We start from the raw sequence: 144,179 nt of genomic DNA, 5'->3' as shown, positions 1-144,179 counted from the left end.
AGCTTTCCAAGGAAGGTGCCCTTCAGTTCAGTGCTCCTGCATTTCTGGAGAATGCCAAGTTGGACTCAGCTGAATCCCAAGGCAGCCCATGACTGGCCCATTAACAACAAAGAACCAAACTCTGCCCACAATAGGCAAGGAGAACCAGTGTAGGTGACTGAACTGAAGGCAACTGTATCTCAGCCACAGTGGAAGGGCATATACAACATACACAGGAGATGTCCCTGAAGCAACAGGTTCTGGTGAATAGGGTATATTGCACTGCAGGACACTACAGTACCTCTTGTTCATAAGGCCACTAATTTTAAGGAGCAGGAGACATAGCTGATATTCCTAACACATAGAAATAGACACAGAGTTAGACAAAATGAGGAGACAGAGAAATATGTCTCAAAGAAAAGACCAGGACAAAATTACAGCAAGAAAGCTAAGTGAAACCAATAAGTAATATGTCTGATAGAGAATTTAAAGTAATGGTTATAAATATCCTCACTGGACTTAAGAGAGGAGGAGTTCAGTGAGATCTTCAACAAAAAGATAGAAAACATAAAAAAAGAACCAATCACAGATGAAGAACTCATTAACTGAAATTTAAAATAAACTAGCAGGAATAAATAGATTAGAGGAACAAGAAGCACAGATCAGTGACCTGGAGGACAGAGTAATGGAAAACAATCAAGCTGAAGAGCAAAGAGAAAAAAAGTAAATTTAAAATAAAAATAGATTAAGGGAACTCAGCAACAACGTGAAGCATAGTAACATTTGCATTACAGGAATTCCAGAAGGAAAAGAGAAAAAAAAATGGAGCAGAAAATTCACTTGAAGAAATAATAGGTGAAAACTTCTGAAGCTGGGAAAGGAAACAAAAATCCAGATCCAGGAAGTAGAGAACCCCCAACAAAATCAACCGAAGGAGGTCTATATCAGGACACATAGTAATCAAAATAGCAAAAAGTAGTGATAAAAGAGAATTTTAAGAGCAGGAAGAGGGAAGAATACAGTTATATACAAGGGAAACCCCATAAGGCTATCAGATGAATTTTCAGTAGACACTTTGCTGATGAGAAGAGAGTGGCATGATATATTCAAAATGCTGAAAGAAAAAAACTTGCAGCCAAGAATATTCTATTCAGCAAGACTATATTCTATCCAGCAAGACTATCATTCATACTAGAACAAGAGATAAAGTGTTTCCCAGAAAACAAAAGCTAAAGGAATTCATGACCACTAAGCCAGCCCTACAAGAAATCAAGAAATATTAAAGGGGATTCTTTGAGTGGAAAGGGAAGATGGTAAGTAGGAGTAAGAAAAATAGGAAGCATAAAGGAGTCAAAATAGGTATATCTATAAAAATCAGTCAAGGGTTTCACAAAATAAAATGATATAAAGTATGACACCATACACCTAAAATGTGGGGAGAGAGGAGTAAAGAATGCATTCAAACTTAAGTGACCATCAACTTGATATAGACTGCTATATGCATGAGATGTTATATATAAAACCTAATGATAACCACAAATCAAAAATCAGTAATAGATATACAAAAAAATAAGAAAAGGGAATCCAGTTATATCACTAAAGAAAGCCAGCGAACTGTGAGAGAAGAGAGCAGGAAAAGAAAGGTATAAAGAGCTACAAACATAAGCATAAAACAAGTAACAAATGGCAGTAAGTACATACCTATCAATAATTACTTTGACTGTAAATGGACTAAATACTCCAGTCAAAAGACATCAGGTGACAGAAGGGTTAGAGAAACAAGACTCATCTATATGCTATCTACAAGAGATTCATTTCAGATATAGAGACACATGCAGATTGAAAGTGAAGGGATGGAAAAACATTTATCATACAAATAGAAGTGAAAAGAAAGTGGAAAAAAAAAGCCATAAGCAATACTTGTGTTACACAAAGTATAAAACATGGAGCACAATAAGGGAGTGCAAGAAGGACACTATATAATCATAAAGGGACAGCCCAACTAGAAGATATAACAATTATAAATATTTATGCACCCACACCCAAATACATAAAGCAGCTAATAAAAAACATAAAGGAAGTAATCAATAGTAATACAATAATAGTAGGGAACTTGAATACCACACTGTTTCAACAGGTCATCCAAACAGAAAATCAATAAGGAATCAGTGGCTTTGATTGACACAATGGACCAGATCGAGCTTACAGATATATTCAGAACATTTGATCCTAAAATAACAGAATACACATACTTTTCAAGTGTACATGGAATATTCTCCAGAAGAGATGGCATATTAGGCCACAGAATAAATCTCAACAAATTAAAAAAGATTGAAGTCATACCACACATTTTTTTCTGGCCACATTATGAAACCAGAAACAAATCACAAGAAAAAAATCTGGAAAGACCACAGATACATGGAAGTTAAAAAATGCTACCAAACAATGAGTGGGTCAAGCAAGAAATTAAAGAGGAAATAAAAAAAATACATGGAGACAAATGAACATGAAAACACAATGGTCCAAAATCTTTCAGATGCAGCAAAAACTGTTCTAAGAGGAAAGTTTATAGCAATACAGGCCTACCTCAAGCAGCAAGGAAAATCTTAAAATAACCTAATCTTACACCTAAAGGAGTAGAAAAAGAACAACAAATAAAACCCCAAACCAGCAGAAGAAAGGAAATAATAAAGATTAAAGCACAAATAAGTGAACTAAAAACTAAACAAAAACAAAAGCAAACAATAAAACAGATTAATGAAAGTAGGAGCTGGTTCTTTGAAAAGGTCAACAAAATTGATAAACCTTTAGCCAAACCCATTGAGAGAGAGAGAGAGAGAGGACTCAAATAAAGAAAATCAGAAATAGGAGAGGTGAAACAACAGAAATACAGATGATTGTAAAAACATATTATGAAAAATTATATGTCAACAAACTGAACAACCCAGAATAAATGGATAAATTTATAGAAACATATAACCTCCCAAAATTGAGTCAGCAAGAAACACAAAATTTGAACAAACTGATAACCAGCAGTGAAATTGAATCAGTAATCAAAAAACTCCCCAAAAATCAAAGTCTAGGACTGGATGGCTTCACAGGTGAATTCTACCAATCATTTAAGGACGAGTTAATACTTATTCTTTTCAAACTCTTAAAAAAGATAGAAGAGGAAGGAAAGCTTCCCTAGTCATCCTATTCTACCAGCACTATCTTGATACCAAAACCAGACAAATACACTACAAACAAAAACAAAAACAAAAAACTATTGGCCAATAGATTTGATGAACATAAATGCAAAAATCCTCGACAAACTACAAGCAAGCCAAATCCAACAATACACTAAAAAAAAAAATCATTCACCATGGTCAAGTGAGATTTATTCCCAGGATGCAGTGATGATTCAAAATCCACAAAACAATCAGCGTATGTCCCATCAGTAAGAGAAAGGATAAAAACCATATGTCCTTTCAATAGATGCAGAAAAAACATTTGACAAAGTACAACATCCATTCATGATAAAAACTCCTAACAAAGTTAAGTGTAGAGGGAACATACTTCAATATAATAAAGGTCATATATGAAACATTCACAGCTAACATCATATTCAGTGGTGAAAACCTGAGAGCTTTCCTCTAAGATTAGAAATGAGATAAGGTTGTCCACTCTCACCACTTTTATTCAGCTTAGTACTGGAAGTTCTATCCATAGCCAACATAAGAAAAAGAAATAAAAGGCATTCAAATTGGTAAAAAACAAAACAAAAAACAGTTTCACTGTTTGCACACAACATGATAATATATATGTGGAAAACTCTAAGGACTCCACCAAAAAACTATTAGACTTAATAAATGAATTCAGTAAAGTCACAGGATACAAAAGCAATATACAGAAATCCATGGCATTTACATATGCTAATAGTTAAGTAGCAGAAAGAGAAATTAGGAAAACAATCCCATTTACAATTGCATGAGAAATGGTAAAATATCTAGGAATAAACTTAACCAAAGAGGTGAAAGACCTATACTTTGAAAACTATAAAATATTGATGAAAGAAATTGAAGACAACACAAACAAATAGGAAGATATTCCATGCTTATGGATTGGAATAACCAGTATTGTTAAAATGTCCATACTACCCAAAGCAATCTATAGATTTAATGAAATCCCTATCAAAATACCAGCAGCATTTTACATAGAACTAGAAAAAATAATCCTAAAATTAGTATGGAACCACAAAAGACCCCAAATAGCCAAAGCAATTTTGACAAAAAAGAACAAAACTGAAGGTATCATAATCCCAGATATCAAGATACGCTACAAAGCTGTGGTAATTAAAATAATATGGTACTGGTGCAAAAATAAACGCATAGATGAATGGAAAAGAATAGAGAGACCGAAATAAACCTGTGATTATATAGTCAATCTTCAATGAAGAATATGCAATGAGAAAAAGACAGTCTCTTCAACAAATGATGTTGAGAAAAATAGACAACTATATGCAAAAGGATGAAACTGAACCACTTTCTTAGACCACACACAAAAATCAACTCAAAATTTAAGTCTTTAAAAACCTAAGTCAGTGTGAGACCTGAAACCATAAAAATACTAGAAGAGAGCACAGGCAGTAATTTCTCTGACATCACTGTAGATATGTCTCCTAAGGCAAGGGAAACAAAAGCAAAAATAAACTATTGGGACTACATGAAAATAAAAAGCTTCTTCACAGCAAAGAAACAATCAACAAAACAAAAAGAAAACCTGCTGAATGGGAAAAGATATTTGTAAATGGTATATCTGAAAAAGGGTTTGTATCCAAAATATGTAAAAATTTATACAACTCAATGCTTGAAAACCAAAAATCCACTTAAAAAATGGACAGAAGACACAGAAGACATGAACAGGGGTGCCTGGGTGATTCAGCCATTAAGCATCTGCCTTTGTCTCAGATCATGATCCCAGGGTCCTGGGATCGAGCCAACATCGGGCTCCCTGCTCGGTGGGAACCTGCTTCTCCCTCTCACAATCCCCTTGCTTGTGTTCCCTCTCTTGCTGTCTCTCTCTGCCAAATAAATAAATAAAAATCTTCAAAATAAAAAAAAAATTAAAAAAAGAAGACATGAACAGTCATTTTTCCAAAGAACACATACAGATAGCCAAGAGACACATGAAAAGATGCTCAATATCACTTATCATCAGAGAATTGCAAATCAAAATCTCAATGAAGTACTACCTCACACCTATCAGAATGGCTATAATCAAAAACACAAGAAACAAGTATTGGCAAGGACATGGAGAAAAAGGAGCCCTCTTGCACTGTTGGTGGGAATGCAAGCTAGTGTAACCAATGTGGAAAACAGTATGGACGTTCCTCAAAAAATTTAAAATAGAATCACTATATGATCCAGTAATTCCACTACTGGGTAGTTTATCCAAGGAATATGAAAACACTAATTCAAAAAGAACACGCACCCTTATGTTTATTGCAGCATTATTTACAATAGCCAAATTATGGAAATAGCCCAAGTGTCCATTGATAGATGAATGGATAAAGAAAAGGTGGTACATGTGTAATGGAATATTAGCCATAAAAGAGAATGAAATCCTGCCATTTGCAACAGCATAAATGGATCTAGAGATTATAATCCTGAGTGAAATAAATCAGTCAGAGAAAGACAAATACCATCTGATTTTACTCCTATGTGGAATTTAAGAAACAAAACAAATGACAAAGAAAGAATCCGAGAAACAGACTCTTAACTATAGAGAACAGACTGATGGTTATCAGAGGGGAGGGGGGCTAGGGGGTAGGTTGGGGGAATGGGTGAAATTGGTGAAAGGGATTAAGAATACACTTATGCTGAACACTGGGCAATATATAGAATTGTTGAATCCCTATATTGTATACCTGAAACTAATATAACACTGTATGTTAACTGTCCTGAAAAAAAAAAAAAAAAAAGGTTTGTCAGTGTCCAGCTATCCATGATACGTTTCTATCTGATTTCTGGTGTCTGCATTGCCTGATATCAGATATCAACAGTGTAGTATTATCAGCCATAATTTCAGTTAATTTTTTTAAATGTCAACTGATTGCTACTTTATTTCTTTAATGTAAATTTTACATTTTCTAGGCCAGTGGTTCACAGTTGGAGATTCATGTCAGTTATGTATTGAGCTTTATTAATACATATGTTTATGCCCTACTCCAGACCTACTGAATTTTGTTTACTGATATTTCTCATGTATACTTGGTATATTGTAACTATATTCTTGTTCTATTCACAGTATATTATGTCTCAGGATTATTATATATTATGGCTAATGATTTTTTCTGTGTAATGATTATGTTCATCCATTTTATGGATTAATGTAATATCCACACTCTTCAAATAGGGTTAATTATATTTAGAGATATTTTCTCTCAGATGGTCTTGGATTGATCTTATCTAATTTTGCATGCCATAGAAACAACTAGATGTCATTGTCAGTTGTACTGTTCTTCATATGAACTCTCATCAGATCTTTCACTTTTGAAAATTAGCAGTAATAAGTTAATTGTAAACACAGCAGTTTCAAGTCTTTTGTCATCTACGAGTAGTTTTTTTGTTTTACACCAATGCTTCCCAAGAAGCACTTGCCATGGTCTATAGGCTATAGCACTTCCTCTTAAACAAAGAAGGCTGTCTCATGAAAAAAGACTCCATGAGAAAGAACTATGCCAGCTCCTTTTGGGGACCAGTTTCTGATGATATCATTTAAACAAATTTGAAACTTAAACTAATGAACTGAGTCAGGAATTCCATAATTCTAGTTGAAAAGCAGATGGGTTCATGAGACTGCTAAACTCAAGATAGAGCAAACAAGAACTAATTATGTAAGAAGGTATGAGCTGGTGAGGGATGACTGATTTTTATTTGGAATTATTAATATTTTAATTTTCTGTTTATTAAATACATAAAGAAAACCCTTTCTTTGTTTCTCTTAAGCTGTCTATCATTCACAATTTGATAGACTAAGTGAATGTAAATGGAAATAAACATTTTTATATATGTTATTTTCCCTGCCTGACTTCTCTAGAATTGAAAACTCTTATTTTTATGGCATTATAATTATTTGCATAAATTCATTAAATCTGTATACTCCTTATATCAGAGCGTAATTGGAAATTTTAGGTATGCCTAAGTTTGACATTAAGGAGTCAATGTTTATAAGGCCTTCTTGGGAAAACTGTCCTCCTAACTACCTTATAGAGTTCAGAGATGTGGTAGGCAGAATAATGTTGTTCTTCTCCAAAGGTGTTCACGTTGTAATTTTCGGATCTTGTAAATATATTATCTTACATGGCAAAAGAGACTTTGTAGATGTGATGAAGTTTAAAGATCTTGAGATGGGAGATTGTCTTGGGTTACTAAGTAGGGCCAATCTAATCACGCGAGTCCTCAAGAGTAGAAAAATCTTCTCAGGCTGTGGTCAGAGATAGAAGAAAGAGGAAAGATTCAAAGCATAAGAAGGTCTTGGCCTGCAATTGCTGGCTTTAAAGATGGAGGGTCCTCAACCTTGGAGGTATAAGTCTCCAACATTAGCATTTTTTTCAGAGATACCTGGATGGCTTGTTAAAATAGGTATCAGAGTTTCTGATTCAGTAACCTTTGGTGGAGTCAGAGAGTTTGCATTTGTAACAAGTCTGTAGGTAATGCTAATGCTGCTATTTAGGACTTTATTTTGAGAAATGCTTCTTTAAACAATGGTACTCATACTGGGTTCAGCAATATAGTGGAGATTTTTCAGATAACATTCACAATATCCATTAAGTAGTGTTGGCCCTATGTAACATTTTTGTCTGTTACCCCTCAGTAAAATGAAAGGATAATCAGTAACTACAGGCTCTACTGGGATGACTTAAAAAATATCAATCACAATGCTATGTTTCCAAAAGGACCAAGATATGTACATACATTTAACTTTATTAAAAAGGGGGTTTTGTTTTTACATAATTGATTTTTATTTCAAGTTTTACAGTACTTTTCTTTATATTTGTGTCATGAAAATAAACATTAATATTTTTAATTGATATTTTTGACATTGAAAGCAAAATGAATTGTAGTGCTTATTATAAGGCACCAATAATGGGTAGAGTTTTATTTCACTATACTGAGAGAATTGGCTTACAGATTGTAGAAAGCCTGTGCAAATCCATGAAGTGAAGTGAACATCAGCTGTGCATTTAGGATTGTAAGCTTTTAAAATTGATTCCATAACTGGGGTTTATTATCTGTCAAAAGTGGATAATAGTTCTATGAAGTAGAATAATACATATTTTTAAATTTAGAAAGGATATAGCAGTTTATTTTAGAAGAAAACCTTGATTCTTACGGAAAATCCTGTAGCTTCCCTTTCTGGTTCATTTTAAAGCCATGTATAATTTACATTATAACAAAGCCTTTATAATGATTTCGTTTAATGTTCTATGAAAGAGGATCAGGAAACATGAAGTGTTTGTTTCTATAATGATTGCTTATCTGTTTTTGAAAGGGATGATTAACAATTTTAAAATTCTTTGACTATTAATCAAGTTTAAATTTTTGATATTTTTAAAAGATGTCTTTTTTCTAAGGTTTTTTACTGCGGTTCATAATTTCTAACTATAAGACTGCTGATTACATGCACCTATAATAGGAATGATCACTGTGGAAGCATTTATATGAAAATTTTCCCAACTGGAAAAAGTTAGGCTTTTTTTAAGTAATCAAAAGTGTAATTTTCACCAAATATCCATTTGATTTTTTTCCCTCCACAAAGTTGGAATTAGCAATGGAAAATGTATTCTGGGATATTATCATGAAATGCTTCTCTTATATGCAATATTAAATTTTCATTAATTCAAAGAAATTAATTGAATAGCTGTCATGTGCCAGAATCTGTGCTAGAGACTGGTTCCACAATAATGAAGACATGTAATTATTGTCCTCAAGTAATTTATAATTTTTGGAGGGAAGAATAAAGAAGTAATAAATGTACAAATAAATACATAAGGACTTGCAATGTCAGTTCTGACGTGTAATTAGAAATGGTACTCCTGCTCTTATAAGAAGAAACAAGCTAAACAAACTGAAAACCAATGACTTTTCTAAGGCCCATTAGAGAACTGATTTCCAAGGGCAAACTTCCCAGTCCAAAATCTGGAGAGATGGGGAAATCCACAGACACTGCTGAAGGCATAAACTGATAGGAACATTTAAATAGCAATTTTGACAAATTGCTCTAGGCTGAATGTGTACTATTCTGAGAGTGAGAAACAACTGGGTGTTGTAGTCTTAGGAGTCACACCCTGTGGTCTTTTTTATTTTATATTATGTTATGTCATGTTATTTATTTATTTTGACAGAGAGAGCAAGCAGGAGCATAGGGGAGGGACAGAGGGAGAGAGAGAAGCAGAGTCCCCGCCAAGCAGGGAGTCCGATGTGGGATTCCATCCCAGGACCCTGGGATCATGACCTGAGCTGAAAACAGACGTTTAACTGAATGAACCACCCAGGCACCTGCCCTGTGGGTTTTTATCTTCAGGAACTCTACTGGGTTCTCACAGTGAAAAGCCAGGGAAGGGGCGCCTGGGTGGCACAGCGGTTAAGCGTCTGCCTTTGGCTCAGGGCGTGATCCCGGCGTTATGGGATCAAGCCCCACATCACGCTCTTCTGCTGTGAGCCTGCTTCTTCCTCTCCCACTCCCCCTGCTTGTGTTCCCTCTCTGGCTGGCTGTCTCTATCTCTGTCAAATAAATAAAATCTTTAAAAAAAAAAAAAAAAAAAAGAAAAGCCAGGGAAGATCCCCTCATGGTTCATACAGAAATAGGGGAAGATTAACAATAGAGGAATAGCTCCTGAGCAATTTTCATAACAAAGTCCTACTCTCTAAGGGAAAAGATCTTCCAGAGCCTTATTCCACAGGGCATGTCTCTCACTCAGCCCCCTGAAGCCTTCTGTCAGCAAAAAGGCGATAGAGGAGAAGAAACATTTGTGAGGGTCGCAGATGAGGATCAGAGGCTCACTAAATAACATATTTATACATAAGATTATAGAATGCTTCTCTTCCTCCACACCTTACCACCACACTGAAAGGGCTCCACTCTAGTAATTCTGGGTCACAGCTGAAAGAGCTGCAAGATGGACTCTCTGAAGAGTACTTAAGGAAGCCCACGTCAACGAAAACAAGAGACAAAATGAAGGCCATTAGAGGAAGTTGAAACTACAGGCACAGCAAACATTAAACAAAGCCAAACCAACTAAACCTCATTCTAAGGACCTATTTACTTCAGTTCCTATTGGCTACCACACCATATTTGACATGAACAAAAAAATTATTAGGCATGTAACAGACAAAAATAAAAATAGTTGGAAGAGACAAAGCAAACATAAAAACTGGGTTCAAATATGACACAGATGTTAGAATTATCAGACAGGGAATTTGAAATAAGTATGACTAATATGTTAAGGGCTCTAATGAGAAAAGTTGAAAACATTAAAGAACAATGGCTATTGTTAGGAGAAAGTTAAATCTAAAAGAATCAAAAGGAAATGCTAGAACTCAAAAACACTGTAACAGTAATGAAGAATACCTCTAGTGGGCTCATCAGTAGACTTAACATGGCTGAGGAAAGAATCAGTGAACTTAACAATAAGTCAATAGAAACTTCCCAGGCAAATGCAGAGAAAAAAGAATAAAACAAAAAAACAAAAAACCAAAAAACAAAACCTCCAACAACTGTAGAACAATTAGAAAAGTATAACATGCATGCAATTGGAATAGCAGAAGAAGAAAGAGACAGTAGAATAGAGGATATATTTGAAGTAACAATGGCTAAGAATTTTCCAAATTTATGACAGACACCAAATCACAGATCCAGGAAGCTCAGGTAAAGCAAGCAGAATAAATATCTCAAATTCTACACCTAGGCATAGTGTATTCAAAATTCAGAAAGACAAAGACAAAGATAAAATCTTGAAAGAAGCCAGAGACTTTTATAACTAAAACAAAATATAGTGGAATAAGGATAATAATTACAGCAGACTTTTCATCAGAAACCATACAAATAAGAGTGTAGTGAAATATTTAAAGTATTGAAAGAAAAAAAAAAACCCCACCCACCTAGGATTCTATATCCAGTGATACTCTTCAAAAAGGGAGATGAAAAAAAGACTTTCTTAAACAAAAACTGAGGGACTCCCTCACCAGCAGATATGTTAAATGTTCTTCAGGAAGAAGGAAAACTATGTAACTGCTCTTATGAAACGGTGGAAAGTACTTTGAGAGTAAATAGCAGACGTGTGTGAGGTCATCATTTTGATGGGATATCCAAGGAAAACACCCTGAAGTAATAAGACATAAGCTGAGATATAAAAAATAAAAAAGATTTGGCTTTTGTGAATGTAGGGAAGGGATTTTAGGTAGTGAAAACATGTACGGAGTTCCTTCCTAAGAGAAATAACAGAGTGATAGCCAGAGTATGGACAGCACATACGTCGAAGAGTTTATACTTTGAAAAGTTTTATGCAACAAGGTAAAAAGTATAGACACTATCAGATTTATATTTCTATGTTGTTACTTATAAATTGTTTACATTAACAACAATAGACATTATCAGGTTTATATTACTATTGTTGTTACTTATAAATTGTTTACAATAACAATAATAACAAACAACAATTGTTTACATTAACAACAATAATAAGAAAATAAATCTCATTTACAGTACTATCCAAAAGAATAAAGTACTCATGAATAGAATTACCAGGAAGGTAAAAGACTTGTACTCTGAAAAGTACAAACACTGATGAAAGAAATTAAAGGAGATACAAATAAATGGAAGATGGCCCATATTCATGGATTGGAAAGCTATTAGAATATTGTTAAATAGTCCATACTACTCAAACTAGTCTACAGATTTAGTACTATTTTGATCAAAATCCCAGTGGCATTTCTTACAGAAATAGAAAAAAAAAATTCTCAAATGCATTTGGAACCACAAAAGACTGAAAAGCCAAGTAATCTTGAGAAAAAAGAATAAGGCTAGAGGCATCACACTTTCTGATTTCAAATTTTATTACAAAGCTACAGTAATTAAAAAAAATATGGTATGACATAAAGAAATATGGTACCGACATAAACACAGACATATAGACTAATGGAGCAGACTAGGGAACTCAGAAGTAAATCCACACATTATATGGGCAACTGAACCTCAACAAGAGTGCCAACAATACCCGGAAGAAAGGGTAGTTTCTTTAACAAATTGTAGTGGGAAACTGGTTATCAACATGCAAAAGTATGAAATTGGACCCCTACCTTATACCATCCACAAATGTTAACTCAAAATAGATTAAAGACTTAAACATAAGACCTGACCCTGTAAAATTCCTAGAAGAAAGCATAGGGGAAAGCTTTATGACATCAGTGTTGGTAATGATTTTATGACATGTGACACCAAAAGCACAAGTAATAAAAACAAAAATAAACAAGTAGTACTATATCAAACTGAAAAGCTTCTACCCAGCAAAGAAAACCACCAACAGAGTGAAAAGGGAACCTGTAAAGTGGGAGAAAATGTTTGCAAACCACATATGATAGAAAATTAACATTCAAAATAAATAAGGAGCTCCTGTGACTCAATAGCAAAAAAGACAACTTGATTAAAGAAAATGAGCAAATGACTTGAACAGACATTTCTCTAAGAAGACATACAAATGCCCAAAAGGTGTATGAAAGGTGCTCAACATCATGAATCAGGAAATGCAAATTGAAACTAAAATGAGATACCATCTCACACCTGTTAGGATGGCTATATTACTCTGAAAAAAACACAAGTGTTGGTTCGGATGTGGAGAAAAAGAAACCTTTGTATACTGTTAGTGTGAGTGCAGACTGATGTAGCCACTATGGAAAATAGTATGGAGATTCCTCAAAAAAATTAAAAGTAGAACTACCATATGATCCAGCAGTCCTACTCCTGGATATATATCCAAAGGAATTAAAATCAGGATCTCATAAAGATATCTGCACTCCCATGATCATTACAGCATTATTCACAGTAGTCAAGATATGAAAACAATTCAGATGTCCATTGACAGACAAATGGATAAAGAAAATACAGTATATACATATAATGGGATGTTATTCAGCCTCTAAAAAGAAGGAAATCTTGCTATTTGTAACAACACAAATAGACCTGGAAGACATGCTAAGTGAAATAAGTCAGTCAGAGAAGGACACATAGATGAAGCAGAAAGTAGAATCGTGGTTGTTGTCAGGGGCTTAGGATAGGGTAAAATGGAAAGTTGTTCAATGGGTATAAAGTTAGAGTTATACAAGATGAATAAGTTTTGGAGACCTGCTATACAATACAGTGCTTATAGTTGTAAATACAGTATGTGCATTTAAAATTTTGTTGGGAGGGGAGATCTCATGTTAATTGTTCTTACCACACACATACACCTACACACACATGCACAAAGCAAAGGGATACAAGAATATTTGGAGAGGTGAAGAGTATGTTTATTACCTTGATTTTGGTGATGGTGTCATGGGTGTTCAAATATGTCCAAAATTATCAAATTGTATACATTCAATATGTGCAGGTTTTTTTGGTAAATCATTTAAATCTCAATAAAGCCGCAAATAAAAAGTGAAACAACAGCGAAAGCTAAATTTTAAAGAAAGAACAATTGTAAATGTTAAGCAATTCAAGCATACTAAAAATTTATATAATTTAACAAGTGCCTGGAAGTTCTGTTTGTGCTCTAGTCAAAAGCTGTAAGAGAACATCATTGCCTTTCTAACAATGAGAAAGGACCAGACAATGTAAAAAAAAAAAAAAAATATATATATATATATATATATATATATATATATATATATATGTATCACCTCTCTCTCTCTCTCTCTCTCTCTCTCTCTCTCTCTATATATATATATATATATATATATATATATATCATACTGCGCCTTAAAACCATCAGAGAGCTGATGTTTTAAGGCCACCAAATAACCCAAGTTTCAAAGAATGACAAACTGCTCCAAGGAGAAACAGGTCACAGGAACTGTTTCAACTTTATTAGAGCATGTCAGAGCTAACTGCCATAAAAATAGGTGAGAAAAAAATCAGTTATGATTTTAACAAATTTTCTAAATGCTATGTGTGAATTAGTGTATCAGTTTAGGATGACTAGAGTTCTAGACACAAGAGAAATTCAAACTCTTTCCTTGAGAGTCCCTGGGGGCTCATAAGAAAGCATGGAGAGCTCTGTTCAGTGGGGCAGGAATGCAGGAGCTGCTGGAACAGGTACCAAATAGTGCATGCTTCCCCAAACCCTTGATAGTTCCTCATTTTTAAGTAATTTGTTCATTTACCTTATAAGATTTATGGGCATAATTTTTTAATAATGTTTTATTATTATCCTTTAATTTCTACAGCATTTGTATTGAAATCTCCTCTACTAGTTCTTGTATGCTACTCTGTAATTAATTTGTTTCTATTCTCTTTTTTACCCTGATCAATCTGGCTAGAAATTTGTCTATTTTAATAACTAATTCAAAGAGTCATAATTTTAACATTTTTAAAATTATACTTAAGAGCTTTGATTCTGGATGAGATATCTTTGGGAATAAGCATTGACATAGATAAGATAAAATCTGAGGTGAGCCTCCAACAGTTACAGGTCAGGTAGATGAAGGGGTACCAAGAAAAGAGATAAAACTAAAAAGTTGTGGTTGATGAGGGGGAGAAACACTTAAGAGAATGATGTCCTGAGGGAAAGGATGTTCAAGGAGGAGGATGTGATCAGCTTTGTTAACTTTACTGATAGGTGGACGAGAGTAAACTGATCCTTGGATTTATTTATCTACATGGAGACAGCATACTTAATGTACTCAACACCAAGAACAGATCATTTCTCAACACTTTCCTCCTCTATACAAAGAAATCATTTTCAGTTATACCCATGGAAAATAAAAACAATAATAATAGCCTCAAAGAAATACTGACAATGAAATTTTGTTTTATTGCACCTTATGTATATAATCATACTAGTGGTAATTACGTAAGAAATACATCTGTAAACCAAGACTATCCTGGGAAAGCTAAGGATGTATTATAACCTTAGAATCAGCACACAAGTGTAGTGTTTGGCTTGAGACAGGACCTAGAACAGATTAACCATGGTAACAGGAGGGAAAGCAGAGTCTACAGGAACAGATTCAAATAGATAAGTAGACAAAAAGCTGGGAGTCATGTTTCTTTGTTTGTTTCAATCCACGAAATAGAAACCAAGGTCATCAACAGAGAGTGAGGAAGAAGAAAGATACGAGTTTTGAAAAGAGAACAAAATATAGGAAAGTAGTTAAAGATAGTTGAAGAGTGAGTGAAAGAAAAATGTAAGTAAATTTTGGAGAAGTGCTTTCTTGAAGTTAGTATGACAGCTTAGTGTGTGTGTGTGTGTGTGTGTGTGTGTGTGTGTGTGTGTGTGTATGTGTATTGATAGTCTGTACGCCCGATGAGCCATATAGAAGAGGAAAATATTTGAGTGGTCATCTGCTGCCTATTTGGAATGTAAAAGCACTTGAAAGCAGGTAGAATTTCTTATTCATATTTCGTATTTGTCTCTGTACTGAAGGGACTGATTATCTTTTCTGCACGACACATACATCTGAATTTTAGTAAAAGAAACCAACAAATTTCAAAACATAAAATAATATGAGAAAATACACAACACAACACAAAGAAGCATGTTATGTCCATATTTCTGACTTTACAGAATATAGATTCTTGGCTCAAGTAGAGATGACTGAATCCAGAAAGGTTTCATGGGACAGGTGGGGTCTGTACTGGGACATGAAAGACACGTAGACATTTAATAATTTGAATAAGCAGAGGTTGTCATGTGATTTACACTAGATGAACAAAGATGACTAAAGTGGTAGCTGATGCATCCTAGTTACTTGATGATTTGAGTAAATTACAAGTTAGTTATTGACTTTAAGTAGACACTTGATCTTTAAATGCATGTTTCCTGTAGGATATTAGTTGATATAGTTGAAAAACTATTTGTGCAAGATTATAAAAGACATTAAGGTAATGAATATAGACATTTTTCTTACAGGCAGTGGAGAACTGATGACTCTTGAACAGAGACATCATTTGAGGGTGCTTTTGAAAGAATAAACAAGCAGCACTATTCAGGGGTAATTCAAAGGAGAGAAGCTGGTGGTGAAGAGCATAGTTAGGAGATTATTATAGTGGTCCATAAATGAGTATATGTTATCTTTGTCTTAAGAGAAAGGACAATAGAAAATAAGTGGATATTTACTGAACATTTACAATATGTGATACATTATGTTGTGCATTTTGGTAAATGTTCATCATTCAACACATTATAACTAAATATAACAGATTGAATGCCACAATGTTACTTGGCTATATCTTGATGTCACTTTTAGGTTATTCCAGATAAGCTAAAGTGCATATTAAAAATACCTAATTTTTCTGGATATAAAATAATAAAAACAATGATAATTTATTAGCTACTTACCATTCTTTTCTTGTAACTAGACATGGGGAAAGGGCGTACATCTTTCCAGGTTGAAAAGGATGACAAAATGTTTAATTAAATCTAAGCATTAGAGTTAATAATTTTATGGCTAGCTTGGGATGCAGTGGTTAATGTGATTTAATTTCTTGGCATTAAAGTCCTAATTAAAGAGAAGAGTACAGCCTTTTTTTTTTTTTAAGATTTTATTTATTTATTCAACAGAGATAGAGACAGCCAGCGAGAGAGGGAACACAAGCAGGGGGAGTGGGAGAGGAAGAAGCAGGCTCATAGCAGAGAAGCCTGATGTGGGGCTCAATCCCGGAACGCCAGGATCACGCCCTGAGCCGAAGGCAGACGCTTAACCGCTGTGCTACCCAGGCGCCCCAAGATTACAGCCTTTTGTAGTATATTGAATGAATTTTCTTTGGTCTGGTCCATATGGCATATGGCTTACAGAGAAATTTTCATAATACAGTCATGGCAGGGGGCAGGAAACCTACATACTTTTAACACAATATTTAAAGTTTTAGGTTAGCTTAAAGTTAAGTAGAAATAAATAAATACTCTGAAGCAGCTTTGCAAATATATTAGTAAGTTTGACTGGTAGTATCATAAATAAGAATTCATGTAAAATTATTAAACATATCTTCTATGCTGAATTATCTGAACAGAAGAGAACATATTTTCCACAAATTGTGCTTTTAAAGGTATAAGGTGGGATAAAATGATCAGTAATTTGAGTTATTTTTAAAAACCTGTCAAATTCTGGGGTAACTGGGTGGCTCAGTCGCTGTCAGTTAAGCATCTGTCTTATGCTTAGGTCATGATCCTAGGGTCCTGGGATTGAGCCCTGCATCTGGCTCCCTGCTCAGCGGGGAGTTTGCTTCTCCCTCTCCCACTCCTCCTGCTAGTTCTCTCTCTCTCTCTGTCAAATAAATAAATAAAATCTTTTTAAAAAGTCTATCAAATTCTACTTGGAGTTATAGTTATTACCAATGCACATGTCACTTTTGTAAAAACAGGGATTTTTGTTTCATTTACTTTTTGTATTTCCAATAACACTTTTTCGTTTAGCACTTTTTAATTTTAACTTACTAAGTACATAATAATTATTGACGAATTTATATTGGGTATAGAGATTGTTTAGATCAAAGTTACAGTAGCTAAATGGACATGCATTTCTTATTATATTTTGTAGTTAAATTCATCAAAAATGTACCTTAGAGTGTGTTTCTTGGTCCTGTATTAGAAATCCTTCCCACTCTATAAAGTCATCGTTAGCTCTATCTTCCTGAGCTTTATAATTTGACTTGTCAAATCTGTTTTTTTAATCCATCTGGGAACACATATTTTCATATATGATGTGAATTAGTAATAATGATAAAATTCTGTTTTTTAAAATAAAGTGAGTCAAATTTCCCAAAATAACTTATTGAAAATTCTATTACTTTCAAATTTATTTGTGATGATGCCTCTATATAAATCATGATGATTTCTGGACTCTGTTGTATCTATATCACTTATTTATTATTTTAATTGCAATAGTTCCAGATCACTTAATATCTGTTAAGGTGCATTTTCCTTGGCTTCTCATATGTGTGTTCTTTTTAATTGCTTCCACTCACTGTGGGCATTTGTTTTCCCATGTGAATTTTAAGAGCCCTTTATATAATTTCATGTTTTGGTTTGTATTGATTTACTTTTATAGATCATTTTGGAGAGAATGGCATCTTTACAATATTGATATTTTTTATCACTCTATGAACATGGTATATGTCTGCATTTATGTAGATATCTTTTTATGTTCTTTAATAGAGTTTTAAAATTATGCATAAAGTTTTTATGTATATCTTTGTTAGATGGGATCCATATTTTTTTTTTGTTTTTTGCTATAGTTTTATAATTGGTTGTTTTTTATATTGAAAAATACCATCAGATTATAAGTTCTTAGATCCAAAAAACTTTCTTCTTTCTGTTAATAATTATAGCAGTTTGTTTCAGTTATGGAATTTAAACTTTTCGAGGCCTTACCTGTGTGTGGCTTTAAAATCATATTATATTTTCATAAGTACCATAGTAGCTCCTTTACTGTTCACTGATATGGGTCACCCATAAAGTTTCTTGAGAGCAAAAATTCAATACTGAGCTGTTGCTGATTTCTTCTATGTAAATGTTGCATTCTTATTCAGGATAGAAATCCTTATTATAGTCAAAGATGCAGAATTTGCAAGTGGCAAATGTTACTAACTTCCATATCTTACCACCTAAGTCCAGACACTCTATGTAACAGCAAATAAATCAGAATTTTCCTCTTCTCAGCCACACCAAGGTGGAATATGTAGCATCCCTTCCTTTGAGGAATCACTCTTTCTTACACACTAGTCCCCCTAGTGAGGCACTGCAACAGTCCAGACTTCCAGGTTTTAGAGGAACAGTGATCAAGATCAGGCCAAATATGGTTTCTCTTTCCTTCTTTAGCAATGTTTGTCAAACAAATGGGCATATAATCTAAAGAGCACCATTGAAGTACATTCTCAAGCATTGATTTTAAGTAACAAAAAATACCCGTCTAAATCTGCTAAAAGTGACATTGGGGACTCTGGTTTTCATCTCATCTGCAAGCCCATCTGTGGAGCTCCTGAAAAGAAACCCACAGAGTAGGAAGCAACATCAAGTCAATGGGAAAAGAGAGGCCTGAACTCAATTCCTTTCTTCAAATTCTCATTTAAGATAGGCACTACATTGGGGCGCCTGGGTGGCTTAGTTGGTTAAGCCTCCGACTCTTATTTTGGCTCAGGTCATGATGTCAGCATTGTGGGATCGACCCCTGCATTGGGCTTCACACTTAGCACAGAGTCTGCTTGTCCCTCTCCCTCTGTTCCTCCCCCCCCACTTGCATGCTCTCTTTCTTAAATATAAATACAATCTTAAAAAAAAAAGATAGGTGCTATATTTTCTTATATTAGACTGCTTTGTGGTGTATAAATATCATGTGCAGTCAGAAGTATCCGAAGGGGTGCCTGGCTGGCTGAGTCAGTAGAGCATGCAACTCTTGATCTCAGAGTGGTTGTGTGTGTGTTGGTGCAGGGCATATATCATATGCTTCCAGGGTTTGGGAGTTTAGAGAACTGAGAAGAAAAATGTCAGATTGTAGAATCGTGTTGGCTTATTCTTGCGGCCTTTAATACTGTCTTGAAAGAAGTAGAGACCTAACTTTACTGAGAATCACAGATCTTGGAAAAGATCATTGTGAAAACTTTGGCTTTTGCTTTGAGTGAAATGGAGAACCAACTGAGTTGTTTTGAGCAATAGAAAGAGATGATATGAATAATGATTTAGAAACCTCCCTCTGGGTTTCGAGTATAAAAAAGACAGTAGAAATGCAAGGAAACACTAGTTAGGAATCTGTTATGATGATCTACCTGAGAAATGGTGGTGATACAGTTCATAGCAGTGGATGTAGTAAAAAGTGGTCAATGTTTCAGACGTATGGATCAGTCTAAACATCTAACTGTGAAATATGATTAGCCAACTGACTATCCCATACTGACTATCTGGAGAAACCGAGTAACAAATAAGCTAACATACCTGTGAATACTGGGGCCCTTGCCTGCCATTTTCAGCTCACTCAGTGGGAATAGTGTCAGGTTGAGGTATTTCAGAACCTTTGCTCCCCAGAGGGCAGAATACCAAAATATATTTCTCCAAGATTCCGTGATTTCCTGTTGTCATTCCAACCAAAAAAATGTGCAAATGTCTAGTGATGTCTCTGTATCAAGGCTATGTATTGTAAATGTGGACCAAAAGAGATGACAGGATGTTGTGACTATTTATAAATATGTCACTTAAGCCTAAAAGTTTTTGGATGTGTAATATTAAATTGGTATCCTGTTATTTAAGCAGTTTAAACATGTATGAGAACTATATGCACTTTTAAGTCAGCTACTTTTTTTTTTTAAAGATTTTATTTATTTATTCGACAGAGGTAGAGACAGCCAGCGAGAGAGGGAACACAAGCAGGGGGAGTGGGAGAGGAAGAAGCAGGCTCATAGCGGAGGAGCCTGATGTGGGGCTTGATCCCATAATGCCGGGATCACGCCCTGAGCCGAAGGCAGACGCTTAACCACTGTGCCACCCAGGCACCCCTAAGTCAGCTACTTTTAAGACAAACTTAAGGAAGACTTTGCTTTTAGACATGCAGAACTATATATTGCTCTCTCTTGAGAATTGTATCATCAAACTAATTAAGCGGTGTATCTGAGAAGAAGAAGAGTGCTAATTATGAAAAATAATAATATATAAAATGTGTTGATATCACATTAATGAACATTAAAAACATTAAGAAGGGTCTACAGTATGCTTATTATAGAAAGTCTTGTTAATTTGCACCAACATTTTAATTTTCACCTGTAATCGAGTGAGGAGGACATTTTCATGATGTAAAGTTAGATACAGAAAGGGAGTTAAACAATATTATATTTCTTACATTAAAAAATTATTGCTGATTTCATGTACTTTAATGAAGAAAATTATTGATTACAAACCAACTGGCCAAGATATTTTTCCATATTAGTGTCTAATTAATAATTTATATTTTCCTAGGGTAAGCAGTTTTCAAAGCTAAGTTATTTTCTGTGTATACTAGTAATCTTTAGCAAACAGCCATATGTAAAACATTGCAAACACTAGATTTTATAAAAACCCTACTGGGAGTTTTTCTCAGAAATTGCCAAGCAAATTCTAAAATTGATAAGAAAATGTGAAGAAACTAGAAAAACTAAAACAATTTGGAAAAAGAAGAGCAAAGTTAAAGAATCTAAATTCCCTGATTTCAAGACTTACCATAAAGCTACAATAACTGAGTTAATGTGGTATTATGTAAATATACATAAACACATATATTGGTGGCATAAAATAGAAAGTTTAGAAATAAACCTACATGGATATGATCAACTTCATATTGACAAATGTGCCAAAGAAATTCAGTGTAGAAGGAACAGTCTTAAAAAATAGTTATGGGAAAGTTGAAGACCCACATGGGAAAAAATGAACTTAAAAACTTAGTTTATACAATTCTAAAAAAAAAAAAAGCTTAGTTTATACCATTTACAATACTTAACTCGAAATTGATTATTGACAGAAATGTAAAAACTGAGATTGGAAAGCTAATAAAACAAAGGAAAAAAATCCTGTGACCTTGGATTAGATTTGTAGACTGGACACAAAAATTATGACCTAAAAATTAAAAACAACTGATAAATGGGACTTTATCAAAATTAAAATTATGTAAGCAAAAACAAAAGCAAGTCATAGAATGGAAGAAAATATTTTGGAAACATTTATCAGATAAAGGACTTGTACGTAGATATATAAAGAACACTGTAGCTCAATAATAACAAGGACATAATCTAATAAAAATGAGGAAGAGATTATGTTTTTGTTATTGAGTTTTGAAAATATTTTCTTCCATTCTGTGACTTGGCTTATGACTTATCAAATGCTGTGCACTGAATTATCCCAAGACTTAGCAGCCCCCGAAAGAAAAGTTTATGACCTCACAGTGTCTGTAGGCTGAGAAGCTGAGAGGGGTTAGCTATATTTTCCTATGCTAGAGTCTCTCATAAGACTGCTGGAAAGCCTCAGATCTACCTGCAGTCTCAGTGACAGGGACCTCTCTGGACCTGGCTGCCTCAATAGATGACAGGTGAGTGCTCCGGACAAAAACCTAATTTATTTATTTATTTATTTATTTATTTATTTATTTATTTATTTATTTATTATCAACCTATTTACTTACTTATTTTAAGATTTATTTATCTGAGAAAGAGAGAGAGAGTGAGTGAGTGGGGGGAAGGGCAGAGGGAGAGAATTTCAAGCAGACTGTCTGCTGAGCACAGAGCCCAGGCAAGGCAGGATCTCACTACCCTTGAGAGCATGACCTGCGTTGAAATCAAGAGTTGGATGCTCAACCGACTGAGCCACCCAGGCGCCCCACAAAAACCTTTTCATAATGTAATTTCAGAATGATATCCTATGATTCCGTCATATTTGTTTATTAGAAGTGAGTCAGTAAGTTAGCACACACACAAAGTTAGGATATTACACAAGGGTGTGAATACCAAGAGAAGATAAATGTTGGGGGCATCATAGAGGCACTGATCCAAGTATACCCTCTGTTCTCCCGTGATTCATGTCCTTCTTGCATGCAAAGTACCCAGTCTCCCCTAAAGTTTTTTTTGTTTGTTTGTTTATTGGTTGGCTGGTAGAGAGCTTATTATTTAAACAGAGAGTATTATGATGCTGCCTTTATATCTTCTAGACTCCTATTTGTAAGTTTGGTTTAAGGAAAACTTCATAACTCATTTAAAGAAAATGACTTGAGTTAGAAAGCTTTATTGTTCCCTTATTTTTAAAAGTATATTTATACTAACATACTATACAAATAAATACTTTTAAGGAGAAATACCTTTTTTATTTTGCTAAATATCTTTCATTTCCGTTTTCCTTCTAGATTTTTATTGTTTAAGTATGCATGGCTTGAACTCAGGACCCTGAGATCAAGACATAAGCTGAAATCAAGAGTTGGACACTTACCCAAACGAGCCACCCAGGGACCCCCCCTCCATTTTATTTCTAAACAAAACACTAGGATTTTTATAATATACATATACTTACAATCTCTAAGTAATTTCTCTTTGAAATTGTCCACAGAATCTTTATTTATATTTCCATTAACTCTATTCTGAATTTAAGTGCTAACTCTAACATTTGAGACATTTAGAACTGATAATTTTGAGGAATAAAATAAAAATGATTTATTTTTCAAACTTTCCAATAAATTATGTTTAAGAATACTAGTGGACATTCAACTAGTTTTTCATTTTATTTTTTCTGACTTTGGATTAAAAATTACTTAATTTTTACTTAATTTCAACGAGTTATAAAAATTTACTTTATCTTCTCATGATTTTAAAAAGTAATGAAGTTTGAATAGTTTTTGAAGTTCTTTCCCATTTCAAAATAATTTTATTCTCTGACATACATCATCTCTTTCTCCTTAAAGACCTCTTTATTTCATTACTGAATCAGCTTAAAGCCAGGAATCTCATCATCTAAATCAGGTCTATGCTTGGATGAAGCCCTTCAGCTGTGTTTCCTTAGTACAGCTCTTCAATTATAGTTTCTCTCAATCTGTATAACTAGGAAGCCAGAAAGGAAAGTTACTTGCTCTCAATATACCTAACTAGCATTAGTAGTGAGCTGGGCATAAGATAATTGCTATAGGTATTCTGGATGTAAAGGGGGAAATGAGAGGTACAGAGTAGTCACTTTCCCTAGAATTCTAAAATCTATCCACATGTTGGAAGCTCCTTGATTATATCCCAAGGCCCAGGAAAAATTCCCTGTGGCACTTATGTCTTCTCCCTGGGCTCCTGGTTTCACCCTGGGAGTCATTTCCTTTTACATAAACGTTAGGATTTTTTTTTTTGCAGCTAAGCAGATGTAGTAGCCTGCTTCCTGCAGGTAAAATTCTGAAGGTACAAAAGCCTCCTCTCATTTGGTACTAGCTTAATTTCAGTGTGTGCAATGGTCTGGAGAGGCTGAGGACTTTTTAAATGTTCAAGCCCTGGTGTTGTGTTTTTTTTTTTTTTAAGTCTCTCTTTGCATTTATCTCTTTTCTGTTGCATTTCACTATTACCAACATGCATAAAGCCAGACCTCATCTTCAAAACTTTTCTTAGACATCTCTTTAGGGAGAAAACTCAGGGACGTTTTCTACTTTCTACACAATCCAGCTGAGTGTTGCTGATCTTTCTGCCACTAAATAACAAGGATTCCCTTTCTTCTAGTTTTCAAAGAGATTTTCTTCCCTTTCCTATAGGTCCTCACCATCAGCACACTCAAAGTTCAAAATTCCACAAATAGTGTGTTTGAAGCACTTGAAGTTTTCACTAACACCCTCCTCCAGATTCATTGCTTAATTTCAAAGTCATTTCCACATGTTAGGTCTTCTTGATGGCAGTTTTCCATTCAGGCATCAAAACCTGTATCAGTAATTTATTGCTGCCTAATAAATTACTCCAAAACTTAGTGGTTGGAAACAGCAAACATTTATTATTTCACAGTCTTTGTGGGTCCCGAGGCCAGATTTGCTGGGTATTTCTGTCTAATCTCAAGAGACTGAAGAGACTGCAGTCAAGGTGGCGGGTGGGACTGTAGGTGCCTCATGTTTCAACTCAAGTAGGATTCATGTGTGAGTTTACTCTCATGATTCTTGGCATGCCTCAGAAGATCTGCTTCTAGGCATAGTGACGTGGGCCTCTCCACAGAGCTGCCTCAGAACATGCCAGCTGGTTTTCATCTGAGCAGGTAATCTAAGGCAGAGCAAGAGAGAATGGGAAAGACTAAGGCTACAGCCTTTTGATGACCTGACCAGAAGTGACATCTCTTCATTTCTGCTGTAGTCTTCTCACTAGAAATGAGTAAGTTCAGCCCACGTTCAGTGGTAGGGTATTACACAGGGCTTGACTTCCAACAGGCATGGGTGTCTGGGGCTGGGGGCTGTAGGGCAATGAGATAGGAGTATCTTCAAGATTGCATGCTGCAATAGTTTTATATAAATGCATCCCATTAATGATTTGGAATTGTCTATAATATTGAGTTAAATATTGCCTTCAATCTTAAGGTTTTTATATAACATATAACATAGAAAACATACAACTTCATATCTTAAAGAGGAAACTACAAACCTTTAATTGATGGAAATCCTCAGTATACCTTTTAATTTATAATTTAGCAGATTCTAATTAGATGTGGTGGTTACCTTTTTTTATAATTTACAGCTGGTGTTTTATATATGCACACAGTATGAAAACAACCATTTACGGTACTTAAAATGTGGTTTTGTTAAATATTTGGGTTTTTTAAAGTTGATTTTCCAGTATAGGACTTCTCATAAGACTTGCCTTGTGCTCTCATGCTACCACATCTTTTCATATTGTGTCTCCACCTTTATACACTAAAGCTTCCTGATGTGTAAGAATTTGGACCACTCCTCCCCCAGCTCAAAGAAAACATTCTGTGTAAGTCATGGTCCAGTGAAACAAAATGAAACAAAGCACAGATTAAATGCAGGCTGCTGTTTTCATGGATAAAGTCTAGAAGAGGATAAAAGAGATTCTAAGGGCACCCAGAGAATCAAAGCTGTATAAACCTCCCATCACCCTTTTAGCAGAGACCTAAAGGGATGAGGTGGTATTATCAGGTAAGATGTGACCATACTAAAGACCTGAGTGCCTAAAAATGTTATGCATATATATTTTCAGGTTGATAGCAAGAGCCTTGATTCATATAGGTACTGGTACAACAAAGTTGTCACAGGTCAGGTTCCCAATAAGCTGATGCTGAGAAGGAATTGGGCTGTAAGACATTTATTAGAGATTAATGTTTGTAATGGGAAGGGAGAGAAGGAAGGATTAAGGAAAGCAATGGTTCTCAAACTTCAGCATCTATTGTCATCATGCAGAAATTGCTGATAGTCACTCCCAGAATATCTGATCAGTAGTTTGAGATTGGCCAAGAATTTGAATTTTTAAAAAGGTCACAGTTGCTGCTGCTGCTGGTATAGGCTTTGGGTGGAATACCTATATACTATAATGTAGGCTCAAGAAAATCCTTGGTCACCCTGGCAGGGACCTCTGATGATACCGTGTTGGGCCCAAAGGATCAGACCTTTATCCTCTCATCTCTCTCAGTCATTGGATGCAGGTTGCCTGAGAAGTGCCAGAAGCTGGGGGAAGGCAGCTCTCTGCAGCTGAGGCAGGCTCTGAAGAAGTTACAGCCCGGAGGCTGACTGAGCTGACCTTCCTTTCCACTGTTAGGCAGTACCTTCCTGATAGCAATTCTGGTGGTACATCTCCAACTCTAACAAAAAGTTTGAAATAAAGTCTCTTTACTATGGACTACTATAAGTTTTTAAAAATTTCAGTTAAATTAATGCAGTATCCAGTATTCAAATAAAATACAAAATACAGAACTACAGTTCCTTACACAGCCATAAAACATAATGGAAGAAAAATACGCTTATAAAAATGAATGTGATTTCTCTGTGTCCTCATATTGTTCTGAAATAATTGTGCAATAAATCTATAAAACAAAGCTATTTTACAAAAATAATACAGGATGCAATTAAGATCTTAGAGCTCTTCTGAAGGATATGGATGTAAAGTCCAGGTATAATGGGTAAAATTTATGATTCAATTATGCAAAATATTTACTTTCTTGGTTGCAAGCATAAACTATGTTCAAACCATGGTTGATCTTATTATGAATCACACTGAAACCAAAAATAAACTCATTGATGAATTATAGCATATTCAACATTAATTTTAAAATATACTTAAATACACTGTATCTTTAGACCAATTTCTGAAATCTACATATATTTTAAAGGATTAAAACTTTATGTTTATATAAACGGAACACAAAAATATTTTTTATTCTGAAGGTAATTAGTAGGGGTTTTGTATTTTGAGAAATAAATCAACCATTCACTACATAAAATTATCTCTTCTATTTTAAAGTCCAATCTTAACAGAATACGTTAGTTTTTTAATTTTTTTGTTTTGTTTTGTTTTCGCTTCATTCTGCAAATTCCATTACTGCTGAGTATACAACTCAGATACTATTTCATAATGACCATTCTCAGCTAGTCATTCATTACCAACTCCATTTCTTAGTAATAAGTTTGTTCAAAAGTTGCAGCAAGACTTCCGATGGCCAAGTCAAAAGCTTTTACAAAGCCTAAAATAATCATAAAATGGCTGAAATAAGTGATGACATCTAAGGAAACACACTATACAAAAATACTCTATTCCTTATGACCTTCACATGGAGGATTAAAAATGACTCCTTGGAGATCTGGAGCAAATCTTTAACAGGTATACTGTATAATTGCCAATTCCACAAGAATTCTTCATGTGAATGTATTGCAACACTGAACTGAAGCGATTCAGCTCTTACAAGTATTTTGATATTGTTCATTATATCCCATGTATATTTAAAGTATCAGAATAAATTAATATACAAGATTATTGTAGGTTGGTATTATTCCAATAATATTTATAATATTACATTATAATTCTAGTTATATTTATATGTGCGTAATTCTGTGTGTACTTTTGGATATATGGGTCTTCATATGGGCATGTATGAATGGTTTGAATGTGATAAAAGAAGACGGATGGGAGAATGAGAGAAAGTAGGAGGTGTCTATGAGTGGATCAGTGTTTAGTTGATATATTTATTTTTACTGCTGTGCTCCTCTATGTTCCTAATTATCCATATTTATGCACATGTGTTACAAGTGTTTACGTGCATATTTTTTATCAAAATCTGTAACATTAAAACTTTGGTTTAGATTGCATTTATCAGGTATAGTGACAAGTTTTAAAATCGTTGTGCTTGTTTATATGTTTGTTTGAAGCACTTCAGTGGGTTTTAAAAAGTTGAGTCTGATTTATTAGATATAAATGAGTTTTTGAAACATTGGGAAGGTGGCTACAACTGGAAGTAGGTATTTCAAATGGTTGAGAGAAATAGACTCAGTTTTCAGATGGAGTTTGAAATGTCTTGAAGAATTGATAAAATCAAGTTTGTAAACATTATTAGATGTTTAGGGAAATTTACTCATTAAAATGAAAATTAATTAAGCAGTAAACGTGAGAGAGAGAGAGGAGAGATGAAGGGATGTTAGGAAGGAGGAAGTAGGAATGGGGGGAGGGAGGTGGAGACAGTGACAAAGATAATAATCTTTTCTTTGTTCTCCAGTATAATCTCTGGAAAATAAAATCAAGTCATTGCTTCGCTCAAAATACCCCACAGTTCCCATTCTACCAATATGGCCTTGTTTTTCTCAGGACATATTAAGAATGCATTGAGAAGTGCTTGACACTCCAGAGCTCCTTCTATCAAGTACACTCTTCTACCTCTCCATGTGGGTTTTCCCTCTCTTCTTTCAGGTATCTTCTCAAAGTTTCCTTTGTTGAAGAGTTCTTCTGGCCTATTCTATATAGAACACTCCTTTCTGCACTTCCACTCTCCAGCTGTTACTTTGCCCTCATCGTATTTACAGCATTTATATTGCCCCAGAATGGCAGCTACAAAAGCAGGAACTGTGTCTATTTGGTTTACTACTGTAACCCATTATTTAAGACAGTGACTGGGAAGTATTAGGCACTCAATATTTATTTTTTATGTGAATAATGTATTTACAGCTAAAGAAGAGATATTAACCTATGTGCCAGGTGTTATGTTAAATGGTTTAAATATATGATACATTATCCTGACAAGAATCCCATGTTATCCAGAGAAATGGCCAGTTTATAAGTGGCAGAGACTACACTATTGATCATCATATCAAACTATCAAACTATGAGAAATATATCTTAATATTTAAAATGAAACATTGCTTTCTCTTCTTTGAGGTTTTGGTATTCTTCATTCTTTTAAACAAAGAGAGCAAATGCAATTGACATTTATTTTCACCCTGGCTGAGGGACAGCTTAAGGTTGGGTTTGTTCTCCAGTCACTAATTTCATCAATGCATTGGAATATATGCCTTCTCTAACATGCTAGTTTTCTCTGGAAAAAAATATGTGGTAAATTAAAAAAATTATAATTTGCCTTTAGGATCTCTAATCTGCTGATTTTATGTGATGCCTTATTTGTGATTTGCATTGCATTCCTGTCCTCTGGGGAAGTCCCTGCTTTTCTTTTTCCTCCTAAGTGTTTTACAGTATGTTCATGCTTATTGCACTTAATTTTGTGCTTTGTGAACACTTTTCCTACTTTACAATGTAATTTTAATTCTAATTATGTATGACATGTTACCGTTACTTTCAATTCCACATATAAACTCTAGTTTCCAGGAAAAAAATGCAAGAGAATATATATTACTTGGGCTTTATTCAGAAACTGACAGGATAATTTGGTCATAAAATTCTGTGCTAATGTTTTACTGCTTTCTCACTGAGACACTGAATATACAAATGGGTAAGAGCCAGACCATATAGAAAAGTGGAATTCTGACCCTCGACCTGCCACAATCAGTCCAGGAAGCTGAACAATAGTCTCAGTAGCCATTGGCCCAAAACAGCCAGGACCTGATCAGTAACTGACAGCTTCCCTAATTTTTGCCCCTGCTGCCAACTTAGGACCAGCCAGAGAAAAGAAGATACGCTCCCATAACCAATCATATTGGCTGCCCTGCTTTTAGTTAGCCCACTAACAGCTTCTCCATGGCAACAGCCTCCAATGAGGATACTTAAAGCCTTCCCTTTTTTCCATATAAAGCTTTCCCATTCATCTGCCTGCCTTTGAATATCTGCCAAACAATAGTGTTGATGGCTGACTCCCTTGTTATAGCAAGCTCTGAATAAGTAGCCTCTGCTCCCTCTCATTTGGGTAGTCTTCACTTGTTTCCACAGTTCCTTTATTAGTACACTGACAATTTTAATTTATTTTAATTGCTTCTTGATTACACATTTCTAGTATTATATTAAAAATGTAGACTTCCAATTATTTATACATTGTATTCATGAACACCCAGGTTTGAGAGTTTTACTATGGAGGAAGTGGGAGTCAAGGACAGAGCCCCCCACTCCTGGGCCAGCCATGGTTAAATGCATATAAACATTCCCAGGCTAGGTACATTTAGGTACCTCAGCTGAAACCTTCTCGTTAAGAAACTTTCCACCACTCTGACTCAGTACTTTCTCTGTCCTAGCACATCCCTGACCGTTTCCTCTTGGCTACCTGGGTATATGAGTCTGGAGGATTCTTTTCACCGTGCTCCATGTCATCAGATTGATCCTCTCTCTGTACCATTCTGTGGAACATGGTCAGCTTGCGCTTTTCTTTTTCTTTGCCTCTTGCCTGTACTATCCCAGTGCTATGAGCTGAATTGTGTCCCTACACAATTTATATGTTGAAGTCCTAACCCCTAGTACTTCGGAATATAAGCACAGACTTTAAAGAGGTAATTAAGGTTAAATGAGATCATTGGAATGAGTCCTAATCCATTATGACTGATGTCGTTGTAAGAAGAGTATTTTAGGACAGAAACATGCGGAGGAGAGACCATGTGAAGACATAGGGGAAAGAGGGCTACCTACAAGCCCAGGAGAAAAGCCTCAGAAGAAACAATCCTGCTGACACCTTGATCTCAGACTTAACAGCCTCCAAAACTGAAGTTAAACCATGCAGTCTGTGATACTTTGTTATGGCAGCCCTAGCAAACTAATGCACACTGTAAGTGAAGAAAGGCTGGATTATTACTTCTGGTTTGGCTCATTGTCCTAATTTACTGCTCTGATACCTGGCGGCTCAATAGCTTTTCTTTTAATTGTATAAATGAAGTGTTTTAAGTGTATAAATGATGTATAAATGATGTCTTCTTGTATAAATGAAGAACATTTTTTTAATGAAGTCCCAGTTTATCATTTTCTTCTTTTATGTTTTATGTTTTGTTTAGCTTCTAAGAAACCTTTGCGAGATCATAAACAAACTATATTTTATTTAAGAAATATTATTGCTTTTTGGTTGAACAAGTTGAGACATGCTTTTCATTTTGAATACTTTTATGCAGGGCGTGAGGAAAGGGAGAATGCTCAGCCTTTATGGATACAGATTAAATTTAATTGCTTTGGCATCTTTGTCAAAAATAAAATGACCCAATATATATGTGGGCCTATTTCTGAATGCTTTATTTTGTTGCACTGATCTATATATCTTTTCACTAATACCAGGTTTGATTTTTGTAGCTTTATTCTTGGAATTAGGTGGATTAAATCTTCTTTTTTTTTAAGTTGTTTGTTTAGAATCAGCTTGTCAATTTGTATAACTGGAGTTACATTTAATGCATAGTTCAAATGGAAGAGGGTTGCTATCCTAAAAATACTGAGTGTTTTAGTCATTGAATATTATCTTTCCATTTAGTTAGGTTTTTAAAAAAATTTCTATCATTAATTATTTATAATTTACATTGTAGAGATATGGTACATCTTTTGTTAGATTTTTTCCCTAGGTGTTTTATTTTTTATGTATAGGAAATGGAAATGTTTAATTTTTTTAAAGATTTTATGTATTTATTTGAGGGAGAGAGAGAGAGAGCATGCACAGACGTGGGGGGAGGGGCAACAGGAGAGGGAGAAACGGGCTCCCTGCTGAGCAGGAAGTGCAATGTGGGGCTCGATTCCAGGACCCTGAGATCATGACCTGAGCCAAAGGCAGATACTTAACCCACTGAGCCACCCAGGTATCCCTGGAAATGTTTTATAATTAATGCCACTAGTTAATAAAAATACAACTGATTGTGGTATTGTAAATTTTTCCTTGAACTTTGCCATGTTTGTTCATAAATTTTAGTAATTTTTTTGTACACTCCATGAAATTCTCTGTTTAAACGATTACACTATCTATGAAAAGTTTACTTCTTACTTTTCAGTCTTTATGTCTTTTTTAAGTTTAATTTAATTTAATTTATTTATTTGACAGAGAGAGAGCCAGAGAGCGTAAGGGGGGGAATGGCAGAAGGAGAAGGAGAAGCAGGCTCCTTGCTGAGCAGAGAGCCTGCCTGGGGGCTGCATTCCAGGACCCTGGGATCATGACCTAAGATGAAGGTAGATGCTTAACTGACTGAGCCATCCAGGCACCTTGAGTCTTTATGTCTTTTATTTATTATTTTCCTTCTTGCGAAGGCTAAGACCTTTAGAACAATGTTAAATAGGAATGTTGAAAGTGGGAATCATTCTTTTCCTCATTACATAGGGAAATGATTCAAGTTTCCTTTATTAAAGAAGATTTAGGCTGTAGATGTTTTTTACATTCATTGTACCAGGTTGAGGAAGATCCCTATTATTTTTTTAACAGATTTATTGAGGTATAATTGATATGCAAAAAACCCCCATATTTAATATGAGTTTATTTCATGAGTTTAGACATATGCCAACAGCCATGATACCATCACCACAATCAGGGTAATATACATATTCAACATCTCCCAGAGTTTTCTTGTTTGTATCTATCTATCATCTATCAATCTATCTGTCATCTATCATCTGTTTTTGTGGTAAGAAACTTAACATGAAAAGAACACTTAACATGAGATCTACCCTCTTAGCCGACTTTGAAGTGCATAATAATGTATTGTTAACAATAGGTACTATGTTGTACAGCAAATATTCTAGAAATTAATCGTCTAGCATAATTGAAACTTTATACTCATCAAATAACAATTCCCCATTTCTCCAACCCCAGCCCCTGGCAAACATTATTGTATTCTCTGCTTTTATGAGTTTGACTATTGTAGTTACCTCATATGAGTGGAATCATGCAATATTTGTCCTTCTGTGACTGGCTTATTTCACGTAGTATAATGTTCTTTAGTTCATCCATGTTGTTGTAAATGGCATGATTTCCTTCCTTTTTAAGGCTGAATAATATTCCATTATACGTGTATGCCACATTTTCTTTAGTCATTCATTTAGTACACAGGCACAGGTTGTTTTGTATCTTGACTATTGTGAATGATGCTGCAATGAGCATAGGAGTGCAGATACCTCTTCAAGATCCGATTTCAGTTCTTTTGGATATATACTGAGAAGTGGATTGCTGGATTACATGATAGTTCTATTTTTATTTTTATTTTTTTAAGCCTCTTTATGCTGTTTTCCATAGTTGTCATACCATTTAACATCAACAGTATATAAGAGTTCCAACTTTCCATTTCCTACCAACATTTATTTTTTAATTTTTTAAAGATTTTATTTATTTATTTGACACAGAGAGAGAGAGAGAGAGAGCGAGAGAGCACACAAGCAGGGGGTCAGGCAGGCAGAGAGAGAGGGAGAAGGACCCTGGGATCATGATCTGTGATGAAGGCAGACGCCCAACCAACTGAGCCACCCAAGCACCCCAACACTTTTTTTCTAATTAGTTTAATTAAAAAAAATATTTTATTAAGTTCAATTAGCCAAAAAATAGTACATTATTAGTTTTTGATGTAGTGTTCAATGATTTTTTAGTTGTGTATAACACCAGTGCTCATCACACTCATTTTTTTTTAAATGGCCATTCTAGCAGGAATATATATGGTTCCTTATATATTTTATAATTACCTCCTTATCAGAGATATGGTTTGCAAATAATTTTCCCATTCTCTAGGTCTCCTCTTCATTTTTTTTTCCCTTTTGCTACAGAGAAGCTTTTAGTTTGATGTAGCTCCATTTGTTTGTGGCATTTGTTGCCTGTGCTTTTGTTGTCATATCAATAAATCATTTGCTTAAACTGTTTCCCCATGCCAGACAACTAGGATTAGCTAGTTTTAACTAGATTTCTAGATTTTCTAGATTCTCAATGTATGAGCTCTAGTAATAATTTCTGACTAGTAGAATTGCAGTTGTACACAATTGATTTCAATAAATTAGGATGCCTGTTCAACTGTTGAAGCACAAGTATATGGTTAGGTTAATAAAATAGTATAGACAAAGAGTGTAATTTAGGTACAAATGGCATATTTAGTTATGTTATCACTAATAGTTCACTATTAGTGATCACAGATAGTTACCACTATTATTATCCATGAATGAAAAATTAAAAATTATATAATTTTCTTCCAATAAGATCAAAACAATTAAATATGGACCAGAAATTGGTGCTAAAACAAAGTAAACCAAGATAGAATCTAAGATTGACTCTTAAACCAAGGCAGGCAGAACTAACATAACTCAGATCAAGTTAGTCCTTTTAGATTCCCTTGGAAGGAGAACAAAACAAACCAAATATTCAATTATATTTCATAATGAAATGGACCTCCCAAAGGTGATAGAAAATGACCAACTATAATTCTATATGAGAGTTTCAGGAGACATAGTAGACTGATAGATCAACCCCTTAGTCTATTTCAGGTCTTCCCAGCGTCTACATAAATTAAGATTTTTTTGTCATTACAACCTTTTTCTTATATATGACCCAGTAAAACTTAGCAAAAATAAATATATACTTTTCATATGAAGAGACTGGGAATTTTGTGTAGTCCAGTCCTGAGACTTACCCATTTTATCTTTGTATTCCAGTTTTGCTCACAAGACACAAAATGTTGAAGTGAAAATGTAACCTCATATATACATGTGCTAGAAATTGTAGAAGAGAGGATTAAGTGATTATTCAGGTAGTCTAAGATATGCCAGTCCACATCCCACAGTGTACATTCCAATTACTTCAGTTTTAATTTTCTCATTCTCATACTATAGGTAGTTTCTAACTTCCGATTACCTTAAATATTTTGTGCTATAAGGGAGTAGAATTATTTTCATTCAAAAAAAATTTTAATACCCACGTACTTCTGAATGGCTCTCAAAATTTGCTTTCAGGAGTCTTTTAGATTTATTTATTGTAAACACCAAAGGAGAAGCTACTATTATTGATATCATTTGCAATAATCATTTTGACCATTGCTAGAAGGGTGTTTGCATATTTTCCCTCTACTTCAAAATGTACTACTTCTGATATATATAAGTTTTATAGACACTCACTAATATAACAATTAATTAATTTTCATGGCTATGAAAAGGAAAGTTCTTTGCCAATAATGATACACTATCAAATTAAATGACAAATTTTTGACCCATGTCATTAATATGAAGTTTTGTTTATGTATGCTTAATGATAATGTACCAATATTTGTAATGCTATTAGAAAATATCTTCCTAAAACTTTCAATTAGTAGACCAGAAAAAAAAAAATATTTAGCTATATGTAACAGAAGCAGAACTCTGTTCCCATTTGAAAAGATGGCTATATTAGCTATGTATCCGGTGTAACACGCTCTAATATTTGAGGATAATGGCTCTCAAAACTTGTTCTCAGGAAATTTTAAATTCTTAAAAATTATTGAGAACCATAATGTGGGTAAGTTCTATTTATATTTACCATATTAGAAATTTAATTGGAGAATTTTTATAATATTTATTCATTTATTTAATAAATGAATATATAATATATATAATATATAAAACATATATAATATATATATGATATATATAATATATAAAACATATATAATATATAAAACAAATAATACAAATATATTTTATGGAATATTTATAAAATATTCTATATATTTATAGAACTTTAAAAATGTCTAAAACAAAGCAAGAAGACTGACATTGTTCTATCATTCTGAAAATCTCTTTTGTGTTTGGTTTATTAGAAGAGGGCTTATTTAATTTGTTTTAATATTACACATCATATAATCTGGAATACGGGAGTGTGAGCATGAAAAAGGCAAACTTGTCATTGTCATTGTTGTCTTTTTCTTCAGAAAATAGTTTTACCTCACTGGCCATTTTTTGAAATATAGAAAATCAATAAGCAGTTTTTTAACCTCGTAGTTTGCTATAATCATTTATTGTACCATTTGACAGTTATGGAAAAATTCTTTAATTTGTCCTCAGTATGGGGATATACACCCTTGGGGATATAAAAATTCTGCTCAGTATGTACCTGGTAAGCACTGAGCAGCTTAAGCAAGTTGACAAGAATGTCAGCACACTTAGAATGCAGAATTTCTCGACAAATAATATGCATAATAATTTGTTTCTTATGTACAGAAATACATTTCAGGCCATATAAAAAATAGAAGATGAAACATTGATGAAAACATACAAATTCATTAGAAATTCCTTTGTAATCATCTCTTTTTAAATTCTCTATTATAAGCATTCTCTTTTTTCTTCCTTTTTCATCGTATCATTAACTTCTTTCCCAAACTTGGTGTATTAATGTAATGATGACTTTATTTTGACAGTTATTTTGTGGAATTTTCCCTTTTCACAGTCTAGCAAACTGCAAGATTGCAAGCAGATAGATATGCAGCATTTTAGTATTATTTACCCTTATGAAATGACTGGTCTCATCTTAAGTGGGGCAATAACTCCTTTCATTATTATTAAATATATTAATATACACAACAATATAAGGTAAGCTGCAAGGTGATATACAAATATAAGCTATAAATATTTCAATGAATAATACTAGTCCTTGATATACTAGTCATTGATATATGTACATTCAAGACACATACCTGGATTCATGAATAGGTGATGCCTTGATCTCTAATATCCAAATATTAGTGTGAGAATATGAATCCAGGTTGAGAGGTGATTAATAGCTGTTGAGTAGTTGTGTGGTTTCTCCAGTGAGCCTTACAAAACTCAGTTTAACCATAGATCCTCATAGATTTAGTGGTTACTAGAAAACACAATTAGTTCTGAAGATATTTTGGGAAATTTTAATTTTGTTATATAGTCTAATTTGTGATAGTTGACAACTAGGGGAAGTGTGTGTCTGTGTGTGTGTGTGTGTGTGTGTGTGTTTGTGTGTCTGTGTGTCTGTGTGTGTGTCTGTGTTCATAAAATGATGAATTACCTAAGAGCTTCATATTGGAACATGCTCTATTTCTACAACCTCTAGCTGTTCTAGAAACATAGCAACCTCTGTATAAGCTATATAATTTTTTCCATCAATCTTATGGATTTAGTATATTTCTTCCTACTTATCATTAAAGAGCACTCTGGACTCTGCTTATAGTGGGAAGTAGAAGTTAATTGCTTTGCAATAGCATCAACAGACTGCATTCTGTCACTCAACCAATATCAGTGACCTAAGTGAAATGAGACAGTTTCTTCGTACTGAATTCAAAAGGAAAGCTTTTAAATGTTTTCCACAGGAATGTTAGTTTGGCCTTGTCAGTATAATATAGCTGACATAATGGCAACCTAATTTTCCAGTGAGTATTCACTTTAGCCATACCAGCTGCTAGGCTGTACTACTAGCTACAGCTTTGATATTAAATAGAGATAGTCATTTTTGTAAAGAAGTAAATTGCTTTATTTATTACTGATGTTGCTTGCCTCATTTATTGGAACACTTTGTCACAGCTGGAGAATGCAGCTGCTTTCTTTTTCCTTATATTACAATAAAAAATAAATCATAAGAGAAATACATTAGAGAGTAAAAGTGTTTATTCAGTGTTTAAAATGGGCTGTCAGCAAGTTAGAAATGTGTAATTTTCAGAAAATGAATATAAAATTTAACCCAAAAGTTATTATTGATAATGATCAATTATTCTAAGCATGTTGTAGTATTATTTTGAAACTTTTATTTCCTAGTTAAGACAAAAAAGACCCATATTTCAAGCTTTTAAAGAAAATTAAATCTTCTGTGTAATCATCTATAAAAGATAATCAGATGTAAAATTTTATAAATATATTTAATTATATCAGAGTGTGGCACATATTAGCAATGGGAAATGTGAAAACACAAAATATAATTTTTCCTGAATGATATGATGGAAGGTGAAGCAGTTTAGAACATCAAAAAATGATTTATCTAAAGCACACTTCTCAGTCAATAAAAAACTAAACTCATATACTCTTAGTTTTCTAAGGTCAGGTATATTTAGACTTAGTGGTTCAAGCTCAGAGGGAATTCAGGGCTTAGAGGGAATTCAACAAGGAATATATGTAACTCTCGAGATCATGAACTGAACTGATAAAACTCTAGTGTATAAAATACTTAAACTGAAAAAAAAACTCCTACAGTATGAAATATTTTGGCATACCAACTGACTAGACCATGGTAGAAAGTTTCCAACTAAAATTACCTAATGATTTGCCAAAAATAATAATAATAATAATAATTTTTTAAAAAGGAGAGTAAAAATGAAACAGTAACTTCTCTTTACATCCATAACAGAGTAGTGGTCTGGATTTACCCTCTCCTTATGCAAAAATAAAATCTAAAAGCAGACAAAAATATATGAAATATTGTTTTCAGACACTGGAAAAAATACAGTGTAAGTCTGTGATCCTTTGAGGAAAGAAAAACAAACAAGGTGAGTCTCATGAATTTCTTGTTATTACCTGGAAACCATTTTGTCATTGTAGTACAAGAAAGGTTTCTGGATATGCAGTGGGGGTGGGTGAGATTTTTGCCTTCTCCTCATATTTTTATAGACTATGGAACATCTACACAAAACTCAGTAGTGGAGTGAATATTTGTGGCTTGTGAACAAACGTTAGTGCATTGTTCTGAGTTATGGCAATGAGGATATTTGATCTGAGTGAAAGCTATCCATGAATTACACAAGTCTTAATTCATTAATTTTGGGAATAAATTGAGGGAACGGTAAATTCAACTAAAGTCGATCAACATGCTGTATAGCAAAGTAATTGTTATTTAAAATAAATAGTTGTAAACCTAGCTTTAAATTTTACAATCGATGACCTTGATAAGCCTATTAGCTTTTCTGGATCTCTGTTTTCTCATCTGTAAAATGAAATTGCTAAACAGGTTTGGTAGTTAATAATTCAAAGTAACGATAGTAATTCAACATCACATGTCTCCATATTTTTTCACAACATCTCTATAAAATAAGAATTCTTAGTATTTCAGTGAGAGTAAGTAACGTTTCTGAGATTAAAAAAAAAAAAGTCGTAGATGACAGAGAGGGAATATGCACCTAGGTATGTTTGTTTCCCAGCTCTGCATTATTATTCACCGTATTATAATGCTTACATGTGGATTGACCAAAAATTATGTTTTTGGACATGCATTTCATAATAGAAGGAATACACAATAGTAGATAAAAAAGGTTTAATTAAAAAAGGAAGATCAATATAATTATTTTAATTATTTACATAACCAAATTCTAAAAAACAAAGACATTATCTAATGTTTTGGGTCAAGATATTTTGAGAGTCCAGGAAACTTCAGTTTTAATGATATTACTTTGCCCATTAAGAACGAGTTGTTTTTAATGGAATTGATTTAGGCAACTGGATTATAATTTATTTAAACTCATATATTGAAAATTAATTATAGTTTAATTTTTTCTATTTAAAATTATAGTACCATGCACATCTTTGTCTAAATTTTTTATATATTTGTTTTGTCAAATTTAAGTGCTTTTTGCGTTACAAATCATTTAATTATCATAACTTTTCTGTTTTCCCTAAGTTACCTCTCTGCTATAACTTTCTTAAAATTTCAGTAAGAAATTTTGAATTAAGATATTTCTTAGAAATTCCAAATGTGATTTTATTCAAAATAAAGGCTAGTTATCAAATGTACTATCATAAAATAATCTTCCTCTCAAAAATATATTTCATTATACTTTTCAACTTTTGAAAGCTTAAATAGCATTCTTAATTTTTTAAGTGGTACAGCATAGAAATATTTGAGAGCACAATTTTTCTGTGTGATATTGGAAAATTTATAATTTAGTGTTTTTGAGACCTTCAAATGATCAATTTAATTTATAATATACCAATATTTGTACCAGTTTATTTTCCAGTAAAGGCTCTGACATTAATCTGATAAAATATGATCTATAAAATTTGGTAAGATTACTAAGTTTTGATCTTTAATTTCCTTTATAGTTAATAATTACTTTGAATATCAATACACCAACTGAAAAGAGATTGTCAGAGTGGATAGAAAAATTGTGTGTTTGTTGTCTACAAGAAACTTAATTTAATATAAAGATACATATAGATTAATGATAAATGGGTGAAGAAAAATATACCATGGTAACACTAATCAAAAGAAAGCAGAAGTAGCTATATTAATTTTAGAGGAGAATTAAAAGCAAGAAAAGATGTCAGAGACAAAGATGAACATTATATAATGATAAAGGGGTCAGTTCTCCAAGATGTAACAGTCTTAAACATGTATACACCTAATAACAGAGTGACAAACTACATGAGGCAAAAACTAATAAAATTGCAGGAGGAAAGATAAAATTATAATTGAAGACTTCAATACCCCTCTATTATAAATGGATAGATTTAGCAGGCATAAAATCAATAAGGACAATCAACTGGATCATTAATTGTCATCTAGAGACTACTTTATCCAATAACAGCAGAATCTTTTCAAGTACACAGGAAATATTCACCAAAATAGACCACATTCTGGGCCATAAAGTACACCTAACAAATTCAAAAGAATATAAGTCATATAATGCCTGCTCTCAGCCCACAATGGAATTGAACTAAAAATAACAGAAAGATAGCCAATCCCTATTCCTTGAGTCATTTTATCCCATCTTAATTTTTTAAAACATTTGTATAATGGTTGAAATCTTTGTCTCCTAAATCCAACATCTGGGTTCTCTTAAAGTCCATTTATGTTGCCTGGTTTGTTTTTTTGTTTGTTTGTTTTGTTTTGTTTTCCACAGTATTGGTCACAGTTTCCTGATTCTTTGCATGTTTCCTAACTTTATTGACAGCTATACATTTTAGGTAATATAGCAAATCTAGGTCCTTCTTTATTTTTAAAATTTTTTGGTAACTTTTCTTGATTAAGCTGCCAAATCTATCACCTCAAAGAATGTATCTAGATATATTTGTCCTTGTATTTTTTATTCTAGTTATTTCTTTTTTAGCCTGGTATCTTAATGGTCACTTCTAGGGCTGCAAAGCTAAGTATCAGTCAATGACTGGGGAGGAGGATATGCTCAAATACCTTAAGTCGTTAAGGTTTTAAAACAAACTGAGGGCTTCAGAGGGGAGGAGGGTGGGGGATTGGGATAGGCCAGTGATGGGTATTAAGGAGCGCACATATTGCATGGTGTACTGGGTGTTATATGCAAGTAATGAATCATGGAACATTGCATCAAGAACTGGGGTTGTACTGTATGGTGACTAATATAACAAAATAAATATTATTAAAAAATAAATAAAACTCAGCTGAATTTTCTATGTGTGTTAGAATGCATTAAAAATACAGCCAATCATAATTCTTCCTGGGCTTCTTTAGTATCTGACGTATCTCAGCTATCCAAGATCTTGGGGTCTCTCAAGTATGCCCTATGCATGTAGTCTCTTAGTTAGCCAGAAATGTGTGGATAGCATATCTCACCCTTATAAGCTCTCTAATACCCAGGATCTCTGGCCAGAGCACTCTGTGTACCAAACATGACTACAAACCACTCCTAGCACAGTTGCAGGTTTTCTCCTTTCTTTTCTACTGAGTTTACTACCTTTAATGAAAAAATCACCTCACGTTTTTACCTTATGCCCCAAATCATGTGCCCTCTCTTGAAGCAAAGTTTCTGGTTATGGTGGCCATCCATGCCTGGAGAAAACTGTTCCAGCTGACCAAGTTAAAGAGAGAGAAGGTAGTAAGCAGCCTCATGCAAAACCAGATTTCTTTCTGTTCTTACCTGAAATTCTGGCAGGTTGTTATGAATAATCCCTTCCTATTTTTTTTTTTTTTTGGCCATATGTCTATCTCCAGATTCATCATATGGTTTGCTTTAACAATTTTGCCTGGTTTTATACTTGTTTTTTCAGGAAGAGGATTTCTTAAACTCTCCAAAGCCATAGCCAAAAGTTCCAGCCACAACCTTTCAAATTTATTCAGATAATACTGAGGCATTCAGAGAAAACATTAATCTCTTTGTCTTTCTCTAAGTTTTCTAATATTCCTTTCCATGGACTTTTGTGGGATCTCACTTTGCTTATTGGGAAATATACTACTTAATCTACAACATCTTAGATCTTTCATGTTCAAGTAGTCTCTTTTGCATATATATTCAGTCAGTTTAAACAATGCGTCAGAGAACAAATAGTCTTTTGAAGATGACTTTACTTAATTTGAGTAAATATTGTCAGTTGGGTTTCCTCCATGATCACTGCTCTTAGATTGGTCTGGTCCTTAGAATGGTAACCCCTGAATAGTTTCTGGCAAACTTCAGTCATTTCAGGCACTCTCATGTGAGATACCCACCAATGAAATCCATAAGCTAAAACCTCGTTTTTGGTCACAGAAGCTTAGAGCTATCTTGCAATCATAATAATATTTATCTGTATATATGTGTGTGGGTGTACTTGACAAATTTTCTAATCACTATGCTTTTCTTTAAGCTTTATTTGAGATGCATTAGAGTGTTTGAATTTTTTTTCTAATTTAAAGATCTAGTTTATTAAATTTAAGTTTTATAAATAGTAGGAAGCATTTGTTGTCTAGATTGAGATGTAGAAATTTTGAATGCTTGAGAAAAATAGACTAATTTTTTCATGTACCTTGAAATAGCTTAAAGAATTTACATAGTGAAACTTGTAAACTGTGGTGTTTAATGTAAGTCCTCACTGCCAAAATGATAGACTGAGTATTCAACAAAGAACACGAGTAAAAGTAGTGCTTTTAATTTTAACACAGATTACTCTATTTACAAGTTAACTATTGTAAGTGACAGATTATAAATTGTGTTTATAAATTTAAGAAGACTTAGACTTATAAACTGGATAAATTGAACACTAAAAACAAAAATATAAAACCAAGGCCTAGAGTATGAAGGCCCTATTGTTGAGTAAGTGCCTGTATCCCATCTAACGATTAACAAAAATTTTATTCTTTGCATCATTGCACAACAAAGTAGGTCTCAAGAAAACAAAGTAGAAATTAGGGAAACAGGAATGGGGAAGCAGATGGAAAAGGGAGGTCTAGAAACTGACTTTACTAGGTGTTTGGGAAATGGAGGGATGGTCAAGTAGTCAGTTTTATCAGGGCCTTATTTTACCAAACACATAAATTATATCTCAGAATTATATTTTTAATTGCTTTAATTGAATGTAACCAGCAAATGAAATCAGATCCTCTTAGATATCTGAGTGTGAACTCACAAATCTATTTATGAAGCAATACGTTGGTTCGGTAATCTTTCTTTTGGAAAAAAATACAAGTCAGGTATTAGACAAAGAAGAGTGATGTAAATTAAGAAAACAATGCCTTAAAATTTCCTTCTATTTCTATAAGCATTTCTGACCATGCTGCAGAGGAAAATTGCACGTTGTATTTGGTCATGAAATCTATGCTTTCTTCAAAATAGAGTATAAACTGTTGAACGGCTAAGCTCTCGAATTAAAACTGGTGTATAAAATTAGCAATTTTTAGGACATCTGGCTTTAGGACAGGGTAAAAGAAAAAATAATTGTGGTACATATGAAGATGTACTTCAAATATTCTTTGTCTTTTTTTCTTCCTTCCTTCTTTCTGGGATTCACATAATGCATATTTTGGTCTGCTTCATGGCATCTCATATAGGTCCTTTAGACTGTATTTTTTCTTCATTCTTTTTTTTTCTAATCCTCAAACTAAAAAATTTCAATTGTCCTAGCTTCAGGTTCACTGATTATTTCTTCTCCTTATTTAACTCTGTTGTTGAACCCCTCTAAGTAAATTTTTTATTTGTTATTGTACTCTTCACCTCTAGAATTTGTTGGTCTTTTTTTAAAGTTGTTATGTAAAAGTAACCATTTTAACAAAAGATAACCATTTTAATCATTTAAAAATGTATAATTCAGTAGGATTAAGTACATTTACAAATGTGCTACCATCACTTCTATCCATTTGCAGAATTTGTTCATCCTCCCAAATGGAAAGTCTGTACCCATTAAACAATAACTTCCCATTCCACACTGTCTCCAGTTCTTATTAAAATTCATTATTCTTCCTAATACAATTTTCCTTTTCTGTGTTCCTCAGGTAAGTAGTATTATATAACATTTACCCTTTTGTATCTGGTTTATTTCACTTATCATATTGTTTTCAAGTTTCATTCATGTTACAGAATGTGTCAGAATTTTATTTCTTTTTAAGGCTGAATAGTATTTTCCTAAAGAAATGTCAAAATTTTCCACAGTGGCTTTTGATTCCTTTTAATGATCTCTACTTCTTTATGGATATTCTCATTTAGTTTATACATTGTTTTTCTGATTTCCTTCACTCTTTGTATTTTTCTTTAGGTTTTTGAACATATTTAATATAGTTGTTCTCTACTCTGTATAATTAACCCAAAGTCTGAATTTCCTCAGGGATGATTTCTTATCATTTTGTTTCTCTTAAGTGAGCCATACTTTCCTGTTTCTTTATATTCTGTGAATTATTTTGTTGAAAACCAGACATTTGAATACTATAACATTGTAACTCTGGAAATCAGCTCTCCCTCTTTTCCAGGGCTTGTTGTTTTTTGACTGTTGAAAGCTGTACTAGTCCATTTGTTGAATGATTTTCCCAAACCATTTTTTTAAAGGCTGTGTTGCTTGTCTTTTATGGTCACTGAAGTCTCTTGTCTTTGTGTTAAACTAGTTTTCATAGAGATTTCCTTGAATACCAGGAGCTAACACACACACACACACAAAACCGTCCCGCCCCCCAAACACACAAACAAAACAAACAAGCAAACAAGGAAACAAAGAATTCACCCCTCAGTCTGTGCACATTGGTTCTGTGTTAGGGCACTGCTTCAGTACTTAGGGAGGCTTACAGTGAGCCTAAGGATTAGTCTGAGGTGAAACCTTAGGGCCTTTCACATTTTTTTCTGAGCATGAGTGTTGCTCTGGGCATGTGCATAGCTTTCTAAATTTCCTCACATGGAGCTTTTGAACACTCTAACTTTTTTTCTTTCTTTTTTTCTTTCTTTCTTTCTTTCTTTCTTTCTTTCTTTCTTTCTTTCTCTTAATTTTTATTTATTTGAGAGAGAGAGAGACAGAAACAGAGCACGAGCAAGGGGGAGGGGCAGAGGGAGAGGGAGAGGGAGAAGTAGGCCCAATGTGGGGCTCCATCCCAGGACCCTGAGATCATGACCTGAGCCAAACGCAGACGCTTAACCAGCTGAGCCACCCAGGCGCCACAGAACGTCTTAACTTCTTAATGCAGCTCCTTAACTTTTTAATTCCAGGGCGTTTGGCATCTGTTTTCTGTTTCCATCATACTCTTTTCCCCTAGGCATCTGTGAGTTATTAGTTTGGCTCTCACTGTTTATTTATCTATTTATGTGTTTGTTATTATTATTTTTCTAGAGAGAGAGTACGAGTGTGAGTGGGGGGGAGAGAGAGAGAGAGAAGGAGAGAGAGAGAGACAGAGAGAGAGAGAGAGAGAAACTCAACAGGCTCCATGCCCAGCACAGAGCCTGACATAGGTCTCGATCTCCTGATCCCGAGTTCATGACCTGATCCAAAATCAAGAGTGAAATGCTTGAACCACTGAGCCATCTAGGTGACCTTTGGCTTGCACTTTTGTTGAGCAATGTCCCCTGCTTTTCTGATTAGAGTTTCTAGTTATGTGAAACAGAGACAAGTGCCTTGCATCCTTCATTCAAGCATCTCCCAGACAGTTTGGGATGGACGTACATATGCAATAATTTTCCTATAAGGTTTGTTATACTCCTTATAGAACTGGGGACCAAGGACTTATACTAAGGGTGCAGGTTTCTTTTTCAAGACTGCTTGCTGGGGAGGAGTTAGAGTAAGGGCAAGTAAATACACCACAAATCTTTGCTACCATTTTAAAGTTACCTTTTTCTTGTTCAATTTGTTCAAACCTTTGACTGTTTTCCAGAATTCTAAGTTAATTTTGAGTTTTTGCTTTTTTGTCAGTGTTTCTGTGGGAGATGAGAACTTGGAGCTGCTTACTCCCTTTTGCTGCAATGGATACTGATGATGAGATTTTTTTTTTTTTTTTTACAAATATAACTAACAAGTATGTCTGGATCCATTTTGATTGGCTATTCCCAAGATAAATAATCTTTACTAAAAATTCAGCTTCAAATTAAAGTTGATTTAACTTTTCTTTTTCTAATTCAAGGTATATTTTAGCAGAATGCTCATGTACCTTCTTGGCAATATATTTAGTAACTAAATCACTAAAGAGATGAACATTTGAAATTTATATACTGATTTTTTTGTAATAACTCATTTTTTGTAATGTACTTCACTAGTAAAGTTTACTGTTTTTAGAATTATTCTGTATCCTTCATATCATACTCAACTGATTTATGGGTCCCAAATTTTTATAGTAAATCACTAAGCAAACTACCACCAGTGGCATAAATCTAGCTGCCATCTATTTTTGACCAGCTTGAAAACTAAGAATGGTTTTACAGTTTTTAATCACTGAAAAAAATCAGAAGAATGATATTTTGTGATGTGAAAATTAAAGTTCAGATTTCACTATTTATAAATAAATTTTCATTGGATCCATTATTTGTATATATATTTTCTATGGCTGCTTTTGTGCTACAAAGGCCCAATGGAATAGCTTTGAAAGAGATCATGTACTCTGCAAACCTGTGGTGTTTATTGTTTAGGCCTTTGCATAAAAAGTTTGCCAACCTGTGTTTTAGCACAGCATAAACAGAATCAACAACCTAAGATGCCTTATGGATTTAAAAGACATTCTTTAGGATCCACAGCTCAGAGACTGTTACTTCCAGAAATTTCAGCTACCAAAAAATTTAGCAGGTGTTATGCTTTTTTCCCAATTTAATCTTTGATACTTTTAGCATCTTTTTCACTAGGTTAGCCAAACATGCCCAAAGTTTCATTTAACGCATGACATTTAACACAGAACCTTTTTGGATTAAGGTTTTTCCTGGCACTTAAATTTATCCATAATTTTAACCACTTTTTCCATAATTTTGACAGCTTTAACAAGTAATTCTGAATTTGATGCTCCTTCTACTTGAGTTGGAAAAAATTGGAAGTCTCCTTTACCATTAAAAAAACTTCATATGAGTACATTATTCTTATAAATATTTAACTGGATAAATATTTAACAGAACTCTGTGAATCAGAGTGCCTTAAAATCAGAGTGAATTTCAACAGTGAGAGATTTGCTTATTTCCTTATCAACTTTTGAAAAGATGGGTAAAAGCTTTGATAAAAAATTGTACAGCAAAATCTTCTGTTATGCCAAAAGACAGCTTAAAAGCATATGATATCTGTAGTTTTGATGACATCTGTAAGGATATTTTCAACTTGTATTGTCAATTTAAACCCATTGGTAGAATTCTTCTGAAAATAGTTTTGAACTGGACTGCCAGTCATTTCTCATCAACGAACATTTTTGAAAAGATCTGCATCTATAAGCTACATGATTTTGTGTGATCTTTGAGATCAAATAATTTGAGATTATTATAAATAGACTAAATTACCAATCGAATCACTTCATTATCATTAGAATGTAGAAATTCTACCTTATAATCACATCTTTTTCTCTGGAGCTTCCTGTCATTACCTCACTAACTTTATTAAAATCCAATTTTGTAAAACAAAATTTTATCAAATGTTTCCTCTTTAGCACTGGCTGCTATCAAGAAAATTTTAGATGCAAGAGAAGATGTCACATTCTCTAAAAATTCATGAATCAGCATTAGGGTAGATAGTGATGATGACTGACACTCTGCTGTTTTGGATCTTTTAAACAAGATCCTTGGATTCCAGTGGCAAACATGCTGAAGTTGGATCCATATCACAACGTAGCACATTAACTGATTTTGAAAAGTTTCCTTTATCACTGTACTATCTATTTCTCTTGTTAAATTTTCATTTCTTTCTATGTTCTTACAAATAGAGCCTTTATATTCATGAGAAAATGTTTATATAAAGGATTTAATAACCGCTGACTAACAATTTATTTATTGATGGTAATTTATCCACAAAATACATTTGTCTTTACTGAAAAGTTTTTTTTTTGAAGTGACAGGAGTCATTTTATGCATTTTATCCACAGTAATTAATTTCTTCTAAATGATGCTTTATCTATAGTTGGATCTTTTTGCTCAGGAGATATTTTGTAAACTGATGAAACATCTGCAGATGGGAAAGACTGATTTGTTGTATCTGGTATCCTTCTATTTGAACCTCCAAATACACCTTTAACAGTGAACCAATCAGTTTCATAGCTGTGTTTTAGATTTCATTTGAGTGTCATCTCAATTTGCTAACTATTTTGGTGAAAATACCCTCTAAAAATTTAACAGGAAACATCCAAGGACGTTTTTTGGTGGTTGCTTAAGTGCTGATTACTGTGTACACTTTTGTCTCTTTATCTTTATGACACGCAGGCAGTACTAACATTCTGCCTCATTTCATACCAAAATGCTTATCAAAAGCATTCATCAAACCTTTCTCTTACTCATATTTCTACTGCACTTTCTTTTGCTCTTAAAATTTTGCTCAATATTATAAAAATCATCTCATAGGACAATATATTATGCTTTAAAAACCACTTTATTTTCTAAGGGAAGTAAGCATAGATATATCAGGTATAAAAGCTTCATTGTTCATCCTGGTGAGGTGGTGAGGAAGATTTGGAAATATTGGTGTTAGTTCGAGAAAACACCTTTGAGAGAGCTGAAGATACCTTTGCCAGCATTTTAGATCCTTGTTTGGACATACTAGGCTTGAGAGTTTCTATGGAGAAAGCAAAAAAGTAATATGGATATTTATTAGACATTCTAATTAAGAGAAGCATTGATGATTTAGAATTCAGAAAGAGACATTTATAAGACACCTTATGGGATTTAAAAAACATTCACAAAGACTCTTATGATCCTTCTAACACTATTCTGAGAGAAATAGGAAGAACAATATCTCCATTTTTGAATACTGAATCTTGGCAAGGTCAAATACCTTGCTTAAGGTCATATGACTAGAAAATGGCCACACTGGGAACAGGGTCCAGCTTTGTGACTCTCATGGCATCATTATACCTACTGCATTCTGATGTTTCTTTAGTCAAGTGTGCGAAGAATGTCTTTCTTTATCTAGCAGAACACTCTTGGAAAATGCCTGATGAGCTAAACTCACATGTGAAAGTAACTTTCAACTCTCTACAGTAAGGATATCTATTTTAGAGTACTTAAGTCAAAGTACAAGTGCAGTAAAATTGCTATAATTTCTCACCTACTTTGGGTGAATTTTCAGTTGGCTAACTTCAAGTGATTTTTCTGTTATGTGAGATAAGACTGTATAGATAATAAAAGAGTTGTCATTTGGATTCATTTTTCTACATGACTTATTCAGTGTATGGGCTCTTAAAGAATATCATATTTTAATTATCACGAAATGATATTTTTACATGTAAACATATAAAGACAAAAGTGAACATTTATGTACTTTTTTGAAACTGTATGACAGGGTGTAAAAACACACATGACGGTAAAAACCGATATTTTCTTAATTCCAGTACATGCCAAAGTTCATGATTATACCTCTTGCAGTTACCTAGAGTTGTATCTTCTAGCAAGATAATATTCTATGATTAAAGCTAAGAAAGCCTACAGTAAATTTAACCATGAACAACAAATAGCATATTTAGGTTTTTAACTGTGCTGTTATTTTTAAAAATGCCCTAAGAATTTAAAAGGAAACAGCCAAAATCTGCAGCAGATAAGACGCAAAAGCATGGATGAAAGAGAAAGATGTACATTCTGAAAAAGTAAGATAAATTTTTTACTGACAGCATTGTCATAAGACTTCTGAAATTCTCATTGGAGAGGTTAAAGAGCTTCCATACTTAAAAATTGGTGTCTTATTAAAAATTCAGATTCCTGGGCACCATTACTCAGAGATATTAACTTAGGCAGTCTAGAGAGGGTCCAGGAATCTGCATTGTTAAAAAAATACACTGGGTAATTCTAATGCAAAGCAGTTCCTGGAAACACACTGAGGATACTGCCTCAAATATGCATCCATTCTAGATTCCTTGTATCTTGTTCAAGACCAGTGGGTGGCTAGTATCATAGGTTAATAAAGTACATGAAGCTCATCCCTAGAGACAGTAGTGAACCCTGTGTTTGTCTTTTAATAGTTCTTTTCATAGCAAAACTATAGACTGTCTTTGGTCATTCATTAATATGGGGCTCATTCTGGGATGCAGTGGCAACAATATGGAACCACATTATGGAGGGAAGCAAAAATGAAGGATCAAAGTCAGAAGATCTGTTTTTGAACCCTAAAACCTCTCCATTTGTTGACTGTGTAAACTCAGGCAGTTGTTACCTCCATTTTCTCTTTTCTAAATTAGGGCTTTATGATTGACAGACAGAGAGTAGTATGGTATAGGGGAAAAAGACAAGTTTAGTTTGGTCCACAAAACGTTTCACAAAAGCTTTGAATTATTTGATAAAATTTAAAAGTCAGGAATTTTCACATAAAACTTTCATCTCCAACTTCTTTTGAAAAATGTTAAGACTTGAACTGGAAGACCTAGCAACAACCCAGTATGTCAGTGATTAAATGTATCAGCTCCCTCCTTTAGATGGGACATGCCATCTCCAGTAGACCACAGACCCCTGATCAATCTACTGATCTTGTTTATTGTAACTGTCTGGCTCCTGTGGGCATTTGAGTATATGAATTATGGTCATATTGAATGAGTTTAAGCTTTGAAGTTGGGCAGATATGTGTTTGAATCCCAGCTCTGCAGCTTATTAGCCTTGGGGTGACCTTGAGTAACCTACTCTTGCTTTCCTCTTCAATGACTCTCACTTTCCTCTTTAATAAAATGGAGATATCTGGTACCTAATATATGTTAGTTCCATTATTTATTACTAGGTTTGAGGTTAAAGTAAAAGAACTACATAATGAACTGCAAATGGCTGTACACACATACGTATACATAGTTAAGTATATTATTTCAATCTCAGTACTCAATCTCGGGTGTTAGTACTGCAAGGGAGGAGCCAGTCATTCCAGGAGGAATGGTAAAGGATATTATATTTTGTACCTGAAATGAATTCTTTTGAGGAATACACACTGCCGGTAATATTCTTGTTTCCTTCAAAGATGGTGATAAGCTGCCAAAATAAAGCAAAGTACATAGTTAATGTTTTATTGGACACTACACACTAGAGATACCTAGAAATCCCCAAAAGATGTAGTATAACCATTGTAACACCTTACATAAATAGTATCTGTGCTCTGCCATCTCAGAATTATTCTCTGAGACTTAGGCTCATGATTTTCGCCAATTATAGCACTTAGGATTGACCCTTGTCATAGATGTGGACCTTAGCTACCATTAAATGATGATCAGGCATTTTAAGTCACAAGAAATGCCAGCTCTGTCTGCCCCCTCCCTCTTTTGGGTGAATTCAAATAAGTAACAAATTATAAATTCTTTTCTGATGCCAGAGATAATGGTAAGTGGGGAAGGAAAATGGATGTTCACTCTGTAACTCCAATTTCCTGTTATGGAAATCTTAGGCATTTTGGGGCCTGGAGCAATAAAGTGGCTATGTGGACCTGGTCAGGTAGGGAATATGGCTCAGATACTAGCTTTACTCTGTAGGCCTGTATCACCTCTTTGAATCCAGAAGCAGCAGTCTTCTCAGAAATGTATAAAATAGACCGGGATAGGTTGCTGGGCTTCATTGTGTATATTTTATAATGTTAGTTATTAAATAAGGAAATCAATGAAGAGAAATTAAAGAAGGCCTAAATACATGAAACATAAAATGTGTTATGTATAGATTCTGTAAAGACCACCAGGTATTATAAGAGTTTTATCATAGTTCTTCCAAGAGGACTTGAGGCAGCTTATTTATTAATATATTTCTGGATAGCTGAGGAATAAAATGGAGCCAAGACTATCTAAAGCAGTGATTCTCAGTATTGGCTGCACAATAGTTATATGTGGAATTAAAAAAAAAATGAATCTATGAATCCCTGGGTCCCACACCTCCAATTGAATTTAAATTTCTGAGGGTGGAGCATATATGATATCTTTTTTCAAAATGCCCATATGTGTGAGACTGGCTTGAGAATCCCTAATCTAAAAGCAGAGGGCAGATGCTACCAAGTGTCTGAGATGAGTAAGTACATGTAAGTTCTGCTGGAAACATCTATCTTTGCATTAGGTTTAAGAGTATTTGCCATTTCTTCATGGAACACTGTTATAATCACTGCTTTAGGTTTTTGTCTGAAAATTCCAAAATCTTGGCTGCATTGGATTTGGCATCTCTTGTCCTTTCCCTTAAAGTTGTAGACATTGTCTTATTTCTTTACATGTTGAGTAATTTTTGATTCTGTCTTTGGCATTTTAAATAATTTATGAGGTTCCAAGAACTGTTAGAATCCTCTGTAGATGGCTGAGTTGTTTGTTTGCTAAGTAGGTAATTACCCCGCTTAGATTCAGACCACACATCCTACTCTGCCTTCTATGGCTGTGTTTCCAATGTAAATTCAGTTTCCAAAGTCCTGGCAATACTTTCTGTATCCCTGTGTATGTACCACTATTAAAGCTATAGTTCAAGTCCTCAAAGCCTTTTGTTTATACAAGTTCAGGTCAGTTCCATACATGTACAGCTCAGGAGAGACTTTCAGAAACATTTATAGGGGATCCTTTTTTGATGATCCTCTGTGACTTTTTTTTTTTTTTTTTTTTTTTGGTATCTCTAACACTCAGAAGTCCCCTTTTCTGGTTCTACAGCTAAATGCTGTGGCTACCCTCCCTGTGTGCTGTCTCACACATCCCATAACTGCATCCAGGTCTAGGGTGAAATGACAAAGCAGAGAAAAAGTAGCAGATTTCCTTCTAATATCTTCAGGTTACTGGAGACCTATTTCTAATTCTTCTGATCAGAGGGAAGGATTTTCTCTGAATTTTAAGTGCCTCAGCAACCTCTGCTGCCATTGCTGTGTAGCTTCATGTCTGAAACTTGCCGTGAGGCAGAACCAAGAGAGGTGGGAAAAGTGGGAAAAAAGTGAGGTGCTTCTACTTCCCAGTCCACAGGAACTTCTTCCTAATTCTGGTAAGAGAGCAATGGTTTCTCCTGAAGATTTATTCTGCCTATTCTTTCTATGTAATTCCAGGATTTGAACTGCTCTGGGTCTAAACTAGGAGATATGCGGCGGGGGGGGGGGGGGGCGGGCAGCAGAAAAACTCATGATTGTATTGGTGATTCTTTGAGTTTTTATTTCCATCCTCAAACTCCTGCTATTGTTTATTTTTTGGCATCCTCAGTAGTTGTCCAGCTTTTTTAGTTGTAAAAAGAGAAAGATGGGGTGGGATGTGCTTCCTCCACCTTACTTTGAACTGAATTGGATATACCAATTTCAAGCATGTTTCACTATGAGAAAAACTGCAAGTGAGAGGAAGGGCAAAGAGCCAAAAGGGTCCAGATTAGCCAGGGAGTCAGCCTGGCACAGGGAATAGTCTGTAATCAGCTCATCAGCCTAGAGATTCTCTTTCTCCCCATTATTTCCATATGATTTTACTTGGAAAGTATGGTCTATGTGAAGCCTGAGGTTGTCACATAGATGTTTATATTCATAAATGAGGATTAGGTTGAATGAGAAACTAGCCCTGCATCTTAAGGGTTTGGTACGAGTAAGAATTGTAAGATTTGGTTCTGAAAACTACTCTGATAATGAGAAGGGGTTGGAAAATTGATGGATTATGTATGCATGGTGTTGGGGAAACTCAATTTTAGAAGTGGTATTCAATTGAGCCAAGAAACAAAGTGATAAAAACAGAAGAGTATCTGTACTTCAGCCCTCATTGGAAACTCCTAAAAATGATTAAGGAAGAGGAAATTTCCTGAGTTTATGGTGGAGAGTAGCTGGGCCTTTTGGAAAGCTGCCTTTAAACAATCAGTCCTTAGGAATACAGAAAAATAGATGGAATCTGCACTAATTTCCTGCAAGCCAGTTTCGTCTGTTTTTGAAGCTGCTATTCCCTCCCTGCCTCCTCAAAATTCCTCACCTGGGTCTACCTGTCCTATATAGGGCCAAGTGACTCCCTGTAGGGTTTTCTTCAGAGACTGCAGTAACAGAGTTTAGGAATGGAATTGTAGTTAGGTGCTAGTGAAGAACAGGGGCTTATTCTGTGTACTTAAGCAAGGAATAATTTAACTGTAAAATGAGAATTTTGATTAGGGGATTGCTCCAGTACCATGGACAGGTCTCAGCCCGCTGAAGAAATTGTAAACAGGGGTATGCTTCCTGATGTTCCTCGAATCATACCACCCAAGCCCTGACTTGACCTTGAAAACTGGTCTATATTCAACTGGACCCCATGTATACCAATTACAGTTTATTGAAAAATATTTACCTTAACACTGTTTGAATTCTCTGGTGTTTTCTCCTGAGAACTTCCTGTTGGGGAGGAGAAAAACAGGAAAAATAGTGTATTTTTTTGGAGGCATGAATAGTACTGAGACAAACCCGGTCTTACCATTTTTCACCAGAAAGTTCTAGAATTTAGAAAGAATTCTAGAAATTATTATTACTTTCAGTGTATAAACAATGGGAATAAAACTGAAATAGGTAAGAGCCCTAGAATTCTGGGGTGTGTGTTAGACCTTCCTTTAGGAATTATGAAAGATCAAATATGATTTGGTAGGAGAGTCAGCCTCTGTAACTTAATAGCCACATGTTTATGCACAATTACTCAATCTCTATAGGCCTATTTGTTTACGTGTAAAATGAGAGATTACCTTATAGATGATTCCTAGGGGCCTTCCAGCTCTAACACTCATTGTACGTAGCTAATTAAAATCAGATAATTAGAACAAACAGGAAAGTGCTGGTCTTATGAAACAATTTGAATGAGAAACAGGAGAAATTTGAGGCAATACCAAGAAGAAATCTGGAGGAATTGCTACAGAACCAAAAGCTGCTTAAGTTGCAGGGGAGATTAGTATGCCTATAAAACAAATTTAGCCTAAGGCGTTAGAAATGATGAGAATATTTTTACAAAGCCCCACCACTAGGGAGGCAGAAAATCTGAGTTTGAGTCTTAGCTTCACTTCTTAGAGCTGTGTGAACATTGGCAAATTGAATCTAACTTATTTGACTCTGTTTCCTCATTATGTAGAATGTGAATGAGACTATCCTCCCTGCCTGTCTCACAAAAGGATGCAATGAGATATCTTATATAAAAATATTGTGCATTTTTATAGAAATGTAATCATCAAGGGCCAACACAAGTGGTCATTCTCTGCATTATCCTTTGGATCAATGTCCTATTGTCCCTCTTATTTTACTAAATGCTCTTCCTACTATATGCCTATTTTAGGTTCTTGGGATTACAGCTGTGATCATCAAGGAGCTTACGTTCTAGAAGGAGATAGTGAAAAAATAATTAACGGTCTGTCAGATATAAGTGCCAGTGAGAAAAATAAGCAATGAAGTGGAATAGCTAATGCCATGGTGGGACTGAGGCTACAGTTTCAGAGTATTGTCAAAGAAGACCTCACTGAGAAGGTGAAATTTGAGCAAAGACCTGAAGGTGAGGGATGAGCAATGCAGATGTAGGGGGAAGAGCTCTACACAGGGATTAGCAAGAGCAAAGGCCCTGAATGCCTGGAATGTTTAAGGAATAGTAAGGTCCATGAGGCTGGAGCAGAGAGCCAGAAAGAGAAACAGAGGAGGAAGTTAGAGAGGTAATGGGGGAGGGGTGATATCCAGATGATATAGGGGTTTGCAAGCTATTGTAGTTTCTTCGGATTTTGTCCCAGATGAGATGGGGAATATTTATCAATATCTTGTTTATGTCCTTACCCTTTGATGCCCACCCCAGGTTACAGTGTAAATTCTATGAGCTAAAGGTCAGTTTTGTTCACACGTGGGGTTCTAGAACAAAGGAAATGCTCAGTAAATATTTGAATGAATGAATGAATGAATGATGATTGAATTGGGCAGGTGAAATACTACTGAAAGATGTAAGAATTAAGCATGATCATTGCAACAAAATTGGAAAACAACAACAACAAACACCACACTGCATTTATGGTCGGGAGACTTAGGATCCAGAATCGGCTCTGCCTCTGACTCAGAGTAACCTTGGCAGAATTGCTTCGTCATCCTGAGCTTGTTTCCTCATGTAAACACAAGGGGGTTTATATTAAATGGTTTTTGTCTGACTCTAGCAGCCTATGATTCCACACTACAGGTATGATCACTGATTGTTGTGACATATTCTGATTATGGTTTGTTCATATAATTCTGGCATATTTATTGCTATTCTAGGAATCATCTTAATGAAAATAATTTCCCTTCCAAGTTGAGAGAATATGTTTTTAAAGTAATTCCTTGAGTGGGTTGTGTGTTTGAATTAGCCAACAGTAAACCTGTGGTTTGAGTTTTAAGGCCACTTTACAGTAAACATGACACTCTACTTCTTGTACGTATGATCATTGTTGGAACCACATTGATCCTCTGAGATTTCAAAAAATAGAGAACCAAAAAGTTTTCATAAATGTTCTAAGGAGTAGGTACTAATAGAGATTTTTAAAAATAATGAAGACCATACTAGTCAGATATTAATGTGAGCAAATTTAGCTCTAAAAACTCTCTCCCCCCCACACACACTTTTTGTACATTTTGGTAGGACTAAGCACAAAGGAAGGGTAAGAAATCATTAAATCCTAGCATGATGGGCTCTGGCTCAGATAAAAGCTATTGTGTGATGCATCCTTATTTTATGAATATTTTTCACAAGAGCATGGTAAATGTGAATTCATAATGTCATACCATTTTCTTGATCAAAATCATTAGTAAAATCTTGATAGCAATTCAACAAAGGGAAACTAGTTGGCTCATTTTAACACCTGAGTGATATAGTACTGGATTATTTTCCAAATAATAAGTAAATTCACAGGAAAAAAAGTATCAACCTCAGGTCTGAAAAATTGATCAAAGCAGTAAACAAAGCAGTAAACAAACAAAAAGCAGTAACTGAAAAGTTCATTAAAGCAGTAAAGCAGTCTCCTTTTGAATGCTTTCTAATTTAAGAAAAATTATAAATCCAACCTTCTAATAATTTGTCACTTGAATCTGGGGTAAAATCTTCAGTCTCACTAAAACAAAAGAAAGAAAACATTTCATTTTTTGTGTATTTATTGAATGAAGAAATTACTGGTTAAGCAAAAGAACAATCTGTCAGCTGTTCTTCATATGGAAGTAAACCTGGAATAATTTACCAGCGAGTTTTCAAATCAAATGAAGATCATTTTTAAATTGACATTTTTTTCACTTTTAAAATTTTGGTTAAATATACATAACATGAAATTTGCCACCTTAACCTTTTTAAGTGTACAGTTCTGTGCTTGAGTACATTCTCACTGTTGTGCAACCATCACCACTATCTATTCTCCAGAACTTTTTCATCTTCCCCAGCTGACACTCTGTATCTGTTAAATATTAACACCATATTACTCTCTCTCTCTGTTCCCAGGGACCACTATTTCACTTTCTGCTTCCATGATTTGACTACGTGAGGTATCTTACATAAGTGGAATCATGTAATATTAGTCCTTTTGAGACTGACTTATTTCATTTAGCATAATGTCTTCAAGGTTCATACATGTAGCATGTGTGAGAATTTCCTTTTTAAGGCTTAATAATATTCTGTTGAATGTATATATCACATTTTGCTTAACCATTCATCTATCAGTGACTCTTGAGTTGCTTCCAGGATTTCGCTTTGCTAATAATGCTGCTTGTGAATATGAGTGTATGAATATCTGAGTGACTGTTTTCAATTCTTTTGGGTATATATCCAGAAGTGTAATTGCTGGATCATATGGTAACTCTGTTTTTTTAAACTGTCATACTGTTTCCCACAGCAACTGTACCATTTTATTTCATTTTAAATACCCAACAGCAATGTACAAAGATCACAATTTCTTCACTTTCTTGCCAACACTTGTTATTTTCTGTTTTTGTTTGGTTTTGTTTTCTATTTTGACAACAGCTATCCTAATGGATATGAAATAGCATTTTACTGTGATTTTGATTCGCATTTCCCTAATGATTAGTGATGTTGAGTATCTTTTCATGTACTTATTGTCCATTTGTATATCTTTGAAGAAATATCTATTCAAGTCTTTTGCTCAATTTTTAATCAGGTTGTTTGATTTTTTTGTTGTTATTGAGTTATAAGAGTTCTTTATATATTCTGGGTAGTAACCTCTTATCAGATATATGATTTGCAAGTATTTTCTCCCATTCTTTTCACTCTGTCCTTTAAAGCCAAAAGATTTTAATTTTGGTGAAGTCCAGTTATGTAATTTTTGTTGTTGTTGCTTATGCTTTTAGTGTCATATCCAAGAAGTTATTGCCAAATCCAGTGCCATGTTCCTCATGTGTATTTTTTCTTGTTTTAGAGAGAGAACACATGTGTGAGCTTGGGGGGGGGGGGCAGAGAGGGAAAGAGAGAATCCTAAGCAGACTTCCCACTGAGCTCAATCAGAGCTCAGTCTCACAACCTGAGATCAAGACCTGAGCCGAAATCAAGAGTCTGATGCTTAACTGACTGAGCCACCCAGGCGCCCCTTCCCCCATGTTTTCTTCTTCTTCTTTTTAAAAATTTTTTATTGTGTTTAGTCACCATACGGTACATCATTAGTTTTTGAGTAGTGTTCCATGATTCATTGTTTGCGTATAACACCCAGTGCTCGATGCAATACGTGCCCTCCTATGCTAACCCATCACCGGGCTAGCCCTCCCCACCCCCCCGCCTCTCCAAAACCCTCAGATTTTTTCCCAGAGTCCATAGTCTCTCGTGGTTCATTCCCCCTTCTGTTTACCCCCCCTACATTCTTCCCTTCCTTCTCCTACCGATCTCCCTGTTATTCCTTACGTTCCACAAATGAATGAAACCATATGATGATTGTCTTTCTCTTCTTATAAGAGGTCTACAGTTTTACTTGGATCTTTGATCCGTTTTGAGTCACTTTTTATATATGGTATAAGATAAGTGTCTGACTTCCATTTTGTGTGTGTGTGATTATTGGTTTTCCCAACACCATTGTTGAGAATGTTCTTTTACCATTAAATGAACTTGGCATGCTTATCAAAAATCATTTGGCCATATATGAGAGATTTATTTACAGGCCTTTTATTTTATTTCATTGCTTTATATATCTGTCTTTATGTTAGTACCATACTGTTTTCGTCACTGTTTCTTTGCAGTAAGTTTTAAAATTAGTAAATCTAACTTTCTTCTTCTTTGTCAACATTGTTTTAGTTATTAGGAGTCCCTTGAGAGACCGTACAAATTTTAGAATGAATTTTTTCTACATGCAAAAAATGCCATCAAATGTAATTCTGTAAAAATACTAATCTGTAGAATACTTTGTGTAATCATTGACATCTTAACAATAATAAATCTTCCAATCTATGAATTTTTAAATTTTTTTTAAGGATTTTATTTATTTATTTGACAGAGAGAGAGACAGCCAGCGAGAGAGGGAACACAAACAGGGGGAGTGGGAGAGGAAGAAGTAGGCACCCAGCGGAGCAGGGTGCCCGATGCGGGGCTCCATCCCAGGACTCAGATCACGCCCTGAGCCAAAGGCAGATGCTTAACGACTGAGACACCCAGGTGCCCCTTTAATTATTTTTTTTTAATTTGAGTATAGTTGACATACAATGTTACGCTAGTTTCAGGTGTACAACCTAGTGATTTGACAAGTTCATTCATTATGCAATGTTTACCACAAGTGTAGCTACCATCTGGCCCCATACAACACTATTATAATATTATTGATTATATTCCTTATGCTGTGCCTTTTGTTTCCATGACTAAGTCATTCCATAACGGAAAGTCTATATATCCCATTCATCTTTACTCCCTTCCTTTGGCAAGCATCAGTTTGTTCTGTATTATATTTATTGGTCTGATTCTTCTTTTTGTTTATTCATTATTTTTTAGATTCCACTTATGAGTAAAATCATACAGTATTTTTTCTTTCTCAGTCTAACTTATTTCACTTCACGTGATTTTTCCATTAATTTTTGTCTCCTTCAGCTTCCTTCAGGAATGTTTTGTAGTTTTAGTTTTTCTCTTTAGATTCTTCATTGTCAGTGTATAGAAATGCAATTGATTTTTCTTTTTTCTTTTTTTTAAATTTTTTATTATGTTATGTTAGTCATCATACAGTACATCCTTAGTTTTTGATGTAGTGTTCCGTGATTCATTGTTTGCGTATAACACCCAGTGCTCCATGCAATATGTAATCGATTTTTCTGTGTTGATTTTGTATCCAATAACTTGGATGAATTCATTTATGCTAAAATTCTTTATTCTTTTTTGTATGGAATCTTTAGGCTTTTCTACATATAAGATAACCTTATCTGTGAATAGAGGTCATTGTACTTCTTATCTTACAATTTAGATGCCTTTTATTTTTTGTTTAACTGCCCTGACTAGGACTTCCAGTATGTTGAATAGAAGTGGTAAGAGTGGGCAACTATTTCTGATCTTAGAGGAAAATTCTTCAGGCTTTTACTCTGAGTACAATATTAGTTATAGGTTTTCCATTTATGGTTTTTATTATTTTGATTTAATTTCTATTTCTAGTTTTTTGAGTTTTGTTATTTTGAAAAGATGTTGAGTTGTTAAATGGTTTTTCTGCATTAATTTAGATGGGAATGTGCGTGTGTTTTCTTCATCTTAATATGTTGTATTACATTTTTTATACATTGAACCTCCTTTGTATTCCTGGGACAAATCCCACCTGAGTCATGGAGTAAAATATTTTAATGTGCTGTTGAATTCTTTTTGCCAGTAATTTGCTGAAGATTTTTCCATCAACATTCATCAGGGATACTAATCTGTAGTTTTCTTGTAGTGCCTTTTTCTAGCTTTGGTATCAAAGTAATGCTGGCCTCATGAGTTTGGAGATATTCCCTCCTATCCAGTTTTTTTGGAAGAGTTTGAGGAGGATTGATGTTAATTCTCCCTTAAGTGTTTGCTAGAATTCACCAGTGAAACCATCTGGTCCTGGGATTTTCTTTGTTAGGCTTTTGATTACTGATTCATTCTCCTTACTAGTTATAAGTCTGCTCAGATTTTCTCTTTTTTTCATGATTCAGTTTTGGTCATCCTGTGTTTCTGGGAATTTATCCATTTCCTCGGAGTTATCCAAATTGTTGGCATATAATTGTTCATAGTACTTTCTTCTAATCCTTTTTATTTCTGTAAGATCTGTTGTAAAGTCCCTTTTTTTTTCATTTATAGTTTCAGTTTTTTGAGTCTCTTCTTTTTTCCATAGGCAATCTTACAATAATTTTGTCCATTTTGTTGGGTTTTTTTGAAGAACCAACTCTAGGTTTCATTGGTTTTATATATTATTTTTCTATTTTGTGTTTTATCTCTGCTTTTTATTATTTCCTTCCTTATACTAGTTTTAAGTTTAGTTTGTTTTTCTTCTTTTAGTTATTTAAGGTATAAAGGTAAGTTGTTGTTATAAGATCTTTATTAAGAATTTACAGCTATAAATTTCCCTCTTAGTATTACTTTCACTGCATCCCTTAAGTTTTAGTATATTTTCATTTGTCTCAAATATTTCCTAATTTCCTCTGTGATTTGTTCTTTGACCCATTTGTTGTTTAGAAAATGTTGTTTAACTTTTACATATCTGAATTTTCCCAGTTTTTCTTCTGGAAAATATGTTGTATTACATATTCTAATTTCATTCCATTGTGCTTGGAAAGGGTGCTATGTATGATTTTAATATTTTAGAATTTATGAACACTTGTTTTGTGATCTACATATGGTCTGTCCTGGAGACTATTCCATGTACACTTGAGAAAAATATTCTGCTGTTGTTGGTTGGAGTGTTCTGTATTGGTTTGTTAGTTTCAGTTGATCTATAGTGGTGTTTAAGTCCTCCAGATATTCCATCTGGTTGTTCTATCCACTACTGAAAGTAGTTTATTGAAGACCTCTATTACTATTGGAGAGCTAGAGCTGACTGTTTCTCTCTTCAATTTTGTTAGTGTATTTTGGAGCTTTTAGGTTTGTTTCATATGTATTTATAATTGCTATGTCTTCCTGGTGAATGAACCCTTTTGTCATTATAATAATGTTCTTTGTCTCTTGTTTTTCACTTGGAGTCTATTTTGCTTGATATTAGTGTAGCTAACCCTGCTCGCTTTTGGTTTCTGTTTGCATAGGGTATCTTTTCCTATCCTTTCACTTTCAACCTATGTGTGTCCTTATATCTAAAGTGAGTTTCTTAAAGACAGGATATACAGATATTCTTTGATTTATGGTAGGGTTACATCCTGATAAACCCATTATAATTTGAAAATATAACAAAAATGGATTTAATACACCTAATTACTGAACACCATAGATTAGCCTAGTCTACTTGCACAAAATCATCTAATACAAAACTTATTTTATAATAGAGCGTAAGTATTTCATGTAATTTATTGAATATTTACTGAAAGTGAAAAGCCAAATGGTTATATGTGTACAGAATGACTGTTCATGTATTGGTTGTTTATCCCTATGGTTGTGTGGATGACTGGGAGCTGTGGCTCACTGCTCCTGCCCAGCATCACAAGAGAGTATTATACGGTGTATTGCTAGCCCAGGAAAAGGTCAAAATTCAAAATTCAAAGTAGGTTCACTGGATGGGTATCACTTTTGCACTATCATAAAGTAAAAAAATCATACGTTGCACCATTATAAGTTGGGAACTATTTGTAGTTGGATCCTGTTTTTTAAAATCCCTTCTGTTAATCTCTGTTTTTTAATTGGAGTGTTTGTTCCATTTATACTAAATTACTGATAAGGAAGCACTTTTTTTGCCATTTTGTTAGGTTTTTTTTCCCTGTATCTCTGATAATGTTTTTATCCTTCATTTCCTTCACTGCCGCTTTCCTTTTTGTTAGTGGATATTTTGCAGATACATAGTTGGTTCCCTTTGCATTTTATTTTAGGAATATTCTATACTATTTTTGTTGTTGTTAACACAGAAATTATATATAACCTCCTAAAATGATGACATTATGTCTTGAATTGACACCAACTTAACTTCAATTGCATACAAAACTACTCCTTTATAGATTAATCCCCATTCCTTTCATGCTGTTGTTGACCCAAATTATGTCTTATATTTTGTACCCATCACCACTGGTTTATAATTTTTTTCTTATGTATTTGTCCTTTCAATCCTGTAGAAAATAAAAGTACAGTTATTAACCAAAATTATAATACTGGTTTTTATATATTTGTCAATGTATTTAACTTTACTAGAGAACTTTTTATTTTTATATGGCTTTGAGTCATTGTTTAGCATCTTTTACTTTCAACTTGAAGGACTTCTTCTAGGATTTCTTCTAGACCATGTGTGATGGTAATAAAATTCCTCTGTTTTGTTTTTTTTTTTTTAGTCTTAGAATGTCTTGATTTCTCTTTCACTTACAAAGGGTATTTTTGCTAGTTATAGAATTCTCATTTGATGATGTTCTTTCTTTCAGCCCTTTAAATATATCATCCACTGCCTTCTGGCCAACAAGCTTTCTTCTGAAAATTAACCTGAATGTTCTATGGGGATTTCTTGTGACCATGACAGTCATTTTTCTCTTGCTGCTTTCAAGATTCCCTTTTTATCTTTGGCTTTTGACACTTATATTTGAATCTGTCTTGGTGTGGTCTCTGTGTATGCTATTTGGAGTTCATTAAGCTTGTTGTATTTGTATATTCATGACATCTTTCAAATTTGGGGAGGTTTTAATTATTATTTCCTCAAATAATCTCCCCGCCCCCTTTCTTTCTTTCTTTCTTTTGGAAGTCCCATAGTACCTATATTGATATGTTTGATGGTATACCATAAGTTCCTCAAGCTCTGTTCATTTTTTATGTTTTAATCTGTCTTCTTTATACTTCTCAGATTCAATAATTTCAAACAACTTGTGTTCAGGTTCTCTTTTGTCTGAGTCTGCTCTTAAACCCATGTAGTGAATTTTTCAATTCAGTTACATTTTTCAGCTCCAGAATTTCTGTCTGGTTCTTTTTTTTTTTTTTTTAATCATTTTCTCTCTCCTTACCAGTTTCTTTTTTTTTTTTAAAGATTTTATTTATTTATTTATTTATTTATTTATTTATTTGACAGAGATAGAGACAGCCAGCGAGAGAGGGAACACAAGCAGGGGGAGTGGGAGAGGAAGAAGCAGGCTCCTAGCGGAGGAGCCTGATGTGGGGCTCGATCCCATAATGCCGGGATCATGACCTGAACCAAAGGCAGACGCTTAATGACTGTGCCACCCAGGCGCCCCTGTCTGGTTCTTTTTTATAATTTATATTTCTTTGTTTTTATTCTCATGTTGCTCATATACTTTCCCCATGATTTTCTTTAGTTCTTTGTGTTTTCATGTAGCTTTCAAACATATTTAAGAAAGTAATTTAAAGTCTGTTGTATATGTCCACTTGTGTGCTTCTTCATGACCATTTTCTGGAAATTTATTTGGTTTCTTTAAATGGGACCTATTTCCATGTTTCTTTGCCTGTATAAGGAACTTATGTTGACATTTAGGCATTTGAAGAAACAGCTACCTCTCCCAGTATTGGAAGATTGGTGTGGAAGCCTTTCACTAATTAACAGGACTCAAACTTGGTAATAGCCTGAGACAGAGCCTTAAGGTCTTAGGTCTTTTCTCAACATACATCCTTCTGGGTCTGTGTATGTGTTTTCTTTTTTCAGTTTGTCTGTTCTGGGTTTGTTTTTTGTTTGTTCGTTGTTATTGTTGTTGTTGTTTTGGTTTGTTTTTTGTTTTTGTTTTTTTGCTTATTTTAAAAATTATTTTATTTTATTTTATTTTATTTTATTTTATTTTATTTTATTTTATTTTATTTCATCATGATAAGTGTACTCTTTACTCTTTAACCCCCATCCCATATTTCCCCCATTCCTGCACCCACCTCCCATCTGGTAACCATCAGTTTTTGTGCTCTATAGTTAGGAGTCTGTTTCTTGGTTTGTCTGTCTCTTTCCTGGCCCTTTGGTCATTCGTTTCTTAAAATCCAGATATGAGTGAGATAATACATTTGTCTTTTTCTGGCTGATTTATTTCACTCAGCATTATACTCTCTAGCTCTACTCATATTATTGCACGGGTCTTTTTTATTTTCTTTCTTTCTCTTTCTTTTTCTCTTTTCTTTTCCTTTTCTTTTTTTTCTTTTTCTTTCTTTTTATTTTCTTTGTTAAGTAAGCTCTAAGACCAACATGGGGCTCGAACTCATCACCCTGCGATCAAGAGTTGCATGCTCTAATGATTGAGCCAGCCAGGTGCCCCTGTTCATCTTACTGCAAATGGCAAGATTTCATTCATTTTTTGTGGCTGAATAATATTTCATTGTGTGTATGTGTGTGTGTGTATATATATATATCACCTCTTTTTTATCCATCCACCTGTCAATGGACACTTGGTGTGCTTCCACAGTTGGATATTGTAAAAATGCTGCAATAAACATAGGAGTACATGTATCCCTTTGAACTAGTGTTTTTGTATTTTTTGGGTAAATACCCAGTAGTTCAATTCCTGGACTATAGAGTAGTTTTATTTTAATTTTTTGGTTAACCTACAAAATTCTTCCACAATGGCTGCACCAGTTTTCGTTCCCACCACCAGTGCAAGAGAATCCTTTCTTTTCCACATTCTCACCAACACTTGTTTCTTGTTTTTTTGATTTTAGCCATTCTGACAGCAGTGAGGTGATATTCTTTCTTTCTTTCTTTTTTTTTTTTTTTTGGTGAGGTGATATTTCCACTGAGGTTTTGATTTTCATTTCCCTGATGATGAGTAATGTTGAGCATTTTTTCACGTGTCTGTTGGCCAACTGTGTCTTCTTTCGAGAATATATGTTCATGTCTTCTGCCCATTTTCAATTGAATTTTTGTTTTTTGGGTATTGAGTTATATCAGTTCTTTATGTATTTTGCATACTAACCCTTTATCAGATATGTCATTTGCAAAATATCTTCTCCCATTCAGTAGGCTGCCTTTTAGTTTTCTTGATTATTTCCTTGGCTGTGCAGAAACCTTTTATTTTGATGTAGTCCCAATACTTTATTTTTGCTTTTATTTCCCTTGCCTCGGGAGACCTATCTAGAAAAATGTTGCTATGGCTGTTGTCAGAGACATTACTGCCTGTGCTTTCTTCAAGGATAATTGTGGTTTCAGGTCTCATATTTAGGACTTCGATCCATTTTGAGTTCATTTTTGTGTATGGTGAAAGAAAGTCGTCAAGTGCCTTTTTGTTTGTTTGTTTTTTGGATTTTTTTTTTTTTTTTTTTTTTTTTTTTTTTGCATGTTGCTGTCCAGTTTCCCCAACACAGTCTGTTGAAGACACTGTCTTTTCCCCATTGGATATTCATTCCTCCTTTGTCAAAGATAAATCAATTGTATAATTGTGGGTTTATTTTTGGGTTTTCTGTCCTATGCCATTGATATATGTGTGCATTTTTATGACAGAAACATACTGTTTTAATGACCAGCACTTTGTAATAGAACTTGAAATTTGGGATTGTGTTATCTCCAGTTTTGTTTTTCTTTTTCAAGATTGTTTTGGCTATTTGAGGTCTTTGTGGTTCCATATAAATTTTAGGATTGTTCTAGTTCTGTTGAGAAAATGCTATTGGTATTTTGTTAGGGATTACATTAAATTTGTAGGTTGCTTTGGGTAGTATAGATATTTTAACATTTGTTCTTTCAACCCACAATCATGGAATGTTTTTCCATTTCTTTGCATTATTTTGAATTCTTTTCATCAGTGTTTCATAGTTTTCAGAGTACAGGTCTTTCACCTCTTTGGGTAAATTTTTTCCTAGATATAGTATTGTTTTTGAGGCAATTATAAATGGGATTGTTTTCTAAATTTCATTTTCTGCTTCATTATTAGTGTTTAGGAATGCAACATATTTCTGTACATTGGTTTTGTATCCTGCAACTTTACTGAATTCATTTATCAGTTCTAGTCATTTTTTGGTGGAGCCTTGAGGGTTTTCTATCTGCAAACAATGAGAGTTTTACTTCTTTCTCACCAATTTTGGACACCTCTTATTTCTTTTCTTGACTAATTGCTATGGCTAGGAATTCTAGGACATTGTTGAATAAAAGAGAAGGGAATGGAAGTCCTTGTGTTGTTCCTGACCATAGGGGAAAACTCAGGTTTTCACCGTTGAGTATGATGTTGACAGTGGGTTTTTCATATAAGGTCTTTATTATGCTGAGATATGTTCCCTCTAGACCTACTTTGCAGAGGGTTTTTATCATGAATGTATGTTGTACTTTGTCAAATGCTTTTTCTGCATCCATTGAAATGATTATATGGTTCTTATCCTTTCTCTTATTGATGTGACATATCACGTTGATTGTTTTGTGAATATTAAACCACCCTTGCATCCTGGCAATAAATCCCACTTGATCATAGTGTATGATGTTTTAAACATATTATCGGATTTGGTTTGCTTATAGTTTGTTGAATATTTTTGCATCTATATTCATGAGAGGTATCTGCCTGCAGTTCTGTGTGTGTGTGTGTGTGTGTGTGTGTGTGTGTGTGTCCTTATCTGGTTTTGGTACCAGGGTTATACTGGCCTCATAGAATGAATTGGGAGTTTTTCCTTCCTCTTATATTTTTTTGAAATAGTTTGAGAAGAACAGGTACTAACTCCTCTTTAAATGTTTAGTAGAATTTGCCTGTGAAGCTCTCTGGTCTTGGACTTTTGTTTGTTTTTTTTTTAATTACTGATTCAATTTCATTGCTGGCAATTGATCTGTTCAAATTTTTCTATTTCTTCCTGCTTTAGTTTGGTAAGTTATGTTTCTAGGAATTAATTTCTTCTAAGTTGTCAAATTTGTTGGCATATGTTTCCACAATATTCTGTTACAATTGTTTGTATTTCTGTGGTGTTGATTGTTATTTCTCCTCTTTCATAATAATTTTGTTTCTTTGGATCCTCTCTTTCTCTTTTTTTTTTTTTTTTTGTTTGCTAGAGGCTTATGAATTTTGTCGATCTTTTCAAAGAACAAGCTCCTGATTTCATTTTTTTTTAATATTTTAATTTTTTATTTGTCATAGTGGGTGGGAGAGAGAGCACAAGCGGGGGAGGGGGGAAGCAGCAGGCAGTGGGAGAGGAGAAGCAGTCTCCCTGGTGAGCAAGGAGCCTGATGTGGGACTTGAGCCCAGGATCCCAGGATCATGACCTGAGCCAAAGGCAGACACTTAACCAACTGAGCCACCCAGCCATCCCTCCTGAATTCATTTGATATGTTCTTTTGTTTTGTTTTATTTTTGCTTCTATATCATTTATTTCTGCTCCTAAGTTTTTTTTTAAAGATTTTATTTATTTATTTGACAGAGAGAGACAGAGAGAGGGAACACAAGCAAGGGGAGTGTGAGAGGGAGAAGCAGACTTCCCGCCGAGCAGGAAGCCCAGTGTGGGGCTAGATCCCAGGACTCTGGGATCATGACCTGAGCCAAAGGCAGACGCTTAACAGCTGAGCCACCCAGGTATCCCTGCTCTAAGTTTTATTGTTTCCTTCCTTCTGTTGTGCTCCTGGGTTTACATTTTGTTTGTTGTTCTTTTCTAACTCCTTTAGGTGTAAGGTTAGGTTGTTTGAGATTTTCCTTCTTTCTTAAGGTAGGCCTGTGTTGCTACAAACTTCCCTCTTAGAACCATTTTTGCTTCATCTCAAAGCTTTTGGACCATTGTGTTTTCATTTTCATTTGTTTCCCATGTAATTTTTTTTAATTTCTTCTTTGATTTCTTGGTTGACCCATTCATTATTTAATAGCACATTAATTAATCTTCATGTTTTTGTGGTCTTTCTAGATTTTTTTCTTGGGGTTGCTTTCTAGTTTCATAGTGTTGTCAGAAAATATGCACAGTATTACTCCAATTTTTTTTTTTAATTTGTTGAGGCTTGTTTTGTGGCCTAATGTGTGATCTATTCTGGAAAATGTTCCATGTACACTTGAAAAGAATGTGTATTTTGCTGTTTTAGGATGGAATGTTCTGAATATGTCTGTTAAATCCATCTTGTCCGTGTGTTATTCAAAATGATTGTTTCTGGGGCGCCTGGGTGGCTCAGTCCTTAAGTGTCTGCCTTTGGCTCAGGTCATGATCCCAGAGTCCTGGGATCTAGCCCCACACTGGGCTTCCTGCTCGGCGGGAAGTCTGCTTCTCCCTCTCACACTCCCCTTGCTTGTGTTCCCTCTCTCTCTGTCTCTCTCTGTCAAATAAATAAATAAAATCTTAAAAAAAAAACCAAAATGATTGTTTCCTTGTTGATTTTTTGTTTGGATGATCTGCCATCAATGTAAGTGGGGTATTAAAGTCCCTTACTATTATTGTATTACTACCAAGTATTTCTTTTATGTTTGTTATTAACAAAATTTTTCTTTTACATTTGTTTTATGTATTAGGGTGCTTCTGTGTTGAATGCATAAATATTTACAATTGTTTCATCCTCTTGTTGGATTGTCCCCTTTATAATTATATAGGGTTCTTCTTTGTCTTTTGTTACATCTTTGTTTTGAAGGCTTCTTTGTCAGATATAAGTATTGCTACCCAGCTTTTTTTTTTTTTTTGGCATCTATTTGCATGATAAATATTTCTCCATCCGCTCACTTTCAATCTGCAGGTTTCTTTTTGTCTGGAGTCTCTTGTAGGCAGCATATAGATGGGTTTTTTAATCAATTCTGACACCCTATGCCTTTTGATTGGAGTATTTAGTCCAGTTACATTCAAAGTAATTATCGGTAAATACGTATTACAACTTTTTTATTGTTTTGTGGTTGTTTCTATAGATTTTCTCTGATCTTGGGGTGCCTGGATGGCTCAGGAGGTTAAGTGTCTGCCTTCGACTCAGGTCATGATCCCAGGGTCCTGGGATTGAGCCCTGCCTTGGGCTCTCTGCTCAGTGGGGAGCCTGCTTCTTCCTCTCCCTCTGCCTGCTGCTCCCCCTGCTTGTGCTCTCTCTCTCTGTGTCAAATAAATAAATTAAATTAAATAAAAAAAGATTTTCTCTGATCCTTTCTTCTTTTGCTCTCTTTCATGATTTGTTGGCTTTCTTTAGTGATATACTTGGATTCCTTTCTCTTAAATCTTTATATATCTATTACTGGTTTTTGATTTATGGTTACCATTAGGTTTGCATATAACATTTTATGTATAGAGCAGTGTATACTAAATTGATGGTTGCTTAACTTTAAATACATTTTTCACTCCTTTCCCTCCCATATTTTAGGTATATGGTGTTACATTTTACATCCTTTTTTAATGAATCCCTTGACTAATTTTTACAGAAATATTTATTGTTACTGTTTTTGCCTGTTTTGTTTTGTTTTGTTTTTTTACTTTTCCTACTCTCACTTAGGTCTTCCTTTCCACTCATAAAGTCCTTTTTAATATTTCTTGTAGGTTTAGCAGTCATGACTTCCTTTAGTTTTTGTTTGTCTGAGAAACACTTTATCTCTCCTTCTGTTCTGAATCATAGCCTTACTGGATGGAGTATTCTTGGCTGCAGGTGTTTCCCTTTCAGCATTTTGAATATATCATGCCAATTTCTTCTGGCTTGCTAATTTCTGCTGAAAAAATCCACTGATAGACTTGAGGGGGTTTCTCTTGTATGTAATTGTCTTCTTTTCTCTTGCTGCTTTTAAAATGTTTTATCACAACTTTTGCCATTTTAATTAGTATGTGTCTTGGTTTGGACCTCCTTGGTTTGTATTTTTGAGGGGATCTCTGTGACTGTTGGATCTGGATATCTGTTTCTTTCCCCAAATTAGGGAAATTTTCAGCTATTATTTCTTCAAATAAATTTTCTGCTCCCTTATCTAATCTTCTTTTTCTGAGTTCCCTATAATGTGGCTGTTATTACACTTGATGGGGTCACTGAGCTCCCCAAGATTATTCTCAATTTGTATATTTTTTCCATTCCTTTTGTTGACTTGATTACTTTCCATCACTCTGTCTTCCAGGTCATTAATTTGTTCTTTTGCTTCATCTAGCCTGCTATTTATTCCATCAATTATATTTTTAACTTCATTTATTGTGTTCTTGATCTCTGATTGGTTCTTTTTTATCTGTATTAAAGATCTCACTGATGTCCTCCACTCTTTTTTTTTTTTTTTTTTTTGAGAGAGAGAGAGAGAAGGGGGTGGGCAGAGGGAGAGAAAGAATCTTAAGCAGACTCCACACTGAGCTTGGAGCCTGATACAGGGCTTGGTATCATGACCCTGAGATCATGACATGAGCTGAAATCAAGAGTCAGATGCCCAACCGAATGAGCCACCTAGGTGTCCCCACCCCACACAGTTTTCTGCAGTCTAGTGAGTATCTTTATGATCATTACTTTAAATTCTCTATCAGGCATATTATTTGTTTCCATTTCACTTTGGTCTCTTGCTGTGGTTTGGTCCTATTCTTTCATTTGGAAGATGTTCATCCGTCTCCTCATTTTGTGTGACTTTCTGTGTCTGTTTCTATATGTTAGGAAAGTTAGCTACTCACTTGCTCTTAATGATAATAGCCTTATGAAGAAGATGTCCTGTAGTGCCCTGCAGCACAGTATTTCCTGTTCCCCAGGGCCTGACACTTCAGGGAGTATCTCTTATGTTTGTTGTGTGTGCTCTGCTGTTGAGTCTTGGTCTCTTTTTTCTTTAGTCCAGTTGATTGCAGAGGCTGTCTTTGCCTATTGTGGGCAGCAAGGTGTGCAGTGGTCTGCTTGCAAAATAAGACCTGCCCCCACTACTGCTGGCACTGAGGTCCTGCAGAATACTCGGGGGTCAGGTGATGTGGTATTGACAGGTTTTGGGCTGGTCTTCTGAGGGAGGGGCCTGCAGTACCAGGACTGAGGTGAGCATGAATGAGAAGGGTGGATCTGCTGAAGTGTGTGTCTGGGGGGGGGGGGGCGGCAAGTGGGGCATGGTCCAAACAAGTTGGGTAAGGAGTGTTGGTGCTGCACTGGTTCCCATAGGTGGCCATTGTTTGTGTTGGGGGTCAGGGGAGGGAATTGGCACCTGCCAGCAACTTTTTTCCTGGAGGGGCCTACCCATGATCCCTGTCCCTCACTGTCCCTCCTGTCTGTCGCCTGCCTCTTTCAAACTGCTGGTTGTATGCTGTATCTGCATGGGCTGTTTGTCACTCTGTCTTTTTAAGGACACGGACTCCAATTCCTAACATCTCTGGGCTCTACCACAGCCAAGCCTGCTGATTTTAAAAATAATAGGCTTTAAGTCCTGCTGGTTTTAAGAACTCATGAAATTCAGCCACTCTCACTTTCAAAGGCAAATGTTATGGAGATTCATCCTCCCTCTTCCGGAGCTTCCCAGTGTGAAAAGTCTGTTTTCTGCCCTTCTCTATGCCACTGGCTCCCTCCTTACTGTGGAAGGCCATTGTCCATTTTGCTCCCAGACCATGTTTTACCCTTCCTACCTTTTTTTATGTAGCCTCTTCTTTGCCTTTAGTTGTGGAGTTTCTTGTACCAGTCTTCAGGTCATTTCCTGGGTTATTTACACTGGCATGGATGTTATCTAGTTATATCCAGGAAACAAGGTGAGCCTAGGGTCCTCTTTCTGCCGTCTGCCCGAACTTCAAGGACTCCCTTTTGTCAGATTTTCTTTTAAATGTTTTATTTCCCAAGAATGCTTCCCATCATGCTTCTTTTTAGGGCCTTCAATATTCATTGTATTCTTTTGCCAGTAATCTCCTGCTCTCAGGTGCATCTTGTAGTCCTCTGCAATTTTCATGCACTGTGGCACTCATCATCTGCTTTCTATAATTTCCAGGCATAGTTCCAAACTATGTCACTGTCTCAATCTATTTAGGTGAGATGGAAACATTCCCTCAGGCAGCCTACAGATACCAGAACAATGAAAACAAGTTCCAGTCTGCTTTTTCCATCCCAAGGGAAGGATCTGGGAATTGGGCCATTTCTTCCCAACCGTGTCTTGTCATGTTGCAGAGGGGATTGTGCTAAGGCAAGCAAAAATCTGGAATTGTCTACCATTTTGAATGTGGCTTTACCTTGATTACACATTCACTTGATTATTGCAAATATTTGACTGTTTTTCAGAGCTCATATAAAGTTATTTTACCTGCTGTAGTTGCTTTGTTTGTTTTGTTTTGTTTTTATTTCCTGAGGAAACACGGGCCTGTAGTTTCCTGGTTTGCCATCTTTCTCTAAATGAACTTTTATTTGATGTTATCTCTGCATTGTCTTCATCATTGATGTAAAAAATAGGGACATGCTTGCATTAGTAATGTATTTTAAAATAACCATTATGCAGGAAAGAGAGGTAATGATGGGTAGCCCCAAAATAATGTCAGTGTCAGTGTCAAAAGAAACAATTCCTTCATGCTGTGTGGAAAGAAATGTAACCAGGCAGATTTTTCTTCTTATACCCGTTCCTTCTCCTATAATTTAAAATGTTACTTCTTCTGGGTTATGAATGTAAGAATATAAGAATATTCATAAACTTAAGAACAATTTTAAACAAGTTTTAACTCTTCTAGATATAGTTATTAGATTTCAAGTCTACAGTATACTTTACTCTCTCTGTCCTCTGTAATTGCCACACACTCCAGACTTTGCTCCTATAGTTGTCCAAACCTGAATTATCTTCTCATATAAATCCTCTCTATACTTAGAAGCCCATATCAAGCTCCATTGTTTTCTAGACTTCATCTCTGAATGCTCTACCTTACAACGCCCCCTTTCATCTTTGAATTCTTCTTAAAGGCAGTATATACACTGGAACATTTAGATACTGAAGAGAGTTGAGCAGGAACCCTTTGGGCTGATAGTGCAGATACCATTTTACCTATCTCCAGGTTAAAAACCAAAACCAAAATACACTAGCAAATTCTTGATCCAAGACACTGCTATACTAGAAAAGATGTAGAAACCAGGTAATTAGAAATCAGGGATCAGGTAGAAAGGGGAAGGCCTCAAGAAGTCTCCACAGTGGGAAAGTATAGGAGGGAAGAATAAGAAGAAATAAGGGAAAATCCAAGACTGAATGCTTGCCCAACCATAATATTACTAGGGACCCCATTCTTCCCATAAGTGTTATTTTTATCTCAAATTTCTATTTTTATATTGCTTTAATGTCACATACCTGGCAGATGAAATCAGATCTTCTTGGTTGTATGAAGATGAACTCATGATTCTATGTATGAAGTAATGTGTTGGTTCAGTACTAAGATTCCTTTTTTCTTTCTGGAAAAGTGAAAAACATGTGTTACATAAAGTACAGTTTGACATGTACTTTCTCATCTTATTGGCATATTTTGCACTCTAATCTACACTATAATGAAAAAAATTCTAGAGATTACTTGAAAGATGAATGAACCCCTTAATTCTAATTAAAAGGTCTCTTTCCAATACATTTCTTTTTTTGTTTTTTTGGAAATAGCTCAGTGCTGATGATCTATATTATAATATTGGAGTTTGAATAGATTTTAAATATAAATTTAAACAGTATTTGAGGAATATAGTTTTCCATTTCTGCCCTTGCAAATATTTTAAATCCTATCTTACTGAGTTCAAAAAGAAAAAGAACAGAGACATAACTATGGTCAATTCAGAAGTTTTTCAGGTCAACCATCTTAACATGTACTCTGTTGGGAATTCATGTGTGATTTCATGGCCGTATTTTTTATGAGAATATCTTTATTGTGATATTTCTTAAAATCTCAAAAAAGCTACTATTATTAGGATTATTGTTCACATAATCCATTTTGAGTTTTTTAAAAAAGATTTCATTTACTTATTTGAGAGAGAGAGAGAGAGAGAGAGAGAGTACAAGCAGGTGGAGGGACAGAGAGAGAGGGAGAGGCAAGCTCCCCACTGAGCAGAGAGCCCAACACGGGGCTCGATTCCAGGACTCTGAGATCATCACCTGAGCTGAAAGCAGATGCTTAACCCACTGAGCTACCCAGACGCCCCTCCATTTTGAGTTTTGCAAATGTTATGCTATAACATTTCTTTAGCTATCTATAAAGCCAGCATTTCTGACTATGAGTCTCAAGAGAAGTATTCTGAAGACTGCATCTGGTCATGAAATCACACATAGCTTCCTACAAATAAATCAGAATATGCATTAAGATAATTTACCCATTAAGCTTCTGAATCGAACAGAGTTGTATCTCTGTTCTTTTTCTCTTGTTCATCTCAGCTTTTTATATACCTAGGAATCATATCAACTGGATAATCAATAGAATTGTCTCAACAGGAAATCGTAAATCATATACATTTTCCAAAAACATATTTTGGTACCAGTTTTTGGACAGGGCCAAGTGCCAATGATCACTGAAATCAAGACCATCATTTGAGGGGTATGATACTAGCGACAAGAGCTACACCCCATGATGACAGTGGAGCTTGTGGGCTGATTGTAAGGGTGGTATTTAAAATATTTTGATTAGCCTGTTAATTTTGGGCATGTTGGCTAAGTAACTTTTAAGAAAAAAGTTGGCTATGTAGCTTGCCCAAAGGACACATAGCTATTAAGTGAGAGTCAGAATTCAGACCCAGACAATCTAAGTTTGTATGAATCTTTTTTTACTTCCTCCTGCATTGACCCAATCTCTAGTCCTATCCTACCTGTATAAGTTTTCTTTACATAAAATGTTCAGTGGATATTTACCAGCCAAAATACAAAGGGACTGAAATTTATTTAATAATATATTTAAATAATTAGCTTGCATTTCTTTTCAATGGTTTCTATTTTATATTCTCCTTAGGCTTCTGACTAATCCAGTCTCTTGCCATTATCTGCTTTCCCTCCACTGAGTTTCATGGCTTCATCTGTTAATAATTTCTTTTATACTGTAAATATTACCAGGCTTAGAAGGAGACTAGAACCATTTTAGTATTATTTTCTGGCTAATTAAGATACATTTTTAGACAGAATTTCTGAAGATCTCTACTCTTTCCATAGATCATTGGCAGCTATATTTCTCATTCACCTTACTCTGTGGCTTTTTCTCCCAAGAGCCTGTTTCAGTCATGGTTGTTGAGCACGTGGCTATGTCAAGCTTAGTAATAGCTCTTTTAACTTTCCTTTCTTTAGGTTCTATTATATGATTTGAGGTTGCTTCAGTACTTTCAATATTTGCACTGGATGTGGGCTGACAACATTTGCTTAGAGACAAAAATTTTTTCAGGCTGTTTGTGCTTAGTGTTGGCTTGGAAGAAACAACTTTGCTTTCTCTTGGCTTCATGGCTTTTGTCACTTGGTCTTCAAATTGTTCTCTTAAGCATTCTTCTTGTACAATCTCTTTTAAAACAACTTCATCTTCAGACATTAGTTCCTCTTCTAAGGTACCTGCTGAATCTTCTTGATCAATATCATGAGCTACTAACCGAATGATAAGATCTTTTTTGTTCTGAACATCTTTTAAAAGCTCTACCTTGGTGATATCAGGCTTTCTGATATTCTGAAATGAATTTCTGCAAGCAGCCTGTAATTGAAGGTACAATGCATATTAAAAACAAATGCCTCAATCACTTTTCCTGTGGTTCTATTGTAATTGAACTATTTTAATATGATTTATAATAAGTTTCAGATTAATGAGTATTATCTTCAAATGCCACTATTTGTATATTAACAATGTTTTAAAAAGAAGAAACAAATGAAAGTTATGAAAAATATTTGTTGGTGTCTAGCATGTCTTTTATAGTCCAGAGATCATATTAATCTATCAAAACTTACTCCAAAGTGTAGAGGAACATCTAACACTAGTTTCTTTTCTTTCTTTTTTTTTTCTTTTATTTTTCTTTCTTTGTTTCTTTTCTTTTTTTCTTTTTCGCTTAAACTTTATATTTTGTTGCATTATAATTTATTCTTTGTTTTTTTTTATTGGCCTTGGAAGTTTGGGGACAGAGTAGACACTATTATCTATCTTTTGAAAATTCTAGATAGGCAATCATAGAGAATCCTAAACGTATACACATTCACCAAAAAAAATCAAGGTGTTGTCTGATCTTGGCTTATAAAAATGATGAATAACCAAACTTATGAAAGTCTTTGACTCCTTAATCCCTATTCTTCCACCCCTGATCCTTTGGTTATATTTTCCCAAAGACCTTCAAAACATAAATCTTATTTTTTTAAATCTTTCTAGTCAAGTCTTACTTTTCATTTTCAATGTCTAAAGACAGATCAAAGAAAAGACAATTATAATTAGGTAACAGAATTTCTCTAATTTCTGTAGCTTTTGATGATGCTACACAACCTTCAAACTGACTTAATAATTGTAGATCTCAATATCCCTTTGTAATACTGTGTGCCAGTTTTTCAGACAATGGTGCCCTAAAAGAATATCTTCTGTGGAAAAAAATATAGAAACAGCTTTTTTAAGAAATTGAAACATGTCAATTTTGCTTCTCTGTGTTACTAGAGGGAATTAATGGTTTAGAAAATCAAAAATCATTCCATATGGCTTTGGAATTTGTTACTATATATAATTTTGATATGTATTTGCCTAGTGTGTTGGGAATTTATACTACTCAAAACAGAAAACAAAGCTGGAACCATCAAATGTCTATGTTCTTTGGTCAAATCTACTGTTCTTTTGTCTCTTCTTTGTCCTTATACTAGAGATAGATAGTGTTGATACCCAGATTGGTACAAATCATGTGTCTTAATAGAATTCTCTGTATCTGTTTCTTTAATTTTTTTTCCTTAATTTTTAGAATGGCTTTTCTTTCCCTTAAAAAGACACAAGGAATTGTTTGGTTTATTAAATATTCTCTTTCCTGCTTTGTGCGGTCTATAAATGACTTAAATAAAGAGAGGCAATGACTAAGAGTAAGATTTGTGACAGACAGTTCTACAGATAATTAAAAGCTAATTTTGAGTAATGTTATTCTATAGTCTATTCCCACAGATTTTACCCTCAAGGGATTACTTGTATATAAACGAAGATTACTAAGTAATATGCTAATACATGAGAACACATATAGAAGAGCAAATCTTAGGGGTAAAAGGGACCGTCCTTTGATCTGAAAAGTTTAGGGCAAAGGAGATTAAATTATGCCTCAGCTCATGATGATCTCGGTATTTGAGTATGGAAACATAAAGCACTAAGTAACGTATTTACCAGCCCTAAGACTTAGTTCAGTGTGTTGCTGAACAGTATTAGAAAAAAATTCAATTCAAGTTTATGCTCCAGAGAGAATGGTTCTATAAAACTTTGCCCCAGGCCATAGATTATTTCCCTAAATACACTCAGTCTTCTAATGAGTGAACACCATCAGTACAAGGGGATTTGACAAAAATCAAAATCTATAGGTCGGTGTAAATGTATAGGCCAGACAATCCCTTTGTCCTCAGTGGTATAGTTTCCAGGGAAAAAGGACATAGTTTTGACATTTTAAAGTCCTAATTAATTAAATATATTTGGGGACCTACTATGGAGCTTTAGGGCAGAGCTAGGTCCATAGCAAGAGGAAATTGGTTCATCAAAATGGCAACATTAGGGCAGCTGGGTCTAGAATATGGATAGAAGAGGAAACTGGGCACTTACTGAGGTCATAGAAGAATTTGAGGAAGGCTAATATAATTGAAATGAAATAAATAAGAAACCAGTATAATCTAGCATTTGTAGTGTAATGTTTATTAATGAATGTTGCTAAAAGTAAAAAGAGTACTACTGTGGTAGAGCTATAAATTTGAGAAATTAAACTATTTTAGATAGTTTTTGAAACCTCACATATCCCGATATTCTATTAACTGGCCTTTTTAAAACTGTTTTCAATATCCATAATAAAGAACTACGGGAACTATATGAGGTTGTGTTTCTTCTGAATTTGCAATCAAAGATAATAATTTCATTCGGCCTTATTTTACTGTTAAGGGTATGTCTCTGTATTTCTGTTCTTTAAAAAAATGCCAGTTTAAACTGATTTTCATAAGAAAACTAGCCTGAGACCTTTAGAGTGAGCCCCCAAGCTGATATGGCAAGTCCCAGTAAATTATATGGCTGTATGGATGAACTCATGCAACCAGTTCTCCTATTGGGCTTGACAATAACAATAACAATGCATTCCCATATACCTGTTAGAGGAAGGGAATCACAGAACAACCATATCTCACTATTCACTTATGTGTTTGCTATTGTTTTTGCACTTACCTCAAAGGGTTTTACATCCAGTCGTCCCAACTTATTCAATGAGATACGTCTTTCTCTCTTTATCTTTTCTACATTAGATGTGTCTGGTAAAGAGTAGCTTCTCCCATTTATTGATGCTTTTCTCAGTTCCGTTATGCTATGTCCGGTTTTTCTTAAACACTCCATCTTGAGTTTCTCAAGAGGTTGAGTTTTTACAGAAATTACTGCTAAGTGGTCTGAGATAATTTCTGGATCTATTTTGATTGCTTTATTCCCAAAATGAGGAACTATTTTAATTGGAAAATTTCCAGTTGAATCTTGATATGGCTCGTCTTCCTCTAACTCATACATTGTATTAATAGCAGCATGCTTTTGGGTCTTTTGAATAATTCTATTAACATCTAGATTTCCAAAGAGATTAGCATTTGAATTCTTTCTGCTAACTGTATCTAATGGAAAATGTGAAACTCCATTAATAATTAAACTAGCCACTTTTCTAGGGAAAACAGTGTTTGTACATTTTATATCATCATAAAGTTCCTCCTGGGTTCCAGATTGTTGTAGTACGTTACTATAAACAGAATCAATAACCTGAGAAATCATTTCTACACTTTCTGGATTTAAAAGGTGCTCTTCAGGATTAGCAACAAGATTAATATTACTTTGGGAAATTTCAGCTGTCACAGATTTCGTCAGTTGAGATGCAATTTTATTTAACTCGGGCTTTGATAAATTCTTTGCATCTTTGCTTGAGGCACTTGGCAGCCTTACTATTTTAGCCAAGAACAAGGCCAGTGCTTCCTCTAAAAACCTGGCATCTAACATAGAACCTTTTTTGGATGAAGACTTTTCCTGGGGCTTAAGTTCATCAACAATTTTGACCACTTTTTCCATAATTTTGACAGCTTCCAGAGCTAATTCTGAACTTGATACTTTGTCCTCTACTTGAGATTGAAATTCAGAATTGGAAATTTCCTTCACCATTAAAAGACCTATTATATCAGAGAGAACATTGCTCTTACCCATTAAATCTTGAAATATAGTTGTGTGTGAGCCAGAGTGCTTTAAAACACTGGCATAAACAGAGTTAACTACTTTTTCAATACTTTCATTGTTAGCTAAAGGTACAGTAGGCAATTCCTTGGCTGGTGGTACAAGTTTAATCTTACTTTTGGAAATAAATTCTTGCATTGAGTTTAATATTTTTGAGCTTATTTTTTGCATGTCATTTTCTAGAGATTTGGTTCTTTCCTTATCCACTTTTGGAAACACAGATAAAAGCTTTGATAAAAATTTCACAGCAATTTCTTCTATAACGTTATAAGGCAGTATATGGACATGTGATGGTTGAGGCTGGGGAGCATCAGCAGTTTGGCTAACATCTTTAAGAATATTTTCAACAACACTGTCAACTTCTGCACACTGATGTGGAGTTAGCTTTCCAGAAAAATAGTTTTGCAATTGATTGCCAGTCACTTCTTTCAGGACTAAGTCAACTATGGTTTCTGAAAGGATTCTGCATCCGCTGGCTACACAATTTTGTATTATCTCTTGTGATCCAAACTGTGACAAGAGATTATTATAAATAGAATGAGTCACTAATTGAATAATTTCATCATCGTTGGGATGTAAGGATTCCACATATTGTATGGTCATATCTTTATCTTTGGAGATTGCTATTGTAACTGTATTTAATAATTTCATTTGAAGGAAATCCAATTCTGTGAACCAACTGTATTCAGATGTTTCTACTTCAGTATTGTATACTGTTGAGACAATTTTGAATAAAAGAGCAGAAATCACATTTTCCAAAAATTCATGAGGCAGCATGATGGTATATGGTGATGATGTTTGACATTCTTTGCTGGCTGTTTGTGCCACCTTTTGGACCTTTCTAACAACATCCTTAGATTCCAGGGGCAAACATGCTGATGCTGGAACCTCATCAGAAAATATGAAATTAAGCTGATGTTGAAAGATTTCATTTATCACTGCACTGGTTAGTCTTCTTGCTAAATTTTCCCCATTATTTTTTATATTCTTACAAATCAAGTCTTGAGATTTATATTCCTTCAAAATATCGCACACAGAAGAATGAACAACTTTGTTGACCAATGTCTTGTCAATGACCTCTATTTTATCCAGGAAAGTTATCTTATTTGATGACAGTTTTTCAGTCATTTTATGCGTAAGTGGCATTTTATCCACGGTTATTTTCTTAACGTTGGATGATGTTTCATCTGCAGTTGATTCTTTATGCCTGGGAAATGCTTTAGGAACTGATGACACCTTGTCTACACATGGAAAAAACTGATTTCCCTTGTGTGGCCTAAATACCTTAATTTGAGCATCTGAAAATTCCTTCAACAGTGAGTCCGTAAGTTTCATTGCTGCTTCATAAAGTTCAGCTTGATTTTTATCATCACTTACATTTTGACATCTATCACATATTTGTGCTTCTGATGAGGAAAAAAAGAGCAATTTGTTAACCATTTCGATGATAACATCTTCTAAAAATTTAGCAGGAACAATTCCAGGTTTACTTTTTGGTTGGTAGTGAAGACTGTCTGATTTACTAGGTTCATTTTTAATTTCCTCACTTTTCACTTTTTCTGTTTTTTTCCCTCTCTCACTCTTTTTCTCTTTTTCTTTCTTTCTCTCTCTCTCTTTCTCTCTTATGGTATTTCTCTCTTTCTCTTCTTCTTCTTTCTCTTTGACTGGGAGATTTTTGTTAATTGAGAGGGATGAATCCTTTGTTGAAACAGATTGTGTAAAATCTTGGCAAACTTCTTGAATTACATGTGATGTTGTATCATTTGGGAGACTTTGGGGTTTTGAATAATCTGCTGATTCTGGAGAATGATATATTTCTAAAATATTGTCATAAATGTTTTCAATGACATTTTGAACATATTCATAATCTGAGTACTGTTCCTCATTTATATCTGTTTGAGATGGAGAGTTTTTTCCATCCTCTCTTTTTGATTTTTGGATAACTGGTTTCAAAACATTTTTTGTTGTGGTCCCTGTATTTCTCACTTCGGATGTCAAAGATAACTGAAAGGGCTTGTCTTCCTTTTTAAATGTATTTTCTCTTGTTTTGTCAGTCTTCTTTTCATTGTTTATTTCAAAATTTGGTTCAAGTATTTCCTCTTTATATTCTGTAACATCAGTAGCTACTGGAGATTGTGTGTGTGCCTTATTACCTTGTCTCTTCTCATCTTTTGAAGCTGATATGCTTTTCTTCTCAATTTCATTATTTTTAAGAGTCACCCTCAAATCTGGTTCCTGCCTATCTTTACTTTTCATACTAGTAGTTGGAGAAGTAACTCCGGATACATTCTCATATTTTTTAATCGAAATTTCCATTTTATTTTCTGTCTCTTTCTTTTCATTTGCCACACTTGCAGCTGGCCCTGATAACATGTTAATCATGTTGCTTTTCATCATTCTAGTTATAGAGGTAACTATTGGATCTTGGATGTCACCTTTTTTCATTGATGTCTCTTCAGTTTTGAAACTTTTCTTTCTACTTATTGCACCACTGTCTATTTCCAAAGCATCCAACACATTATTCTGGCCTGTGGTTACAGAAGTGTGTTTATATGATTGTTTTGGTAAAGCAAGTTCATTTCCTTTCAAGGATCTGTTTATCTGTTTAGAGGTTTGCTGTGGTAGGTGCTGAACCCTTTGGGTGATGTTATCTGGATTTAGAAATGAAAAGAAGGTGGAAGACCAGTCTCCTGAAAAAAGTGGTTGAATCTTGAAAGCAGAGATTGCCTTCTGAGCTAAAGCAGCAATCATTTCTGTCACAATGTTACTTTTACCATCCTTCTGAATATCACTAGAGCCATATTTTCCTATGAACTGATCATATACAAAATTGGATATCTTGTCAACTGTTTCTTTATCAATTGGTGGAAAAGAAAACATTGCTTCAGCATTTGGTAGAACTTTAATTTTACTTTTCCTAAATTCTCCTATCAGAGAGTTTGCAAATTTTATAGCTAAGCCCACAATGTCTGGCTCTAGCATTTCTTTTTTCTTAGAATCTTCAGTAATACTTGGAAGAGAATAAAATTTATGAACAAGGTCAACGATTACATCTTCCAAAAATGTAGCTGAATATAGAGCAGGCTGTGTCTTTTCTTTACCAGGTTTACTAAGTACAGACATATGCCCATAATCAGATACGTCACTGGAAGATGATTCTTCACTATGTAAAAATGGCTCTAGATGATGATCCATGATTTCCTTCATGATGAATCCAGCTATTTTACTGAGGAATGAGCCTCCTTTTTTGTCTGTACCTTTCTGTATTTCAGCTTGGAATTCAGATTTTTTCAAAATATTATTACATATAGAGTCAACCAAATTCTCAATCATTTCTAATTGCATACTTTCTGCATTCTCCTCTGCTGTGGCAAGACGGATCTCATGTTCAGAAATTTCTTCGATAATTTCATCTGTCAGCTTTGAAGTTGCATCTACAAACTCACAATCTGATGTAACTTCTTCCTCTTTTAGTTCAGTTTCAGTGTCAGGTGAAGGGAAGATATGCACTAGCAGCTTGTAAATCATATCTTCCAAAAGAGAACGAGGCAGCACAGTAATACATGATGGCAAGGTATGGCTATCACTTGTGATGGCATTGAGCACATTTCTGATGATATTATCAGCTTGAGGGGAAGAATAGGAAGACGACACTAATTCTCCTGAAACTAATGATTGCACCTGATAGTCATAAATTTCCTCTAATAGCAAATGATATATTTTTCTTCCAAAACAAACAGTGTCACTTTGTATAGCCATGTATACCTGAATCAGAGATTTATATTCATCCAAAATTTTTTCATAAATAAGGTTGACTGTTTTTTGAACAATTTCTTTATATCCTTCAGAAAAACGCATATCATCATCAAAGTTATCTGCAACTAAAATCTCTGATGTGGTAAACTCCTGAACAATTGAATTTACTAATGTTGTAACCATGTTAGTAATTTTGGCTTTACTGTTTTCAGCAGCCAATAAATTATGTGAGAATGCATAAAGGAGTTTACATAAAAGCTCAGAAATTACTTCCTCCAAAAAGAAAGCTGAGTTCACAATGAAAGACAGCTCTCTTTGTTTAGGATCTATTGCTTTCTGTTTATATGTTTGATCAACCACAGATGAAACAAGAGTTTTATCTCCAGAAAAAAATGACTGAAGATGGTGGTTAAAGATTTCTTTTATTATAAAACTTGCTATTTTTGAAACAGGTATGTTACTTATACCTTTTTTATCTTTTGTGAGAGATTGGTATAGATTTGAATATGAAAGATCAGCATAAATGGAATCAACCATAGACTGGATATCTTTTTCTGAAATCATACTTTGTTTTTCATTTCCATGTTTAATAATACATATTGCATGTTTTGAAATTATTGACATAATTTCATTTATCAGTTTTATGACTGTATTACTTAGGTCTGATTCTGAAGTATCTGGGCATTCTGTTCTGCAGGCCAGTGGACTCATCTGAGATATAAGTTGAGTGACAATTTTTTCCAAATGAGTATGTGATAACATGGTAGTATATATTGTTGATGCCTGCCTTTGAAATCTTAATTTGGTAATGTTACATTGAACTCTCTTCATCAAAACATTAGTATTGAGTTTGGAGTGTGACTTAAAAGGAAGCTTTCCTATAAGGTTTGGATGAATTTGGAAATCAAAAGTTTCAGCAAGGATGATCTTGGTTATCCTTGCAGCTAATATCTTTGTGTCATTCAGAAAACCTTTATCAGGTGTTATTTCCATCTCATATTCTTGCAGAAGTTTGCTGTACACCTTGTCAATAATGTTCTTGACTATATCTCTCTCCACTGGAGGCAAACACAATTGTTCCTCAGCATTTTCTAGAATGCTAACTTTAAATTTTGAGAATTCCTCTGCTATCAAGTATATGAGTTTTTCAGCTTTATCAAACAGTTCATCTTCTGAATCTCTTACTGATTTTGTTTGTACAATGCCTAACACCCTGTGGAATATTTTGCTTAAAACCCCAGAGACTACATCTTCCAAAAAAGTTGAGGAATAAACAGTGGCATAAAACCACTGCTTTCTCTCATCGTCAAAATATGTGTATGATGAAGAAGTTAATAACTTTCCATCCACAAATGGCTGAAGATGTTGTTTACAGATATGTTTAATGATCAACCCTGCTATTCTATCAATAAGAATATCATTACTGCTTGTGATATTTTGTTCAACTGTTTCTTGAGACTCAGAGTTTTGTGAAATATTTTTGAATACTGAATCAACAAGATGCTGAACATCATCTTCTGAATAAACAAACTTGGTTTCTTCTTCATTTCTTGAAAACCGAATTTCATGTTGGGAAATTTTCATCCTAATATCACTGATTATCTTTGAAGCAATTTCATTGAAATTCGCTCTTGATCTGTCTTTTGGAGTTTCTCTGTCTGGAACATTGCTAGATGCAGAAGGAAAGATTCTAGATAATAGTACTCTTATCATGTCTTCTAAAAATGTGTATGGCAGCAAGGTGTTATATGGAGATAAACTCTGACTTGGTTTGGTAGATTTACTGATGTTACTGAGAATCTCCTGAACAATATTCTCAGCCATTGCAATAGAATGGGAAGGTGACGACAAATCCCCAGAAAAGAGTGGATGAAGAAGGTAATCTGAAATAGCTGCTACAATTAAATTGGTAATATTTTCCACAAAAATATCACTGTCTTCAGATTCTTTATCAACTTCAGGGTCTAGCCGGTGCTGTTTTAAAACATTTCTATAAATTGAGGTGACAAGTTCATCCACAATATCTGTATTTACAGAGGTGTAAGATTGTTCTTTGTCATCATATAGAAAGTGAATTTTAGCTTTGTTAAAATGGTTATTTATTGAATTTACTATTTTTTGGGTCATATTTTCTAGTTCAATTTCAGTGTTATGCTTTGGACTGAAAATCTTCGATAAAAGTCTGGCAACAATTTCCCCCACGAATGTATCAGGATAAATACCTAAGGGTGATGGTGTCTGGGGTCTGTGTGACTCTATGACTTCACTGAGAACCTGCCTAACCATATTTGATACTGCATCCAGTGGAGTCTTTGGACGAAGTAAACCTTCTCCGCACAAAAATGGTTGAAGATGATTTTCAATAATCTCTTGGATAATAAAACTGGCTATTCGGTCAATCATAATTGGGCTTTGGCTGACTATATTTTTCTGTATTGAAACAAGAGAGTCAGACATTTGCATGATATTACTATAAACAGAATCCACCATCTTCTGGAGGTTTTTTCCAGTGCATAGATATTGATTATCGTATATAGTAAACCAAATTTTATGTTTCGAAATGGCTGATATAACCTTATTTATTATACAGGTAGACATTTCATTGAAATCTGGACTCATGCAATATTTGTTTCCCAAAGGGGAAGCTTTGTTGGGTGAAGGAATAAGTTGAGATAAAAGTCTTCGGATGATATCTTCTAAAAATGAGTGGGACAACATGGTGCTGTAGCCTGTTGAAGACCTAGACTGGGAAGTAAATTTTCTCAGGTTATTTTGAAGTTTCTGCAATATAATTTCAGCTTGGAGAGGGTAATATGAGTTTGGTATGAGCTTTCCTCTGAAGCAAGATGGGAGTTGGTAGTCTAAAATCTCTGACAATATGCCGTTAGTTATTTGTTCTGCTATTGAGGTATTGTCACATGCTAGATTATCATCACAGGTCACTTCCAATTTATATTGCTGTAAAACATCATAATAAACTGAGTCAACAATTCTACTAATAGTTTCTTTATGGATTGGAGGAAAATACAGCCTTTCTTCAACATTCCGTAAAACAGTGACTTGTGCGTTATTAAACTCATTAACTACATTGTTGACAAATAGTGTATTCATCTCATAGAGCCGGCCCTCAGTGAAGTTTTTGTTCTTGTCCCACAGTGAAGTAGAGAGATTAAAAAACAGTTCTGAAATTATTTCCTCCAAAAATGTGGCTGAGTACACACCTGTATTTATATCTCCTGGATATAGCTTATTATGGATGGGTATTGAATTCATATCCTTTGTTCCCTGTCTTTTCAGAGGTGGCACAGAAGTGGAATTTACTGAACATTTCTTGCCAAATGGTTCTTGTATTTTGGAGCTAACCCCAATGGGATTATTCAGGGATCCTGTCAGAGCATTACCATCGTAACTCATGAATTCTAAAAAGGCCTTACCTTGTCTTAATTCTGTTAATTCTGGCCCTTTTGCATTTATGAAATTAGACTGCATTTCTTTTCCTGTGTACTTCAAAGGCTTGTTTGCAAAAGGTGGGCTTTGGGGGAGTTGTACACTGTGACATAGTTTGTTCATCAATGATTTAACCAAGCTGTGGGAAATAATAGTAAGCATAGAGTCTGATGATAATAAATCTTGATCCATTTCTGCCAGATTTTCTAAAAAGTCTGACATATAATCTCCTTGAAATTGTTCACAGTCCATTGCTCCCTTACAGTAATCAAGTTCTTCATCTTCTATACTTTGCAGTGTTTTTAAAAGTTGATATTCTTCTGCTGATATTTCATTGGAAAGAGGGCTACTATCAAGAAAAACAGTATTTGTGCATTTTTCCAAAAGTGTTCTGATAAGTTTCTCACATACGACATTGAGAAGAAAAACTGCTTTGGGGGTGAGGCCTAAGTTATTTCCAAGTATGCTATTACTTTGCTGATCATTTGAGGATGAAAAAAATGTTCCCCCTTTTTTATCAGAATTCATAGCCTCACCTGGATGTTCATCTGGTAAAAATAAATCTAAAACAATATTAAAAACTTTATTGACTACTTCTTTGGATTCACGAGTTTTTAGGGTACTAACCAGATTGTCTAACTTACATGCCAGATAATTTAATTTACTTTTTTGAAGGAGATGATCAACTTGGTAATTAGATGATTCCCAATCTCTGGAGCCTTTCTGTCTTTCCATGGTATTTGTTTCATTGCAAATAGTCACACTATTTCTTCTAAGCATGGAAAATGATTTTTTTCTTCCATTGCTTTCAAGATGATGGTTTATTCCCATTTCTTTGGACATTACATGAATCACTCCTGTTAAGAGATCCTGAAAGAGATTATCAATGTCAGCAGAAGCTGGTCTTGGGCAATAAATGTACTTTGTTTTTAAAGGAAACCTTTGCTGTGCAACGTTAACCTCTATAATGTTACTGTTAAAAAGGATTTCAGTAATGATATCAGAAATACTTAAAGCAAGTTTCCCGATAGAAATTGACCTGCTTTCAGACATTTGAGAATCAATTGAAATAATCTTGTTAAATCCTACATTTTGGCTTTCTGGTGTTTCCTCTTTTTCTCTACTATCTTTGGTGTTACCAGAAATGCTTGAAGTTAAATGGCAAACAATAGACTCAGTGAGATGTTCACAAAACTGATTAAGTGAAGAATCATTGTAGATACTTCTTAGAGGCTGTTTTGATTCACATTTTTTCCTTGACAATGTAGAAATAATAGACACCTTCTCCTCACTGGAAACTGAAAAAAAAATTACGAATTTTAGTACGCATTAAGAGAAATATGTAAAACTCAATATACTGGTAATTACTTACATATGAATTTCACCTATGGAGTATCTCACTAAAGAAAAAGAAAAACATAGTCAAGAAAGAAATCAGGTTTTCTTCAGATACTTATTTTCCACCTGTGGAATCTTAATTTTGGCCAGAAAATTGAGAAAATAACCCTGAAGAATTCGTCTGTCAGTTAAGTGCTGGTATCTGTCTTGCTTAGATGGGTTAAGGGTTCTAAGAAGCTGGAAATCATGGCAGAAAAATGATTTCCAAGTTTAATGTTACAATTTAGCTTGTCTGCAGTGATCTCTAGAGAGCTCATTTAATTATTTAAAATTTATTTTTAGTGAAAATATTTAATGTTAGGTTATCCATTACTTTTTTTTTTAAAGAATTTATTTATTTGTTTTGGCAGGGAGGAGCAGAGAGAAAGGGACAAGAAGGCTCCATGCTGAGCACAGAGCAAATGGGGGACTTGATCCCACGACCCTGAGATCATGACCTGGCCAGAACCGTGATCTGGACACTTAACCAACTGAGCCACCAAGCATCCTTCTGTTACTTTTAGGGAGCTACAGAGATGTGTTGCAATGATGACTTGATTGAAATGAAAATGTGCTAAACTCCAGAAATGTTAGGGATAGGTTGCAGTGTCAGTAGTACTTTAACCCCTAGATTTTAGTTTGTCACAACTCTATTCTTTTTTCTATTCAAAAGAGTATTTACAGCAAATCAGATACATACCTGGGATGGCCAACTTCTTCAGTGGCAGCCAGAGAAACACACTATTTTTTCTCAACACTTTCTCAAAACTTAGTTATCTGCTATACCTCTGCATGTGAAATCAGGCAAAACTGTGGAGATGAGAAGCTTTAAGCTGAGCTTTGACTGCTAGGGAGGCTTTGGCTATGTTGAGATGAAGAAAGTGAGGAAAGAGTATTCCAAAAGGAATAAGGAGCAGGAGCAGAATCACTGGAAGGCTCTGAACGTGTCCAAATATAGAGAATAGATTTTATGGAGAAGAATACCAGTGGGATGAAATCATGGATCTTCTCTTGTTTGTTTTGTTTTTCTTTATAACTTCCTAAGTTTAGTTAGGCTGTGTTTGGAGAAAATCTGTTTATGAGCTTGAAATTTTAGACACACAGCTATCCATCTTTAAAGAATGCCAGTTTTAAGGATGAGAAACAACCTCCCATGAAGATGGGTAGGACTGGTAGGATGCGTTTTCCTGTTTGAATGATTGGCAAATGATGTATCTGAACTGGTATTATAGCAACTGATTACTGGTAACTGGAATTATTGATCCAATTCAGGGGTACTATAGCATTATTAGAATATTGTCAATAATGAAATTGCCAATCATCAACAGGTTTTCATGTACAAAAAATGGCTCTTACATATGATTCAACCTCTTAGAAAAAGAGTGAAAATAACTTTGTGAGGATATGTTTAAGATTTAAGGAATTTAAGAATACTGGAATACAAACAAAGCAAATACCACTGTTCTTATACATTGTGACTAATGATGGCAAAGAATTCAACTGTTCACCTTGAAAAGATGAATCATGAACCTTCAATCAATTAACTGTATATTTGGCATGATTATAAAGAAGTCATGCATAAAAACTTCAAAAACTCTTTGGAGCTTCTATGTCATACTCAACCAAAATCCTCTGCTTTAAAGTGATGCTATTTTCTCTCATCTGCAGTTATGGAAAACTGAGTAACAGACTTGTTCAGATTCAAACCATGTGAATGTTAAACGTGTGTGTGTGTGTGCGTGCGCACGCACACGCACGTGCGTGTGTGTGTGTTGTATCCTGATATATTAAGAAGTAATTAAATACTCCATTTCCAAGGCTATTTTCAGAAAGCAAAAACAAAACAAAACAGTAAATTCAGCTCCCTGGATAGGAGAACTTTAAAAATATCTGATTATTTTTTCTAAGTTATGCCAACTTTTAAAGTAGGTTATTTCTTGCTTACCTCTAGTTTCAAAATTCTTGAAATATGTGACCACGGTTGTGGTGATATGTCTTGCTACCAAATGAATTTCCTTTGGACCCAGTTCATGATCAGCAAAAGCAATGACTTTAACTTCCTTCAGAGCCTTTCCATTTGGGGATCTCTTACTTTCCCATTTTTGCAATAAAGAAAAATCTTCCCCACTGGCTTTGGGTTTTTTATTTTCTTCTTCAGGTATACAGTTTATTTTCTTATCCCACATTCTAAGCAAACTTTTCTCCTCATTCTTTTGTCCTCCGGATATTACAGACAAAGGGTTTTGCTTTGATAGGAAAAATGGTTTCATTGTTTCCATGTTTTCATTAATGTGTGGTTGACTTGGAAAGCCATAGCTTGACAGCACAGTATTGACAATATTTTCTGCAGCTAAACATATTTTGAGTGGAGAGACAGTTGTCTGAATTTGGCTTGACTCAACTGGTTTTAGAGTTTCATAATGAAATACTCTTGGATTTTCACCTTTTTCTATTTCTATGAATGACATGGCTTGCTTTAATGCTGCTTCTGTGGACTCATTTGCTTTCTTAAACAGTTTCTGTAAGACACTGCCTTCAGGGAGAGAGCTATTTCCTTGAATGTTTTGGTCAAAATGACCAAAGTTCGATTCCCTTGGACTGTAGTCTTGTACTTTGTTTTTAAAGCATGTTGGTATATTATCTGAATCAAGCCTTTCCATTGGCTCTGAGCTTTTAATTGTATCTTCTTCAGAGGTTCTGGCATGTGAGGGTAAGTTTGATGAAGCCCTATACTTTTTTTTCATATTTTCCTCCGAGTAACACACAAAACCAGGTACACTGGTTTGTGAAGGATTATTCGCAAAACTAACTTCCTTTAACTTTGATGTGGGCATTTTCATATTAGTTGCTAATTCAACCTGATTAACAATATAGGTATTTTCTGCTCCTTGGAACAAACTTTTCTTTGGAAGGTTATTGATATGAGTACACTGGTCCATCAGTGTGCCAATGATCTCACTTGCTATAACGGTCTCTTTCAATGTGCTAATTGAAGATGGCTCCACTTGGCTTATTTCTTTGTCTAGCTTGTTCTTAATTATACTGAGCATGTCACTGACAATATTAATAGCATATGTAAGTAATTCTGAATGGAATGAGTGAATCTGTAGAAGGGTATTCTGTATGTTTTCCTTGGAAATAATAGTATTTGAATTGGGTTCGTCAGAAAACTTTTTCAGTGGTTGTAATTTTGGCAACATCTTTTTGCTTAATAGTCTCTGTTGGAGAGGGAAGAAGTTTTCTACAGGCATTTTCACTATTTCAGAAAACTCATATTTAGAGATATATTTAAACTGCAAGTCTACATATGACTCTAAAATATTTAAAACCCTTTCAACAATTTCTCGAACAATTTGGTTGCTGGAGCCCAAAGAAATTTGGTCTACTGTCTTTGTGTTATATATTGGTACACTGCTGAGGATGTCCTTGATTGGCAAATCATATTTACTTTTAGTACTAATATATTCTTTCCCACTTGCTACAGTTTCTTTCCTATTTGGGGAGGGCACCTGGGACAAAAAACACAGCTGTAATTTTTCAAATAGCATTTCAACAATTTCCCTTCCAAACATACTAATTTGTGCTTTGGTATCTTCCACTCTAGTAGAAGCTCCTTTGAAATGATGATAGCACCTGCTTTCACAATCCTCAAGTTGCGGCAAATTTAAAAGTGAAAGAGAATATTCTAATTCTTTTGCTTTTATTGGAATTTCAGTCAAAACATTTTCAGCTATCATCATTAGCTTACACTTTTCATTTTCCATATCATTTGATTCTGCTTGCCATTTGTCAAACATTTTTTTAAATATACCTTCTTTAGGAAAAATTTGTTCGAGCTGTGAAGAAACATTTTCCAAGTAAAAACATGCTTGTGGTTTGGCAAGATACTCTGCATCTAAATTCCCCTGTGTAAGTTTGAGATGATCCACATGTGAGAATTTGGTTGGATAAGCCAAATTGTGGTTACTTGTAGAATATAATCCTTGCAAAACTGTATTAACTATTTTATTTGCTGCCAAGATTTGATCGGATGGCAAAGCTTTAACCTTTATCATTGCTCTAGTTTGTTTCACCTTTTCAAATTCTTTCACAATTGTTTCCAGGATACTACTTATTATATCCTTGGCATACATTTTTAGTTCCGAAGTGGGCAATCTCATTTGCAGTAAGTTTTTGGCATCTTTTGTTGATAGTGTGTATGGCAGCCCAGTGGTAGTCTTGGACTGGCTGCCTTTTGGAGTCTTCTCTCCAGGACCTAACTTGGTCTTGCTTTTGACCTTAGCACCACTAGGTCCTATGTGTGATTTTTTTCTAAATTTAGGCAAAGGAGTAACCTTTGATCTTGCTTTCAAACTTGTTTTAAAATCTGGTGTAGGGTTGCCCTTAGAGCTCACTTTAGAACTGTGTGGCTTTACAGGTTGCAATTCATCAGAACAACTTTCAGGGGACAAAGTCTCTTCTACATGAATTGAGGCAAAATTTATTACCTTATTAAGAACCATTTGGACTAAATCCTTTCCCACCTGCAATGGTGAATACTGCAAAAATTTGTTTTCTAATAGAGAGACGTTTTGACTACCTGCATAAGAATAAACCTGTGGTATCACATATCTGGGGGGATGACTTCCTTTTCCTGCTTGTTTAGTTTCTTTGATGCAGGCTGCTTTCTTAGACAAGGTATCATTGTTGTCAGATGCTTCTACTTTTTTGTTACTTTCATTTAATGATGTAACAACTATAGAGTACATTTTCCCCAAAACACATTCAACTATGTCATTTGCTACGCTGTTAATCTGTGATTGAAAGATGTTTTTTTGTGTTATGTCTGATGTTTTAATTTTAGAGTTAGATATTAAGTGGGGGGTTTCATTAAATGGAGGCAAATGGCCTATGATTTCCATTATTCTTTGATGCACTTTAGTTAAAACTTCTTCTACTGCACTGAGCAATGCGGTCTTTTCTTTTTGTTTTGATTTTCCGTTTCTCATAAATATTTCCTCCAAAACAATTATCTGGCTTTCTCTTTCCAATGTTGTTTGGTTTTGTTCCAATGGATATTTTGAAAACAAAGATAATTTGTTTTTTTCCTGCTCTCTTTGTCCCAGCAATATTTCATTTGATACAGCTAGTTGTGAAAATAATTTAGGATTGTCTTTTGAGTAAACACTAATTTCCTTTGCAGATCTTTTATCATATAAACTCTTTAAGATACTGCTGACAATTCCACTCACAATGATATTTTCTTGGAATGAAATGTTGTTTGGATATGGATACATCTTTTGAATTTCAAAGTCTAAGTCATTTTTAATAAGTTTCAAAATGGCACTGGCAATGATGTCCGCATATTCCTTAAGACTAGCTTGTGAGAGATGAATTGTGGACCGAAGATTTTCTCTGTAACTTGCAAAAGTGGAATCTGTGAGCTCTTGGCTGAGGATTGTTTTAGTGGATATTTTCAGGACATTCACGTTTGATTCCACTTGACTTGATTCATAAAAGATGCTATCATCTTGTTTATAATTTTCCAGTTCCAGGCTAGCAATCGACTTTTCTTTAGACTGGAAAGCAAGAGTAATTAATGAATCTATTCTTTCTGTGGCAAAAGCTTCTAACCGATTGAAAATGGTTTTAGTAATGAAGTTAGCATTTTCCTCACATGGGTCAGGAGGAAATTCCTTGGCATCTTCTTTCTCTGCTGTAGTTTTCTGACAATCATCAGCATAAGCTGATTTCAGATTTCTTGAGAATGGCAAATACTCTGTTGTTCTTTCACTTTTTGACCCCATAAGAGGAGGCTGTTGACACACTGCTTTTGAAAATGTGTCACAGGTGGTCAGGGGCAATCTTGCAGAAATAGGATTTTTTGCATTTATGCTAAGCATGACAGCAGAACTGAGATTATGAAGAACAATATCCACTATATCATTAGATATCAAAATGACATCTGATTTAGGAACTGAAAGTTCTGGAATAATGTTATTTGCGTCCTCGATGAATATTTCAGAATTTGCTCCGGAATGTTTCCCAGCTATGCTACATTTCGGAGTGGGTGTGGCACATGATAGATTATTTTGATACAGTGTTTTTTCATAAATATCACATAAGATACCTTCAATGATATCTTGTATTTGAAACTGAAGTACTTTTCTATATTCAGTCTTATTAAACAGCTTTTCAATAATACCTTCTTGTTGATCTGAATTAATCTCTTTCTCAGAATTTTTGTCACATTTGCCTTTAGATGTTACAATATCTAACACTGTGTTAACAACTTGACTTGCAATACTTTCAGAAACCACAATGTTATGAGTTAAGAAAGGACTTTCTCTTTCTTTATCTAACTCATGTTTGATTCCTTGTAAAATTTTTCTAGCCACTTCTGTTGCATATGTATTTAATTTATTCACAGAGAGTTGACACACCGAGTTGGTCTTTTCTGATGTAATATGATCCACTAAGCAAGAGGACAATTGATCATCAGAATACAAATCTTTGGCTGGTAATGCTTTGCTTAATGCACTTTTATCCTGCTGAATAGGTAAAGCCACTGGAACAGCGAAGTTGATTTGGGGACAAAAGAGAGATTTTACTTTGGAAGTAGCAAAAGTCTCTAAATTTGTTAATATTGCCTGTACAATATCTTCAACTATATTTACTTTGGCCTGTTTGTCAACACTGAATCTGGATTTAAGAGGACATGGGTTCTTGTCTAGCACGGTAACAGAGGACTTCCCTCCATGGGTGTGTTCATGTAAAGAAACATTTGCTCTAAAGGTGATGGTTTTGTACCTATTTTCAGTTTCATTTCTTTCTAGCATAGCAGCTGAGTGAAGTTTATGAAATACAGTTGTAACAACATCATCTGCCACTATGATAACATCTGTTTCAGATACTAAAGGACCTATCATTTTATCTGTAAATTGAACAGATGTTTGAGGAATTGGCTCATCAACATTGTGAACGATGCCACTTAAATGAGAGTGGGAAAGAGAAAGCACATTTAATTGATTGACCAAAGCATTTTGAAAAATTTCATTCAAAATATTTCTTATAATGGGAACAACTGGAGATTTCTGTGGTTCTTTGAGTTTCACTTCAATTTTGTTCAAGGTTCTTTCTAGAACCCACTGTTTAAGAGAATCTGATTTAGCTTCTTCTCTTAGTAATGTTCTGTCCCCAATGAATTCTTTCCCTGTATGTGAGACATCTTCTAGAAATGAATCTGATTCAGCTCCTCCAGGAAGAAAATTTCCATAGGTTGGCCTGTATCGATGTGTTTCAATGCCCCTCTCTTCAGATTCAGTTTCATTAAACATATCTGAGGATACTGCATCTAAAATTAAATTGACTATATTCTTAAGCATTTGTTTCTCAGGTGGTGGGGTATTTACACTTGTCCTCAAATCTAATGAGTTCATATTTAATTCTGTTTGAATAGCTTTCAAAATAGTACTTGATATCTTCTTTGCATTTATGTATAAAGCAGACTGCAATAGTTCCTCATGTGTGTCTGTGAAAGTACTGGGACTTTCAAATTCCAAGTCTATTTTATTGCTTTCTTCATTTCCATCATTAATAGAACCCAGAGTTTCTAAATTTCCATTAGCGAACCCTTCCAGTTTATCAAAAACCATATTTAGAATATCTGAAGCTAGAGCTTTCAGTTCATTTGGATGCATTTCTTTTGTGCTCCCTGTTTTGGAAGACACAGGAGCAATAGTTTTTGCTTTACTTTTTGTCACCTCTTTATTACCCTCCTGAATCATCCTGGAAACTATGCTTGAGATGATGTCGATGCATTTGGCCATTTCCTCAATAATTGAAGCAAATGATAGGTTGTCAATATCAAGAGACTCTGAGATGGGTTTAAATCCAGAACTCGCAAAACTGGTATCCATATCAACACTACATAATTTTGCAAGGATGTATTCCAAAATTGTTTTGGAAATGAGCTGAATATTAGACTGCAATGTAGTAGCCATTTTGGCATTTTCATTCTTTTCTCTGTTTAGTTTACTATAAGGTGGCTGGTGGTGTTGATGGGTTCCTATGAGGTTACATAACATTTCATACAGTGTTTCCCCAATACTGTCTAACACTTGCAGTCTAGCATTGTCTTTAAGATCTTTTCCGTTTACAACACTATGGAAAGCGCATGGAGTAGCCAAATATTTGTGAAAAGATTTTTTATCCTGCCTACTTGGCAAAACATTTTGTTTATCAACAGTGTCAGACCTATACGAAGTTGCAGGCTTTGGCTTATCTGAAGGGAGTGATATATTGCTTTGATCAGAATGTCCACTTGATAACATTTCACAAATGCAAGTTAATAATGGAGATTCCATAATTGAGACAAGAGATTCTAATTTATCAGTGTCAGCAAAAAATCCTTTACCTGTAAGGGATTTGGTATGGTCTATTTCCCTACGATTTAGGCTTCCCTTATTGAGTTCTAGTTCATTCTGGATAGCACGCAAAACAATGTTTACCACTTTAGTTGTGTAAGTACTAAGTTGAGATTGTAATGAAGATTGCTCCACAACTGAAGGTTTGAAGCCCATTTGCAATTTTGGACAAATGAATAATTTCAGCCTTTTAAAAACTGTATTAATGATCTTATCAGTAATGTCATCTACAGGTTGAGGTTCACTTTTTTCGGATTTTAACACAGAAGGTTTTGCAGGATCTACATCGAATGAAGATAAATATTTCACTTTCTTTTCACTGTCAAACCATACTTTTAATGACTTTTTATTCGGTGCTTCTTTGACCATGTGCGGAGTATCAGAACTACCTAGAGAAGTTTGAATTGGTGATGAAATGGAACGTTTGGTGGTATTGGGAATGCAGCTTGAAGTCTTATGAAGTATATTTAACACAGCATCTGTTATTTCTTGAGCCACTGCACTAATTTCTGACACAGAGAACATCTGGTCCATCCATTCTTGATGTGACAGTCCTTGAGATTTTTCTGAAACAAGAACTGAAGCTTCTTTGCCAGTTCTATTGTGTAAGTGACCAGGAGGAACAGAAGATAGGTCCTTGAGCATTTCTGTTAAAATACTTTTAACTATGTTTTCTGAAGCCTTTTGTATGTGATGCTTCTGATCTTGGCTGAAAATCAAAATGTCTCTATTCAAACAGGGTTTTTCCTTTAAAATTTCTTTATTATTAAAAGATGGTAGCTCAGCCTTTAATCCCCCATCACAAAATGCAACTTTGCTTCTTCGAGAAGCAGCATTTGTAGGTGCTTTGCTATTTCTTTTATATTCAAAATTGGTGTTTCCTTTTGTAAACCAGTTCTCAGGAACTTGTTTCTGTGATTTTGGCTTTTCATCTTTGAAAGATGAATCAAGCACGTTTTTCACAATTTTGTCTATTTCTTCATTATCATCTTCAGAATAAAGGACCATGCCAGGAACATTAATAGGTAGAAATGATCTTCTAGACCTAGGACCATTAGATAATCTACTGCCAGTAAGTCTGTACTTTTCTTCAGTGTCAGAAAGATTTCTTGGTCTAGAGTGTCTGCATTTTCGAACATCTGCTTTTACTGGCTCCTGATGTAGCTGAGTGAAAATATCATCAAGAACCTGAAGGAGTACTACTGTTTCTTCAGATGCAGTAAGTCTCTCGTTATTAAGTTCAGTTTGTATGTATTCTAGTATCGTGCTGATTGCTTCCTCTATATATCCAACCAAAGAGGACTGGGAAAAAATATTTGAAATTAAATTTTGTATTTGATCTTTAACAATTAAATTAGCTGCATCAGGTTCAGGGCTACTTTTCTTTTTGTTGTCTCTTTCAAGGGATATGTATGTTGGGTCTGTCATAGGTTGCTGATCAGAAAGTTTAATTGGATCTTCAAGATAAGGAAGTTCATTTTGCTTACAAGTTGCAAGAGTCATCAGCTTTTCTAAAATGGCATGTACCATATCCTCAGCAATATCACACATGGGTTCCAAATTATAAGGCAGTGAAACTTTTAAAGATTTTCCATTTGATGGACTGAGATGTTCTCTACTGGGTGGTAAGCTTGGTTTAATGTCAACTGACAGATCTTCTTGTGAAAATATCTCAACACATTTTTTCTCAACTGCAGACTGTAGCTTCTCAAGCATATTCTCTACAATCTCTGAAGCTGCTGAGCAGATATCAACATTGGAAAGCAAATCTCCTTTTTCAGGTTCACTCTGGTCAACAAAAACTTCAGCAGTAACAGAAGAGATAGAAGGAATGGCCTGCGTTAAATCAGACATTATTTCTTGAAAAATACTTTCTAAAATTAATTCAGTTTCCCCTTTTAAGTGACATTTAAAGTTAACAAAAACATTCTTTAAATTCTTCATTTCACTCATGGCTTTTTCTCTTTGATCAGGAAACAGTGGACCCTCTAAGCCATCTGTTTCAGTGGTGGCATCCTTAGATTTTTTTGTGCCTGTTTCAAATGATGCTAAAAGGTGACTATCAGATTTACAAGTTCTGAGCTTAGGATATGCATATGTCATACTGGTTTTATTATATTTGAGTTCAGATGTCATAGATTGTCCTTCCGTGTGATATGTTTTACCCACAATTGTTCTTTCCACATGGGCAGGAGGTGGTTTTAAAGGTGTGGCTGGTCGCCTTACTGATAGGTCAACTGTAAATGCACAGGGCTCTCCCCGAAATGTTTTCGTTGTTGCAGATGTGTAGCTTCCATGTGTAAACTCTTCACTGCATGTGCTGCAGAAACTTGAGCTCTCTGAAGAGAGGACAGAGTCATCAGACACTGGATATGCTTTAGTTCGCAACCTTTCTTCGTACTTTGTGATAGCTGGGTATAATATACTCGTCACTGTAGCTACAACCCAGGTCATTATATTCTGAATTATACTATTCAGTTCTTCAGAAGTTACCTGGAAAAGAGGCAAGCAGGAATGGAGAGAAAATCATGTAACAACTTATTCTATTCTGGGACAGAGGGTAACATTTAATTTTTTACATCAAACAGTACCTAGAGCTGGATACCATCATGGTTATAAAGAGAACATAGTAAAGAATTTATTTAGAATTTCAGATTACTTTCAAGTTGATGTATTCTATACTAAAGTAGTTTTTTTTTATAAGTTCCTATTTGATTCACATTCCCCCCAAGTTTTTTGTTGCTTTTCCCCAACATTTGTTGCTGAGATAAATGACTTTTTGGTAAAAAGAGAAAAAAAAAATCACCAAATTGCTGTCTAGCCAAATAACATGCAAGTTTTGGCAAAAAGAAACAGTGTCTGCAATCCAATGATATTATTTAATAATATGTCAGATAATTTATTACAAAGTATTTCTCAAAATAGATGTGGTCAAAACATTTGGGTGCCTTCAGAGGCATCTGTCTAGCTAAGATGTAAGGATGAAAAATAAGCCATCTCTTCTTCCCATTCTCTGCTACAGAGGTGAACCTCTGATTTGTGTATATGGAAATGAGTGCAGCTAACTATTAAAAATTATTTGATAGGCAACAAAAAAGTTAATGCTTATGGAGACCGACTGGCTTTGTATTCAACAAAAGAGTATCAGTGCAAACTGTTTTAGATAGGAAAGCTGAGAAAAGATGGTGCAAAGAAGGAACAAATTAGTTAAGATAGAAACAAAGGGCCCCCCTAGACTTGGGTCTGAAAGAGTCAGGAGAAGAACAAGGGTAGGGAAATTGAATTAGTTTTTGAGCCAGAAATAGAAATCCAGGGACCAGATTTGGAAAACCATCCCTTAGTAGTCAGTGGTGATGTCACAGCTTAAACCGGACCAAAAGTAGAAAAAATGCATCTGTAGAATTCTATAAACCGCTTCTTATTTACTAAAAATGAATTTGGGGCTTGAAAAAATCCTTTTGCCTATAATAAACGATTAGTCTGTTTTAAATTGTTATTACTCTTGAGACATAAAGGATGTAAATATGAGTAATTGGCAGCAAAGCCTAGAAGGTTGGTATGTAGGTACTAGGTTAAACAATATGATTCCTATAATGGGGCTGTTCATACCCAAAATATTACCTTAAATTAGCACAGAAATATTCACATTTCAGTCAAACATTCAAAGAAAATTTAACACCTATGTAACATACTCTTTCCTGACACATTTGAGAGTGTTTAGAGGCACCTTAGGAAAAGCAATTCTATCTTGCTGTAATTCATGAGCCTCCTAATGTATTTTTTCCTTTATTGTACAATGGCTAGTGGTTTAAAAACATATTTTGGATGACAGCATATATTATAAAATACTTATTTTACATAATGACATCCTAAATCGAACATTTTTAAAATAAAATCTAAATTTTAACAGAAAAAAACATTTTTTTCTAATCCACTACAGCACATAAAAACTAAGACATTCAGTATATATTATTTTTCTTATTACCAGAGATACTAAAAAAAATCTACATTGTTACTCTTACACTAGGTGTGAAAGTTTCCAACTTTGATATGTGAAAGAGAGATATTCCTAAAATTTCCTATGTAGTGAAATATAATAATTAGAACCTAGTTTTCAGTTGCTTTCCATTTTAATATTAAAGTGAGATATGTTCTCTTGAGTCAAATCTTAATATTTGCTACACATTCTATGACTTGAGTAAGTGTCCATGTGAAAAAGTATGTCAGAGTATGCGTTGTTCTCCTACACATTTGTCTTTCCTGACTGCTCTGACTAGTTCCAGAGTTGGGTTTTGTAAATTGGACCATCTTATCTGCCTGTTCCAAGTCTCAGCTCATAGGTGACCAGGTACTTTTTTATGTGACAGTCTTAGGTGACCAGGTCCTTCTCACTAAAATGGCTAGAGCCAGACACAAGCCAAGTCTGCATAGCTGTCACTAATGGCTTCCCATGATAAAAGGAGTTTGTGGTATTTGATGCTGTTATGATGACTAGTTCCTTTAATGTCATTCTACACACTTCTGTGTCCATGAAACTCTTTCCTGAAGGGCCAACATTATCTTTTGATAAGAACTTTAGATCACTGCAAAATTTAAGAATTAACTGAAAGTAAACTTTAAAGAAAAAAAAAGTCAGAGATAGACTAATATCAATAGATGATTACTCCTTATTTGATTCACAGATTTTTTTTCTATTATGATACATTAGGAAGTACCATAAATATGTTGCTTTATCAATGGATTTTATGATACATACTTTCTCTTGCAAGCAATTTTGTAGAAGGTTCTGTTCTCTGTAAAGTCAAGAAAGGTTGAGCACTTAGTTATTACCTAGGGTCAAGAATTTATATAACTTTTTCCAAAATTTCTAATCATTGAATCATTTGTTTCTTTCCTTTATATCTGAGAGTTTTTCTACAGAAATTCAAAAGGAAGAATAAACTTTATTTTTTGTCTAATCCCGCCTCCCTAATTTATCCTGCTCCTTTGATCCCCACATACTTTATTGCTTGTAAGAATAGAATTGTAACTACTGTATAAAAAATATATCTATCTACAAAGTCTACTTCTGAGCCACCTTTGCCATGCCTGCTTTGTGGTTCTCTGGGGGAGGACACAGAATTGGAGGGAGTGGGTGGCTTAGTCCTTTCCGTCTGCTAAAAGGCACCATGAGGCAAAGTATTTGACCAGAGCTTTCTGATATCCTTTACTTACCCTTTTAAATCCCATGGTCCCACCTACACTTTCATCAAACAGCAGGAAGGGAATATGTGAATGATTATTCAGTAACTATGGGTTAAAATAATAGGTTCCTAGCCATATGCAATACTAATTTAGATGGAGACCTTTTCTTAGTATGAAAATATTCTATCATGTATTCTAATTAGAATTATTTATCAACACACACTAATGAAATAAAAAAAATAGTTTCTGAATTGTAACAAATAAAAGAAAATAAGAAAAATTATAGAAAAAACAAATAGTAAAACCAGATCAAAGACCATATGATACTTTATAAATTTCAACATGGGCTCTTTTCTTATAATCAGATATATGATACTCTCATACATTTCAATCCTCTTCCTATTTTCTTAAAAGAAAATTGACATTCCTTTTTCATTTTTATAGGCCTGTGCTATACATTGTAACATGCAATTTTTCCCGAAGTCTAAAATTCAATCATGAGAAATAGCAGGACTGAGAATTACATCCTAAATCTTGGCAGAAAAACAAAACAAAACAAAACAGAAACACCCCGTCTTCACTGGTTTCAGCTCAGAAATTAGGCTTGGTAGTAACAACCCATATTTAGACTAAAACCTTTTTGCAGTATGGAACCTGGAGCATGAAAACTGATGTTGGTGACATGTTTTCTATCTTTTGGCCTTGTTTATTTTTTTGGGATCTGGTTTCTCAGGTCAACCTAAGCATAATTTTCTTCTTTTAGACATTCTGCAATCTAACTCTCCCAGATTCATCTTTCTATTTTCTTACATTATACTGTAGGTGCCATATGGAACTCAAGGAGTCCAATCTATTGACTGATAACTGTCCCCAACAGGGTGTCTGCCCCAAAGGCATGTATATAGATCCAAACAAAGAGTAAAGACCTAAGAATAAAATTGACCAAATAACAGAAAGCTTTAATGAAGACCCCTTTGAACAATTGTGATAACCAGATAAAGTATATCAGTGAAAAAGGCAGAGGAAGGAGCTCTGAAAACTTCTCCATAAAAGCAATGGGAAAACTGGCAAAATTTTTTTTTTTATAATTTCATAGTAAATGTTTTTATAGTCATTTTTTTCAGTTTTCTGAGCTCTGAAAATTAACCAAAGGCTTTCAGCATTCCAGAGAATGTTTATTCAAGAAAAATGGTTGATCTAGGTAAAAACAGTGAGCTTTGTGGGGTTTTAACTTGCCTTATTTCTATCCCCTTTCTCCAGCTCTATGGTATCCTTTAAAAACATCTTCCAATCACAGGGGCATGGCTTTGTTCATTGTAGTATCTGCCTAACATTTTAACATATGTTTTGAACATAGTAGTTTCTTAATACATGTTTGATAAATAAATTCCCATTTAAAGTCTTTTGGATCTAGGCCTACTCTCTACTACAATATGAAGCCTTTGTGCAGGTCGCTAGTGGACTTGTAGAACTGGTTCCTGATTTCTCGCCTTCAATTTTTCTTATATATTTCTGTCAGAGTTGTCTATCATGCATGTTATTATGACCACTACATTCCCCCTCCAAACCATCAGAGTGCCACCCATTAAATAAACTAAATTCCTGACCACAGTCTGTATAGCTGCAGACTTCCTGCCTTCTTCACTCTGTTACTCCTTATGTCTTCCATCCCAATAATATGGACTTACTCATTATCTAAGTGCAGTACATAATTATTGCAACTCTGTTTACCCTCGTTGCTATGGTATTTGCTTTGTCTTCATTCTCTTGGTCCTGAATTTCCATGTCTATTTTATAAAACTTTCTGTATGCCTTTTATATTAACATTAGAAAAAAAAATAGAACTAAACAATAGAAGAAAGAGAGGGAAGATGAGGTGGACAGTAGATCAGATGTGATGATTCTATCGTAAAGTCTTAGGAAATCTGGAGTTAAATCAGAACAAGAGGGATGTTATATGTGTATGATGGGCAGGGTCAGACTGGAAAGTATTGTTAGTTGTGTTTTATTTATACTCTGACCTGAGGTTAGGATGGGTATGTGAACCTAAAAGTATTTTATTCCTGTCATTTTGGGAGGGACTGGTGAAGAAGCTCCAGGCCATGCCTAAAGTTAATCATCTTAGCTGAGCTAAGATTTTTAATGAAAGAGTAGCCAAAATATTTGCTATGAAAGATTCAAATAATTCTCTAGTTCTGTAATCTTGGGTGGGAGAAAACGAAGAGGCAGGAATTAGGACTTTATTATGAGCCTATTCTAACCTGTTTAATGAGGAGGCAAGTATTTATATTTCCAATAAATAAAAATGTATTTATTCAACAAATAAAATAAAAATAGTCATTATTTACACATGATCATCATTCCTCCACTTTGTACATTAAACTGAACTCGTCAGTTTTCCTCTTTCTGCATCTGTTACAGTGCTACATATCCTATGAATTCTCAGTAAGTCAGTTGACAGCCATCAGTCCTAATCAAGATACTTCCTCCAAAGAAGTTTGATCTGAAATTTTGATACCATTTACCACCACACATCACTTAAGTTTGACCCACCATTTTCATAGGGATTTGGGGTTTCTAAAGTATATCCTGGACATTATTTGGCATATAACCTTTTTAAGAAGGTGATAATATTGGGTCTAAAATAATAGTTTTTTTTTCTCCCTAGAGTTGAGAAAACCATACATAACCAGCAACAGAATAGGTGGCCATTGAGGTTTGAGGAATGAAAATCCCTCAGCACCCCCCCCCCCCCAAATTTCTTCTCCAGAGACTTCCAATTTCTATCATCAGAGGATATTTTTGGGATTATACTGCAAATACCCTTTAGGAGAAGAATAATTGGTTAAGTCATCAATATTTGCAGTAAACTAACTTACCATCCTTGGGAAGCCAATAATCTCAAAAGGCCTAAGAAATGGTAAATGTTTCAAAGGAGATAAAAGCAAAGGAACAAAGTCCAGATGCTGGAAATCTCTTGAAGAGGAGGAATTATGGTAGGATATACTTGAATGTGGCATGAAGACTCTGAAGTGAGGGGGGAAGTGTAGAACCACAGTGGGGATAAAGAAACAGAGAAGGAAGAGGAAAAGCATTCGCTTTGTCTGCCTTACAATTTAAGCTTAATGCTGAGAGTTTGCAAAAGACAGAAGTTTCACTAAATCCAAGTAAAACTACTAGAGGATTCTATGTAATCATTTGCTTTTTCAATAGCACTCATGTAATTATTAAAATATTAATTTATATTTACACATTAATTTTCTTAGATACTTACGTATTTGAGAAAGCATGAGAAGGGAAAGTACCCTGCGCTGTGGCATGAACCTGAGGTCCTATTTATTAGAAAAAGAAAACTGTAATTAGTTTGTATTCTTCCCCAGCAACTTGTAAAATGGAAATTAATATCCTCTAGTAGATCTTTATTCTTTGGTACTATCTTGTTTAAAACCCTCCAGAGATTCTCCAAAATGAAGCCCAAATTCCTTAGGAAGGCATAAAATATATCATACAATTTGATGTTCTCACTTACCTCTGCAGTGTCTGCTTTGTCTAGTCTCTATCCATTCATACATATTCTATGGTCCATAGACACAGAATGACTTAATTTGCTAAATATATCATGTTTTCCACACCTCTGGGCCTTTGTTTTTGCCATTTCCTTTGTCTGGAGCACCCTATGCCTTCTTTTTAATTTCTCATCTTTTAGGCTTCATTCAGTTTGTATGAATTCCACTAGAAAGCCTTGCCTAAGTGAATGAATATCCTTCTTTAGTGCTCCTGAAGCATTCTACACGTTTCTGCTACAAAACTCATATCATAATTAAATGTTTACTCTTCTGTCTTTCTGACTATGACATAAATTTACCACTATACCCACAGCATTTAACACACAATAAGTATTCAGTAACATTTGTTGAATCCATTATTTAATTAAAATGTTCCTCAACATTTATTCATTGTTTTGTCTGCCATTAATCTTCTCCTACTTGAATATTATCTAACTTGATTTGTATATAATCCAGCAAGATTCTATTGTTGAGTTTTGGTAAATACTTGGGATTGAAGTGATATAGGAAGTCTTTCTGCAGTACGTTTCTAAAGGCATATTGAATTGGTGTATGTCAATTATGTGAACACAAATGAATGAAAGTTTTAGACAAAAAGATTGCCCTAATTTCAGAAAGTAGTATTAGTAATTAGAACTAGTTAAAGTTAAGTTTAAATGGTAACTCTTGTTTCTTCCAGCAAACGAGTAACCGATAGGTACTAACGATGTGTATAAAAAGTCTTAGTTAACTCCTGTGAAGCTTTCGGAGTTTGTTTTTGTAGATACGTTTTTGTATATGTTCAGTTTGGTAGAAGTAACTGGAATTAAGAGTGCACAGATCTGAGAAATTAAGTGTGAAGACAATACTATTTTAAAAGCAAAGTAAAAAACCAAAAAGCTTTTCTGTTTCCATTAACATGCTGGAGTAGATATCTAAAAAATTTGCCTAGAATTCTATATAAATCATTAAGCCCACCCTCTAAAAAGCAGCTAAGCTTTCAAACACATTAAAAGCAATCTTTGACAGTAAAATATTTGGAGTAACACAAATCTAGAGTGGTAAGCAAGTTTTGAAGTTGATGTTTGCTCTATGAGCATTGGCAATACCTACAAACAAAATGGGGAATCAAAACTAAGTAAGAGCCTCTAAAAATATACTGGATGCCAAAGAGTTATACCCTTTGTTGAAGAGTTGTCTGAAAAAAAAAACAACAAAAAAACCCCAAAAAACAAAAAACAACTCATGCCACAGATGTAGCAGCACAAATAAACTATGTCTTGGCTTCAGCTATGGATAGAGGAAGAAGAGGAAAAAAAATAAAAATCTCTCTTAAGAGATAATCTGTCATTATGAATTCCTATATGACTTTGAGGTTCAAATCTATCATATGGTCATAAAACTCCAAGTGGGAAATTAATGTAAAATGAACCTGTATCTTAACCTCTTCCAAATGCCTAGCAGAAGCATATGGAAAATTTTTAACCTGCTTTATAGGGGTATAATTGGTATTCAAAGAACTGCACCTATTTAATGTGTTGAATTTGAGTTTCTATAGAGCAACACATACTATCCAAATACAGAATTCCCAATGGTACATTTCTGTCAAAAATGAGCTCTATATAACAGTAATTCCCCCCCACACACACACACACAGACAAATATGAAGAAACAAATCCCCACGACTGTTAGCAGGGAAAAAAAAAGCATTAGAATTAAACATCAATGATTTCAGATATTTGAATTACCAGATATAGAATATTTAAAAAGTGCATCTTATATGTTTAAATATATAAAGAAGGGATTGGAAAACAGGAATGGAACAAGAACTTATCAAAAAAGTCCAGTCAAATTTGAAAAATAACTATTCAGAAATTTATATATATATATATATATATATATATATATATATATATATATATATATATTTGCACATAGATATAGAATGTTTGTTAAATCAGAGAAATTTCAAAACACATTGAATTGATAAAATAGTAAATTAGATAAACTGAAGAAAGAATTGGTGATTTGGAGGGCAAATTTGAAGAAATTAACCAGAATGCAGCTCAGAGAAATGGAAAATATGGTAGTTGCTAAAATGTAGAAGAGAAAAAGGAGATCTAAATATACATAACTGGAGTTTTAGAAGAAAATAATAAAGAAAGTGGGGAGAGGCAATACAGGAAAGAAAAATAGCCGAAACTTGTCCAGAACTGTTCACCATAATAATACTAACGAAAAACAAAGGAAAGACCTTAAAAGCAGACTGAAGTGTGTGTGGATAGGGGAGGGGGAGAATCATTTATTCAGGAATTATTAAATTGAGAAAAAAATAGAACACTTAAGTAAAATAATATCTTTAAGTTCTGAGAAAAAATAACTGTCCTCAAGAACTTGTATACCCAGCCATAATTATATCCCAGAACATGGTAAAATAGAGTTTTATCAAACAAAATCTGAGGATTTACTCCCCAAATACATTCACTACTGACATTTCTAAAGAATGGATTTACTTTAGGAAGAATGAAGGTGATTCTAGAAAGTATGAAATGCAAAAAGGAATGGTGAACAAAAAAATATTGGTAAACATGGACAAATATAAACAAAACCTGACTGTATAAAAACAGAATTTTAATTTAGCTAGTAAAAAAGCCACAGCTAAATTATTGGTTAAATATGATATGAGATAGTGAACTAGAAGTTAATTATTTTAACTTTGACTTTTACTTTAAGCTTACATGCAAAATCCAAAGGTAATTGTCAAAAGGTATATACACAGCATATTTAAAAATAAGCTTAGGAGAGGCAAGATGGCAGAGGAGTAGGGAACTCTATTTCAACTGGTCCTCTGAATTTAGCTGGATATCTACGAAACCATTCTGAACACCCACAAAATCAGGCTGAAATGTAACATATATCTGGATCTCTACAAGCAGAAAATCTCTGGCAGTTGCAAGGTATGAAGGGCAGAGCCATGATTCTGAGGGCAGATAGCGGAAAATAAACAGAAGGGGGAGGGAGCCACCATAAGCTGGTGCTGGGAAGATGATATAACACCAGAGTGCAAAAGTGTCCTACACTGGGATCAGGCATAGACTTGCAGACTGGTAGCAGCAGGGAAAGGACTTTAGAGCAGCTCCCAGACAGGCTCCAGGAGCTCTGGGTGTGCACACAAAGCTGGGAGGCTCCCAGTTTTAGAAGCACAAAGGGCAGAGACATGCCCAGCCCTGGGATCGACCTCTGGGAGAGTTGCTGTGGGATGCACCACCAGGGAGTCCGCGGTTTTTAGCAGCGCAGACAGAAATAGAGACTGTGTGTCCTGGAGAGCTCAGTGAAGAGCAGACTATAGTTTCTCTGCTCTGGGTCAGAGGTTTGGGTGCAGTCATTTCTGCTCTGACTCTCAGAAAAGACAGAAGAGACACGGAAAGCCACCAGAGAACAAAACCTCAAAAAAACAGTTTCCACTGAGCACTCCCCCGCCCCCAACAGGGGGCAGGGCAGCTCTGCCCAAGCAGGGCTGCATGAGTAAAAGTGCAGCAAACCCCTCCTCCAGAAGACAGGCTGGAAGAAAAAGAGGACGACAACCCTAGGGTCCCTATAAAACGGGTGCATCTTGCTTGGGTCATGGTTAATACTTTGAACTCTGTACATTCCCTCGACCACCCCTCAACAGAATGACTAAGAGGAGGAACCCCCAACAAAGAAAAGAATCAGACACTATGGTCTCAGCCACAGACCTAATGGGTATGGATATAAGCAAGATGTCAGAGACAGACTGCAGAATAGCAATTATGAAGTTGATATCTAGGCTTGAAAAAATTATTAATGACAATATAGAATCTCTAAAGGCAGAAATGAGATCTAATCAGGCCAAACCTAAAAATGCTATGAATGAGATGCAGTCTAAACAGGATACTCTGACAGCCAGGATAAATGAAGCTGAGAATGAATTAGTGAGCTAGAAGATAGATGATAGAAAAGAAGGAAGCCCAAGAGGCCTGGGATAAACTCCTGAAAGCCGAAGAGATCAGACTGAGAGAGATCAATGACACCATGAAATGCTCCAATGTCAGAGTTATTGGGATCCCTGAGGGGGTAGAGAGAAAGAGAGGACTAGAAGATATATTTGAGCAAACTGTAGCTGAGAACTTCCATAATCTGGGGAATGAAACAAGCATTTGTGTCCAAGAGGCAGAGAGGACCACTCCCAAGATCAAGGAGAAAGATCAACACCCTGGCATATAATAGTAAAAGTTGCAAATCTTAGAACCAAGGAAGAAATCCTGAAAGCAGCTAGGGGGAAAAGATTTCTTAGGTATGGAGGGAGAAACATCAAAATAATGTCAGACCTGTCCACAGAGACCTGGAAAGCCAGAAAGGGCTGGCAAGGTATATTCAGGATACTAAGTGAGAAGAACATGCACCCAAGGATTCTTTATCCAGCAAGGCTGCCATTCAGAATGGGTGGATGGAGAGACAAGGAGTTTCCAGGACCAGCAGAAACTGAAAGAATATGTGACCACCAACCAGGCCCTGCAAGAAATATTAAGGGGAGTTCTATAAAAGAAGAAAGACCCCAAGAGTAGTATAGAACAGAAATTTACAGAGACCGTCTATAGAAACAGGGACTTCACAAGCAACAGGATGGCGCTAAAATTGTATCTTTCAATAGTCACTCTCAATGTGAATGGCTTAAATGCTCCCATGAAACAGCACAGGATTGCAGATTGGATAAAAAGACATGACCCATCCATATGCTGTCTACAAGAGACTCATTTTGAACCTAAAGATATATCCAGACTGAAAGTGAGGGGATGGAGAATCATTATCATGCCAACACACCTCGAAAGAAAGTGGGGGTAGCAATTCTCATATCAGACACATTAGACTTTAAGCTAAAGACTGTAGTAAGAGATACAGAGGGACACTGTATCATTCCTAAAGGGTCTATCCAACAAGAAGATCTAATAGTTGTAAATATCTATGCCCCCAACATGGGAGCAGCCAACTACATAAGCCAACTGTTAACCAAAATAAAGAATCATGTTGATAATAATACTTTAGTAGTAGGAGACCTCAACACTCCACTCTCAGCAATGGACAGATCATCTAAGCAGAAGATCAACAAAGAAACAAGAGCTTTGAATGACACATTGGACTAGATGGACTTCAGAGATATATACAGACCATTCCACCCTAAAACAACAGAATACTTATTCTTCTCAAACGCACATGCAACTTTCTCCAGAATAGACCATAAGAAATAACATGGAGGGCATTAGGGGAACAACGGGAAAACTGAAGGGGGGGAAATCATAGTGGGAGACGAACCATGAGAGATTATTGACTCTGGGAAAAAATCTGAGGGTTTCAGAAAGGAAGAGGTGTGGGGGGATGAGGTAGCCTGGTGATGGGTATTAAGGAGGGGATGTGTTACAATGAACACTGGGTGTTATACGCAAATAATGAATCATGGAACACTACATCAAAAACTAATGATGTACTCTATGATGACTTACATAACATAATAAAAAAATAAGTTTAATACTCTGAAAGAAAGCAAGAAAGGAGAAATTAAAGGAAAATATAAAAAAGCAGAAAAAAGCAAAAGCACCAATAAGGCAGTAAAAATCTTCCAAAGGTTGGAATTAACATAAATATAAATGGCTTAAATTCAATTAAAAGTCAATTTCCAAGACTCAATAAAAATAAAACAAGATGATGCAGGTGTGGAGGGTTTACAAAAGCCACATCTATACACAAAAAGATACTAAGACTGAAAGCTGATATAGCTGTATTAGTATCAGACCTACTAAATTTGAGACAAAAAAATCAATTATGATAAAGATCATACATAATAATAAAAAACTCAATTTTACACCTGAAGCTAATTTTACACTGTATGTTAACAACTAAAATTTAAATTAAAAAATTAAAAAACCCTCAATTCACCATGATGTCCCGGCTGTGGACAATAAAATGAAATAAAATTTAAAATGGACAGAACCACATGGAAGAGTTGATAAACTAATCATTCCCAATGATTTTTAGAACAGAGTAAATAAAAGTAAGTATACAGAATATTTGAACTATACAATTCAACATCTTGATTGAATGGAAATATTTAGAACATGGCACCACAAAATTGATAATATTTATTATTTTCAACCACACAGAACATGTAAAAAATTAATCATGTGTGCTAAGCCAATAAAGCAATTCTGCAGATATTTTAAAAATCTGGTACCATAAAGGCCATGCTGTCAGTCCACAAAGCAATTAAATTGGAAATCAATAACAAAAAGGAAACTAGATATCCAATATACTTGAAAATTTAAAACTAACTTATAAATACAAAATAATACAAAATTGAAATTTAGATATGATTTAGAAAAAAATGAAAATATTGCACATTAAGTTTTAGAGTACATTTCAAAATCTCATATATCACCAATTAAGTGCCACACACTACTCTAAGCACTTTTACAAATCTTAACTTATTGAATTACCATAATCATGAATGATGTACTATTACTGTTCATGTAACAGCACTCCAGCCAGTCTTAGAGTTAGCTTGCTTCAAGTTAACACACGCCTTGCTTACTGACCTAAGGTCCTTGATCTGTAACAGAACTAATTTACTTTCTTTGAGATCTGCAGACCACTGGCCTTGGGAAGTGAAGGACCAGAACATTCCCAGGCCACAGAGGCCAGAAATCAGTTTGAAGCCACCTGGACTCTGATTAGCCCAACAATCTTTTAGCAAAATGTTTTTCTTTTTTAAGGTCACACAGTGACTTTACTGACCTCTCTTTGTGCATCTGTAGACCTTGCCCTTCTTTGCGGAAAGAACAGAGTAGTCTTGCAGAACCCCTGGGTACCAAGGAACCAGACCTTCTTGCACAACCCCCACCCTGGACAGGAAAGAACTAGAACTTCTTGCACAACTTCTGAGCTCCAAGACAACTGTAACTGGCATCATCAAATCTGCAGGTAATCAAAAAATGTAACAGACTACTGCACTCCCTTAACTGATTAAAACCCTTTAAAAATCTTATGGCCAGGCAAAAACCTCAGACAAGAGTCTGCCTCTCTCCAGATTTCTGGCCTCCCGAATAAAGCTCAAATTCCTTTCCAATCAAAAGTCATCTCTTGGTTGGCCTTTCCAGAGATGGGCAGGGAATTTGGGTTAGATAACATTCTCATTTTATAGCTGAAAAAACCAAGGAACAAAGAAATTAAATAACTTGGTCAGACATAAATTTTTAGTATTGGAGTGTGGATTCAATTAAAGTAGTCTTGCCAGAATATATGTTTCTACTTATTATGCTATACTGCCTTCTTATAATCTGATCCATGTGGATAGGATACATGATAACTTTATGCCAAGAAATTTGAAAATTTAGATGAATAAACTTTATTCAAAATTGTAACTTGTGAAAACAAACATAGAAAGAAACAAAATATATAGTCTCAAATCTAACTGAATCTGTAGTTTTAAATTTTTTCTCACTAAGAGAGCCAGGACCAGGTTAAATATTTTGCCAGTGATTTGTACCAAACATTCAAAGAATATTTAGCACCACACTAGGCATGAAGCAGGAGCTCAATAAATGTTAGTTGAAAAAGTGAATTAAGAGATTGCATAACTTACTCAATAGCTGTTACTGATGTTTACCTGGTTCGCAGAAGTAGCTTGATCTCTTGTTTGATCTTTCATTCCAATCAGCATTTATCTCCTTCTACATAATTCAAACAACAAAACAAACATCCTCAAAGGATTTTTTCCCCCCAGGATTTGAACATCAACTATTACTTATATATTTAAAATACAGAAATTTTAGGATTTTGAACTTCTCTTAAATGTCAGTTTTTTTAGAAATGCACACATTTTTTGATGTTTATGTTTAATCTATTTACAGAATTTAAAAGTTCACAGTTGTATCATGGGAGGTCCACAAGACCTCCCACACATTTGGTGATTTGCTAAAGCTCATGGGACTCAGAATATAGTTGTACTCACATCTAAGATTTATTACAGTAAAAGGATACACTAAAGGATAAAGAATGGGCAAAGACATAGGCTGAGTCTGGAAAAATCCATGCATAGTTTTTCTTATGCTCTCTCTTCCTGTGAGAGGACACACTTAAGCATGCTCTTTTCTCCAGGAATTAAAAAAAAAAAAAAATCCAGTAACATGTACAGTGTTTCTGCCTAGAGAAATCCATTAGAAACTCAGCATGCAAAGTCCTTATTGAAAGCTGGTCATAATGACACCCTCTGTCTTAGTGCATATCAAAATTCTAGCCTCCTAAAAAGAAATCATATGTTCAGCAAAAATCACATTATTTGCAATGTAGTGCACCATCCATTCAGCTAGGGAAAGTTCCATATCACTTAGGGAATGTTATGAAAGCTAACTTCCCCAACACTAGCCAAAGGGCAATGTTGAAAGCAGCCCCCCCCCCTTTTTTTGATGTTCTGACTTTTTTATTTGCTCATTTTTCCATATGAACTTCAAAACATCTAGGTAGTACTTTTTTATTTTATTTTTTATAAAAATTTTTTATTATGTTATGTTAGTTACCATACAGTACATCCCAAGTTTTTGATGTAAAGTTCCATGATTCATTACTTGGTGATGGGTATTATGGAGGGCACATATTGCATGGTGCACTGGGTGTTATACACAAGTAATGAAAGCAGGCCCTTCTAAAGACAGCAGTCTCAAGTCTGCTATGCTAACTCTTTCCTACACATAGTATTCACTGGCATTGTAAAAATTTCTGTGAAATGCACTGATTAGTAAGTAAGCTAATGAACTCAGTGGGACAAAAGAATAGGTGTGATTTTTAACAAAGCTACAAGAGCAGAAAAGTTTAAGTAGAGCTGGAGCAGAGAACAGGTTCTCTGAATACAGAGGATGTGGTTCTCTAGACTTGTTCAAGAACTCAACATGCTCAGGGAGGTAAATCCAGTGAAATAATAGGCTTCTTTTTTTGTCCCCCAGGTCTGAGAGTTGAACATAGGCCACTAGAAATACATTTCCTGACAGTGGTAGGCTGTGTACATGTTGGAAGCAGAATGTAACACTTAGTATAATAAAATGGCCATACTATTTCTCATAATATATTAGTAATTTGTGGACATTTGGTACTGATTTGAGATCAAGATAGGTGGCAAATTTAATAATACACACATTAACCAAAAAAAGGTCAGTAATAAAATTTAGATACTGTTTTTACAGGAGTTTTTTTTGTTGCTTGTTTGTTTCTCTTTTAGTAAAGGACATAGCTTTTGCAATCTGTTGGACAATATGAGGATTTTAAATATTGAAGTTGTTAAGAAATTTTTTTTGACTCTTAGCATACTTAAAATGGATATTGACATAGTAGAACACTGAACTGTAAAATGTTTATAATGAAACTGAACTACAGAGAAGCATAGTATGGTATTTTAGAAGTTATGTGTAATGTAGTCTTGTCAATTATTATGCATTAGAAGAAAAGAAAATGATGCCACTTCCTACCCTAGTCAAGTAGAATTCATTTGGAAAGAACTTAATAAATTACCACTTACAAATCATGTTAACTCTTTAGCACGGTTGAACAGTTAACACAGTACTACTAATGGAATGGATGATGTGGTTTTGACTTCTAATCTAATTTATATCAGAAGACATACCCTGAATCTTTGCTGGTAACTTTTCAATAGCAGGAAACTGATGGGCGGTCAAGAGCCAAGAGGACAGATAACATGGCTGTCTCTGAACAGTCCATCAGTAGTCGTCAAATCCCAATCAAAGGCCAAATTGGTACTTCCTCTGAAGGCTTCAGGTATGTACTGTGAACTACAATGTTGTAGCCTGTATTTAGAAAGATTATCCTAGGGCTATTAAAATTTTGTTATGATATGACTAATTTCAGGGAGTGAAGCAGTTTGGCATGGTCACTTCACGAAGAAAATTTTTATACCAATGCTGATTATAAAATTGTATCTCATTTATTCCACTTGCATTTAGAGCAAAAGAAATATTATATACCTCATCTTTTGGAGGATCCAAGTAAGACTGTGAAGATTTTGGACAATTTCTTGTGGGTGAAAGTTGGGGTGAAATAACTGAATTTTGAGTTGAGATGTATGCAGCTCCTAGAGAAAGAAGAGATAATTTTACATATGAGAAGATCATATTTCTGGAGTACGGGTGAATGCTAATGAATGTATTTGATCCAGTGCTCTCTCTGCTGAGCTGCCACAGTGACTGAATTACCACAATTAGGGATATATTTGAGTTAAGGAAGTATCTCCAAGAATAACATGACCTTTTTAAATGTTCACTGGCTACAAATTTCCAGTGGTTTACCATTGCCCTTAGAGACAAATCTGAAATCCTTAACCTCTAATCCCAATTTATTTAATATTATGCCAGCTTAATCCCTATAATTAAACACAGACCACTGCCAGAATTAATTGTTTTCATTTCATTCAGTTTGCAATGGAAGACCACTCACTACTTGGATAGGGGAATAACCAAAGCTGTGTTTTAGGAAGAATGTTTTCAAAGTAAAATTTATGGTGGATTAAAAAGAGGAGGAAGAAATGGAGGAAGGTTATCGAAATAGTCAAGGATGAAGGAAATAAGGGTAGAAGCTGTGGGAATAAAAAAAAAGAAAGGGGCAGAAGAAATTAAGGAGGTAGATTAGACAGAAAGTGGTAACTTTGGGACACAAATACAAAAAAGAAGAGTCAAAGATAACTCACATTTTGCACCTGGGTAAAAACAGAAGAAAGATCAGGAAGATGATGAGTTTGATATTATTGAATTTGAGGTGATCATTGGCCACTGGATGGAGGTGTCTAATATTTTATATATATATATATATACACACACACACACACACACACATATGTATATGGGATATGCATGGAAGTATTTTTTAGTGACTTCCAGAAATCTAACAAGGCACAGAAAAAAAATAGCTAATATATAGTCCATTGAAGGGGAGATGGGAAATAAGATGATTATCTATGGAGAATTGATGACAGTGGAGTATGGGGACTTTGCTGGAGACAGTTCTCTGTACTGTACCTTACTGAATACCAATATATCAGTAATGTGCTGTAGCACTATAAACAGCCACAGCAGGGACCCTAACTTTTCCACACCTTACAAAATTTAAAAGCCATCCTCATCAAGCAATCACTGAAATATATGAGCCAATTATAATATCCATATTTATAAATAATTTTATACCATGCCTTACTTTCCAAAATAACCATGGTTTTTATAATCAGGTAAAACAACTTGAAAAACTATATGATAAAATCATGATTATGAACATAACAAAATAACAATTATGACTGTTTTTCACTTTCTTACCTCTATCATCAAAAGCACTTGATTTTCTAGTTACTCTGTCTTTCTATATGGTACATTAAAGAGAAAAACATTCATTAGCAACTGTACTTCTAAAAAGAAATTTTGCCTCTATCAATCAACCAAATTTATAAAAATTTCCCCCTATTTATCCCTTAACTTTCACAGGAAAATTGTCTCAGGGAAAATATGTATTAACAACCTTCTAGAATATCTTCTTTAGGGATCTCAAATTTAATTAGTTTAAAATCGAGTTGAATATGTAGCAATGTACAGTTGTTCCTTTTCTAATATTCCATATTTTGTTTAAAGGGATAGTAATCCATTCAATTGGTTGGTTCTAAAAAGTTTAGAGTCATTCAGTCTGGAAATAAATATAACCCATTCCAGTCCAGCCTACAGCTTAGCAAACACATTTCTCAAAATTTTATTTTGATTTTGAGAACATCATTTCATTGTGATAACATTTTTCTGTGTCTGTCTGTCCCATCAGGCAATGGGTCCTCAAGGGGAGTGATTATGTTTTATTCATCTTATTATCTTATGTATCCCAATTTCCTAATTTTCCCTTCCTTCTGGTTCAGCACGGGGCTTGGCCAGCAATAGATGTTCAATAAATTTTAGCTATTATTATTGCAATTGCTAAATGTTTGGATTAGTTTCTGCTAAATTACATAGTGACTCAATATTCCGAGGGAAAGATCTGGCTTCACGAATAGACTCTAATATCCTTAGCCAATCAGTATCATGCTAGTGAAGGAGATAGGTCATAGAAGTGAAAAATTAACTAGATAAATAGTCACCATTCAAAAGTTCGAAACAGAATTTTATACCTTTTGTTCAGTACCATTAACTTGCACTTCTGACTGGCCAGCTGAAGTTGCTGGTTTTTTGACAGCAGTCTTTGAACTACTGAAAGATTGATAAATAACATTTGCTGCAGGTCCTAAAAGTAAATGAGAAACACCATAGTTTTTTTTTTTTTAACAACCCGTTGTAGTGTAATTGAAATACAACAAATTATACTTATTTAAATTGAATGTTTCTTTCAATTTTAAAATATGTCTAAAACTCTGAAGCTATCACTGCAATCAAAATAACTTTTCCAATACCACTAAAACTTTTTCATCCCCTGAGAAGTGTTTTTATTACATGGATACATCACAATTTTTTTTCCACTTACCTCCTATTTGGGTTGTTTCCATTTTGGCCTCTCACAAACTTTTATGAACTTTCATGTATAAGTCACTGTGTGGACAGGTTTTCATTTCTATTGGGTAAATACCTAGTAGTGGAATGACTGGATCATATGGTAAATATAGGTTTAGCTTTTAAGAAACACCACACTGTTTTCCAAAGTGGCTATACCTTTTACATACCATTCAGCAACGCATCAGAGTTTCAATTCTTTCACATCCTTATCCACATTTAGTAAGCAGAAGAAAGAAAATAGTAAAGATCAAAGTGAAAAATGAAAGAAATAGAAAAAAGAGAATAATGAACCTAATAGCTGATTCTTTGAAAACTTCAATAAAAGTGATAAGCCAGATTGACCAGGAAAAAGAGAAGACACAATTTTCAGCATCAGGAAAATTAGAGATAATAGCACAACAAAAGTCTATAGATAATACTAAAAATAATAACAAAGGAATATTATGAAAAATGTATGGCAGTAAGTTTAAAAATTTACATACAAATGACAGATTCTTTGAAAAACACAAACTAATCTCATTCATGAATAAATAGATGATATGAAGAACTACATATCTATTAAAGAAATTGAATATGTTAAAAACATCTCCAGAAAGAAAGCTCCAGGCTCAAAGAACTTCATTTCTGAATTATACCTAATATCTAAGGGAAAAAATCACACAAATTCCACACAAACACTTCCAGAAAATTGAAGAGGAATGAACTTCTCTCCCAACTCATACTTTGGGATCAAGATCACTTTGATACCAAAATCATTAAAAGACACTACAAGAAAAGAAAACCTCAGTCAACATCCACCCATTAACAAAGATACAAAAATTATAAATAAAATAAATTCAATCTAACAATATATGATAAAGATAATATATAATGAATAAGATTAATCCCTAGAATGCAGAACTGGTTTAACATTTAACATTAAAAATAAGTCAAAGTGATTTACAGAATTAAAAGAAAAAAGAAAATTAGATGATTATCTCAAAGATGCAGGGAAAAATATGATAAAGTTCAGTACCCATTCATTATAAAACCTCTTCGTGAACTAAGAATATGAGGATGTGTCCTTCCACTGATAAAAGCTATCTTCAGATCTTTAGAGTTGATACTCTAATTTATATTGATCACTTTTGCTTAAGGTTTTGAAACAAGATTAAGATGTATACAACACCATTTTATTCAATACTACCCTGGAGATGCTAGCCAGCAAGAAAAAGGAAACGAAAAGTGAGTCCAAATAAATCCCCGCACACTATGTTGTACAAACTAGAAAGCTCATTCTAAAACTTATATGGAGATACAAAGGCCCTACAATAAGCAAGTCAGCCCTGAAGAACCAGGAATGTTAGAGAACTCAAACTGCCAAATTTCAAGACTTATTACAAAGCCATAGTAATTAAAAGAACACTGTATTCATGTAAGAACAAATAGATAAATAAAACAGGAGACTTTCCACAAATAAGTCTGTCTGTATATTTATCATCGATATATGTTTGCTCTATCTTTGCAAAAAATGCCAGTAAAAGTCAATGATGTTGAAGCAGTTGAGTGTGTACAAGATAAGCTTGAATAATCCTGTCTTCCCAGATAGGAAGGAAGCTATCAAAAATCGCTAGGGTTATATCACAAAGGACTCAAGAATTATCCTAAAGGAAGATCCCACTAGCCAAAGCTATCAAAATTTCAACATTGCTAAACACAGTAACAGAATTGTATTGAGGCACATTGAATTTATTTAAATCTATAAATTCATAACTATACAAAAGAAAACTAGTTGCTCACTGTTGGAGGATTCTACTGAAACAATTTACTATTTTGAAAACTGATAAATGATGGTAAAATATTAAACATCAGTCTGCTTTTCTGAAGTATCCTGTACCACATTGTAACCAAATAATAGATAAGAGGAAGTTTATTTTATACAAGTATTCCAGTTAATCTATGAGGAAGGAATGATAGAATTAAAATATCCCAGCTTTGCAACATTTAATTCATGGATTTAGGCCCTGAACATAAATCACTGCTAATATTACAAAGAGAAAGAAAAAGAGATATTATACACCACCTGATGGAATGACTAACCACCATCTATGAATCAGTCTTGTTAGAGAAACTGAACCTGCAGAATGGCTGCATAAGAAAGCCCTGACTTCGCCTCCTCCCTTGGGCCCACTAAATCTCCAGTTACACCTAGAACAACTCTCTCTGAAAAAGAGACATAAAAAGGCCACATCCAGTTGAAAGGAGAGGCAGAGGTGTGGTCTAGCTGAAAACCCCACCCCCAGTGCAGCAAGCCACAGGTTTAGAGAGATTTCACAAATATGGAGCACATCCCTGAGTTTGAACTTCTTAATCCTTGGGACCTGCACTGGAAAGACGAGCCCCAAACATTTGGCTTTAAAAATCAACATGGCTTATGTCCAGGAGATTCAAAGGGTATTAGGAAACTGACATTGATCATAGAGGGCTTGCGCACAGACTACTTACCTGAGACTCAGCACGAAAGCAGCAGGCTGAAGAGCACTTAGACCATACATGAAGGAGATCCACTGGCTATTCTTAAAGCACTGCTGAACAGGCAGAAGTCTTCCAACTCTCTCCAGGGAAGGAGGTGCTGGTTGGTGCCAGCACTCTTCTACCTCGCTAAGTGCTGGCAATGCCAAATGCCATTTTTTATTCTCTTTACCCTGTTAGTGCTGCTCCTGTGGCTCTGTCCCACTAAAGCCAGTGAGTGGGCTTGCCTGCCCCAATGCTCCCCTGTGGCCCTGCCAAAGCCAGCAAGTACACGTAGTTCACAGGAGACACCCTTTGAATTCCTTTCTCTGGTGGCCAAGGGGCTCTGTGTTTTGGGGCCCCATGTGACTGAAACAATCAGAGAGACAGTTCTTGGCAGAATGCTGCACAGACAACAGGTGAAACACACCCCCAGTCTTCTTTTGACCACTCCCTTAAGACTGGGAGAGAGAGTTGTTTTGCCTCATACATAGAAGCAGAGAATCAAGCAAAATGAGGAAAGTTGGGGGGGATGTATTCCAAATTAAAGAACAAGAAAAGCCACCAAAGAAAATTTTAATGAAACAGAGATAAGTAATTTACCTGATAAAGAGTTCAAAATTACAGTCATAAAGATGCTCATGGATCTTGAGAGAAGAATGGGTAAACACAGAGAAATCAACCAAGAGAGAGAAAATATAAGACAGTGCCAAACATTATTAAGTCATAGAGCTGAAGAGTACAATAACTGAAATGAAAAAGACCCTACAGGGGTTCAACAGCACACTGGATGAAACAGAAGGAAGGGCTAGTGATCTGGAATATAGGGCAGTGGAATTCACCCAGAGCAGGAAAAAGAAAAAAAAGAATTTTAAAGAGATAGATTAAAGGGCCCATGGGTAGCTTAAGGGACCTACTAGGATGCCAAATAGGCAAAAAAGAGAAAGAACAGGAAACCAAATTGGAAAGGAAGAAGTAAAACTGTCATTTGTGAATGACACAATTTTATATATTGAAAAGTATTATGCTAAGTGAAACAAATCAGAGAAAGACAAATACCATATGATTTCACTTATATGTGGAATCTAAAAAATAAAACAGATAAACGAAACCAAACTCATAAATGCAGAGAACAGATTGGTAGCTGCCAGAGGGGGCAGGGTTGGGGGTGAGGAATGGGAGAAGTGGGTCAAGAGGTATAAAAGTCCCATCACAAAATAAATAAGTCATGGGAATGTAATATACAACACAGTGACTATAGTCAATAGTATTGTATTGCATATTATGTACCTTTACATTGTGACAGGGGAAACTAGACTTATTGTGGGGATCATTTTGCAGTGTATACAAATACCAAATCATTATGTTGTATACCTGAAACTAAGATAATGTTGTATGTCAATTATACCTCAGTAAAAAACCCTGAAAGTGTTTAGATCTAACTAATGATTTATAGGAAATTAAGAAGAAATAAAATACATTGTTTACATACAGATACAATCAGCAAAGTCCAGTCTGCAAGGAACTCAACAGGATGAGCAACTCAGTTTCTTCAATAAATAAACTAATTAATAAAAGAAGGCAGGGAGGGAGAGAGTGGGGTATATGGAAGGAGAGCTATTACATTAAGATTCAGGAGATGTAACAAATTATTGCAATGCATGTCAATGTAGATTCAAACTAACATCAAAATATTTTTGTGATATTTATGAGATCATTGGGAAGTTGAATAAGGATTAAATATTTTATTACATTAAAGGATTATTTGTTCCATGTGATAATGGTATTGTTGTTATGCATTTAAAAAAATCCTTATCTTTTAGATACATATTTACATATTGATGGGATGTGCTTTGGAACAACAAGGCAGCAGAGAGAGGTTGAGGGCATAGACAAAACAAAATTATTCATGAGTCATTGTTGAAGTTGAATGATAGGCACATTAAGGGTACTGTTTGTTTTTATTTATTTTTGAAATGTTTAATAAGAAAAGCTAAAAAAGTCATTAACAAAACTGGAAATATTTGCTATAAATAAGACAGACAACATCAGCCATATTGAATTCAGAACTTCCATCATCAAAAGATAAAAAGAAAGAATAGAAAAAATATCAAATTAGAAGTTATTTATTATAATATATATGTATATATTATATGTATATATACTACTAATAGTACTATATATACTATATTTTGTATATATATATACTATATATATATATAGTATATATTATTAGACAAATGTCTTGTATGGCTTTAAATGTCTTTCAAATCCATAGGAAAAAGAAACCCAGTAGGAAAATGGACAAGAGATTTGAAAAGATAATTTCTCAGAAAAAGAAACATGACCCAGAAATCTTGTATCTAGGCCTAAAACCCTTAGAAAATCTTCTCTCTGTGAATACCATGAGATTTTATATATATATGAATGTTCAGTGCAATATTGTTCCAATAACAGATACTTCCATCAACAGAAAAACAAATGTATAAATTGTGGTATAATCACACAATGGGACAGGATCAGTAGTGAAATGAAATAAAATGTCAGGCAGCACAGAGATAAAACTTCTGAAATACAATGCTGAGTGTAAAATGCCAATCACATAAGACTGAATACAACAGCATATAAGTTACATTAAAATATTTTAACGGTATCTATGTCTATATGTATGTATGTAGTTTAAGGGTATACACTCATGTAGTAAATATATTTTAAAAATAATGGTTATGACAAGCACCAGATTTGGATAGTGGTTCTTTCTGTGGGAGAAGGAAATCTGCTTTAAAGAAACTTGGCAAAAGATATAAACTTACAGCTTAAGGAAATTCAGTGAACCTTAAAATGGGAAAAAAAAAAAAAGAAAGAAAAAGAAATCCACACCAAGACATATCATAATCAAGCTGCTAAAAACTATTTCCTACCCCCCAAAATCTTAACAACCAGAGAAAAATGTCACCTTACTTATAGAGGATCAACAATTCAAATATGGCTCATATCTCATCAGAACCATGGAAACACAATGAAATGGAACAACAGTTTTCAAGTTCTGGAAAAAAATGTCAACTTATTTAAAATGAAAACACTATATCAAATGAAATTCTCTATCAAATGAAAATACTATCATTCAGGAATGAAGGTAAAATAAAGATATTCTTAGATGAAGGGAAATTAAGATGATTCAGTGCCCAAAAATCTGTTCTAAAAGAGATTCTAAGGGAAGTTCTATAGACTGAAAAAAATGATACTGGAAAGAAATCCGGGCTATCAGAAATTAAAGGGCATTCAGAATGGTAATGATCTGAATGAATAGGCTAGTCTTCTATTTAGTTATTTAAAATAAAACTTATTACATTGTCTGAGTGGATGTTTGATGTATGTAGATGGAATACATGCGACAACTGAAAGGGAAGAGGGATAAGTCATATACAGTGTCAAAATTTCCACATTCCTCTTAAAGGGTTAAATATGTATTCATAGTTGATTGTGAAAAACTAAGTACATTGTTATCTGCAACAACCACTAAAAAAACCTGTACAAGTAGACATAGTAAAACAATAATCGTGAACAGGGGCGGTTGGGTAGCTCGGTCAGTTGACCATCCTGCTCTTGATTTCGGCTCAGGTCATGATCTCAGGGTGGTGAGATCAAGCTCCACATCCCTCTTGGCACTGAGCAGGGAGTTGGCTTGGGGATTCCCTCCCCCTCTCTACTTCTGCTCCTCCCCTGGCTTGCACACTCTTTCCCTCTAAAATAAATAAATAACTCTTTAAAAAAAATAATCATGGACAATTGGAAAACAAATTTTAAAAATGTCATGTATAATAGTACCAAAGAAATGAAGTACTTATGTATAAATATAAACACAACATATCAAGATCTCTATGCTGAAAGCTATAAAAACACAGCAGAAATCAAGTACAACCTAAAGAAACAGAAAGAGATACTATGTTTATGGATTGGAAGACCAAGACCTGTAAAGATTTCTTTTCTCCTCAAAATGATCTATAAATTGATTTAATGTACTTCATTCAAAAATCCCAACATAATTTTTGCAGACAAACTGATCGTAAAATTTATAGGCAAAAGGCAAATGAATTAAAATAGTCCTTAAATTTTTATGGAAAAAATAGTAGAATTGTACTACCTGATTTTAAGACAGTAAAAAGCTACAATAATTAAGACAGTGCAGTATTGGCAAAGAGAGAGACACATAAATTGATCAATGGAACAGAAAATGAAGAGGCAAAGCACAGACTGAGAGAAAATATTTGCAAATAACATATCTGAAAAAAACTTGTATTCATAATATATAAATAACTCCTTCAACTCAACAGTAAGAAAACCACCCAATTAAAAATGAGCAAAAAGCTTCAATGGATACTTTACCAAGCAGGATTTACAAAAGGCAAACACATATGAAGAGATTGTCATCATCATTAGCTATTAAGGAAATGCAAATGAAAATCATGATGAGATACCACTACATCTATTAGAATGACTAAAATAAAAAATTGCTGGGACGCCTGGGTGGCTCAGTTGGTTAAGTGTCTGCCTTCAGCTTGGATCATGGTTCTGGGATCTAGTCCTGCATTCCCGCATCTTTGCTCAGCAGGGAGCCTGCTTCTCCCTCTGCCTACCATTCCCCCTGCTTGTGCTCCCTCTCTCTCTGACAAATAATTTTTTAAAAAATTGCTGAAAATACTAATGGTTGTAGGATTGCATACCAAATGGATCGTTCATGCATTACTGATGGGAATGCAAAATTCTATTTTGCCTCAGGTAATTTAAAAAAACAAAGTGAATACCTCAGGATCTTTTTGAGGGAAATAAGAAATACAGACACAAGATCAGGAGCAAGAAATACAGGGAATTCAAGGCTCAGAACTCAGATTGGAGAATTGCCAGCTACAAAATGTGGGGCAAATTACCCATAGGACTATAAAAGCTGTGATACTGTATACTCAGGGCTCAATGATGAAAAGTAAGAAGGTTTGATTATAATGACTAGGAGAGAGAGGAACCTCTAATAACACACAATGACTTGTGATGTCACTGATGTATAGTTCTAAAATTCACAAAAAAAGAATGATTCACATGCCACTCTTAGAGTGAAGGCCTCTCACCCCAAGACATGTATCAGTAAAGTTTCATAATTCATCTTTTAATGGAATGTTTCCCAACTATGCTTAATTAAATTTACAGGTTTGATCCCTGAACAATTGTCATAGACTAGTAGCTTGGGAAGGCTGAAAACACTATTTTCTATCTACTATCCTCTCCTAATAGCACTAGAATTTTTGCCATCAGTAAGACCAGTCTGTGTTGCATTAAACACTAGAGTTTTAGATCACTGTGAGATAACTGCTTTAGAAACCGAGAATTTAGTTTTATTGTCTATATTTAGTAGAGTGGTGCTGGTGTTGTCATAATTTTGTATGTTGTAATAACTCCAGTGTCTTAAAAAAATGTCTTTGAACTTTAAAGATAGGACCCATGAAGCTTAGTGTTGAATAAGCGCTACCTCAGTGGTCCTGAGAGTGGAAGACAGCTTCCACTAAAGCAGCCTTGTCATTCCCCAAGTTTCTGTCTTGAGGAGACTAATTGAATTACATTATCAGGGAGGAAAGATTTTGGACTTTTTTTCCTTTAGATTTGAACTGATAAGGCCAAAGGAATTTTAACTTTTATACTTTAACTTTTCCCTGGAAACTTGATAGTGGGAGGAGATTCATATTGCTCAATTTTTAAGTCTCACACTTTTGATAGTGTATTATTTGGAGGAGTTTTAGGGTGTAATTTGGGTTCCTTGTTTAATCCAGTGAGCCTAATGGACAGTATCAAGTAACACAGAATGAGATAAATAATAGGGTTCACAGAGGCTTTGGAGTTAATTTCTGACACACTTCAGAGTTTTCTAAAATCATTTTGAGCATTATTAAAACTATTTTGCAATTTGTTAGGTTTCATATACTGTTTCTTTAACAGCAATAGACTCTTCATTTGATTTTTCTAAAATAATGACAATGTTAAGTTTAGAACACTAAATCAGTTAACTAGAGATCAAATTCTGAAAGCAGTAGAGATTGTGTCATTATTGGTAAGCATCACTCTAAGTCAGTCATTTGACAACAGAAAACAAGATTTAAGCATTCAAAGCATTTAACCAAAAGATGCTATCCAAGCTCAGTCTTTCCCCAAATTACTACTTAGTATTTCTTATCAAAATATTCAATTACCATATGCTCCTTTATTTGCTGTCTGGTAACCAACATTGTAAATTAAGTTTGTATTGTCATAAGTCTTCTTTTTCTTCTTTGCAGAATAAGCTTAAAGAAATGTAATAAAACATTTATTTTTAATAATAGTGATGACAGAATTATGCAAGATAGACTATTTTTTCATGCCCAAGAGGAAGTGAGCCTTCTGCTAATTTGTATGTTGCACTGTGGGGAGGTATTGCAGCAAATGGAGAGATGTGAAATGGGAAAACAATTACTCTTGAAACATTATCCTTCAAGTTAAAAGATATACTTGGAGGGATAGAATTTTCTTCTGGTAGAGAGGAAAGCTATACACACAGACCAACTGTAACATGTCATTTCCTGTCTGTGGGGATGCATACCAACATGGCTACTGGCTTGGGACCCACTAGCCCACAGTAACTATTGCAGTTGCCCACAGTAACTATTGTAGTTCTTGGATGTGCCTCCCAGCCTGGTATAAGCAACTGTATACATATTCCTCCTTTGTGATAAAGGTAATTATATTTCCTGTTTCTAACCACTTAAGGAGGGCAAAGTCTCCTCACATCAAGTGTACTCAATTACACTTTCATTAGAGATATTTTCATTAGAGATGTAAAATGTGGGAGTAATCTCTCTCCCCACTGGAGCAAATTCACCTAATATTCCCTTCCTCTTTCATTCTGTCTGTCTCTCTGGAAACTGTCTACTTAGTGGAAGATGACAGTGTTGCTTGGAAGTATAATTCAATTTCATTTGTAAAATAGATATTCTTCTGTCACCTTGATAATATAAATTAAATTCATTTACATCTTCTTCAGAAGAGGGGTTCTGAGGTAACAAATGTCTAAAATGTCTACTTGAAACTCTTTTCCTATTAAATGAGAAAGTTAACAGTTGAAGATGTAGGGATGTATGTTGTTACTAAAGTTTTTTTTTTAAAGATTTTATTTATTTATTTGAGAGAGAGAGAGGGAGAGGGAGAAAGAGAGAGAATCTGAAGCCGACTCCACACTGAGCACAGAGCCCGACGTAGGGCTTGATCCCACAACTGAGACATCATGACCCAAGCTGAAACTAAGAGTCAGATGCTTAACTGACTGAGCCACCTAGGCGCCCCTAAAGTGTTTTCCTTTCTGAAGCATGAGATTGTTGTCATTATTTCAATGAGCTGAATGATTGAACTAGTCCATTTAGCAAATATATATTTTAGACACACACACACACACACACACATACATACAGTACTAATTGTTCTGTGAACACAAAAGTGGAAGTCAGATTATTATGGGTGATTAAAACAGTGGGAAGTATGTATTGAGTGTATGGAGGATGATACAAAGTACTATAAAGGATTCAAAGGAGAAGGATCTTCTTCTTCTTTTTTTTTTTTTTTTAAGATTTTATTTATTTGACAGAGAGCACAAGCAGGGGGAGCAGCAGGCAGAGGGAGAAGGAGAAGAGAGCCCAACATAGGGCTCGATCTCAGAACTGTGGGATCATGACCAGAACCGAAGCCAGATGCTTAATTGACTGAGCCACCCAGGTGCCCTGGAAAAGGATCTTCCAATTAGGGTTATTCAGACAGACTTTGTGGAGTATCATTTATAGTGGAGCTAAAAGAACTGTGGGATTGGGAGAGATGGGCAGTGAGCACATCACTCCAGGCTAAGAAAACTGGATGAAGAGAGGCACAGAAGTAAGAAAAGTTACTTGTGTTTTAGGAATGGTCAGTAGTCTTATTTGATTGGACAATGAAATAAATTGAGAGCTTACTGTGCGCTAGAGCTTTTGAGATTTTTATGAGAATTTAGGAATATTATTTTTGTTTTCAGATGATGAAACTTAGCTCAAAGAGGTTAAATAATTTGTCCAAGCTATTTACATGGCTAGGTAATGGGAAAGCAGGGCTTGGACTTCAGCAGTTTGGCTCCAGAGCCTATACACATCACACCTAGATCATAACTGCCTTCTTCAAGGAGGTAGTGTGAAATTAAGTTTAAAAGTTAGGTTTGGGTTGAGCTCTAGATGGTGATGAATGGTTGCGTCAAAAGTCTGAGCTTCATTTAAGAAGTAATGGGGATCTTTACAGTTTGGGGCTGGAAGAAAGTTTCAGAACAGGTTTAAAGTGTAATTAGTAGCAGCATGAAACCTGGATTTGAAGTAGGTAGAAAAAAGAGCCAGTGGAAACTAGTTAGTAATCTGCTGGAGAGACGCAGGGAGGTTCTCACCTAGAAACAGGATTGATGGGATAGAGATAGGATTGATGGGATGGAAGATTATCTTATTCTTTCCTAATAATGCATAGTCCTGATAATTAAAGCAAGTTTACATTTTTGCATCTGGCCATGTAATTGTAATCAATATCATTAATTAATTTAATGTAATAAACTCACTATATATTATAATGTTATAAATAAAAGAAAGCTGGTAGAGATTGGGCATAGCAAAGTCCTGACTGGATATTCCTCCTTTAAACTCTTCATTTCCTTCTTTTTTCTTTCCTTCCTTACTTTGCTTCTTCTCTACCTCCTCTCTCCCTTATTCCCCAACCTCCTGCTCGCCCCCCCACCCCCGCTTTTCTTCTGGTACTGTCTTTTCTGGCTGCCAACATAGTAGATTACCATTTTGGTATATAATAGCAATTATGTTACACACAGTTCTTAAAGTTTCAGTAACAAAAAAAAATACAGTATTTTTAGCATATGTAAGTTGGTTAGAACTGCAGTCTAGGCAGGCTTGTCTACTGAACCACTTGATAAGATTATTTTACTTTGTTTTAATTTTTACGTATGTCTGCTTTTCAACCTCAACCGTAATAGAGAAATGCCTAGAACTGTGCCTAACACAAAGCAGATAGCAATTGTAAGCAAATAGAATTTTACATAAGGATTTTTATGTAAATATATAAATAAGCATTTTCTACATAGCTCCATCAGCTTTTAATAATCTCACGTTCACAATATGTTCCGTCTTGTCCTCTGTAATGAAATGTGTCATTTCTCATCTCTTCTCCTTTAAAGCCGTTTTCTTGCATTTTTTGTAAATGATAAGCCATTTTTTTCTCTAGAAGGGCTTGTTTCTAAAATATTAATATATATGTACAAGTTAATATCAGCTTCCTATTTAAAAATACAAGACAAATATTTAAAATGTGAGAGTGTATATTGGAAATCAATAGTCACTCCTGTCGTGTGACTTGTAAAGTTACATGGTACAAATTTAGGAGGGCAGTGAGGGGTAAATTTTCATCTGTGATCAAACATGAACACTTAGGTACAGTTACCTCACTGTACACCTTCAGGGAACTGGTTCAGTCACAGATGAGGTAGGGTCTCTTAATCATAGCTATCCTGCAGAGCTTGGGCAATTTGTAAATCATCTTCAATGGGAGGGATTCCTGAGTAACTTAACCAGAAACAGCCAGGCCTACCAAAGATATATGTAATACATGAAATGTGACTTCCCTTTGTGAATCTCTGGGCTAATATTGACCCTGGATGTCTCAGAAAGAAAATAACTGCACAGCGAAAGAACTCTAGAGATTCTCAAAGGGTTGCCTACAGTAGTCAGCAACAGATGGATCAGTACAGATGTGTGAGGAAACTAAGCAAGGCCATGGACAGTATCAAAGGATTAGAGAAGACAGTGCTTGGCATCTATCATGCCTATTTTCACCAGCCACTCTGGAAGAACTTCATAAGTCATAGGGCATTGTGTAGAGTTCTAAAATGGGTCTTGGTTCAGTAGTGGGGAAAAATTAGTCTCAGATTAAACATGGCTCTGACCCCTCTAACAAATCTTAAAAAGCAAGACCTATAACAATCAAGCTGTTTCCAAAGAAATTATCTACATTCAAGAAAAAAGCTAAAGGATATTTAAAAGAATATGAAAATATTCAGCACCCAAAAGTAAAATTCACAATATCTGGCATCCAATCAAAGAGTACCAAGCATAAAAAGAAGCAGGGAAATATAACCCATGAAATGAATGATCAATCAATCAAAATTGACCCATAATGACACAAATGTTAGAATTAAAGATAAGAATATTAAAACATAATTGTATTCCATATATTTATAAGGTAAAGAAAAGATATAGAAGACATAAAAAGGAAACCAGAATAAATGTTTTAAATGTATGAGATGAGTAATATGAGATATGCATTAATAGTAGAATAGACATTGCAGAAGAAGAGATTTATTAATGCACATTCAGGAAAAGAAACCATCCAAAAGGAAACAATGAGAGAAAAAAGTTACAAAATGAAAAGAGAATCAGTGAGGTGTGGAACAACATCAAGCATCTTAATATGCCTGTAGAGAAGAGAAAAGGGGCAAAAGAAGTATTTGATAATAATGTCCATTATCATTTTTTCTATTCTATGTTATAACAGAGGTTATAGTCAGTGCAATCAGGCAAAAAAATGAAAAATGCATCCACATCCAAAGAGAAGATATAAAACCATCTTTATTCGTAGACAACATAATCGTTTATGTAGAATATCAGTTGGCATCTAGAAATAAATTACTAGAATAAGTGATTTTGTCAATGCAAAATACAAGGTGAATATAAAAAATTGCTTTTCTTTCTTTTTTTTTTTTTTTTTTTTAAGATTTTATTTATTTATGTGACAGAGAGACAGCCAGCGAGAGAGGGAACACAGCAGGGGGAGTGGGAGAGGAAGAAGCAGGCTCACAGCGGAAGAGCCTGATGTGGGACTCGATCCCGGATCGCCAGGATCACGCCCTGAGCCGAAGGCAGACGCTTTAACGACTGCGCCACCCAGGCGCCCCTAAAAAATTGCTTTTCTATATACTAACCTCAAGTAATCAGAATTGGAAATTAAAAATACCAATTATAATGGCATAAATATTATGAAATACCTGGGGATGAATCTATCAAAAGATGTGTAAGACCTATAAGCTGCAAAAATTAAGGAACCCTAAATAAATGGAGAGAGATACTTGGTTCACAAGTTGGAAGACTCAATAGTATCAAGACATCAGTTGTGCTGAAATTTAACTATAGAATCAACATAATTCTAATCAAAATCTTGGCAAGATTTGTTTGTAGAAATTGAAATGCTGATTCTAAAATTTATATTGAAATGTAAAGGGCTTAGAATAGCCAACACAACTTTAAAACAGAACAGACTTTCAAGGTTAGCACTACTGATTTAAAGAACTATTAAAGGTATAATAATCAAGATGTATAACAAATAGGGGCACCTGGGTGGCACAGCGGTTAAGCGTCTGCCTTCGGCTCAGGGCGTGATCCCGGGGTTATGGGATCGAGCCCCACATCAGGCTCTTCCGCTATGAGCCTGCTTCTTCCTCTCCCACTCCCCCTGCTTGTGTTCCCTCTCTCACTGGCTGTCTCTATCTCTGTTGAATAAATAAATAAAATCTTTAAAAAAAATAAAAGATGTATAACAAATATGCCAAAGAGCAGAAAAGAGTCCAAAAATCAGTCTATACAACTAACTTTTGACAAAGATGCAAAGGCAAAATCTTTTAAAGATTTTGATAACTGTAATTCAAGCACATACTTTGGAGTAAATATATATATATATATATATATATATTCAATCTGAAAAAGATTAGAATATTAAGAAGTAGACAGCAATGAATTGAAAACCTCTTGCATTAAAACATAATTCAAAAGAAACAATTTAGAATAACTCCACTGGAAATATCTAGAATTCAAATAACTCTGCCAATAACCTTGCTCAAGCAGTCTGTGGCGTTACCATGCCTGCCATCAGTGGTCATGTCTAACGGGCACTCCCAGTGCCAGAACCTGTCCTATTGCACTAGCTGCCCCTAAAATTGGCTGGGACTCCTTAAATAGTAATTCGTATTAGGCAAAAAGAGGAGACCTGATGTGACTTTACTGTGATCACAGTAAAGTGGAATAAACTGAGCTCACCATACCAGCACTGAAAATACTTAAAGGTACATGTAACAAAAGTAGAATAAAAGCTTATCATACATCTTTAAATTTATAATATTAAAAAACTTCTATATAGCGGTATGTATCAATATAACCAAATTATGCATATCTTACACTGCATCTAGGTTTGTCAACAATAAGCTACTGAAATTATTTAGAATTTTAGACAAACATTAAGTGACACGGATAGTTGTCAGTGTTATTTTATTAAATGAAAAAAACAATCTACAAAACACCTTATAAGGCACAATAATGTAATTTATTTATTGTAATAAATAAATTTTCATAGAAATATTATACATAGAAATAATGTGTGTATACCACTTAATATGAGTGGTACTGGGATTACAAATAATTTTTCTTTCCCTTTATACTGGTTTACACTCTAAAATCATAAAATATTATGTATTATTTAAAATTAAAAAGTTATTCTAAAAATATTAGCTGGTGGGGAAATATTGAGAACTTTTTTCAAGAAATTCTGAGTGTAAGAAAAATCAGTTTATCATTTTTTTCTAGAGGAATTACAAGTATAGTTTATGGTGTGAGATAAAGTTAAAAGCAGTTGTATCAAATAATAGGTCAGTAATTTTCAGATTATTGTCAGAATATAATATAGCCAAAATATAGTGAACTTCATAACTTTCAGTTTTGTATAATGCATATCATTTGGGGTAACTGGTCCATCGTTATCTCACAAAGCATACTCCCAAATATCAAAACTGGCAAAAGCTTCTCCTCAAACAGCCCCAGTTAGAAGTTAAAGCTCACCCTACCTTCCTGTCACTCTCTTCTCTGCTTCTACGCCGTTGTTCCTCTATTCTAGCTTCTCTTTTAACATCTTCTCCAATCTTTGTCAGAAGTAACATCTCTTTTGTCTTCCATTCCTAGAGAGTACGAAAGTTACTGAACTCAGTATGTTTTCACAATAAACCTTTGTATTCTTTCCACCACCAACAAGCAAATTAGAAAAGTCAGGGGCCTAACAGAAATCAGGTCAAGCATAATTAAAGTCATACATTGGGTTTAGGATGGGCTTTTCTTACACAGTCCTATTAGGAATGCAGGCATGGTTATTTTTACCAAAGCTAAATTTAAAAAAATTTCCACCCCATAACGAGGACTTTAGGGGAGTTGAATAGCATCTAATGACTTTCACAATCATCTCTTTAAAAGTAGATATTGGCTCATATATATAGTTTCTGGTGTCAGCCTCATTATTTTATTTAACAACTTGTACATTATCGCTGTGAAAAAAGATTAATGTGGATAAATGATTCAGACCTCAAATAACTTCAGGAAGTGTGATGGAGAGGTAAATTACAAATGAAACAACTGTATACATTTTTTAATCTAAATATTTTCAATTTGTTATCTCACCTCTTCAATTTTTCTGCGAAGACTAAGTTTTCTCCTTGTGTATTCTCGCTGTCGTCTTTCTTCTCTATCCATCCGAAGTAGGCGTTGCTCTTCTGCTGTGCGCTCAAGTTGTTCTAATTCCCTATTTATCATATCCCAATATCTAAGTAAAAGTGCACATACAAGTAAAGGTGAATTAGCTGTTTCCTTTATGATGGCATCATCTCTGCTTTGATACTCCCAAACCACCTTCTTGCTTGCTTTTTATTTTTTAAACTACAGGAATTTTACAGTTTTTCTGTCAGCTCTGCTCATGGACCTTTAAGCCAGCCTGACCCACCAACTCACCATACTTTTCTCCTTATACAAATCTCCCTATTATATAAGTATCTGTTATTATGGCGTAGCCAATGGTAAAATGTGGAGCAAATTGATTAAAAACATTTTGCACAGTAAGTATTCGTAACTTTGTAGGTTTAGGAATATGGGTTTGCAAAGAAGACTAAAGTAACTGAAACACTGACTTCAAACCTGTAAAAAAACAAACAAAAAAACCCCAAACAGATCTGAGTTTCCTAAGAAAAAGATACTGAGTCCATTGTAATTTACAAGGCCTTGAACAAATCTTCCATCTATAGTCTGGGTCTCTGGTATGTCAATTTGTTTTATGGAACAACCGTGAAATCAAACTATGAAATATAAAATGTCAGGCACTGCATCCCAATCTCTCACTTTAATGGTGGAGGAGGAAAAAGACCAATAACATCCCTTCACTTCCCAAGAAAGGGTCTTGATCATGGAATGGTAATGATTAAACGTTGGTAGGTACTATCTTAGGCAGTTTAGAGAATGAAGAACTTAGACAGTTTAGAGCTGATGCATATTTATATTGGCATAAGATAAACTTTCCTTTTTCACTTTTCGCTAACTTCCTCAAACTTAATGTTATCAGTCCTTAAAGATGATCATAAGAAGATACTGTAGAAGCATGTGCTAAAGATACTTTCCCTCTATCTCCTACAATAGGACGGAATTTGGATCTGATTTTGTTCTTCAGTTATCAGCTTTTGGACTCACAGCAACCTGTCTTCCCTGGTAGAAATTTCTCTTTATAGCCTTGCCACCATAATTTCCCAATTCCCGTATCTCTTGGTCTTCTTTCCTCTCCATAGCGGGGACAATAGTGGAGTTAAATAGTGTCTAGTTCTCTAAAAATCCTACCTTCAATTCTTTCTAGTATCTTCCTACATATTTGGGTCCACAATATATAAGTAAAATATGCATTAACTTCAATCTTACCTGTGCCTTATTAATCGTTCCTGGTCCTTAATAGATTGGGTTCCTTCCTGTAACAACCAGTTTTGGAACCGTGCAACATCAGAACGTCTAGGTATTTGACTTTTTTCCTGTAGTCTATTTACTTGCTTTGCAAGCATTTCCTATTAAAAAAGTGTGTTATCATATATACACATATACATAAATATATGTAACTTTGACTATGTATATATAAAATCTTCTTTTTACATTCTCCAGAAATAAAACTGTCCTATCACATGCTTTGTAAAATTCCTGTACTTCGTGAATAGCTAATTCTGTTTAACTGCATTTAAACCTATTGTAGACAAGGACAACCGACCCAAAATAAAATTGTCTTTCTCTGAAAATAAATGATAAATATTTCATCTTTTCTATCCATTCTGAAAAAATTAAATGAAAATAAGGAAGGAGGGGAGGAGAAGCTCTAGGCGTAAGGGGAAAATTGGGTAAAATATAGAACACTTAATAGTATAGGGAAGTCATTACCATTTCTCTACAACTCTCTCTCCTTTTTAAGATTTATTTATTTATTTATTTATTTATTTATTTATTTATTTATTTTAGAGAGATAGAGAGCATGAGCGCACAAGTTGTGGGGAGAGAAAGAGGGAGAGAATCCTCAATCAGACTCAATGCTGAATGTGGAGCTTAACATGGGGCTCAATCCCACTACCCATGTCCCATAACCTGAACCAAAACCAAGAGTCAGTTGCTCAACCGACTGAGCCCCCCAGGCACCTCTCTACAACTCTCTTAACCTTTGAACATAAATTTGTAAACGTACACATACATTTCTCATTTTTATCCAACACTCTTGACCCTAAAACCTAAATTCACTCATCCACATGTGCATGTGTGCACACACTCTCAAACTTTTGAGTCAAAAATTGAAAGGCAGTCATTATCTATACCCACTCTACACCAAATCATTCCACTTCACCTTTAAGAACAACATTTTTTATTGAATGAACACAGCTGCATGTGTGTGGGTACACATATACAGTGTACATGTCTTCCAGTCACCTATAGGACGTTGTAATTATTCATACTCCTCTCCTGTTACGCTAGCTGTTGCGGGGGCTCCAGCTGAAAAATCTTGCTGCCACAATAGACTCTTCCTATTGCTCTTAGCTCAGGTTGAAATGACATATCTGAGTAGTAATTTAATTGCTAAATTATGCAAACTACTATTGGCATATTAACAGATGACTTGGTCCCTTTTCTTTTCTTGGCTTAATATAGCAACCTCAAAATATTATTTATTCCTCTTCTAAATTTTCATTTGGAAAAAGTAATTTGTCAAAATTAAAGGTAAAAATATTATATAAAAATATTTTGCATACAAATAAAGCTTTCTTTCAAACCCTATGTAAAGAACCAAATTTAATTATTTAACTTACTTGATCTCTTATATAGTTTCTTTCAAAGTCTAACTTTAAACTGGTAAGATATTGCCTGTACTTATTCAATTCCCTCAAGGTACATACAATCTAAAAAACAAAACAAAACAACAGTAATGAAAAAATATATAAATACAAATATTTAAAAATCATAGCAATTACTTTCCAAGGAATAATAGTTATAGCATACCATTTGATAATATTTTGGTATAAGAGTAATAAATTGCTAACGATTTTGTAAGCAATAACTCTCTACAACTTTTAATCAACAGGAAATTTCTATCCAGATAACATTACTTTATTAATATGCATAATGCCATGATAAGGGATTTAGTACACACAACTGGAGTTATTAAAAGAAAATACCAATTTAATAATAATGTTCGACCCCAGTAAGAATATAGTCCATCCAGATTCTATCAGGCTGATTTTACTAGGTTCCTATTATGTCTCAAGTTTTTAAAAAGCTTGTGGGACATAATCCTTGACAAGCATACAGTGACATTAGAGACAGAGAAAGAAGACTATGATACATTTGGGAAAATTACTTTTACAGCCTCAAGTTATTTGGTAATCATCTTTTGATATTATAAAGAGAAAAGATGAGGGAAGAAGTAGATTTGTTTAGGAAAAAAAACTATTGTCTGGTTTCCCTTGACCCAAATACTGAGTAATTTATGAAATTTCCCATTAAGTATTTCTCATGACCAAGTTAAAGGTGATACAGACCCCCCAGTGAGGTACAGAAGCAAGCTTTATCAAGTCTTGGAGGTTTGCAGTGATTAAAAAGAATTAATATTCAACCCACTTTATTATTGCTGGTGATATAGCCACCTTTCTTTAATCTTCTCAGGATATCTTTGCGCTTATAGTATGCTCTTAAATGTGGATCATGAAGACTTTTATATTGGTTTTCCAGAAGTCGACAGTAAGGATCAGTCAGGTTAAAACCGTAAGAAGGTCGAAAAAGCTGCAAACACAGATTTTAAAATATTATAAAGGTAAAACTAATGAATTTCACTTTTAAATGTCAATCTATTGAAATGAATAGACTGTTCACTGAAAATAAAGCATGCAAGAAGAATTTGAAGTGGGAAAGAACCAGCAATAGAAAGATTTGGATTAGGCAACATAAATTTATTATCCTGACTTCTTTTTCCCCACTGACCTGACTTATTCTAAAAACCTAACCTCATGCAACTGATTCCTCCCCTGATCACTATCAGTCCCTGGCCCTGAGTCAGAGAAGAAAGAAGGAAAAGAAAAGAAATAGGATAAAAATTGTTTTAATGTATAAAGACAGTGAAAGCTATGATTTTTCCGTTTCCTTTTCCCATGTCCAGGTCAAGGTACTCACCACGTTTAAAAGGATAAAGGATAATACTAATTATGATTATTATTATCTCAATAATCCGAAAATGAAGAAAATAGAAAGCCTTTCCCAAGATTCATGGAAACAACTTTAACCAAAAAAGCAGAAGTAAAACTCAGATGTTAAAGATATAACATATGTAGAATAAAGGTTATTTAGTGTTAGGATCTTATCTAAGTCAAGAAACCCAGTGGTCTCTGAGAGTGCTACAGTCAGGAAAAAAATCAGGGTCTGTATTTTAAAGTTCAACATATTGAAGAACCAATTATAAAAGATATTGATAAGGATTGAGGTTTCTTCATATGTGTAAAGACCAAATACAACCTTATACAGTAGTCATTAGCATATAAAAGAAGGAAAATATCAGCTAATAGTCATGTTTCTCTACCTGTTACATTAGAGGAATCAGCTGAATTATCTCATTTCATTTGTAAATTAAAACATCACCAAAGTGAGTTGGGTTGGGGTGTGTGTGTGTGTGTGTGTGTGAGAGAGAGTGTGAGTCCCCAGTCCATTTTTTCAATGGCAGGATGATGATAATGGGTTTTGGAGAACCTCTGAAAGGGAAAAGGTGGAGGATGTAAGTACGTGTGGACGTTGTCCTAATATTGCCTTTGTGTTCTTTCTTTTTGCTTTCCTTTAATTTTTCTTGGCCGGAAAAACAGAAGTTTTAGTCTAAAGTACAGTCAAAGCAGTAGTTGGGTAAAGTGAAAGACAACTGGAATGTGTGGAAGATGTGGCAAACCTGAGAGCACCTGCCCTGTTTGCAGGCATTCAACTCCATTGCTAAGCCCCCACGGATTGTGCATCAATCCAGATCTGGCTGCAGGTACCAGTTTATGACCTCTGTGTTCAGTCTGGCAGTAGTCGCCTCAGACAGATTCTGAACACTAAGGAGCCTAGCTGTGTGGGACCCTATAAAGAACCCCCCAAGGGATAGGTGGGAGGATGTTTCATATGTGGGCAAAGGGGCAGATTGGAGGAATCTGATAGGATGCTAGCTTTCCTTTTCCATTTAAAAGCTTCCTTGATAAGTTTCTGACTTCTTAACACAAGGCTTTAATCTCTTCCAAGGGCATACATCATAAAGCAGAATTCCCTAATTACTAATGCTTCCTTGAGATGGCAGAGAAAAGAATCTCTTAGGACAGTATCTTGAATTCAGTGAGACCAGATATAAAGCCCATACCTTTCCTGTAAGGGGAACAATCAACAATCATGACTCAAGAATGGATTTTTTTTTTTTTTTAAGATGTTGACATTTAGCTGTCAGCATCTCTTAGCTGTTGAACTTTAGCTGTGATGGCAGTATGTTTCTCAAGACCAAACTTGGGCTACTGACCTGTAAACAAGGAACACCTTTTAGACATACCATTCATTAGAGCCAGGGTATGCATTCTGTTGTTAATTAAAGTGATTGGTTTCTCTTAAGAAAAAAACTAAAAGTGTAAACGTAAAGCATCACTTCATTGAGGAGATTGTACTGAAAGAAAAAGAAGGATCTCACAAAGTCAGTCTTCAGGGGAATAGTCTGGTGCTTGATTATGATTAAATGAAGATAGTTTGGGGGGAAATGAATGTAATAAAGAATAGAGAGAACATCTTTTAAAAAAGTAGTTGACAAGTGAATTAATATTTGACAGAAATGGTAATTTGGCAAACAATATATTTGACTAAGCAGACTAAAGACAAGGCTAAGTTTATACCCTAAAGAGGTTTCAAGCATGGTTTAAGAGAGCTAATTTGTTTGGATGTGACTCAGCCAAATGGTGTGAGGTAGCATATTTTTTGTTAGCTTGCTCTATTGTAGTAAAACAAAGGGAAATTATATATTTCCCAGAAAGAAAACTTTCTTTAAGAAATCATGCTTATTAGGCAAGTATCAAATACCAAGGGGTTCTACTAATTTCTGATGACATCATAGATAGAAGGAAGGCACAAGGATCACTCGGAATTCTTTCTTGTAAAAATTTTTGCACTATTGATCAAAGCAACCACTCAAAAAAAAAAAAAAAAAAAGAATGTACTGAACCTCCTTCAGCATTAGTCACTGGGTCAAAGGCTGGGGAGGTTTGAGGGTAGAAGTAACATTGAGGACTAAAAATACGAAAGAGTTTGAGGGAAGCACACTATACCCCAGTATGATTTTCATTATAAAATTACAATTGTAAAATTATAGTGTTGAATATAATTACACAAACCAAGGGCAATGCAAATTTTAAGGAAATATAAGCTAATTGGGGGTTTTAATAATTCAGAAAGAATCTTGAAAGATGGTTCGTATTTACAGATTGTGTAGAAGAGGAAAGAATATGTCAGCTTTGGGAAGCAAGGTGAACAAAGGCACAGAAATATTAATGTGGTATGTGTGAGTAAGGCATAGAAGACCCCAGGTGGAAGAAGCTTGGGCTCTTGATTAGAGAAAAAACTGGATGAGGAGATTGGGGCAAATCATGGAGTCGTTGGTTAAATACTAAACATGTCAAGTTATTTCAACTTCACTGTTTTCCCACTTAGTATATGAAATAGAATGCAGTGCAAAACAAAATCATAGAAAAGTATTCTGTAATGAGAGTTTTGTCCAAGTTATTATTGGTTAAAATCATAGCACAATTAAATGGCCAGCTAGCACCTTTCACCTTTCAACCAAATATTTTTCTAACAAAATCTCACTAAATAAAGTTATAAAGAAAAGTTAATATGGTTCTATAAATTATAAATTAAGGCAGAACTAAGAACCTAAACTTTCTAGCCCAAGATTCTGAGCAAACTATACTAGATGAAGTTGCTTGGTATGTATCCTATGCAACATCTTAGATTAGATGTGGGGTTGGTTATTTTTTTTCTGTGTATGGTAGTGCAAATTCCCGTAATGGACTTTGTATGTAGTGTCCGATTCTAACAGCAAGTAGAAAAGAGCAAAGAAAACCAACGTAAGACCATAAAAAATTACTTTACCTTTTCACTTAACTTCGTAGTATAGTATAAAGTTTTGCTTCCTGGGATCATAGGCAGCTTGACCCCAAGAGGCAGATCCAGTAGTTGACCCGCTCCGACCCCTGGTAAGTGGGTTTTGTGAACGCCCTGTCAGATGCAATTGGAAAGTTTGGCCTTTCCTTTTAGTTTTAGGTATTAGGCCACTCTACTCCTACTCCAAATGAAGAGTCATACAGTCAGGGTCGAAGGTTCCCGCCCTCCCAGACCGCCCTGAAGACCTCCTCCCGCTTCCCGGGTCACCCGTTTTGGCACTGGACCACAGCCAGGTGCGGCCAGAGCCGACCGAGAGCCATGCCACCCGCCGCCCGCACGAGGGCGCCAGAAGCGGGCCGTTAGGAACCGCGCGACGGGTCTGCGGCTCTCCTTGCCCGGGCCCCAGAGGGCCGCGACGCCAGGCGGGCTGCCACTCACGTCTCCGCATTTCTGGCTGTCCGCGGCCAGGCTACTGGTGGCCGTCTTGGTGGCAGCGACGTTGGCAGCCTTGGAGCAGGCGCTGAGGTACAGCTCCATCGCCGGTCTGGGCCCTTCTGCCACCCTCCGCCCTCCCCTACCCCCTTCCCTCGCACCCCTTTCCCCGTCGTCGTCCCTCCGTTGCGACTGGACCTGGAATGGCCAGTACCCCGCGTCCGCGAGGCCTCACGCTCGCGGCGTTCCAGGCTCCGAACTTGGGGGCCCCAGAAAGGTGGTGCCTTCCTGAGGGCTGGTCCCCGGTGCTTGGGTCTACAGCGCCCCGGATTTGGGGAAATCAGACCTAGGGGCCTGGTCTATGAGGGCCTCAGTTAAAATATCATTTCTCTCAGAAACTAGCACCCCTCAGTCACACCAAACCAAAATCCAAACTTTGAAAGCTTTGCGGGAGGGTAGCTGGCGGGCTAAATAAATAAATAAATAAATAAATAAATAAATAAATAAAATCCAGGAGTGATTGTATAGCCCATTCTAAGGACAGAGGCCTGGTTTTCTGTATGTGCCCCCTTGTAGACACTGTGATCACATCCCATTCCCAGGCTCCCACGACCTCTTTCCATTCCAGGTCCACATAACTGTACTTTGGTTTCCTTTGGGGCTCTGGCTTTCTCCTGTCCTCCTCCCTCCTCTAGTCTTCCTCTTTCCTTTCTAGCTCTCTTCTCCTTCTCCTACTCCCTCCTCTCTGCCTCCCTTGCTTTCTCCTAGATCCCTCTTTCTCCTGTCAGCCATCCTGCCAGATTTTATAAAATGCCTGACTCCTTGGGGCCAGTCATTGAAAGGGGCACTGGGAATGTGGCGGTGGGTAAAATTTGGCCCCTTCCTTCAAGGAACTAACTAGTCTAGGAGTACTTTGAGGGCACAGAATGTATCTGGTTTGTCAGGAGTGTGGACTTAGACCCTTAATATTCCTTAACCCATTGTTATTCTTTCTAGTTCTGGGCCATTTAGTAGTAATACCTAGTATTTATTGAGAATTTACTAACTCTAAGTACTGTGCTTAAAACTCAACATCTTTAATCTTTATAACAGCCTTGCCAATAATGACCTCTTTTTTCCAAAGGTTAAAGAAGAATGATAGTTACTATTAAATCATGGCCTCAGAGACAGTTTCTTAGTCAATATACTAGTTTTACATCTGTTCTGTTTTAATGCCACTCATATGGGACTCCTAAATTTGAAATTTGATCTTGGGATATAGTCCACTACCCGCACTCCATATGGGTGTCTCACAATCATCTCAAATTCAGTGTACTCCAATCTCAACCTACCCTTTCACTGAAACAGTACAAAACTAAGGCCCTATTCTTTTGAATTCCCATCTTGGTGACAATATTAGTTATCTATCCAAAATGGAAACTGAGGTATAATATTAGATCTGCCTTTTCCCCTTATTCCCCACATTCAGTTGATCTCTTTGTCCTACTGATTTTATTCCTGAAATTAATTGGTCCTCTCCTATCCATCTGTACATTACTCCCTCAGTTAAGCCACTCATCATTTTTTGTCTGTGTGATCTGTAAAAGGTGTCTGCCACCTTTTACCCAACAGTCCATCTTTTATCAAATTAATCTCTGATGCCATCTCTCTCCCGTCTAGTAAATCCCCAGTTGCCATAAGACTTAACACAAAGCATATAACAGCCTCCATGACTTGGTCCCTGTATTAGTTTTCTCTTGCTGCTATAACAAATTACCACAATCTTAGTGGCTTAAAACAACACAAAACTATTACAGTAATTGAGGTCAGCAGTCTTAAATGAATCCCGTCTTGTTGAAATCAAGGTGTTGGCAAGGCTGCATTCTTCTGGAGGCTGTAGGATACAATCTACGTCCTTCCTCTTTATGGCTTCTAGAAGCTTCCCTGTCCTCCCACTTCAAATCCAGCAT

At 34.8% G+C, this 144,179-nt stretch overlaps 1 protein-coding gene across 1 annotated transcript; it reads right to left on the bottom strand.

Moving 5' to 3' along the window:
• Positions 1-48,742: 48,742 nt before the first annotated feature.
• On the bottom strand, positions 48,743-142,335 carry FSIP2 (fibrous sheath interacting protein 2). The gene is made up of 22 exons (XM_026489544.3): positions 142,237-142,335; positions 141,787-141,912; positions 138,265-138,426; positions 137,457-137,546; positions 136,039-136,178; positions 134,761-134,902; positions 134,157-134,267; positions 130,381-130,507; positions 116,147-116,253; positions 113,782-113,845; positions 105,833-105,890; positions 102,131-102,167; positions 93,419-99,867; positions 90,915-93,370; positions 82,010-88,890; positions 79,358-81,934; positions 76,190-76,684; positions 74,338-74,438; positions 57,226-57,272; positions 54,524-54,567; positions 51,197-51,266; positions 48,743-48,879 (listed from the first exon to the last, which is right to left on the bottom strand). The coding sequence occupies exons 1-22, from the start codon at positions 142,333-142,335 to the stop codon at positions 48,743-48,745; spliced, it is 20,520 nt and encodes a 6,839-aa protein (XP_026345329.3).
• Between the last annotated feature and the right edge of the window lie 1,844 nt (positions 142,336-144,179).

The sequence above is a fragment of the Ursus arctos genome, unplaced genomic scaffold, assembly GCF_023065955.2.
Source record: "Ursus arctos isolate Adak ecotype North America unplaced genomic scaffold, UrsArc2.0 scaffold_1, whole genome shotgun sequence".
In the NCBI taxonomy this organism is placed as follows: Eukaryota; Metazoa; Chordata; class Mammalia; order Carnivora; family Ursidae; genus Ursus; species Ursus arctos.
The sequence above is the reverse complement of the archived record's forward strand: the minus strand, read 5'-3'. Positions and strand labels throughout refer to the sequence as shown.

Coding starts and splice junctions, on each gene's coding strand:
- FSIP2 (XM_026489544.3), bottom strand. CDS start 142,335: ATGGAGCTGTACCTCAGCGCCTGCTCCAAGGCTGCCAACGTCGCTGCC. Junction 136,179..137,456: donor GAAACTATATAAGAGATCAA/GTAAGTTAAATA, acceptor CTTTTTTAATAG/GAAATGCTTGCAAAGCAAGT. Junction 134,903..136,038: donor GAACGATTAATAAGGCACAG/GTAAGATTGAAG, acceptor ACTTTTACTTAG/ATATTGGGATATGATAAATA.